Genomic DNA, 144,179 nt, shown 5'->3' with positions numbered 1-144,179 from the left:
TTGACTAATCAAGGAGCAGCCAGAAAATGACAGCTAAGGACACTGGCTTAATTGAACTTCCCTGTCGAATTAAACCAGGTGGAGAAAATTCTAGAGGTTGATGATCATGTTCCCCAACAGCTTTCCTTAAAAGAAAAAGAACAGAGGATCGTCATTTGTTTCTCTGAAATGAACTTGTTCCCACAGTGCTTATTAAAAAATCATTTGATCAGTTCCCCTTAGTAGGCCACTGTCTGTTGCATGATCTTCCGGGTTAGTTCTAGAAATAGATGTAAAGACCATTCAAGAAGTCCCTAGATTGCAAGACAGTAAATAAAATGATTTGTTTTCAAAAAACATACAAATTGTTCTTGTTTGGGAGAGTCAAATACATAGCCTGCTACCACCACTTCCAGCCCATGAATCTAAATGTACACAGCTTCCACTGATCCACCCATGTTTTAACGAACTTGATTGTGAAAGTTGCTGAAAACGCATCCTCAGGAGCTCAACTCTCTGGTCCATATCCTGGATCCACTGTTTATTAAATGCGCAAACTCAGGAAAATTGTCTAATTGTCTAATTGCCATCTGCATTATTGGCATTACTGATGTCATAGGGTTTCAGAAAAGATTAAAGGAGTGATTTCCAAAAGAGTGTTTAAAACAGTATCTAATGTATAATAAGTTCCACGGGAGTGTTAGCTACTATCTATTGTTGTCTTGTTATTTTGGCAATCTCAAAGTCCTTTGTTCATGAGGTTTGTTTGCTAAATCTCTTAGCTAAACTTACACATTCAGAAAACCAGAAACCCTTTCCATGGTTTAGGGTCTTCTTTGACTCCATAAGACTTCATTCATAAGACACAGCTTGAGGAAGATGGTGACAAGCCTCAGCAGGACACCCTACATGTCTATCATGGTCATGCAGATTTCCCATGAAATCTTACAATGGAAAAGTGACTTTCTTCTCCTCTTGCCATTGCTCTTCCTTCCTTTTCTCTACTTAACTAACCACTTGCTCTCATGGTGTTGTTTCCATTAGCTTGATAATAACAGAAAATTAGTTATTGCAGCATCCCTTCTTGAAGACCCTTTCAAGCTAAAAAATCTAGTCAACCTCAAATAATGAGATCTTTAAAACTTAGTACTATGGACATATATTCCCATATGGACTGTGGATCAACATTCAACCAAGGTGCTAGAATGGCTTACTAGATATAAGTCGCTGTCGCTGTGAATAGTAGTAAACTCACTGCAAAAAAAAAAAAAAAAAAATATATATATATATATATATATATATATATATATATATTTATATATATATATATATACACACATATATGTTTATTTAGAAAGAGTTATCTTCTAAATTAAAGTTTTAAATAATTAATGTCAAACTAAACCTAAGGAATTAAATTCTATAGAACAATTCCAAACTATAAACATCAGAATATACACCACTGGATGAAAATCTGAAGTATTTTGTTATCTTTTTTGACCTAGAAAATTTCAATTTGAAAAGGTAGACATAACTATTAACTTTCCCTCTCTAATCACCACTCTAGTCCTAAGAAGAAGCAGGTGAGAAAGGCAGGAAAAAAATCTACATTTATTTAAGATTTGTGTATGATCATTTTAAAACAAGAAAGTAACTCCGAACTTATGCGTGCCAAGTGTAATAAAGCTTTTCATTTAGCATTTTATCAAGTGCTCTCTCCATTCTTCAGAATAATTTTTAATCTAAGACTTTCCAAGTAACATATTTCCCTTCTAAATGACTGTAAGGTCAAAGACTATTAACCTCTTCTCTTGAAATCTGGCAAAGATACAGACCTTGTTGCCTCATTTTAAAATTTGGAGCTGTCTTACTTCCCTCCAAAATTATTTAAACACTCTCAAATGCCTCATAGTTCTTTGTGACCTAGTCAAGATTAATGAAATGTTTAAACTTTCACCCCAGGGGCCCTTCGTGAAAACCAGAAAGAGGAAATGTAGTGTTAATAAGAGATGTAACTAAACAAAAAATACAGAAGAATTGTGGGATTTTCTGAATTAGTAGAACTCCCCATCTTAGGGAAAGAGTGTCCTGTGAAGCAATAAGAGAAACTTATTCCCATTGACCTCAGTACATTGAGTTCCAAACTTAATGTGAAAATAAACATTTTTCCTGCAAATGATAGGGAAAATTATATTGGGGGTATCCAACTCACAAAAACAATGCAGCTGGGCTGGAGCTGTGGCTCAGTGGTAGAGCACCTGCCTGGCATGTGTGAAGCACTGGGTTCAATTCTCAGCACCACATATAAATAAAGAAATAAAGATCCATGGACAACTATATATATATATATATATATATATATATATATATATATATATATATATATACAAATATATATATGTACATATATATATTGCAGCCTAAAAATCCATGAACCAGAGGAACAGAAAAACAGGGTATGACTATTTATGTTTAAATTTTAATATTCAGGAAACCATACAACTTAACTAAAAACTTCAACTCATACTGAGGCCAAATTATAATCTTGTTCCCCAATTCTCTTTGGCAGTGAATTGTAAACAATTCAAGCAAACTAGCTACTCAAGGAGCATTCTACTGTAAACTTCTCCCCATCAGCAACCTTTTTTTTCCCTGTAACTCTAAGTTACCAGAAATTCCCGAAGCTCTTTTGTCTTTTCTCATTGGCTATGCCAAATGAAACAGAGCTTGTAGGCATAGCGTCCTCAAATTTGAGCAAACATTTGAATGCAAAGCTCTGGGTTGAATTGCCTCATTACAATGTTCCCAATTGATTACTTTTATTATTCACTTTTTCAGTAGGCATGGAATGATAAGTACCAAAGAAATAGAAATTCTAAAATAACTTGACAATTGAGAGACCATCACACTATGCTACATAGAAAACATAGGAACTAAGGGGCTGTCAGAAGAGTACTGTTCAAATTACAAACAGAACACAGAATTATCTGTTCTGCAGAGTTCATTTTTTTTTCTCTTTGTCTTTGCCCACTATGGCTGAAATTGATTCCCCAAGGCTCTCAGCCCCAAGGCCATGATCTTTTAACTTGTGGACAAGTTACTTCTTCTGTCATCAATTTTTCTATATCAGAAACCAGAAATTTTAAGTCACATACAAGAGTTTTCAGGCCTTATAGTTTTATTCAGCTAGTGACATGGCAAGAGTTTCTAGGGCAATATTACCACCTATGTTTCAAAATACATACACAAGGCTTAAATTAGAACAAAGATTTTTTAAGGCAACATTTCTTTTATGAACATTTTCCTGATATTAACAAAGGTGGTTATCATGCAAGCTTATTGTGTGTAACAACTGCAAAGATGGATTGTTAAATATGCAGATTTTCAGGCCACACATTTACTGTACTGAATCTAAATTTCTACAGTTAGAGTTGGGGTTCCTCATTTGCAACTAGCTCCCTTGGTTGATTCTGAAGTAGGTGATTGCCAACTATGAACTCATAGCACTATAGTGTGTGTGGAGGTTGGAGTATAAACTAACAGAAGTATTCTGTTGACAAAGATTCCTTGCTTAACCAAATTTTAGTCAGGCTTCTAGAAGTTCTGATCTTCTGCTTTCTTGTGAAATTCAGTTTTAGCTAAGAAACCTGCTAAGTCAGTTTAGTAAGACATCCCCATCCTTGTTATCCAAACACCCTGATACCTGACCAGGGTCCTCTTCCTCAGTCCCTACTCATATAAAGTCATCTTGGCCTATCTTCAGTATAAATACTATTTGGTCATTTTAGCCAGAATTCCAGTTAACTAGTGTTTTCTCCTATTAATTCTCTAGATAATGGCTCCAACATTCCTTCTTAGCTGCAAATTTTACTTGCCCATTCCAATTTTGGAGTTGAGCGCAATTCATCTCCTCCATCACAAGACATTATTACAGTGGACCCTATAGCCATTGCAATGATCTTGAATAAAGCATTCCTTACTATGCTTTAACAAGCATCACTGAACCATTTTTACTTTTAACATTTGTGGTGCTGGAGGAAGTTTCTGGAACTTGGTTTCACAGCTGACCTAACAACTCCCACTCAAAATTTCTATCTTAGGTTAAATTATACAATTGTTCTAAGCCTTCACTTCCTCATTTCAGGAGTGAAAATAGTAACAATTACCTTAAAGCATTGTTTTATGGATGGGTTTCACTCTAATTGGACACCCCTGTGGCAAGCCAGAATTTAAAAAAAAAAAAAAATTCTAAAAACTTACTTTTCTCAGAAACTCAGAAACTGTGATGTTTATCTTTATGTCTTCTATGTATAAATTAAACATGAATATCTCAAAAATATAAGCAGTTGTGGCAACAAAAAAGCATTCTAGGGTTAAACCATCTGAATTTAAATGTTAATGCCACCACTTATTTGAGCAAATTAATTAATGTTTATGTCATTTGTTTCCCTGCTTTGCAAAATCAGCATAATGAGTGGACTTGTCTCATGCACAGTGATCAGCAGAGTTCTAGCAATGCTCAATCTTTCCCTATTATTGCAACATAAAGAATAAGGTTCTATAAAAAAAACTTAGACTTGATAGAAAAGAGTGAATAATTTTATTTTATCATTGAAAATGGAAGAAAAAGAGTAAATTATTTTATCAAGGATCAATAAAATTTTAGAAAAGCAAATGGTTGGCATTTTCCACAACTTTGATTCCATATCAGAAGTGCCTCATCAATTTTAAGAATCCAAAAATTCTACTCATCAAAAATTAATTACACTTAATATAACAACCCATTTTGTACAGAGATTTGATCATTTTCACTCAACTTTTAGCAAAGTCACATCATGCCTTTATGCAGGTCACTAAATTGCCTTCAGAATCAATCCTTCTTGTCAATGAAAATAATTACAAAGCAGTAAGCCTTATCAAAATATTATAATACTACACTTTTAATAAAATGCTGAAGTCTACAGGTTGAAAGCAGTTAGGAGTTTAAATCCACTTAGAATTTACTACAGAAAATTTGAATTGTTTAAAAAAAGAGAAGATTTAGCTGATGACAAGATCTGAAAATGCTTTCGACTGAAAACATCTAGCATTCTATTATGTGTATATCTCCAGTTGAAATAGAATTGAGCTGACATGGAACAATGAATGGGCAATAAAATGGGGAAAGAATAAATGCAGTTAAGAAGAAACCAAATAGAATCTATATTTTATCCATCCCATCCATCTCTACAACACCGTCGCTTATTATCAGCATGTCTAACCTATTGCTACTTCCAATGTGAGGGAGGACATTCTGTCTCTTGCTGCTGGTGTAAGTATTGATTAAGCAGTGAAGAGTAAGTAAAGGTATTCTGGGATGCTATTTTTCCAGATCTTTTTTGTTTTTGTTTTTGTCAGAGTCAAAAAAGAAAATCAGACAAAAATATATCCCTTATTGTTTTCTTTCAAGATGCAAATTTTAGGGTTGGAATGCAATAAGTTCAAAAACCCAAGAGAAGCAAATGAAAATCCTATTCCTAAACAGTATCAACCTGACTGAAGAAAATAAATGATGCACGTAGACTCTGGTTATCAAAAGAGGTTGACTTTAAAATAGGTTTATTCTGACAGAGCCAGTTCAGTTCAAAATGAAGTTTGAACTAGTTCCAGTAGCAAATAGAAATTATCCTTGGCACACTGCTCTTTTTTTCATCAAGATTTCAATTCAATTTAACGTCACAGGTACTTTTTTTGCACCTACTAAATGGGTAAACCCTAGAAGACTTAAAGATGATCAACACACGAATGTTATGTTCAAAGAAACAAGGGATAGAGAGGTACAGAATTAACTTCAAGGCGAGTTTTTCTATTCTGATGACAGTCCTAACACTGACTTTTTCAGTACTATCTTCACTATAATTCCCTTTAAAAACGTGAACTTGGACAATAATAATAACATATGATAAATTAAAATATGTATAAAGCCAAACATAAGAATCCCTTCTTGGGCTGGGGATGTAGCTCAGTAGTAGAGTACTTGCCTACCACGTGTGAGGCTCTAGGTTCAATGCCCAGCATTTAAAAGGCAGCAATTCTCTACCAAAAACACTCTGCGGTGGCACCACCACTATTTTCCCAGTTATCCAAGACTATAAAAGTTAGTTTTCTTCATGTATCTTTTTGTTTCTTATCCCACATTCAATGAGCCACCATGTTCTATCAAATTTTCCCAAAGAATTTACCCTATAAAATTACTTTCCTCCACATTTCTCCTACTAATGCATCTCATTTCAGATTCCCTTTGTATTCAGAAGTAAACAGGATGACAGAATCTGCCTCACCCACATCTGTGAACCTGAAACTAATGAATAACAATGTAACAGACAGAATTGGAATGACTTTCTTGTCCTCAGGTTCACCATGGAGGTTCCAGAGCCGACTGCGGCTCTCCTGAGCACCTTTGTTTGCTTGTCCTACCATCTTTGAACAACCACGGTGTATTTCCAATAAATTACCTTTTTTAAAAGTATCCGTTTCTATTGCTTTTAATCAGAAGAAACATAACCAACACAAAGGGAGATAAGATTGAGAGTTAAATGATTTAAATCAACACATAGTAAGAGGAGATAGAAAATCTCTCAGATCTATAATATTTTGCTAAAGCTTAATTGGTGTTGACACAAAGAAACAAAGAAACTGTGTATAATAAGTGGAAGCTAGTTTTAAAACATGTTTAAAAGGGGCAAAAATAATACTGTGTACATGAAAGAGACTGACATTCAGTCTTTAAGAAAGTGATTCCTTTTCTGCTGTGGGGTAAAAATGTTTTATCTGATTCCATGGCAACCTAGACAAAACATGCCTCAAGATTATCATCACTGTCCCTTCATTCTATGTGCCCATGAAGCAATCAAATATGACTTAAGTATCCCCATACCACACCACAGGCACAGGGTGACCTGTGTGCAAGATGTAAGCACTTTAAAGGGTCAAGTCTTGTTTTAAAATAATAATACCCTATGTATTTATTTGGTCACTCTGATCTTTTTACCGAGAGTCTAATCGTTTCTGAGAATACCACTAAAGTTAGTTTTATGGTCTTAATATGCCAAGGAATATAACATTAATTTCCAGGGATTCACAGGGAAAATACCATTCTCCAGCTCCAATGCCAACTTCTCATCCCTCACTCCCACTCCCACTCCATTGCATCACATTCCAACAGCTGGGACTGCCCCTCCCCCACAAAATCCCCTGCTCATGGATTCATTCTCCTCCTTTTTAAAAATGTGTCCAGCACATATTAGGTAGTAAAATAAATGGGCACAAAGATGAAAAACAACTAGTTTATTAATGACCACTGATCATGTAGTGAATGAAACAAAGAACCAATAGAAGATTCTCTTAGGAAATATAAGAGTGGGACTTATCCTAGTAAGGGCTCTCAGGGAACTTCCCTGGGGCAATGGCATTAAAGTTAGACCTAAGAGGTAGTCCCTGATTACTCCCTCAAAATCTTTTTTTTTTTTTCTGCTACTATCTAAATAATATTTAATAGCAATTTCAAAATTTCTTGTATGTCCAAAATCTCTGCCTACTAGGAAAATAATTAAATTGTGGAGACTTATCTTTGAGAGCCACTAGCTTAGGTGAACTGTATGGTCTCATGTAGATCTAAAGCTTCTATGATTATTTTTCAGTATAATATTGCATCTCATGAGAGCCCTGCAATTGGCTGGATGTCCCTTATGTATATTTATGTGAGAAAAGTAAGTTGCAAAGAAATGTGTGGTTTATCTCATTTTTAGGAAAATAACAACTTAATATAGATGTTTTTTGTTTATACAGGATTTTATGAGCATAGAGAAATATACGTAGGGAAACACACCAAGCTATTAACAATGGTTAATAAGTTAATGGCTAATGGTTCCTAAGGGGAATATAAAAGGCAGGAAAGGATACAGCACAAAAAGGCTGTCAGATAACTGAAAAATATCATGGTTCGTTTTTAAGTAAAATTTCAAATGTATACATTCCATCTAAACCATGTTTGAAAATCTATAAAAATTGAAAATAGATAGTTTAGTCTTTCTTCAATAGAAATATGGTTATATGACAATATTGTGATAATTTGTATCTTTGATAACTGTTTTTGTTTTAATACTATGTTTGCAATTAAGTAATGTTTAGATGTTTTTGTGATTTTTAACTACAATCCCTCTACCCAGCTTCAAAGATTCTCTTTAATTCAGCTTCCTCCTCTCTCTTCATTCATTTTCCCAGCACTTCCCAAATGCATCCACCAAGCACTTTTTATCAGAAACCTTCAGCTTTATGACTCTCCTGATAAACTTCAGGGTGTGGGAGGCAGGAGAGGGAGGGAAGGGAAAAAAGAAAATTTTTTTATTCTTTTTATGTGACAGCACCATGTAGGTACTTTTCATTCATAAACACAACTAATTCTTTAACTAATATTAAAATGGAGATATTGTCACCTTCTAAGTCTTTTGCAGATAAAGCCACAGTTAAGTCACTTTCTTGAGCTCACAGAACCAAAGGAGCAGTTCTCTCACAGGGTGGCCTCATTGTAGAGTCTTCCTTTCCAACTGAGCTCTGTCCTCTGCCCACCTTTCCTTGCCCATCTCCCATAAGCCCCGCAGTGGACTCCACTGCAGTTGGACCAGGCATGTTGTCCAACTTGCATTTTTTAGCACAAGCCATTCTCCTCTCTCCCCCACTTCCCTTTTTCCAAACTTCTCCTATTCCTTCTCTTCTGCCTGTCTCTTATTTCCCTCCGCCTCCTATTCTCTCTCTCTCCTCTCAGTTTGGAATGTTCTACATCTACTGATATGTATATAAGCAAACTCTATTTGCTCCCTAGGTCTAAGCCCACCTATCCTGTCCTGCAAGCTATCTCCAGAATAACATCCCCAAACAGATGGGAGACTTGTTTATGCTCCCATTATGCCTATTTTTATACCTCTATTGTGGCACTTATCATGGCTACTTGATGATTTAGCTGCCATCTCACTAACCCTTCCTCTTCCCCAACCCAAGATGAGTCATTGTCAGGTGGAAACTATAATAAGTTCTTTGTCACTTGAAAGCCTGAAATAGGACCTGGATTAGAGGAGAAACTTAATATATGTATGCTAAATGAATGAATAAAGTAATTGTTCCCTAGAGTTTAATATATAAATCCAGAGTAATTTAAAGATAGGTGAGTGAACAGACAGAATGAACATGATAGTTTGCCCTCTGTTCATAGAAGATAGCAGACACTTTCAGATAAGTTAACTGTCTAAGGGAGATTTTGCATCAGAGTAATTAGCTGGAGAGTACAAAGTTTCAGAGAAATTATATAGCTTTACCTACCCTAAGGTTTGCATGGTACACCTGTAGAAGCCAAACTCTCAGGGGTGACCAACCCCATTAGATTTCCTTGTATAACACAAAAGCTGCAATAGTAGGTACTTCAGCATGATGATGATAATAATAGGAAATCCTTAGTTTTTATTCCACAGAGAAGGAAGACCTCCAATAAGAATTAGATTTAGTTTTCTACTAGCCCAGTGAATAAAAGCTGAAAGTTGAATTGGAGGGAAAATATTAAACCAAAAGAAATGTGATACTTCTCACTTCATCAAATTTCATACTAGGGTTAGTGGATCCCAAGGAACACAAAATTATGCTCAATAATTTAAATGAGAAACAATGCAAGTTTTGCACAGAAGCAATAGCCAAAGAATAAGGCTTTTGGAACCAACAAGAACTAGTGAAGCTCTGACGTTCTAGGTAACAGGAGGCATTGGCCTTTGTCAAAGGGCCATCTTTGGGCAGAATTCAGTCCAATCATTTTCAGTCTTTTGTTACTCAACCTGACAGAGCATCTGATTGGTTGAATGTAGTCACGTGTACCCAGATTGGCTAAGGGAGAGAGATTAGAGTAATTTGGGGGACAGTCCCACCAAGATTCCAATCAAATAAGAATGACAAATTTCCCATAGAAATATCAGGGTACAGAAAGAAGAAAATGAGGAAACAGATCAATAGATTTGGGGAGAACAAAGATAGAATAGCCACTACTTATTTATGTCCCTACTTTTCATTAGTATTTAGAGTATAAACTTCATGGAGACAAAAGTTTTATTTCTATTGTTCCTTACTGTACTTATATCACTGGACTATTACCAAGCACGTAGTAAGAATTCACTTAATTTCAATTAATTGAATTCTAAATAAATTGCCTTTTGGTTACACCAGTTAGATATCTAGTAGATCCAAAAAGGAAAAAAAAAAAAAAAAACATACCATAAGTAAATTTTTAGTAAAACAAAAGTTTAGAAAAGGATAAAAGCCTGAGTCAGACTGCAATTGAGAATCCTGAATGTTTGGAGAACAATAGGAAGGTTCCAGAGGCTTAGGGAATATAAATGGTGTAGTACATGCAGGGGCAAGACATGAGAAAAGTAGGGGAAGGAAAGTCTTGTTCATGAATGCCTATATTCTGACAGCTATAGTCAGCAGTTATGCTTATGCTCTGTCATTAAAATGGTGTACCAAAACTTCAGGGAATGTGCAAAGATAATGACTACCACAGAATGTGGACTTCATCTACTTCATAATCTTGTGTACAGTTGGCCCTTGACCTGAAGTACCCTCCACTCAGCACACATTTAATTTGCACAATGGGGCCATTGGCTCTGGTAAAGAGCAAAGGGTCAACATTGCTGGTCAGGGAAACAACACTCTTTGCAGTCCATATCTGCTTTACCTTCAAACACACCCACTGCAGGAAATAACACCAAGCGCTATGTACCTACATGAACCTTCTCTCTAACATGTGTAGACAGTATGACCAGTTTGCTTTGGGGGAAACTTCTTTCTCTTCTATCTTCCCAAGTGGATGGAATCCAGCTCAATATGTCCTAGAATGCTGCTGGTTTGAGGTGGAAAATAAGAGACTACAGAACATTTTCCATATCGATGGTTAGACCTAGAAGGGGTCTAAAGAACTCTACAATATCTAGTCCATGTTTCCTTTACAGATGACAAAATGAAAGCTCAGATAAGAAAAGAGAGTTGCCTACTATGAGACCCAAGACTTTAACCTGGGTCTCACATTTTCTAATTCAGTTCTGTTCTTATTCACCAGAGTTTACTTATATTCCATGGTAGCTTTAAATTGTCTACAATATTCTTCTCATAAGACCCCTAGAGATAAAAATCTTAGATTTATTGAGAAGTTTAAACTTTTTCTGAGATCTCACCCAACATGATGGTTTGTTCTTTCTAATTATATAATATGGCAAGGAGTTCCATGAAACAAGAAGCAACATCAAGTGTCCACAATGATCTCTGAAGATTTTTGAGATGAAAACAACTTCAAACATCCAGATAAGGAAGCTCAGTGAGCCTCGGAAGCTGAGCCAATAGCACCCTCTGGTTGACAGAATCAAAGACACGTAACAAAAACTTAATAGTCCAGAAAAAATGTTATGATTTCAGAATATCTCATTCCCATTTTTAATTCAAAATCTTGAGAATGTAAATATAATTCTTCTTGCCTCCTTCCTTAATTATCATATTAGCCGGGATTTTCAGTTGCATACAAGAAAATTCACTCTTACTAGTTTAGGTAGAAAAAAGATTTCTTAAGACAGTAATACTCTTAACTGTACCAAGATATGATTCATAAAATTTAAAAACAAAGTATTAAATTTCATCAAAATGTAAAAGTTTGCACTTCAATGACACTATTTTCTCTGTTAGGAAAGTGAAATGATAAGACATAGACTAGCAAGAAAATATTTGCAAATAATACTATTGATAAGATATTTGTATCCAGAATAGACAAAGAAGACAAATAACTAAATTTAAAATGGACAATATATATCTGGATAACTATTTTACCAGAAAAAAAAATATTAAAAAGGATAACAAGTACAAAAAACAATGCTCAACATCAGAAGTCACCAGGAAAATGCAGATTAAAACCACAATGGGATATCACTTCGTGACCCTTACAAAAACTATAATCAAAAAGACAGATAATAAAAGTGTTGATGAAGATACAGAGAAGTTGGAACTTCATAAATTGTTGATGGGATTGTAACATAATGCAGTTGCTTTGTAATCAGTGTGCCGGTTTCCTAAAAATGCAAACATAAATATATTATATGATATAACAATACTACTGCTAGTTTTCTACTTGATAAATGACATGAAAAGAAATATGTTCTCACCATGACTTATACATGTATATCCATAGAAACATTATTCATAATAGCCAAAAATGTAGGAACAATCCAAATATTCGTCAATTGATGAGTGGATAAATAAAATAGGATATATTAATACAAAGGGATACTACTCAGTCAAAAGAAAGAAGACTCTATTGATAAATTTTATCACATGGATAAATCTAAAAAATTTCATCCTAACTAAAAGAAGCTAGATGCAAAAGGCACTATATTATCCAATTCCAGTCAGATAAAATATCCAGAAAAAGCAATCTATAAAGTTGAGTTTAGCTGTTTGAACTGGAGGTAGGAATAAAGATTGACAGCAAATGGCCATGGGTTCTTTTGGAGACTGATAAAAATGCTCTAAAACTGGATAGTAGTGATGGTTGCACAACTGAACATGTATCGAAAATCATTGGATTGTACATTTAAATGCATTGATGTTATAGTATGTAAGTAACAACTTAAGAAAGCTCTTTAAACAAAGGGTAAAACTTCCATTTTTTACTAACAGGGGCTGGATATACTTTCCCACACAAAACAATCAAAAAATAGCATAAATAAGATAATTGTTTTCAAGACTCTAAGATATAGGTAACCAAGGATAGACTTCACATACTGCATACAAATGGTTGCCACACCTTAGTGTCTTGAAGATTTTTCTGGCTTTAGTTGAGGGAGAGGGGACTGACACAATGTTCAGTAGACCCCTAAATTTCAGAACATGAAACTGGGTCCAAGGGACAAAAGCAAAGAGTTCTTAGCAGAGTTATCACCATAGAGTGAGTTACCCCCAAGAGAACTTTGGAGGTCTACAGAGGGTGTTTTTCAAGTATTCAACATTGACATGTAAGGAACTTTCCCAAAATCAGGGGGGGGGAAACCACCTCAAAATATCAGACTAAAAATTTTCATAATCGACTGGGTTTTAGACATAGTCAGAAGAGTCATTTTTCAATAGTGGGGGAAGAGCTAACCCTAGACTAAAGGTAGTTAGTTTCACCTCAGACAATGTAAGAGCAACACCTGTAAGAAGTCAAACTGTTTTCAGGTAACTTCTTTGTGTTCTAGAACAAAGCTCAGCAATATTTATATGAATACAAACATCTGTAGGACAAAATAAGTCACAATGTCTGACACCCAATCAAAAATTACCCGAAATGCAGTGAAGCAGGAACACATGACTCTTCCAAGGGCAGCACCCACAATGACCTAAGGACTTGCCATCAGGCCCTACCTCCTAAAACCTCCCACCACTTCAGTCTTACCACAGTGGGGAACAAGCTTGCAATACATGGACCCCTGGAAGACAAACCATATCCAAACCATGACAGTCAAGAAGGGTCAACTAGGGACAGCAAGCGTGGGCAGAAAGCAGGGTTTACCAAAAAGGCATGAAATTTGAGTTTATAAATTAACAGAAATAAAAACATAATAGGAGCAAATTTAGAGGAAAAGTAATAAATTGAATTTGGAAAATTTATGTTTGAAGGGCCTGTGAGTCATCCACAAGGAAAGGTTTAGTAATCAGAAATTTTGATCTGTTATTTAGGAATCACAGAATTACTTGTTTTGATCCTTGACCTTTATTTTGTTTGGACATTGTAATAATGAGAATTAGTTCAAAAAATTAAATTGCAGTGATTTAACCAAATAGTGAAACTCATTTCTCTCTCATATATGTTAAGTACAAAAGTTGGCCTGATACAAGATTCCACAGAATCAGCTTCCTTTCCCAAAAGTTACCTCATGGTTCAAGAAGGTTGCTGGAGCTTCAGCCATGGTTATGTTATGATAGTTGGTCATTGGTAAGGTTCTCTGTTCATGATTTCCTGTTGTGATCTGTGTGTCTTTCAAGAAATTTGTCACTAATAATTATTAAGGTACCAAAGATTGTGAATGCCTTCCTAATCCTATTCAACAGGAAAAGAGAAAGAAGAAGAATAAAAGTCTTCCCTCCCTCTAGAGACACTTCCTATAAATTGAATGCTGCTCTACCTCATGGCCACTCATCTGTAAGATTGGTTGGGAACTTTAATCTTTAACCATTTTCTACTCACCTAAAAATCATGGCTTATTTTACTATGGAAAAAATTATTACCTATTGGGTAATAATTAGCACTAAGCATAAGTACCTAGAAGAAATGGCTCCAACAGTAGACTCTCTTCCATTAAACAGCATGTAGTAGTAACAGCATCATCATAGGGATCACTGTGAATGCAATCTAATTTCTAAAACAGGAAAGCATTCACAATCTTTGGTACCTTAATAATTATTAGTGACAAATTTCTTGAAAGACACACAGATCACAACAGGAAATCATGATCAGAGAACCTTACCAATGACCAACTATCATAACATAACCATTGAAAGTCTATTGGTGCTAGCTATTTTTTAAAGGGGTGCATAAATAGATTCCGTCACATAAATGTTATATTTAATGGCCTGATTCTGATATATAATCATGATACAAAATTACAAAGGTGATTTTTGTATGTATGTACAAATATAAAACAACAAATCCTATCATTATGTATGACTATAATGCACCGATATAAATATGGGAGAAAAAAGCAAATGACAAAGGTGGTTAACAGTCACCCCAAAAATGCAAAACTCTCATTTTTAATTAGGGCTGGGTTGACTGTTTCCAAATACAGCATAGATAGAGTTCCAACAAATAAAATGATTGAAGAATTCCATGTCGTTTTATATCACATATTCCTGTAGAAAAACACCGCAAAGCCATATGTTCTTATTAGTCAGAGACAAAAAAGAAAAAAAAGAAAATAGGAAGAAACATCAATGAAGAAGAAAAAGGCTAAACTGTGTAAATGGAATAACTGCTATCATTTTTCTTTGCCATTACCTTGACAATAAAAGGTTCCTATGGAAGCTGCTGATTTATGGTCCTTTCAGGCAGTCACTGCTGAACAAAGCCACATTGATTTCCCAAGATCCAAGGTGGGGCAGTTCAAGGCCACTAACAATTGCAGCTCACACTTCTATTGGTTGATATCTGTGAATTGAATCTGACCCAGACCAAATTTATGAATGGGGCTGATCTTGGCCTACCTGTTTTATCACCAATAAATGGAAACTCTTACCTTACAAGAACTCACACCTGGGAGTGTACCCTGGACTTCTGACCCAGGCATGTATTACCTCTCTGGTTTGTAGACCTTAAGACTCTCTTTGAAGATTATGCACCAATAAAGTTCATTAATCTTTGATACAGCCAAATCTGTAACCGCTGAGAACAGTGCTATTGCAGCAAGAAAACTAACTTAAAGGAATTAGGTAGAAAAGTCCAATGTGCTTGCTCCCAGATTTTCCTTAGTTTAATGTTATTAACAAAGTGAGATTGGAAATTCCTTAATGAAATGTTTTCTCCTTTACAAAACATTATAGGGCAAATCTGCAGAGAAATAACAGAGGGACATACATGAGAGTAGGGAAAAATTGGTGCCATGGACATGCATTAATTTATTTATCGAGAATAGAGAGAGGAAAAGAACATTGAAGAGAATGAAAGTTAATATTTTAATAAATAAGTGATAAAGAGGAAGAAAAGCCTAATATCAAAAAAGATAGTAAAGAAAGAAACTGAAAATATATTAGAGAAAGCAAAATCAAAGTCTTTACTATATGGCTAATGTGTATAATTTAAAAGTTTTCTGGATGAGGTGGCTTGAGTTGAGTTTTGAAGGACAAGTAAGAGATGAGAGTGAAAAGCTCATGTGAAGATAGAAAGATGTGCATAACAATCAAAGGGTAATAATGGTAGAGAGGTAGCCAGGGTTGGAATCTCCAAGGGCTTTCTGCAATAGAATTTTTCTTTAGCCTGACAGCAGCTGAAGAAATGTAAACAGAGAAATGATACCAGATATGTGTTTTAGAAAAATCTCTAAACCAAAAAGAAGGATATATAGGAATGTGGTCAGAGAGGAGACAGAAAATTATATAGGTGAGAACAGACAATGTTGAACTTAGGCACCGAGAAAGAGGGAAAGACAGTAGAACCAAGATGAATGAGGAAACAGACACTGTGGGCCTTGTAATTGACTCGATGAGGAGAGGGAGGGAGGGGGTGTAAGATATGCCATCTATGTGTCAGATTTGAGCTGGTTTTGTTGTCCTAAAATATGATCATCAGAAGAAAAAAGAGGTCCAGAGAGCAGAGAATATGGTCAGTTTTGATTATGCTCAATTTGAGCTGCCTGAAAATGAATAGAAAATATCAGAAGGCAATTGATGGGCAAATCTGAAATTCACCTTAATTCATGATGTAATGAATCACATAGAATAAGACCTTGAGAAATTCTTAGCTGAAGGATTACATTAATGGACAAAAATTGTTAAGAATTATTGAAATTGCAATGTATAAGTAATAATAATATACAAAGTAAGATATATAACCCAAACTATAAGAGTTATTAGTCAATTGTAAGTTTAGCCAATAGTTCTTCCTCTCTAAGGAATTGATATTGACCCTTGACCAGTATGGCTCCAGGAATAGCCTGTCTAATAGTGTCTATATGTTGTCCTAGGTATAGCCCATTATTGCCTTTTTCCCATTAAGTTTGACCACAGTTTATTTCTAAACCTTAAGTTTTGCTTACATAATCATAAAGATCTTTGAATACTGAGCCTCCCTTCTTCAACTCTCCTGGAAGACTGTCCTGATTCTGCTGTTTCCAACCTGAGCCTTCTGGCTCTTGGGTAACTGTTCCATTGATATTATCATTCTTCTCTAGCAAAAACTGTATTCCTTCTGTCTTTTTAGTGGCTACAGTCTCTTCATGATTTATTTTTTGAAGCCCTAATGATGGGATGAGTTTCTTCCTTCTAGATTCCCCATTTGCAATATTATAATATTCTCCTAGAAATAGTTTCACTGGAGAATGGTTGCTGTCTTCTTTCTTCATACCCCATATCACATGAATTACATTAAGAACATATTGAACTAGGCAAAATGAATAGTTGCCTCTTTCCTCTAGCCTTTTCTTGGCCAAAAGAAGTTAGGATATGGCTAATGGGGGAAAATTCCCAAATACCATCTGTTAGAATTTAATATAGTGTCCCCTGTCCCTGACCCCTTTCAGGTAATTTACAAGTGAATTTTTTTAAAAAAAGGTGAATCAGTGGCACATGCCTGTAATCACAGCTGCTGAGGCAGGAGGAAGCTGAGGCAGGAGGATCACGAGTTCAAAGTCAGCCTCAGGAATTTAGTGAGGCCCTAAGCAACTTAGCAAGACCCTGTCTCTAAATAATGTATTAAAATGGGCTGGGGATATGGCTGAGTTATTAAGCACCCATGGGTTCAATCACTAGTTCCAAATAAAAAATTAAAAAGAAAAAGACAAAGATCATCATTCTAATTGTTTGCTTCCCCAACTTATTGGGACTATGTAGTCACTGATGCCTGTCACAATTAGGAAGGATGTTCCCCCCCCCACCCTCCTCTTTATTGTTTCACCAATAAGAAGTAAGTATTCCACAAGGTACAAAGATCCTCCAGGATGGTAAAGAAGGTAACTTAAAACATCTGCTCAATCTTATACCAAAAGAAATGCAATGCAAAAGGAAATAAATGTTTTCTTAATGATTAGTCAAGTGGAGAATCTATTCTTTATTTATATGTGACTTCAATCCCTAACCTTTTAGAATCTAGATGGAGGGTTAAGATGTACTGCATCAGATCACCTGGACTCAGAGGTTTGGCCTGGTTAATTATCAGCTCTATGACCTTGAGCAAGTTACTTAATTCTGGTTTTGCTCAGCTTCTCATCATAAAATGGAGGTAACAATAAGACCTAGCTTGACATTGATATGAGGATTAAATGACATCATTTTGCCAAGTGTTTATGTCAGTACATACAGTAAGCACTTGATATACAGTAAGCACTGAATAAACCTTAGCTATTAGTATAGAAAACACTTTTTCTTATAGTTCTTGGTTTTTGCATGATTTGGAGTTTGAGGTCGGTTGTTTTGATTTTTAATAAGAAAGGAATCTGAGGCTTCCAGATGGAAACCAGAAAAGACTAAACAAGGGGTCTTCACGGGTGGACACACACCATGCTTTGCTCCTTGTTCCAGGCAGTGACCCATCAGTATATGTCGCTTAGGGAGGAAGTAAACACAGTGGTATGTCCTGGCACCAAGAGCCTAGCATCTCCCTGAACCACAAACAGCTGGGCTGGAGCAAAGCCAAGGAAGGAATGTAATCTCTTTGGGAAAAAAAAAAAATCACAACACATCTTCCTATTTTAATAGTTGCAGAAAAGAGGCTGCTTTATAGAATAAAGCAGCAAGTGTGCTTTGAGATCTTCCAATGAAAGGAGCAGAGAAGCACACCCTATTATTGTGCAAAACCCCTACTTATGTGTATGCTAAGAGCTTTGGCCCTCACCCCAATTGTACTATAAAGAGGAAAGGATTCCGACTGTTTTTCCCTGATAGGGCGTAAAATTCTTTCTTTCTTCCTGGATTTGGCTGGTGCTGCTTCAGCTGTTAAGAACAAACATAACATTGCAGTGCTAGTCCCCTGCATAAGAATTTCCCATTGTGACCTGAATATGTTCACTCTTCTCAGAATGTCCTGTTGGAACCCATGCTTAGATTCTTGACATTTTTATCAACCAGATAGTGAAATAAAAATTTACCTACCATTAGTTCATTATAATCAGATTATAAATGTTAATTAGAGGCAGAAACCAAAAGGGGAGAGAGGAAGAAAGAGTCCACCAGTAAAGAATAAGGGAAAGAGAAGAGGAAAGGAGTACACACCTGCTGGAAGTAAGAAGAAAAATGTGAACTAATATTTATGCAAGGGGGTTCACCTTCTCTCTCCCTTCAGACACCAAAACGTTTATTTAATGAGTTTCTCTCTATCAACTTGTCAAGCAAAACAGCTGCACCTTCTGAGTTAAAGTGTTATGTCCCCACAAAGCTTCCTAAACTGGGTATCTCAAGTATATTGCACAGGGAAAAGAAAATTCACAAATAACCAGAATCTCCTCCCTCCCAAGAAATGCCTGCGCCATCTAGTGGCAGAAAGTAATATAACCTCCGATCGGCCATCAATGTAATCTACTGACTTTCTCTGCAGAGTTGGGAAGACTTAAATCAGCCACCTCCTCACAGAATGTTAGAGCTAAGCGAGACCTTAGTGAAACCAAAGGATCTCCACTCTGGCTTCACAAAACAATCAAATGGAAAGCTTTTTAAAAATACATCAATGCCTGGGTATCATGCCAAATAAAAGAAGTCAGAAATTCTAGGAGTTAGCCAAAGAATTGGGATCTTTCTTTCTTTCCTTCTTTCTTTTTTTCTTTTTTTTTTTTTTTTAAAAAAAACTCTTCAGGCCACTTAAGTTTTGAGAAACCCTGAGCTTCAGCTCTTTTCTGTTTTAAAATGTAGAAAGGAGGAAGGAGCAACACCCTACCTCCATCCTTTGCTGAAGGAACAGAGAAAGGAACCCAGTTCTCATTCAGATCATGAATTCTTATTTAACCAAGGTGGAAACCATGAGACTGTGAAGGGTCAGGGAAGGAGCCAGGAAAGAAGCACCCTAGACCCAGAAACTGTGACTTCCTTTTAGAGTGGAGTCCCTTTGTTCTTCTCTTTTTTTCCCTATCCTGAAGTCTACCCCAAAACTGTGAAATTGTTCAAATTTTAGTTTGATTTATCAACATATTCATGCTGTGTTCTTAAAAAAAATGTATATTATAATGAAAAAAGTATAAACCTCTCAAGATGAAGAGAATGCAGGTCTTTGGGTAATATGTTTTTCATCTTACACATTACACTTACTAAACATTTTGACAGATTCTATGTGCACAAATTTTGCTAGAAATAAGAGGTATAAAGATGAATTCTTGTTTATAACTTGCCTCAATTCCAAAAAAGGCTTAGAAGAAAAGTAGAAATAAAACAGTACTGGACTGGCAATGTGGCTTACAAGTGGTTGAGTGCTCTCCGAGCTTGCATGAGGTCCTGCATTTGATCCCCAGCACCACACCTATAAATAATAATAACAGTAAGAATGTCAACACCTTTTTAAATTTTTAAAATCAGAGTGAAGGGTAATGATGACCACATATAAGATGACATCAAAAAGAGTTAGGATACAGGAATATATTCCTTTCTTAAATCTTACACATATTTTGCTGGGCTTATAAGAGCTAATGAAAAGAAAAGGGGAGATATCATCAGTTGCAAGATTTTCATTCCCTATTGGTAAAAACATATCAGTTGCTCAGAACAAGAGTAGTTTTCTTTTGCAGAAAGTAAGATAAATAAGTAGCATGTAGTATCAGATAGTGATAAGTGCTATGAAGGAAAATAAAGCAGGGAAGATAGAGTTTAAGCATTAAGTAGAGTGACCAGGACAGATATTGCTAAGGGAAGGTGCTGAGCCATGTTGCCTTCTGGGGGCAGGCATCCCATGCAAAGAATAGCAATTATCAAAGTTCTGATGAAGGAACATGCCTGGTATATTTGGGGAGTAGCAAGGAAACTAGCTTGAGAGTACCTACAGCTAGGATTAAGTTTTATTTAGATTACATAACTTCTCTGTTTAGAATCCTCCAATGGCTTCCTGTCTCACTTGGGGAGATAGACAAAGTCCTTCCAATGATCTATAGTGTAGGGTCCTACATCATCTCACCTCCAAGAACTCATTGTCCTTATCTCCTGATGGTATACATGAACTGCTTACATTCAGACATCTTTGCACCTGGTCTCCTTGAAAGGACTCATTTTGTCTCTTGGCTCTTATTTGTAGTCAGAGGATGAGTAAAGTCTTATTCAAGGACATCTGAGTACAGAAGCAGGAAATATTGATAACAAGATGTCAGCTGCTCCTACACAAGAGTTTTTCTGAGAGAAGGAAGAGCAGAGGCACACTCCCAATTACTCACTTCCTCCATCCCACCCTACCTGCCTGCAGTTACCACTCAGTTAATTACTATCAGGGGATTAATTCACCGGTTGAGTTAAAGCTCTCATAACCCAATCATTTCACCTCTAAACTTTCTTGCATTGTCTCACACATGAGTTTTGGGAGAACACCTTATAGCTAAACCATAACACACATACCTTGAGTGAGTAGTGAATTCTACTCTCAGTGAAAAAGAAAAGAGGTAAGACAAAAGCAAAATTAAAATTGCCAGAAATATTAAAACACTATGTGAATCATCTGGAAATTGCTTTCCTCATTTAATAATGCATCTTTAGATCTATCTATGTTCCTATTTACAAATTTGCTCATTCTTTTTACCCATGTAATATGTTGCATTACATGGATGAAACTTAGTTTATTTTTTCATTCCCCTTTTGATGGATATGTAAGCTGCTTCTAAATGTGTAGTATTCTAGACATTGATGTATTTCCTTTCACAAGCTTCCTATGCATGAATGCAAATATTTCTTTGGTGCAACTAATACAAATGAAATTGCTAAAAAAAAAATGAAAGTTGCCTGCTAAACACTCCTTCATATATTCTGTTTCCAAAAGTCTAAGCTTGATTTAGGAAAATGAAAAGACCATTCTCCTGAATAGATTAAGTATGCAAGACAGAAATGTAAAGGAGAAATATTTTCCCTGGATTGAGATTTCCCTCATGTAGAAGAGACAGGCAGAAAAAAAAGATGGTTTGTATATTGATAGAAACTGTTTGATAGGTGACTGCATGTTACTAGAAACTTTTTTCCTACCACTACTCTCTAATGATGTAGGGAGTTGTCATCTTATTATTTAAAGTTAAGATATTCTGTGCATTGTGGATTTTTTTGCATCAATTTGAATTTTGGCAATTTTACATTAAAATACAAATTATGTGATCACTGAGTTCTGTAGTAACTGTTAGTCCCAGCCCTATTCCCCAAGTAAAGACACATCACAGGAAGATGCTGGTTCTCCAAGTATGCCACTCTAGCGGACCCAAAGTGCCACACTAATAGAAGGACAGACTCCTCAATGGAGACATAACTTACAAAAAAAGAAAAGAAAAAAGGGGCTGGGGTTGTGGCTCAGCGGTAGGGTGCTAGCCCGGCACATGCAAGACCCTGGGTTTGATCCTCAGCACCACATTAAAATAAAGGAATTGTGTCCAACTACAACTAAAAAATAATTTAAAAAGAAAAGAAAAAAATTCATCTTCTCCCCAAAATTTTACACTGTGGTACAATTTAAACCTGAAATGATCCCCCAAAGGAAGGCTTGGTCTCCAATGCAGCAATGATCAGAGATGGGCTTTGGGGAATTGATTGGATCATGAGGGTTCCAACCTCATCAACGGATTAATCCATTCATGAATTCATAACTAAATGGACTATTTGGAAGGTGGTAGAAACTATAGCCACCCCATCGCCCTCACCTTCCTGGCTGCCATGAGGTAAGCTGCCTTCTTCCCCCACACCCTTCTGGTGCTGGCCCGAAACAGTAGACAGCCAAGCATGGTCTGAATCTGTGAGACAAAATCAATCTTTCCTCCTGAAAGTTGTTCTTCTCAGGTACCATCACACACAGTCTATAAGAACTTTACATTATAGACTTAAGTGAATCATAAGAAAAAATGAGCTTAATAGCAAAATGAGGTTAGTAATAAAAAAATGAGTTGTATTTCTTGCCAATCTGAGTTCATGGTCTAATATTTGCATTTATCTTGCCAATAATTTTGAACCCTAACTACACATAGAATCCCCTGGAGTGCTTTTAATACATGGCAAATACTGCTTCAGGCCAATAATAATAATAACAGCAGCAACATATACCAAAGATAGAACCCCACCCAAAGAGACTGCAACTTAACTGGTATATTTTAAAACTCACGTACTTATTCTAATGTAGAGCTAGAGCTAAACTTGGTTGCATTATGCAATCAGACATCAATGCTGCATGCCTTGTACACCCTGACAATTAAGCCCAGTAGAAACCCAGCCATTAGGGCAGCTTCCTTCACTACCTTCCCAATCTTCCCTTCTTATATGATTTCAAAATAAATCTCATTGCATATTGCAAAGAAATATAAAGCAAAACTGAGTTCATTCCAAAAACTAGAGAGCATGGAATATATATATATTCCATTCACCTATAACCCATACAGTGTCAATTCTTTTAAAAGTATGTTTTCATTTATGCGATCATTTTTTTCAAGATGCCAAAACCATTTTACAGTCAGAAAAATTAGGGAAATACGCTTTTAGAATAAGATAGCACAAAACTTATTTTAGTTCTTTATTGTGAAATTAACTTATAACTTAAATGTTTCCTCTGGCTATTCAACAGCATGAAAGCAGCAGACCCTCTTTACCCCCTCAAAGCACAGAAGGAAAGCATTCCTTTCCATGCTGTGTGGCTATGGACCTGGTTTAGATTAGGTTTAACCCTGGTTTTCAAGGTGCTTGTAATCTAATAGACTCTTAGTAGTTGAGTATTCAGCATCATGACACCATGATGGATGTCCCTGAAAGAGCCCGTGAACCAGTTTACAACTTCTGACAGCTTTATTAACCCATCTGTTCACTCCTATGAATGAAATCATGCCTCTATAAACTACAAATGACTATCACCTCAAATGACAACACTGCAAATGAGATGTTCAACTTGAAGGAATAGTTGCTTGCCCCCAGGGAAATGTTACTGCCAGGATAAGTAGAACCAAGAGCAAACAGAAAAAGAACCACTTTTCCTATTTGCCAAATAAAACCAACAATTGACTTATGATAGTAAAGAGAAACAGCCAATCAAGAGGTGATTCAAAGGTTTCTGCAATAGCTCAAATTATTCTTTTACCTATTAACCCAGGTGACAAGGAGCCCCAAATCCATCATTGGTACTGGATTCCTTTGTTTTAAATAGTGCTATCTCCCAGTAGACTACATGTAAATATACATACTATGCCCATGTGAAGCATTATCACTTAACAATTACATCTAGTTAACTTGTTCATAATACTCAAAAGTGTTGAACACCTGACTTAGAGGAAGGTTACACAAAAAGTATGGTGAGTGTAACAGAAAAAAGTTATCACTCTATAATTTGTTCTAGGATTTATTCAGATAGTGTTCTTGCTGCCATCTTCTGCTGATTTCACTCAGTTCTCCTCCAAAGAACCCACCAGTTTGCCCCCATTTGAAAATCTATTTGAAACCACTATTAGAACACTATCTGAGAGAAGCAGTTTATGAAAAATGACTTGGAAACTCAACAAAGGAGTTCTTAATATTGAACTCACAGAGAGGGATCCAGTGATAGAATTCAAAGAATCCATAAACTTGAATTTAAAAACAAATTTCATCATTTACTTTCATTAACAACTGAAATTTAGTATTCCATTCAAACATAAATTCAAGGGGGGAAATCTTGATAGTATTAGCTGTTACTGTGACTTCATCACAGAATTTACAGATATTTCTATTTCTAATTGCAGTTATACACATTTTCAAAAACTGTAAGCACTATTACTTTGGGTTTATGATGATTATTAGATTCTGTTATGTAATGTGTAACACTGGATTCTACAAGTAAGCACACATATACTATATCACAATGTTTTATTTTTATAACTGTTTCAATGTGATATTTTTTCTTTGAATCCTTCATATATTATATTGTGAATTTAAAAGCATTCTGAGAAGAATTGATACACTTCAGCAGACTGCCAATCATGACACAAAAAGTTTAAGAAAATTTTCTTTCAAAAGACTTCTCTTTTCATCCTTGTTTGTGCTAAATTTTTGTGTAGTCGTAATATATATCCTAAGTGCATAATTTTCTCATGGAGTTTATAAATCCTAAAATTCATATTAGGAAGATAGGAAAGAAACCAAAGTATCTTCTACTGGATTCTGTGCTACCAATAGCCCTCTGGATGTACCTCATGTACCTCATGGTGAGGTACAGAAGACAGATATCCTTTATGCTTCATTCCAAACAATACATTAAAAATTTATTTTCTGCAGATGATCAAGCTTCAATGACATGAAATGTCATTGCTTTCACCAACATTTCTTACAAAAGAAAAGAAATTATTCAGTACTCATATACAGTAGCTATTTCATTTCTAACTTGTATAGTGACTTGCTAAAGGACTATGGCAATTAACTTAACCTTTTGGAACTTCTTCTCCTCCATATATACCAAGCATAAAGCTATGTGTCATAAAACTGTATAACTATATCCAAAGGCTCTTCAGCCATCAAATGCTACTATCGCTTATAACATCTTTTGAGATTTCCAAATGATGAATGTTATAAAATTACAAAATTGTATTACACAGAAAAAGAATTCTGGAAGTATAGTGAAACCTAACTCTTGTCTATTAGTATATCATATCTAAACTCATATCCATCAACTGAACTCATATCCAGCAACTTTGTGGTTCCTGCACTGTCAGCAAATTCTTGGAATATCTAGTAACTCTCCATACCATAATGTTGGTGTAGCCAATGGTTAGTGGTACGCTATCTCCTGAGCCTCAGTGCTAACTAATTAAATCTCCCCTCAAGTCTCTGATAAGTGAAGCAGGTTAAAACAAAAGAGTGGGATGATATTACCATTCCTCAGGTTAATAAGCTCAAGGGAAAGCTTGGTTCTCCAACTGTCAGAAGACCACCAAGCTCCCAGCAGAGGATTCCTAAGACAGAGGCACCTGTGCAACTCCCCAGTGCTGACAGTAGCACCTGCAACTCATTTTATGGGGAAAGAGGTGGCAACTTGATACCTTAATAATGGAGGTGAGGCGGTCACTTTCCATTATCACAGGCCACTTGTAATGTCAGGGAGAACCATACAAATCCACAGCTATCAAATGCATGCTTTCACAATGCTCACAATTCTAAATATCCAACATCTAAATTGTTCCTGCAGGAACTCAACACAGGCGATAATTACATCTTACAAAGAAACAAAACAAAAACAAAACACTGTCTTATAACCAATTAAACCCATTCAAGTCAATTATTCAAACAATCTCTGCCAATATACAATTCAAACCTTCACTTCAAAACAATTTGTTTACAAACCTACTAATCGCCTCCAGAAATTAGCATCCTAGAAGCATCTGTAGTATCTCACTTTGAAGCATCACAGCCCTGGGTAGAAATGTCCATCTTTGTCTCCAGAGAAATCTGCATCCGACAGATGAGGAATACAAGAACCATACAGTTTGAAGGGACTCTTCTGAGACATAGATTTCCAAGGTTGACACAGAACTAGACTACCAAGCTAGGAGTCTCTCAACAATATTCTTATCTTGCACACAAAAAGTATAAACTAGCCTTTTCAAAAACTACATAAATAATAAGTGAGGGTAGAGGAGGTGTTGTTGAAAATGTATGAATAAAATGTCTGGGGCAGATACTGTACTTGGGAAGAGTGAAGAATAATTAACTAGGAAAATATGAAAAAGATGATCCTTTAATGCAGGAAAAAAGCCATTTTATGGTGACCCCAATGTAGCAAGTTGTAAAGAAATATACTTTATATACAGTAGTAGCCAATAGCAGCAGGTTACTGATATAAGAAAAGGTGGAGTTTTGGAAAAGAAGGATATTAGAAAAGAACAGGATTCAATAGATTGAAATTGTAAAGTGTAGAATCAAAACCAGATAAGTAAGGAGACAGAAGACAGTACAGGATTGAAGAATCAAGAATCTGGGCATGATGGTGCATACCTGGAATCCCAGTGACTCAGGAGACTGAGGCAGGAGGATCACAAGTTCAAAGCCAGCCTTGGCAACTTAGTCAGGAAAAACAGTAAAAAACCCATCTCAAAATTTGAAAAATTTTACAAAGTGCTGGGAATGTGGCTCAGTGGTTAGATGCCCTTGGATTCAATACCTGGTATCAAAAATAAAATAAATAAAATAAAGTAGGAGATCTGGGAGTGGTGGTGGAGCCTTTAGCTCCAGCTAATCCAGAGGCTGAGGCAGGAGAACCACAAGTTTGAGGCCAACCTGGGCAACATAGTGAGATCCTGACTCAGAAAAGAAAAAAAAAATTATAATGCTGGGATGTAATACAGTGGTAGAGCACTTACCTGGTATTTGCAAGGTCCCAGGGTTGGTCCCCAGCACTAAATACACAAACATGCATACAAAAAAAAGTGGGACAAACCAGAAGGTTGCAGGTCTTGATAAGGCTTAAAATAACTTTACTGGGAGTAATGAAGTAAGGTAGCTATGAGGGATTGAAGGGGTAGTGAAAACTGGGTCAATGAATTTCTTATGTCAGAAGAAAATGAGTTCTGAGTAATGTGGAAGGCTGTGGCAAGGACATTGGAGTAAATAACTTACGTGGAAAATAAGAATAAAATTCATGGAGATGATGTCAGATAATTAAAAGGATGAGTTTTGTATAAATAATTCAACAGACTATGAACTAACTTAGAATTGGGATAACTGTACATTTCAGTTTGATTTGGAAATTTTTAGTCATCAATACTGAAATATGGTTTATGTCCTCTCCTGTCTTCTCCTTTTGGCAAAGCAGATGCTGGTCCATTTGATGGTGGCCCACAGGTGCTAGGCCCTGTTCACTGTTCTCATTCTTTTTTCTTTTAATCCATAGACTAGAAGATATCATATGATCTAATCTCAAGTTCCCTGATTCTACCATCTGGCTTTCAAATCTGCTATTGATTCTCTCTAATGATTTTTTAAATTTTTCATTTGCTGTATATCCATCACCAGAAATTCCATTTAGTTCCCTTTGAAATTTCTATTTCTTTGGTGATATTATTATCATTATTATTATTATTTTGTGTGTACATATTTGCCTTTTTTTTCTTCAGATTCTTTGTCCATATTTTCCTTTAGCACTTTGAGCATATTTAAGGTAATTTTAAAATCTTTGTCGTACTCTTCTAATGTCTGAACTTCTTTGTGGATAGTTTCTGTCAAAAATGAATGGGCCATGGGCTGGGGATGTGGCTCAAGCGGTAGCGTGCTTGCCTGGCATGCGTGCGGCCCGGGTTCGATCCTCAGCACCACATACCAACAAAGATGTTGTGTCCGCCGAGAACTAAAAAATAAATATTAAAATAAATAAATATTAAAATATTAAAAATTCTCTCTCTCTCTCTCTCCCTCTCTCTCTCTCCTCTCTCTTTAAAAAAAAAATGAATGGGCCAAATCTTCCTGTTTCATTGTATACTTTGTAATTTTTGTTGAAAACGGACATTTGAATACTATGATGTGGTAACTCTAGGTATCAAATATATCCCTTTATACAGAGTTTGCTATTTTACTTTCTTTGTTTTAATTGTCGAAGACTAATAGTCCACCTCTCTATTGATTTTCCTAACTATATTCGAAGAGACTATATCCCTTGTCATGTGTGATCACTAAAGTCTGCTTCTTAGTTTATGTTCAGCTAGTTATTTGAAAGAATGTCCTTGGATGCTACAAGCCAAAATAAAAATAAAATAAAATATATTTCCCAAGTGTTAAAGAAAAAAAATTATGCTAATAGACCAACAAGTGTATATGTAAGTATATATGTACTGTGTGGTCCAAATCTTAAGCCAATTTCATGGTAAAAACTGAATAATACTATTTTTAATGTTTCAAGAAATACAGATCTTGTTAGTTGTAGTCATGGCTCACCACTAAAAGAAGAAAACCTGTCTTCTGTTCCCAATTTTAATATGCCCTGTCAACATTAAATAGACCAGTAATTTCCCTTACTGGGAAAAAATTTTTTCTTCCCACCACCTTCCACAAGTATGTGGAATCTTTTTGTCTACAGATGAATGCACTTAACTTCACATCTGAAATGGAAGCTCAAGCTGCAGTGAACATGTCAGTAGTAGCATAGTTTTAAAATTTTCAATTTTCCAATAACATAGTATCATAAAATCACCTAGGTCATAATTCTTGATTTATTTGTTAAGTATATATGCATGTATGAGATGCAAAATTACTTCATACAAAACTGAAATCCACCTACTAAAAATTGTAGATTTACACTGATAAACCCATCACGACTGTGCAAGAAGGGAAAGAGGGGATTATGTCTAATTAAAAACTATGTCAGATGTAAGTTTAGGAGTATATGTATATTTCCATAATCTTGCAGAATATTACTTCTACTATTAAGGCTCTAGCTCTATGAGATTTACTAAATTGTGTTTCTGAGCAGCCATAGAATAACGTTGATAACTCTTGAATCTCCCCTCAAGTGTGAAATTTTTTTTTCTTTTCTGTTTGTCCCTGCCTTCATTCTTTCCTTTCCTCTTTTATTCTTAAAATAACATGAATAAAAGTAGGTATGACTTATTTGTGGCTCTGTCTCCCTATTTTATGATTTTTTGGGGGGAAAGGGTGCTTCAATTGCCATATCTTTGTTTCTTACCTAGTATTAATTTACTTGTTTCTACGACCTCCAAATTGGAAATGTCAAAATGCCAACAGGTATATGAATCAGGGAAGGGAACTTCCCAGCTATTCACACATAAAACTGGGGTAGCCTTATTTCTGGGTCACTCCCCTAGAATAAAGTCAATGTACAAGGTGGAAAGCATTAATTCCCAAGATGTGTGGGGGAGGACCAAAAACCAACAAATATCCGCCTTTATTACACCCAACATGAACCATGCTCTGTCTTCCAAAGAACTCAGTAGACAAGAATTCTAAACAAAAGCAGTAGCAGTTGACTACTTCGTCCATCAAATTGGACTGATCCTAAGTGAAAAGGGATATCTGTTGGGAGATAGAAAGGAGAAGCTCTTACCCTTCAAACCCTGGAATTTACGCCCTTCAGAACTAAAAGGTAAGCCAAAATCATGATTATTTTCTTCAGGGTTGTTTTCACTGACCCCTTTGAGACAAGTCTTTCCAACATCTATAAATTTGCAGTATAGGTCCACCAAATAAATTTTCAAATATTAAAATAAATAGTTTTGTGCCTAAGCTCTCCAGTGAACAAATTTAAATAATTTTTACACTCTCTTATATTTCCAAGATTTATATAAAAGTAAGTCTATATATATACACATATATACATATATATTCTCTCTCTCTCTCTCTCTCTCTCTCTCTCTCTCTCTCTATATATATATATATATATATATATATATATATATATATATATTTGTATAACAGAAGGTGTTATGGTTTGGATGTGAGGTGTCCCCCAAAAGCTCACATGTTAGACAATGTAAGAAGGTTCAGAGAATAAATGACTGGGCTATGAAAGCCTTAACCCAATCAGTGAATTGATCATTTGATGGGATTATTTGAGTGGTATTTGAAGGCAGGTAGGGTATGGCTAGAAAAGGTGGGGCATGGGGGAGTGATTTGGAGATATATATTTATTTGTATTTGGCAAGAAGAGTGCTTCTCTCTCTCCCTCCCTCCCCACTCCTCTCCTTTCTGATCATCATGTGAACTGCTTCCCTCCACCACACTCTTCCATCATGATGTTCTGCCTCATCTTGAGCTGAGGTATGAAGCCTGCAGTCTATGCATTGAGACCTCTAAAATCATAAACCCCTAAAATAAACTGTTTCTCCTCTACAATTGTGCTGGTTGAGCCCTTTAATCATAGCAGAGAAAAAGCTGATGTTAAAAAATATCTATACATAAGTGTATATATCTGCAGTATACTAAACTTCTGGACTTACTAGAAAAATCTCAGTAAACCTACTAGGGAAAAAATTCACTTTTTTTCCTTATAATTTATTTAAAAATAAGCTCTCTACTATTTTGAGGGGCTATGAAATGCAATTATAAATCAAAAATAGGAGGAATAAGAGAGTGGGAAAGGGGAGATAGGCAGAGTTGTAAACGTAAGTTTTTAGCCTACAATTCTAAGAAACAAAAAAACTACTTTCCCAAGAGGGATTTTTCAGTTATTGTCCAAAAGATGGGTAGAATTTGTATGGTTGCTGATAAATCCTTTGGTTTATTTCTGCTTGCAGTGAGCCCTTAATCTCTGAAGGCAATGGTACCTATATACACAAAACATTCACTATCAGAGCAGGTGCAGTGAAAGCAGATAGAGGGGACAGGCAGAATGCTAATAAGGAGACAGCTGAAAAACCACAATCTGTCACGCCCTGGAAAAGAAATGTGGTCATGAGCAAATTCAGCCTACAATCAGACAGTTTTTACGGTATGGGTCTGAATGATAATCATGAGCCCAGATGTATGTTATCCTCCCTTGCTTTGGAAATAAAAAGGATGTTTTAGCTTCAACTGTGACCTCGAAGATGTAATAATACTTTGCTTTGACAACTAGCTTGTCTCCCTTCTATACCAGTGGAGGTGTGTTCTCTCCTCTAACACAAAAGGAAAAGTTACACCCAGCATCTGAAAAGTATGATCCAGTTCTAGTTTTCTCTTCTCTTTTTCTTGCTTCTCATTTAAGCTTGGAGAATAGCCAATTTGTGAAGCTTTAAAAAAGAATAATGCAAGCAAGGCACAGAGAAAGGTTGTGGAGCAAAACAGAGAATGAATAAAGAAAAGAAAAGGCGATTGCAATGCAGATTCAATTAGTTTTAAGTCAAAAGGTTTCCCACAGGTCCCCACCACAGAGTTGTACTGAGTGAGATGCAGATACCATTTTTTTAAAGAACTAGGACACATCCCCATAGTCCATGACACAGGCAGGAAAACTGATTTAGTGGCCTAATTCCATTCTCAAAATTCGAAGCTCAAGTATTGCAATGGTGCCTTCTGGGCATTTTCCTGACATTTCACTGATGCTAAACTGTTCTCTATTTCACTTTCTACAAATTGATACATATGGCTGGGAGCACAAACATGTGTAAAGGTAAAGTTACTATCCAAATGCTTGAATGAGAAAAACCAAACTGTGGGGAAAAGAATTCATAAAAGAGAGAGATTAGATTTAGCTTTGAACCAAAAAGGAGTATCACAATAAAACAAGCAACCAATAAAATAGTATCAAACATAAGGACAAGAAGTCATTCAAACAATACCCATGTCAAGGCGTGAATTGGAGGAACAATCCTGTAATTTCCATCAACCTCCTCTCTCTTCATTCCTTAATGTGCACAACTGTCTTAGTCAAGTGTTTTGCAAATACAGGTTCAGACAACCCCATTGTGTTCTCCACCCCATAGCAGCTGCTTGAGTCACTCCCATTTGTAAACTACTAAACTTCCACAAATTCAGATGAATCAGATTGAATCTGTGACATATGAAGTTCATCTATCATTTCTACTGTCTAGCTATAAGATAGCAGAGAGCAGCAATTCCTTCTGCTGAATATCTAAACGATTGAGGTCAAAAGACCACAGGGTAACACGGAAAAATACAGGTGGGGACACCACAGATATAGCCAGGTGAATAAAAAACAGTGGCATGTGATTAAGCAAACCCTTCCAAGAAAATTATACGTAGCTTCTTTAAGGAAATGAGAGGGTAGAAAATTAAGAGTATTCTTGAGTTAGACTTCATTTTCTAGAAATGATAGCGAGGGACAAATAAATATGTGCTTCTGTATACATTCTTCTTTATATAGAAGAAGTGATTCATATACAGAGTAAAGATTTAAAGCAAACAAAAATAGACACAAGTCAACATTATTAGTTTGGTTCCTGGAAACTGACTTGAGGTGGAGGCTTGCATGGAAGAGGTAATGGTATAGCGTTCTCTGAAATGAGAGCCATGCAGAAACAGATCAAGTGGATAGAGAAGTTGACCCTCAATGCATTTGCACTAGAGTTGTCATCCCATCCCATGAAGAACTCTAGACCTAAGTTGTTCCTTCAGAGTGGTTCCAGACTGAAGCAAGGGACCTAGACACTTGTTCTTCTATGGAGGAGCAGTCAGTCATTACATGCTCCTCAAAGACGTGGTTCATCAAATGAAAAGACAAGCCCCAGCTTTGGAAAACATGTACAAATTATATCTCCTAAGACTTGTGTTCAGAATGCTATTACGGAGACAAACACACTATTTAAAAAGTGGAGCCGGGGTGGTGGCGCACACCTGTAATCCCAGCAGCTCAGGAAGGGTGAGGCAAGAGGATCACGAGTTCAAAGCCAGCCTCAGCAAAAGTGAGACACTAAACAACTCAGTGAGACCTGTCCCTAAATAAAATACAAAATAGGGTTGGGGATGTGGTCAGGTGCCCCTAAGTTCAATCCCTGGCACCGCCCCCTCCCCCCCCAAAAAACGGGAGTGGGAGGGCAAATGATTTGAATAGACATATCACACAGCAAAAAAGGACATGTGTTTGACAAATAAACATTAAAAGGTTTTTAATAGCATAGGAATATAAAAATTAAAACCACAATGAGATACTACTACAAATCCACTAGGTGGCTAAAATTAAAAGAACTGAACACATTAAGTGTTGGTGAGCATGTGGAGGAACTGAAATTCTTAAATCCTACTACTGGGAGTATGAAATGGTACAATCACTTTGTTAAACAAGTTTATTAGTTTCTTAAAGTTAACATAGTTACATACTACCCAGACTTTCCTCTTCTGAGAGAAGATGAATCTCAAGACAAACAAAATCAAAGCCATGCAAAGGCTTGTACACATTACAAGAAGATTTGTTGGTAATGGTCAATGACTAGAAACAACCCAAATGTTTAGTAATGGGTGATGAAGTAACACTGTGATATAATCATACAATGGAAAACAACTAAACAATAAAAAACGATGGCTGTCTTTGTTCCCTGACTCATTAGGTGGGCAGTGTTATACCATGTGCTCCTGACATGATATGTTCTCTCCAGAGGCCTAATGCTAGTGGGTTCATTTAATCATGGATCGATCTCCAAAATTATGAGCCAAATAAAGCTTTCATATCTATCAGTTAAATGCCTCAGGTATAGAGATAGAAAACTGAATAACACAAGAAACTGGTACCAAAGACAGGGACAATCTTTGCTGTTATTATACACCTTGAGATATGGGGGAGGCTTATGGATTTGGTTTATGGAAGGAGTTTGGAAAAGTTTGGAGAAGCAGGCTACAGGAAAAGCCAAGAATGTTGTAAACAGAACTTAATGGATGATTCTGATGAGGGCTGAGAAGACCACAATGCTGAGAATGTGAATAGTAAATGTCTTCAGATGGAAATGAGGAATCTATTGGAAACTGAACTAGAATCCAGCAATGCTAAACCATGATCAAGAATTTGTCTGCGTTCTATTTATGGCTTGAGACTTTATAACAGGCAGGAGTGAAGGTGATGGGTAATTTTACTGGTGAGTGCCACTCCACTGGCCTTCTTCTTCCAACTAGGCCCCACCTCTTAAACATTGTACCACCTCCTTATAATGTCACAGGCTGACAACCAAGCCTTTGGCACGTGACACTCAGGGACATTTCAGATCCAAACCATAACAGTCATGTACATCTCTACCAGTTTATTTGAATTCTACTCAAATATTCAGAGCAACCTAGTGTGTAGGAAATACAGCCTTAGAGCAGAAAGAATTACTTAGGAATTTGTATGGGATTTGTGACAGGTCCTGTGCAGTGGCCCAAGAGCCCTGATGTCAACAGGGTGCACGGATGGAGAAGAGGACATGGAAGGTTGGAGCCTTCTGGGATAAGATAGGGGGATAAGGGCTGTTATACATGCTAGCTCTCAAGTCAGAAGTTCTGGTGTCATCACTAGTATGATGGTGACATCATGTGTAAAGGTAGGATGATGCGAGGTGCTACTCAGAGGAGACTATTCCAAGGACAAAGGGAATAATGGTAAAGTGCTTGGTGACTGTGAAGGCCCTCTGAACAGCAGATGCTGCCAGTAGGAACAGGCTATGTACCAATCTCCTCTTCTAGGCCTTTTTATGTTCCTACCACCTACCTCAAATGCTCTGGACAGTTTATGAACCTTTGCACACAGAGTGAAAGCAAACCTCTGGGTACCCACAGCATCTGTCTGAGTAGCATCTGGCTTAACAGTGTGGAGTTTTATTAAAGAGCTTTGGCCCATTTAAAAAAAAAGGTGTAAAATGAAATTATTCTGTCTGAAGGTCAACTGTAAGTTTGAAAATTTATTTTAAAAAAAACACCAAAAACTTTCCTGACTAGTTACTCACCCTGCTCAAAATATGTTTAAACTTCTAGTTGAGAGACATTTAAGTCATCTCTAAGAAAGAAATCCTGGGAAATGAGGGTATATAAAACATCTTAACTGACTGCCAAAAGTAGTTATGAATGTTCTTTCTCTGAAAATATGTGAGTAAAATAATTACCTAAAGGTACACATTGGCATAGGTTAGAGTGGACAGACATTTCTTCTTATTTTCTTATTTTTTTAAATTGTAGTCAAAGAAATATTTGACAGACTACAATGCCCTAAATGTACACTGGGAGACATAATAATTCACAGAATTTCAGTCTGTTACCATTTAGAGCCATGTTTCTATATTCAGGATTTTTTTCTTCTCTCACTGAAACCAACATATATCAGAAGTTTGCAAGAGAATCATACAAAGATTCAACCTAGTATGTAGGACCCTAATCTGAAATAGATTCATATAAAGATTTTTTAAATGCAGATTCAACCCAAACCTTCCTAAATCAGAATCTCTGGCAGTGAGGTGTGCAAATATGTATTTTGAATAAGCTTCTGAAGCAAAATAATGTGTGGTGATCGGTGGTCTGGAAATGGGGAGTTAACCAGGCAACAGTTTTGTCTGACCTAGGACTACAAGTCCTAGCCTTCAAGGGTTAAGAAATCAGACCTGAGAATTTCATTCTCACTTTCTCAGTCATTGCTGAAGACAGTTCCAACCCAGGCTTTGACAGAGTCCAGATGTAGTAAAAGCAAAGGACCCAGCCCTTTCCTGCTGGTACGGCCTGGTTGTCCTTCTACCTCCCTGCACCACAGCCAGACCAGTAATGTGCTCAGTTCAAGATGATCCCACAGGTGGTAGCAGGCTGAACCAGCTAGATTCATAATGTCCTTCTAGGTCCGTAAACTCTACTGCTAAATCCATATTACCCTGGTAAAGCAGCTTTTCCCACCTCTTATTATAAACTATTATGGATGCACAGTTACTCACCTATACATTTGAACTCTTGCCTCTGTGGCCAATGGAAAAAAAAATGAAGTACAAATACCGTGGCTACCATGCAAGTTGGAAATTTTTGAAGACTTTATTTTAAACAATTGAAAATTACCCATGTTAGGCAATTCCAGAACTTAGAAGAAACACCATAAGGGCCAGGCTCTCTGTTGGATGCTTTGCCCATCCAGAAGGCTGGACTTAAATGCTGAAGAACTCCTCAACAGGGCTTTGCTAAGACATCATCTATTCTGTGGGTGAGTTCTGTGTAGTTGGGTTGGGGAGGAAACAAATGAATCTACCTGATTAATGACTTCTTAAGAGGAAGACCCCAGGTAAGAGGCCATCCTCACCTTCACCATGAATTTCAAGCAGACAGAGAATGGAGGCTGCATGATTTTAACACAATACAGGTTCATATTTTCAACATTAAAGGCGAAAGCCTCTTTTTCATTTTGCCCACAAAGATGTAAACTATTCTGTTGACCAAGAGCCCTGCTCAAGTGTTAAATAAGTATAGGGGGGAAAAATAAACAGTGTAAATGTTTGTACATCTTTACCAACTTTCTGTACTCACAATCTTTTCAGTCTCCCAAGGAAACCCCAGATCACCTGTTTCACCTACTAGTGGCTTTCACCCAGAAGGTACATTTAGAGAAAGGAACTGTCAGCACACTAATCAGAATCCTGAGAAAGCAAGGAGGAAATGTTGCCAATGCCATGGAAATACAGTCTCCAGAATATTAAAAGGGTACCTTAGTGTGCCCAGGCTATATCTGTTTCCTCCACTGGAGATAGCTCAGTCAATTCATGAGTTCTGTACCATGAACAATACATAATGTTGCCTCATTAGTACACAGTCTCAGCTAGATGTTCAAACAAGATGATGATATTAAATTCAGGCTCAGATAACACCTTCTTTAAAATGAAAAGGAAATACAATACCCTCTACAAGAAGAAGACATGATACTCGAAAGTGTGTATGATGGGGGGTGGGGGACCTAAAAGGCATTTGCCTGGTGTGTGTGTGTGTGTGTGTGTGTGTGTGTGTCATATGCATGTTTAAGAGAGGAAAATTTTCAGAAAAAAAGAAAGACTATGTAGCTTCACGGTCTATCTTCTACCATAGATCAATGATCCAGCTGCTAAAATAAGTTAAAGAGAATATACTGGAGGAAATAGAAGGTGTGGTTGCTATGAGGTTGGGGAGAAGGAAAGACCACAGTAACATAAGAATGTTGCTGTTTTGCCAGCAGGCAGGTATTATCCACTACTGGAACTTCTATTATGTGTTAGAGACCACTAAATGCCCATCAAAGTCAATCCCCGCTTTGTTCCACCACAGCTAGACATGCAGTTGCTCAGAAGACTTCATTTCAAAGCCTTCCAGGCATCTAAAGATGGTCATATGACTTATTCTCACCTGTGACAGAGTGAGATAAAAGGAAGTTACAATTCTGAATGGTCACATGGAGCAAAATCCACCCTGAACTAAGATAAATATATTTCTACTTCAAGGATTGTGTTCGGGGGCTTCTTTATAGCCATAATTTAGATTTTACCTGCATACACCTTATAACATTTTGAAATTGAGGGGTCTTAGAATGGAAATAAAGGGCCCTTAAATGATATTTGTTTTCTCTGTTTAATATAAACCTTCCTAAATTTCTAGAAGTATTCTCTTTTAAAGACTGCAATACAATTTTTATTTCCTGAGAGATCACACAAGACTGCTTCACAAATTAAGAAGGGGAATGTTTTAGTCAGCTATTTCACTGCTGTAACTAAAAGATTTGACCAGAACAACTGTAGAGGAGGGAAGCTTATTTGAGGGCTCATGGTTTTGAAGGTCTTAGTCCGGCTGGCTCCATTCCTCTGGGCTTGAGAAGAGGCTGAACATCATGGTGGAAGAGCGTGGCAGAGAGAAGTAGATCACATTGTGATCAGAAAACAGAGAGAGAAAGACTCTACCAGATACAAAACATATACCCCAAAGCCAGGTCCCAATTCCCACCTCCTCCAGTCACACCCTACCACCTTAGTTACCACTCAGTTAACCCATATCAGGGGATTAAATCACTGATTGGTTTAAGACTCTTAGAACACAGTCATTTCTCCTCTGAACCTTCCTGTATTGTCTCACACGTGAGCTTTTGGGGGATACCTCACATCCCAACCACAACAAGGAACATCATTAAAATCATTCTAAATTTATCAAAAGTGGAAAGGTTCTTGAGAAAATATGACAGTGAAATCTGTGTTAATCACATATGTGTTCCACCACCATGACTATAAGTGAAAGCATAGACTTTTATGGACCACCTTGTTGCCCCCAAGTTTATATGCTGACGTCCTAATTCCCAGTACTACAGCATCTGGCTTTATTTGGAAATGGGATCTCCAATGTGGTAACTGTGGTTAAGAAATGTCACTGGAGGAGATTCTAATCCAATTATGGTCATGTCCTCTTGAGAAGAGATTTGGAGCCAGACAACACAGAGCAAGGACAACCAAGTGAAAACAGAGGGGACAAGCCATCTACAAGTCAAGGAGAAATGCCACAGAAGAAATCTACTCTGCCATCATCTTGATGAGATCAATCTTGATAGAGTACCTCTATCCTTAGCCATGAGAAAATAAATTTCTGTTGTTTATGCTATTCAGTCTCTGATACTTGGTTATGGCAGCCCTAGCAGACGAATACAAGTACTAAATGTCAATCACAGGTACCAAAGAGGAATTCTTGGGGTTGATTCTCTAACAAAAAGGAAGGGAGGGAGAGCAAGATCATATGGTTTTCAAAAATTCATATTTCTGGGTATTCACAACAAACAGAGGACTTATTCATGCTTTGACTACATCTGAACTTTCATCTGAACATAAAGATTCTCAAATCCCAGTGTCAAAATTGATGGATTCACAAAAGGGATAAAGAGGGACACTACATACTGCTCAAGGGAACCATACACCAACAAGACATAACAATCATAAATATATATGCCCCAAACAATGGTGCAGCTATGTTCCTCAAGCAAACTCTTCTCAAGTTCAAGAGTCTAATAGACCACCATACAATAATCATGGGAGACTTCAACACACCTCTCTCACCACTGGACAGATCTTCCAAACAAAAGTTAAATAAGGAAACTATAGAACTCAATAACACAATTAACAACCTAGACTTAATTGACATATATAGAATATACCACCCAACATCAAGCAGTTACACTTTTTTCTCAGCAGCACATGGATCTTTCTCAAAAATAGATCATATATTATGTCACAGGGCAACTCTTAGACAATATAAAGGAGTAAAGATAATACCATGCATCTTATCTGATCATAATGGAATGAAACTGATAATCAACGATAAAAGAAGGAAGGAAAAATCATGCATCACTTGGAGAATGAACAATAGGTTACTGAATGATCAATGGGTTATAGAAGACATCAAGGAGGAAATTAAAAAATTCTTAGAGATAAATGAAAACACAGACACAACATATTGGAATCTATGGGACACATTGAAAGCAGTTCTAAGAGGAAAATTCATTGCTTGGAGTTCATTCCTTAAAAAAAGAAAAAATCAACAAATAAATGATCTCATACTTCATCTCAAAATCCTAGAAAAAGAAGAGCAAAACAACAGCAAAAGAAGTAGAAGGCAAGAAATAATTAAAATCAGAGCTGAAATTAATGAAATTGAAACAAAAGAAACAATTGAAAAAATTGACAAAACTAAAAGTTGGTTCTTTGAAAAAATAAATAAAATCGACAGACCCTTAGCCATGCTAACGAAGAGAAGAAGAGAGAGAACTCAAATTACTAGTATACGGGATGAAAAAGGCAATATCACAACAGACACTTCAGAAATACAGAAGATAATCAGAAATTATTTTGAATCCTTATACTCCAATAAAATAGAAGATAGTGAAGGCATCGATAAATTTCTTAAGTCATATGATCTGCCCAGATTGAGTCAGGAGGATATAGACAACCTAAACAGACCAATATCAATTGAGGAAATAGAAGAAACCGTCAAAAGACTACCAACTAAGAAAAGCCCAGGACTGGATGGGTATACAGCAGAGTTTTACAAAACCTTTAAAGAGGAACTAATACCAATACTTTTCAAGCTATTTCAGGAAATAGAAAAAGAGGGAGAACTTCCAAATTCATTCTACGAGGCCAACATCACCCTGATTCCTAAACCAAAGACACTTCAAAGAAAGAAAACTACAGACCAATATCTCTAATGAACCTAGATGCAAAAATCCTCAATAAAATTCTGGCGAATCGGATTCAAAAACATATCAAAAAAATTGTGCACCATGATCAAGTAGGATTCATCCCTGGGATGCAAGGCTGGTTCAATATACGGAAATCAATAAGTGTTATTCACCACATCAATAGACTTAAAAATAAGAACCATATGATCATCTTGATAGATGCGGAAAAAGCATTCGACAAAGTACAGCATCCCTTTTTGTTCAAAACTCTAGAAAAACTAGGGATAACAGGAACATACCTCAATATTGTAAAAGCAATCTACGCTAAGCCTCAGGCTAGCATCATTTTGAATGGAGAAAAATTGAAGGCATTCCCTCTAAAATCTGGAACAAGACAGGGATGCCCTCTCTCACCACTTCTGTTCAACATAGTTCTCGAAACACTGGCCAGAGCAATTAGACAGTCAAAAGAAATTAAAGGCATAAAAATAGGAAAAGAAGAACTTAAATTATCACTATTTGCAGATGACATGATTCTATACCTAGCAGACCCAAAAGGGTCTACAAAGAAACTATTAGAGCTAATAAATGAATTCAGCAAAGTGGCAGGATATAAAATCAACAGGCATAAATCAAAGGCATTCCTGTGTATCAGCGACAAATCCTCTGAAATGGAAATGAGGACAACCACTCCATTCACAATATCCTCAAAAAAAAAAAATAAAATACTTGGGAATCAACCTAACAAAAGAGGTGAAAGACTTATACAATGAAAACTACAGAACCCTAAAGAGAGAAATATAAGAAGATCTTAGAAGATGGAAAAATATATCCTGTTCATGGATAGGCAGAACTAACATCATCAAAATGGCGATATTACCAAAAGTTCTCTATAGGTTTAATGCAATGCCAATCAAAATCCCAACAGCATTTCTTGTAGAAATAGAGAAAGCAATCATAAAATTTATATGGAAAAATAAAAGACCTAGAGTAGCAAAAACAATGCTAAGCAGGAAGTATGAATCAGGTGGTATAGCGATACCAGACTTCAAACTATACTACAGAGCAATAGTAACAAAAACAGCATGGTACTGGTACCAAAACAGGCTGGTGAACCAATGGTACAGAATAGAGGACACAGAAACCAATCCACAAAACTACAACTATCTTATATTTGATAAAGGGGCTAAAAGCATGCAATGGAGGAAGGATAGCATCTTCAACAAATGGTGCTGGGAAAACTGGAAATCCATATGCAACAAAATGAAACTGAATCCCTTTCTCTCGCCATGCACAAAAGTTAACTCAAAATGGATCAAGGAGCTTGATATCAAATCAGAGACACGGCGTCTGATAGAAGAAAAAGTTGGCTCCAATCTACATACTGTGGGGTCGGGCTCCAAATTCCTCAATAGGACACCCATAGCACAAGAGTTAATATCTAGAATCAACAAATGGGACTTACTCAAACTAAAAAGTTTTTTCTCAGCAAAAGAAACAGTAAGAGAGGTAAATAGGGAGCCTACATCCTGGGAACAAATCTTTACTCCTCACACTTCAGATAGAGCCCTAATATCCAGAGTATACAAAGAACTCAAAAAATTAGACAATAAGATAACAAATAACCCAATCAACAAATGGGCCAAGGACCTGAACAGACACTTCTCAGAGGAGGACATACAATCAATCAACAAGTACATGAAAAAATGCTCACCATCTCTAGCAGTCAGAGAAATGCAAATCAAAACCACCCTAAGATACCATCTCACTCCAGTGAGATTGGCAGCCATTCTGAAGTCAAACAACAACAAGTGCTGGCGAGGATGTGGGGAAAAGGGTACACTTGTACATTGTTGGTGGGACTGCAAATTGGTGCAGCCAATTTGGAAAGCAGTATGGAGATTTCTTGGAAAGCTGGGAATGGAACCACCATTTGACCCAGCTATTCCCCTTCTCAGTCTATTCCCTAAAGACCTAAAAAGAGCATGCTACAGGGACACTGCTACATCGATGTTCATACCAGCACAATTCACAATAGCAAGACTGTGGAAGCAACCTAGGTGCCCTTCAATAGACGAATGGATAAAAAAAAATGTGGCATTTATATACAATGTAGTATTACTCTGCATTAAAAAATGACAAAATCATAGAATTTGAAGGGAAATGGATGGCATTAGAACAGATTATGCTAAGTGAAGCTAGCCAATCCCTAAAAAACAAATGCCAAATGTCTTCTTTGATATAAGGAGAGTAACTAAGAACAGAGTAGGGACGAAGAGCATGAGAAGAAGATTAACATTAAACAGGGATGAGAGGTGGGAGGGAAAGGGAAAGAGAAGGGAAATTGCATGGAAATGGAAGGAGACCCTCAGGGTTATACAAAATTACATACAAGAGGAAGCGAGGGGAAAGGGAAAAATAATACAAGGGGGAGGAATGAATTACAGTAGAGGGGGTAGAGAGAGAAGAGGGGAGGGGAGGGGAGGGGAGGGGAGGGGGGATAGTAGAGGATAGGAAAGGCAGCAGAATACAACAGACACGAGTATGGCAATATGTAAATCAATGGAAGTGTAACTGATGTGATTCTGCAATCTGTATACGGGGTAAAAATGGGAGTTCATAACCCACTTGAATCAAAGTGTGAAATATGATATATCAAGAACTATGTAATGTTTTGAACAACCAACAATAAAAAAAAGTGGGTATTCAATGTTGTTGAATACCCTCAGACAAAAAAAAAATTGATGGATTCAGCTTCATCAAAATGAAGGAGCTAGGGCTGGGGCTATAGCTCAGTGGTAAAGGCACTGAGTTTGTTCCTCATTACCACATAAAAATAAATAAAGATATTGTATCCATCTACAACTAAAAAAAAATGAAGGAGCTACCATTCAATGAAGGATACTCTAGAAAAAATTAGAAGACTAAAGAAGATATTTGCAAAATCTAAAGCCAAAGGAAATTAATATTTGAAATACGCCTTTCAAAAGAAATCAAACTCCTGCAAATTGACAAGAAAATAATGCAATAAAGAATGTGGTCCGGTAAATCCCAGCTGTTTAGCCAATCTATAAATAAAGCTCAATACCATTTGCAACAAAAGAAAGGAAACTTTAAACATTTATGAGATTCAATGTTACCTATTAGAATGAAAAAATTAGAATTCTAAATAATACAAAGTGCTGGAGAGGATATGGAAATGACAGAAAAATATTAGAGACTATTGGAGGGAATATAAACTAGTCCAGTGGTTCTAAAAAGTAATCTAACATTGTTGGGGGAGTATGAGAATGTTCTATGATCTGGCAGTTAGCTTCTGGATGCATATATCTCAGGTGTTCACATACCCAGCTCTATAAGAAAACATACCTGGATATTCCTAGCTGTGGTATGTTAGAAATAATGCCCATCACTCAGGAAAAGGATTAGTAAAATGAGATAGAAGCTGCTATGGTTTTGATATGGTTTCAATGGGTCCCCCAAAACATCATGTGTTGGAATTTAATCCCAAATGTGAAATAGTAAGAGGGTGAAAACTTAATCTACCTAAGGTATATTAGAGGTGAGCCTTTGGGAGAGATTAGAATTGGATAAATTTGTGTGGGTGGAGCCCTTAGAACGGAATCTTGGTGAATTTATAAGAAGCAGCAAGAAGAGAACACACACACGTGCGTGCGCGCACAAACACACACACACACACACACACACAGTCACACACATGATGCTCTGTGTCACCTCAGGACTCTGCCGTCACCAGTTGTGGTTTCCTGACCTTGAACCAGAAACATCAGCCAAACAAACTTCTTTTTCATACCTTAATTAGTCTGTGGTATTGTGTTATTGGCAACATAATACAAACTGATATAAAGGTATACTATGAAACTTTTGTACAATTATCTAAAAATAGCAAACTGTACATAGAGTAATCCAGATAGATCTAAATATAGGTTATTGAGTATTTCTTGCATGATTTCACTAAACATGACATATTTTTTCAAAGGACATATGAGTTAAACATTGTACTAGTTGCCTTCTGGAGGAGAATAATGGGCAGGAAGTAGAGACCAGTAAGGAGACAAAAGAGGGTCTTGAATGCACTGATGCTGCTGTACTAAATCCCAAGGATATAGTTAAACCAATTCTGCACCAGCATTTTCAACACATATGCAAAAGTTCCCTGAGAATTCACTTACATTATTCTAGCAAGCCATATCTGCAATGGGGATATTGGAATAAAATCATATGATCTTATTTAACATTTTTGGTTATACCAATTGGGTTATACCACCCCCACAAAAATAGGATCAATTTTGTCACGCCCTCACCTCCCAGGGAACAGACATTTGTCACCTGGAAGAATCATCCCCAAGCACCACTTGGGGGGCTGGAACTGTAATCTAGTGGGTAGTGGGAAGGAATACTGCTGAACAGTGAACAAGAAAGTCCCCCCAAAAGAAGCATTTGTTTCAAAACATCAACAGTGTTGAGGCTGAGAGCCCCTAATCAGTCTCATGTTATCCATGTAGTATATGCTTCTTCAGTCTTGGGAGGCTGCCCTCCAAGCTAACATGCTCTTTCTTCCCTCTCTCCCTGCCTCCTTCTGCTCTTTCCCTTTTCTTATTTCATGCTTTCATTATGCTAGCTGCTATGATATGATGCCTTGCTCCCCCTATGAATCTTAAATGTACTTAAATGTTGAAGAAGGAGAAAGGGTTAAAGTGAACAGGCAGGAAACTTGGGCTCCTTCAGGTCAGGTTTCTATTCAGCAGGGATGAGAAGATACAGATACAAAAGAGGCCTCATCAAGGTCAGGTTGACTCCTGTGTAGTCAAAAAAAAAAAAAAAAGAAAAGAAAAAAACTGCGGGGGGGGGGGGGGGGGGGGGAGTGACACAGTCATCTGATTGGACCAAAGAGCTAGTGAGGAGTTCATAGACACTAAGTGACTAAGTGTCTTATCCAGGATTGGGGAGGGGGCTAGCTCCATTAACCCTTACAGATCCATATAAACCCTTAGACAACAGCCATTCTTTGATATCCCTCTCCTGGGACTCCTCCCCTTTGGAAGCTCTGTTCTTTATTACTCCAATAAATCCTATTACTTTGGTATTACCCTCGTGTCTGTATTTCATTCTTTGAATTCACAAGGAAAAAAACCCAAACCCCATACTCCATGCTACAATATGACACTTCAATATGATTTTAATTGCTCATATAAAGGCCATGAGTAAGATAAAAATTCATACTAAGTTCTTAATGATTAATGAAAGCAAATTGACAAATACCTCTAATTCCTTTTCCTTTTCTCTCATATGAGTTGCTCCTCCAAACAACCATTTTTTAAAGATAGGAACAATGTTCAGTTTCAGATTCACTAAAAGTCTCTACTAAATCTTCCTGAATTTGGTGAGGTAAAGGAGCTAATATGTTTTTCTGGGAGAGCAACAGTTAAAAAAAAATATCTGAGAAAGCTTAGGATGGCAACCACAGAGGGACAAACTTGGTCCAGAGTGAGCATAACTGGGGTGGGAGCTGAACTTCAACAATTGAAAGTAGAAGGCTAGGATCCTTCACTAAATAAGGGGAGGAAAAGGAGTGACTTTCCCATTCAACTGGAGTCCAAAATTCTCTGAAACAACATGAATGGGCCTAATGTGTTCCAGGTGGGATTTAAGGGTTTTTTTCTTTCTCTTCCTTCCTTCCTTTCCTTCCTTTCCTTTCTATACTGAAATTGTGTTTTGTAAATCTTTTGCTCGGTTTGCCTCATTTTTTAAGCGCTTCAGTATCTATTGTTATGGTCCCATTTTGGCTATAACAAATTCAATTGTGTAAGAGCTGTGATTTAGGATTTTATAAAGTCATTTTCTGAAGTTTTATCAATTGTCACTTGAGTATTCACATGGCCTCTAGAGTGCCCTTAAGTATAAATTATCCCCAAAGCACCTATTATCCCTCTTTTCAGCATTTCCTTGTTTTTGTTAATGGTGGTCCTGTTAGTACTTTTGTTTCTTTTCTTTCTTCTTTTTCTTTTTCTTAAGCAAACATAAAGGTTTAAAGATCTGTAGAAAGTCATTATAATGCCAATTTTATTTACTCAGAGCAGTAGTAACATTGATATATGTTCAGATCTCAAAACAGTCTGTTTTTCCTTCTCCAGATTTTTTTAACCAATTATTATAAATATGGATTTGAATTCGCATTAAAAGAAGAGTAGAAACTATTGGGCACATGTGTATTTTTTTTTTTTTTAAGATGTCCTCACTGCTGCTACCCAGAAATTAAATTACCTTGCATTATCCTTTAGTAATCACACTCTTGCCCCTTTAATAAACTGAAAGCAAGGGGGCGGGCCTTGGCCGAGGCGAAGACTCTGATTGGTCCTGCTGGCAGGAAGTGGGCGGTGATCGCGTCGCTTCTGTTGTTGTCAGAGGCTGCGTGGTGTGAGGCCCAGGCGGAGGGACGCTTCAGGCCTCAGGATTCCCCGCTTGCTTTTAATCACAGGCTTGGGGACGTGGGGTGCGAAACGGGTCCTCTTCATTTGGGTGGGTTTCGGGCCGCGGCAGCCTTTTCGCGAAGGTGCCGTGCCCTGGCGACTCGTCCGGGGCCCCTGTGTCCACTCGGACCGCTGATACCGCCCGGTTGCCCCGGAGCTGCCGGGAAGAAGCTGCCAGGAAGGGGTTTCACCAGCGCCGGCTGCCGCCCTCGCAACTCGCGAGGCCCCTTTCTCAACCTAGGATCTTTTTTTCCCCTGTTCTGCAGGCTCGCTTCCGGCAGCATGGCTCAAAGGGCCTTCCCGAATCCTTATGCCGATTATAACAAATCTCTGGCCGAATGCTACTTTGATTCTGCTGGGAGGGTGAGTTTGGGGTGTATCTGCCTGCATCCCTACCTGCCCGTTACACCACCCTCCAAGCGTTCGGAAAGGAGCTCAGTTTTGCTTTAGGCGGATGCCATTCCCATTTTTTAAAATGTGATTTGAGGACAAATATAAAAGATAACTTCAACATATATAAAATATTTGTTAAAGTGCATTCTTTGAACATGTTGGCTATAAGATAAAGTTATTAATGCTATTAATAAAGAAATAACCTCAGTCTCTGGGAATATAAATTAATAAAATTGGCGGTTGCACAGTTTGCCCTGTGTTTGGCACTTCTGATACATTTTGGTTTGCTTCTTAAAAAGAGGTGAGGAATCCTAATGGTATTCATGATGTTATTCCTTTATGACTGTACACAAGTGTGGATGAGGTAATAATGAGAGCAAACTGATTATGTGGTAAGGACGCTAATAATGCAAAGAGAAAGGTGGAAAATACGCCTGAAATTATTTGACACCCTTTGCAGGACATCTCCATGGCTGGGGGGAAAAAAACAGAAGGTTGAAAGCACTTGCTTTCAGGAGCCTCTTTTTTCTTAGGCCTCTGCTTAATAATACTCAGTTTGGGAAATCCTGAGTTAGATTAGACACAATTTTTTTTGTTTGTTTTTTCACATCACTGTATTTCTTCAAAAGTTGTCAGTCACACACACAGTTTTATATAATGACCTTACAGATTTCATATCTGTCAAGTTAACTTTATTCGTCTCTTTTGGTTCCTCCCTTAAGACACTAGTTATTATAGATTAATTTGGGTCAGTAATGCAGGTAGGAGGGATAGAAGGTGTAGTATAGAAGGCTACCCATATGTGTATGGAGTTAGGGTCAATCTGATAATTTAAAAGCCATTATTGAGCTGCCAACAAGGCTTTTTTTCATCATTATCTTGAAGTTAGGTGGATTCCCATTGGCCAGATGGGCCTGCATTCTGCCTAGTCCTGCAGATCTGGAAGCTGAAGTATATGCCTTGTCTTGTTAGAGGAGGATGTGTTGCTTCATGCTAGCTTGGCAGAGAAAACACTAGAAGATGTGACCCAGTGATAGAAGCCTTTAATGAAAATGTAACTTGCTATTTAGGCTACTTATCAATTACATACTTCTTATAAATTAATTCACTTCTGAGGGGAAAACCCCACAAATCTAAACTCTGGCCCCCAAATCATAATGTAATTTATTGTCTTTCAGTTTTTGGACAGATCCTACAAAGAAACTAGCACACCAGTTCTAAAATTGTTTAATGTTGAACTCAAAAAAGATCAGACAGACCCTGGAGATCTGTCCTCCTTCGTTTGTTAACATAAAGATTTCATTCAATAAGAAACTCTTTTGTTTTCTGGCATCTGTCAGGAATAAAGAACTTTTAGAGACTTTTCACTTTTCTAGCAATTTCACTAGCAATTGCTAGAGTTTGAATAATTTGGTGGTCTGCCACATGTAATCGATACTCTCAGGCAAGTCACCTTTATTTATTAAATGCAGCATGTTCCAAGTAGAAAGTATCTTCCCTTTCTCAGGCTGAGGCAGTCTCATTATTCTTGGCCCCTCAATGTAAGGCCAGGCAAGATGATAAATTATACATGATCTGTGTACAGAAGATGGTGTATTCTCACACTCTTCTATCTACTTGAGATTTATAGACCTTTATAATAATATTGAAGTATATTTTATCATAATAAACTTAATTCCCAAGGCTAGTTGAAATCTTAACCTTTTGACAGAAATAATGGGAATATGTCTGTCAAACAATGCGGTTTCATCTTCAGATCCTAAAGTTAGGAATCATAGTGGTGCTTCAGAGTAAAGCCAGATGTGGTTGAAAATCTGATCAGCCTTATCAATAGCGCTACTAAGAAGTGAATCTTAATGTCTTATTATTATTAACTTTATACTTCCTTTTTACCTTTTACGCTGTTAAGATACTCATTTTTTAAAAATGGGATTCTGATGACAATAGGCAGTGGTTAGATTTGTTTGTACCATACTCACAAGGTAATATAAAATATTTGGATCTTTGTGATGTTCCTTTATATTGTTTTGAAATTATATTGGTTTGTGAAATCCAAGTCTGAGAATCACAGGAAGTTCCTAAAATGTTTGATAATTTAAAGTGACTTTTTAAGACACTTAAAGATTCTATATATAGAACTTTAAAAATATTTTTCATATGCCTGTAGGAACATAGTTGCCTAACATCTGTAGGCCTTCATATGGATGTTACGTTTAACCCCAGACTTCCAACTTTAGTGTACTTTCAATCCATATCCAAGTTATTACTTGTCATATACCCTTGGCCTACTAAAAAAAATTGTAAAAATGTCAACATTTATGTCTGAGAAAAAATGTAACACACAATCTCATTTAATCCTCAGAATACCTTTTGAAATTGGTAGGGCAGGTGTTATTGTCCTGACTTTATGAAGGTTATTGAAACATAGAAAAATTATGAGGCGGACAAGATCATTCAACTAATAACAGGGGAGGATATAGCCAGGTTCATTGATTCAGCAGTATTTATGAAGCAAAAAGTGCCTTTTTGCCAGGCACTTTCCTGGGTATGGGTTTTCATGGTAGGTTTGACAAGTTCTTTCTACTCAGCTTGAGGTTCCTGATATGCATGAATTTGTTTTGCTTTCTTTATACTTTTTGCCAAAAAAAATTTTTTTTTAATTTTCCATTATTTAAAAACAACAAAAACACAAGTTTCTTTTGAAGATTTATGTTATTATATTATAACTGCTTGAGTCCAGTGTTGCTGTTATAAACAACACCTTTAAAATTCATACTTAATTTAATAATGACTTTACATATAAAAATATTGTTTCAAATAATAGATGATCCCTATTAGGTGGAAAAATCTTTGAAAACATTTAACTTAAAACAATATTTCTTGTCTTGAGTAGAAAAATGTAGTAGTACTTTTAAGTTGTGTTAACATGCTGTTCTTAATTGTAAAGTTCTCCCGGTAGAAAAATGTGGTCTAGGTGGAAATGAAGTGCCCTCCAGGAGGTTGGGTGGCCCATGTTTTAAAATTTTTTAAAATTTCTCTCCCCATCTTATACTAGAGATTGAACCCAGGGGTGCTCTACCACTTGTCTACATCCCCAGCCCTTTTTCTTTTCTATTTTGAGACAGGGTCTTGCTGATTTGGCCAAACTATCCTCCTATTTCAACCTACCAAGTCACTGGGATTACAGGCGTGAGCAACCACACCCAGCAGACCACGTTTTTTGTTTTTCTTTTTTTTCTTTTTTCTTTCTTTCTTTTTTTATTTTTTGTTTGTTTGGGGTGGGTTTTTTTTGTTTTGTTTTGTTTGGGGGATTTTTTTTGGGGGGTGGGGGTTACTAGAGATTTAACCCAGAGCCACATTAACACTGAGCCACATCCCCAGCCCTTTTTATGTTTTATTTTGAGACAGGGTTTTGCTAAGTTGCATAGGGCCTCACTAAATTGCTGAGTCTGGCTTTGAACTCATAGTCCTCCTGCCTCAGCCTTCCAAGTTGCTGGGATTACAGGCATGGGCATCCAGCTCAGACCGTGTTTTTTAATATTTGTTTTCCCTTAATACCTACAGTTGACTCCTGAGTTCTCACAGCGCTTGACCAATAAGATTCGAGAGCTCCTTCAGCAAATGGAAAAAGGCCTAAAGTCAGCAGACCCTCGAGATGGCACTGGTTATACTGGCTGGACAGGTACAGAGTGCTAATGAGTTGGCATAAGCATTGTATATGAGATCCACTGTGTTACCTTTCAAATGCTGTCTGGCTGAGTGGCACACCTTTCAGTGCTTCTTGCATTTGCCTGTGAGTCACTGCCTTTAGGAGATGCTGTGCTCTTAACTCAGGCTTCTGGGCTGTTACCAGTTCCCAGAATTTATGGCATGGTAAGCATACTGCCCATATTCATGCCTAACATTTGGATGGCTAGTAGCTTTCTGAAGTTAAAAAAAACAAACTGATTTTAAGCATTACATAGTAAGTTTGGAAGTGGAATTCAGTGGAAAGAGGTTAAGAAAAGTTTCAAAGCATAGTACCTGTAACAGATAAGAAGGATTTATCCTCAGGGAATAAAATATGTCTAGAAGTATCATTTATCAAACAGTTGTCCTGTAACAGGGATCTCTACAGCACACAGGGTAAAGTATTGAGTTCATGAATTAATTCATATGATCATTGCTGGTTGTTTTGCATTTGCTGTGTACTTATGTCAAACATCTAAAGCTTGGGAGAAAATTGGGAATGAATAGTACATTGGTGTCAAAAAAAAAAAAAAAATGAGAGAGAAACCAAGAAGGAAAATTGAAGAACTAAAAATAGTTGACCTAATTTAGAGAGACAAAAGAGACAAGCTATGTTATAATGTTGAAGAAAGCATAGTCTTAGAGACCCAGTGTTTCCCATTTATTTTGATGAATGGAGGAACAAGTTTGTATTCTAGAACTTTGCATTTGAAGACATGATGCTTTTCATTAAAATGTAGGTTCCTGGATCATATAGCAGATATTTTGATTTCCTAGGTTATGATTGGGACCCAACTTCCATTTTACAAGCATCAGTGTTCCTGTTGCAGATAGTGATATATGAAGTGCAATTTAAGGGCTTCTTTATGAAAGAAATGTACAACAGCAATTTCTTAGCAATCCTTTTTAGTAATAAGTGATTCTGTTTTTCCTTACAAGGATAGGGAAGGCAGATAGAATCAGCAAAGTTATAATTTTGGGGAGCTTTAAGATTAGTATTTTACAAAATAAAAAAGAATGGTCTTAAGTTTAATGATTTTGTGGATTTTAGAAGCTTAACATTGGAACTGTTAAGATGAGAATAAAATGAAGGAAGTTACCACAATTGTCATTTGTTATCTGCTGTTTTCCATATGTGGTGTAATTAGTAGATTAATCTCATTGGTGAACATTACTGTCCTTTATTTAAAATTATCAGAATTTGAATAAAATAGGGCCAATACAATTCAAGTTGTCTTTAGCTTTCCTTTTGATTTCCACATGGTAATAATATATAATGCCTAGACTTACAAATCTTTTCCTAATGTATTTGGAGTTTCTGTTATTTTCCCTGGCCAAAGAGAAGAGGAGAGAGAGAGCCTGAGACAGATTATTAGACTTAATTCTTGAACTGATTACAAAAGAATGACTTAACCCCTAAATCAGCCATTCAGATGAACTTATATTGTTACTTATTACAAGATATCTTGCTTTAGGAGGAAAAGAAGTGGGGACTGATTTCAAGTATTGGACAATGTTAGGAAAAGCTATTATTCAGACTCCCTAACTGCTAGAGCTAGTTGAGAAACTAATTGAAAGTTACACTTTCCAGGCTGGGGATGTGGCTTAGTGGGAGAATGTATGCATAGATTGCATGTGCAGGGTCCTGGGCTCAATCCCCAGCACCACAAAAATGAAAAAAAAAAAAAAAAAAAAAAAAAGAGGCTTTCTGTAGGAAAATAAAATAAATTTCACTCCAAAATAAAATGCAAGTTGTTTGTTTTCTTGGCTGTCTGGCATCATCTCCTTTGAATGTCAGTGTCTTTTATCCTTGAGTATCTGTGATACTCATTACTGGCTCCTGAAAGCAGCTTATATGGCAAGTATCTGAAGCAAATTGGCGTACTAAGCCATTTAGGATATCTTCAGTTTCTTGTTTTATGATGTAGCATAAAATCTTCTGGATAAATTTGCTAATGGCTTTCGAGGCAAGATTCCTAATGTCCCCTAATCGAACACTGTTAAAAAGCCATTATTCCCACATAAAATAGACTGTCTCCTCTAGTGTTTTGTTAAGTTAAATGCTTCCCTGTTTCAGTATTGAGACAGTCTGAATGACATAAAGCTCTGAGTTGCACAAGAAATTAAAGTTGATTTGACCACAGAAGATCATAATATTAATGCCTTTTCCCATTATTTTATAGTTTACCAACTACTATCTATTTGTAACTTCAATTTATTACCAAAAAATGCATCCACAAACAACACAATCAAAATACTTGATGTTGGGTGTCAAAGCAATGTTTTTATGATGATGTATTTGTATGTTGCTTTCTACATGCCCATGTTCTTTCTAAAAATGATACTTTTTAGAAATCAAGAATTATAGCTTTTTAACTTTGTGCAGCAACAACTTTTGCACCATATTTTTATAAATATTACCTTATTGTTTGCACTTATTTTTTACTTGTCAAAAATTCCATTATTTGGGCTGGGGTTGTAGCTCATTGATAGAGTGCTTGCCTTGCATGCATAAGGACCTGAGTTCGATCCTCAGCACCACATAAAAATAAATAAGAGAAAAGATTTGTGTCCATCTACAACTAAAAAATATTTTTTTAATTTCATTATTTGGGGAAATTTTAGCTTATTATAGAAAACGTTTACAACTTCCTTTCTTCAACATTGATATTTATTGAGCATTTGTTGTCAGTGTGCAATGAAAGCTTTTGCAAGTTATCATTAAATATAGTTTGTGTGAGAAAACTACATGATTATAATTAGGATTTTAAATTATTGTGTTAAATTTTCTTCTCCAATAGAAATACTGTTTGATACCTATTGCATTTGAACTGGGGATACATTTGGTTCAACTGCTTATACTCAAAAAAAATTATGGTGGTTTAGATAAGGTTTTTTTTTTTCTTTCATGTAAAAGGAGGCTGAGAGAGGGTTAATAAGATATCCTTAGGATGTTAATGGGAATGCAGGCTTCTTTCTGTTTCATCATCCCTCAGCCACTAGGTCTGCCTTTTGATTAAGATGACCATTAAGCCAGATGTGGTGGTGCATGCTTGTAATCCCAGTGGCTCAGGAGGCTGAGTCAGGCGGATTGTGAGTTCAAAGCCAACTTCAGCAACTTAGCAAGACCTAAGTAACTCAAGACCCTGTCTCTAAGTAAAATACAAAAAAGATCTGGGGATGTAGCTCAGTGGTTTAGCGCCCCAGGATTCATTCTCCAATACCAAAAAGCAAAACAACAAAAAAAAAGATGACCATTAAAAATCCAGCCATTATATCAGTTTTTCAGACTCTTGGAAGAAAGACAAGTTAAAGAAGAATGCATTCCTTGTCCTTAAAAAGATTTTGTGGAAATCCTACTCATTATTTCAATTCTGCTTAGCTTGCCTTGGCTGGAATATAGTAACACAGTCACTTTTGTTAATAAGGAAAGATGGTAAATGTAGTCTGTTAACCAAGGTTTTGTTACTTAAAGGTGAGAGTGAATTTTGAAATAAAATGCAGTCATCTCTGCCGTAACTCCTCTACATAGCAAGAAAAGTGATCCTCTCTTTTATTCCAATGTTTTGCACAAACTATTTAAATGACAAATCTAAATTTTTCCATCTGCAAAAGGATCTCTAACTTCTGTCTACTTTGATGGGAGGGGAATTTTTGTAATAAATTTATCAATATCATAAAGTAGTTTGAAATGTGCTAAGCAATATTTTGCCAGCTGTTTGTTTCCTGGCAGATTCATTTTGTTTCAGAACACCTTTATTCTTTTTTAAGTCTTTTTCTTCATTTTAATTATAATCTTTTTTGTAAAGCCTAGAACCAAAACACCAAGTCATGAATGATTTTTCTAAAGGTAGGTATAACTTAAATCTAGAAGGAATTGCAACTGGTTCCAGACTTAATACTGCAAAACATTACTCTTTTTCAGCTTGATTAAACAGTTGTCCATTGTGCTTCCTCTCAAACTCTTTGCTGTTGTGGGATTCTAAAGTCCTTAATTTGTTTGTACCATTGCATCAGTCCATATTAAATCCAATGGTTACACATCTGTATTTCTACTTCATAACTCTAAAGAAAGCTATGAACTAGGCTGCCCATCTTCACAGTGCGTTGTTCACGCTGTGTCTAGATTTATCTTCACTGTTCAGTTGATCTTGAAGAGTTCTACTGAAGACATAAAGCAACATTTGGGCTTAATATTACACACATACTTAAAACCAAAAGCCTTTACTCTTTTAGTTTTTCCCGTTGTCTGTCTTTTGAGCAAGAAATGAGGCCAACAATGATGGGGGTACTTATTAAAATTTCTTCTATAACATCTCTTTATATGCTATATGTGCTTTGGAAAATAACCATTATGATTAGAACTTTACCATCTTGTTTGTTATGGTTTACTTCCCAGTAATACTGTAGTTCCATAGCTGAATGCTGGTTTAGTTCAAGAAGATTAAGATTTGAAATAGAAATATTCTAAATAATTCACAAATACAAAATATTTGCTTGGTAAGGGTGATATGTACAGGTTTAAACTGAAATTTAAAAGAAGCAAATGATCACTTTAGAAAGTACTGTACATTCACTTACCAAACTATTTGACAAGTGAAATTAACTTGGCTTTTATTCTTAAATAGAAGCAGAGAATGAGATATAGTGACAAAAGTAACTAACAAAGTAAATTATTAGAATTCAAACATTTGCCACTGAAGCTTACATATTTATACCTATAGGTTATCCTTGTGCAGTATCACAAGCTGAGTCAAGTTGACTTGCAGATAACCTGACTCTTACCTTTTTCTCTTTACAACAGAGAAGTAAAAATGCCCTGAACTTAGTAAAGAGAAAAGGTAGAATGTTTTAAAACCCCAAAGCTATCTCATATTTTCAAGTGAGGCAATTTTTGCCACAAATCCCCCTGATCTCTCTCATTGTCATCCAGGAATAAGGCATTGTGATTAATCAAATTTTCAGACAGTGTTGAGAGGTAACAGATTATTACTATACATTAATGTTCAGAAAAAGAATTCAGTAATTTAATAATGAACTATATTGAATAAATTTTTGTTTTCCAAGGGAATGAGGGTCATTGGTATGCAGTTTTATATATCATTTGATTATGGAAGCACAGGAGTAAAGATCAAAACATAATTCATCTTAAAAGTTACTAAGACATTTGAATGATAGGAGCAAAAATGTGTGTGAATGTACACCAATAACTAATGTTATATATTAGGTACAATCCTAATTGTTTGCGTTAATTCATTATTCTAATTCTCAGAACACCTCCATGGCATGGGTCCATCTCACAAACAAGAAAAATGAAGAAAAGAAAGGTCAAGTACCTCTCAAGTTTACACAGCTAGTAGGTTACACAGTTAGAGTTCAGCCCAACAAACTTGGCTCTTGAGTCCTATTATTTAGCCTTTGAATGAGTGTATGTTTGCATGTATTTTCAGCTTCTACATTTTATTCTGTACATTTCATAAGCAAAGATTATTTACTTAAGCTATGAAATGGAATAATCTGAGCAATGACGACCCGATAACTCATGTTTTACAAACATTTTAGAAATGGCTAATGACAAGTCAGATTTAAGTGTTTTATCTAAAAATAAAAATAAGAATAATTCCTGGTGAAGCAAAAAAGGAATTTGGAAGGAAAGAGGAAAAGAAGCCTTATTGAACCGCAAGAGGAATTCCTGTTAAGTTTACAAGAAAAAGGTTATTTAGTAGTTATTTACATGAAGTAAATCCTGGAAAAACATATGGGCAGTTTGTAGCTAGAAAAATGAAATCTCCAGCATTCTTATATAGGTGTTTTTCCCCATCCCCTAATCCTATGTTAATATATTCAATGTGGTCTCTGAATATAAAATTCATTGATCAAGACTTTCCTCATAATTGCTTGTATTTGAAAAGACTTGTTTGATGATCTTCTCAAATGCATTATCATCCATAACCTGAAATCAATCAGTAGTTTTTACAGCTGTTAATAATTGATATTGTGAAGAAACAACCTCAGTTCTTTTCACCAGCATCCTCTCTTATAAAATTTAGTACACTGAAGTATAATCTATCATTATATTGATATATGACACATGCCAGCAGTAAACATGAGTTGTTCATTTTTACCCTAATTCTCCTCCCAGTAGATTTACAGGAGTTCTTTACAGTATGTTCTTTCAGCTAGAGCAGCAGGGGAAGCATTTTGGTTATTTAGGTACTCAGTTAAGAACTTCTATATGTGACTACATATAACAGCACACAGTGCAGAAAAAGAACAGGTGTGGAGGCCCTGTAAAATCAAATCCCATCAGCTACTTAGTGGTCCTTGTCCAGAGATCCATGGCATCTGTGGCACAGAGACCAGAACACTAGCTTGTCATTGGACTGGGTTTTGTTCCAGATTGTGGGTTCTGGGGAGTATCGAGGAGAATTTTTAAAATGCTTTATATGATGGAAGGCACAAAACACTAGTAAGGAATTATTATAAAGGATTAAATGAGCAGATGAAGTGCTCTTGAGTTAGAAATAAGCATTTTCTGGGAAAGATTGCTCCCGTTGCAGATAACTTAGTAGAAAAGTAAGTAAACCCAAGGGGTGTCTTATCTCACTAGGGTCTTTAAGGAAAAATGACGGAAAGTACTAGCTCACATTTAACTTCATTTTTTCCATAGTCTTAACTATGATTCCAAAGGGAAATGGTAATCAGCTCGCACTTCAAAAAAAAAAAATATCCAGGACTTCAGGGGTTTTATTTTTAAAAGGCATGACCCATGTTTCTGTAACCAACTCACAAAATTAATGAGGCTAAGATTGGCATATATTTCCTCTTTTCAAGTATTAGATAACATTTTAAATAAGAGGCTGTGCAGCACAGTCCCTAGAGTAATATTAACTTGCAAGTCATTATAGTGTTTCAAGATGCTGTTTCTCTGATCTGCCAAATGTATAGCCTTTGAGCTATGGCTTTAGCATGTGGCTCTTAGTTACTGCTGACACCATATTTATTTGAAAGGAATCACTCTGGCCAGGTGTCTTCTATTTGTAAATTGATCTTATAAGTAGCTCTGCATCAGAACAAGCATTTCAGTGTCTAATTTGAGCTCTGAGCAAATGTCCTTCACCTTCATGAGAGGCAACTATCCCTCCTCCCAACCAGAGCTGGTAAGGCACATGGAGGGAATCAAGGGTGTGAATCCACACTGGATTTATTAAAGCCCTTCACAGCAGCCACTAGATAGATGACTAGGCCAAGAGCATTGCCTGCTCTCTTTCTAGCTGTGCTGTGTATAATGTTCATGTCATTGTTTTGTAGGTTACCTTAAATTACTAAGACAGAGGCTTGAAATAAGTGTAGGGTTTAAACCTCACCAGTGAAGCACAAAATGCAGGATGAAAGTATAGAGAGATCAAAAGAAGTGGTGGGAGGGAAGGAAGACATATCTAAGCAATTTGACTTTTACAGACAACCCAAAGAAAGCTACAGCTGTGTCTATGTTTTTCATCCCAATAACTTCAGCACTAAGTGCCTAACCAGGTCCATAGTCAGTGTTTAATAAATATTTGTTGGATGGATGATGGAAGGAAGGAAGGAGGGAAGGAAGGGAAAGGGAGGGAAGGGAAGGAAGGAAAGGAAGGAAAGGAAAGGAAAGTGCCCTGTGATTGCTATCCCAGCTACTACCTGTGCAGACTAAAAAGAGTGAAGGTGTGCATGACAGTGTGGGGAACAAAAAAGAAGAAAGTGAGAGCCTGAAGAAAGCACAGACTTTTCAGAAAACTAATGAGAGAGGCCAGGTAACATATGTGTAGGGACCACTATTCTAGCCTCATGGATAAGAGAATCTGGGAGGGAGGAGAGATGCAGGAACATGGGAAAAAAGAAGAGTGTATTTCCTCCACACTGTCCCTTTAAATCAGGGATCGGAAAGAGGGCAATGTGACTTAACATCTAATGGGATTGGGCATTTATTGTTATTACATGCCAGGGACTATTCTGAGTGATTAGCAAGATTCACAGTCATTCTGTAGAATAATTACTATTATTTACGTTTTACAGATAAAAATGCTTGTATATAGCAAGTTTTTGTGAGTTGAGATCACACAGCCAGAAAGTGGCAGAAGGTAGGCTTCAACACCAGCATGGAGAATCTATGCTCTTAACAGCTGTTAGGAGGAGGGATTTATCACCTATTATGGCAGAATAAAAGACCTAGTGCTTCCAAATTTGACATGTACAAAGCAGTGAACTTCAGTCACCAAAGGAAGGAAGAGGAAAGTTTAATGTTTTCTTAAATATTTTCTCCTCCTGCACAATTAGCTCTGAAAATAAATGACACCTCTTCTTTGACAAAGAAAAAACAACTCCTTTGTTTTGCATAATATTAAAATAAAGACACAGAGTCATGACTAGTTTTTTCCCAGCTTACCTGTACTTAAATACTGGAGTATATGGAAAGCCAGCAGCTCATATTGCTCAGCTTTAATCCAGCAGCTGAGCAAATGTCCTGATCATTGTGCAGTGTTCCTACCCAGGCTTGGTGGCAAGTACGGTGCCCAGTATCAACAGTGACAGGCAATGTAAAGCTGCCCTAATGACAGCTGTAATTTTTTTGACGAAACAGAAATGAACATATCCATGCATTCACACACACAAAATTGGAAAATAGTTCTAAGTTAGAAAGTACTAACCTGATGTAGAAAAACAGGTGATCCTACTTCATACTTCTTATATGCCACCCCAATGCAAAAAGAAGAACACATAATAGTTAATTAGCTTTTAAAGTTTCAACAAAAGAGCAATGTATTTGAACTTCAATTATAACCTCCCTCTCTTAGGAAGTATCTTTCTTTCAAAACTATTGGGTATTAGTTGACCACCACCAGTGGCTCCCACAGAGGTTAAATCTAACCTGATTTTTCCTATCAGAGTACATCAGGGGAATTTTTAAAAACCTCTTTCTTGCAAGGAATTACCTTGTAGAGCTGAAGTACCTTGGCAAAGGTTTTTATAGCACTATAGGCAGGTTGTAAAATAAATGGAAAATGTTAAGGAGTGATCTGTAGAATGCAGAATTAAAGTGTTTTGAGAGATTCATCTATCTGTGGGGATTTTTATCATCTCCATATCATTTGAGTTACAGCAAGGTCTTTGATTGGTCAAGATGAATAGTACTAATGATTCTTCAGAAATTCAAAGGCTTAGTATTAATTACTTCCCAACAGCTGGCTATATTTATAGTACTGCTAAGGATAAGTAGCTGAGTAAGGAAATTGCAGATTTAGAAATGTCCCTAAACAATTTACCCTCCCTTCCCAGAGTAGTAGCTGTAGAAAGAAATGGAAGGTTCAAAGCTTCTATCCTGACAACCAGGACTGATGCCTGTTTTACTTGGTCCTCAAAGTATTTTCTTTCAAGTAAATTAGTTAACAACATTTCAAAACCAAGAGATTCCTAGGATGAACTATGAAGCAGTGCCAGACTTCATGAACTTCTTGTACAGAATTTCCAGAACATTCTGCAGTGGTGGAAATGTTCCTGTGCTGTCCACTGCAGCAGCTACTAGCCACATGTGGTTATTAAGCATTCAAATGTGGTTAGTGTGACTGAGAAACTGGATTTTATTTTTAACTTTTTTTGATAAACTAAATTTTAAATTTTGTTCACTTTAAATAGCTGATGTTTCTGTAGCCACTAATGAGTAGGACCATTGGCATTGAACACTGCAGTTCCAGGAGAGCCAAGCAGGCTCCAGGAGTCCTAACATCAAAGTAATAAGTATATGGGCTTCTCCCAGCCTCTCAGATCACAGAGGAAATGATAAGCAGGTTTCCTTTGTTTTGTTTTGTTTTTAATGAAAAGTAATTCCCACTTGCACTGTCTTTTTTTATTCAAGCTGCTTCTAAATTGCATTGGGAATCATTGAGTACTTCAGTTAACACAGAATTAAGATGGTATCCCAAATATTTTATTGATCACCTTTAATGACTTGAGGATTGATGGAGAAATAATGTCTACTTAGATTTTGCTTTACATATTTCTCAGCATATCTCTCTTCTTATGGATTACTTTCTCTTTTAAAATATACCCATATGTTTAATATACTCATATGTTTAAGTCACATATGAGTATATCTAATAAGATAATGAAATTCAGGCAGAAAATCTTAGTTTTCATAGCTTAATGATAGTTATGGAATAGACCAACAATAACAACAAAGAACAATATTTAACTTAAATTTTATTTTAATGAAAATTTCAAAACATCCAGGTTCAAAAAAGGAAGGCTTTTATTTTTTTAAATAAAAATAATTCTAAAAATCTTAAAACAATTGAGAGTATATGTTTATAATTAAATGCATTCAAAATTAAACTCATATAAATTGTTTTTGGTCGAGAAGAAAAAGTATAGATAGAAGAAGGAAGCATATCTCAATTTTTCAAGTTTTTGCTTGACAAATAGTTCACAAGGAAATTTTATCTGACATTCAAACTTAAGCTCAAGAATTTACTTAAGTTGGCTGTTGGCATATTTTAAAGAAGTAGAATATTCTGTGATTAAAAATAAAGAAAATATTAGAAAGATGAATCTCTGTTCATCATCCTTTGTTAAACCTGGTGATGACTGTTGCCCTCTTTGGGGGATGGCACCATTGCCCATTAACTGTGGAAGGTAGACATTTGGGAGACAGCATGGTGTCTCCCTCTTAGTTATCCTACCAGGTGCTGTTTATTTTTTACTTTTCAGACCAATACCTTCTCAGTTCATTCTTATGACATCTCTCCTGCACACCCACCTGCCTGTCTCACTCCCACTCCTGAAACATCCCCCTAACGGCTTCTCCTGCATCCACTGTTTCAAGCCTTACAGTGTAGCTACAGTGAATTTAAGAGAAAACAAATCTATTTGTGCTCTTCTCATGATTTAAAATGATGTGTTTCAAATAATACCTCAAATCTTTAATTAGCTAAAAGATCCCATATGATCTGATCTAGCTTCTGCTACCTTGCTAGCTTTGAAAAGAGCCATATTCTTTAGGGTTAGGATTAGTAGTGTGTGACGTAATCACACACTACTAAAATAGTAGTAGTGCTCTTAAAATAACAGTAGCTTTAACACAGAAGTTTATATCTTAGGTTAACAGCAATCCAAACACTGGTATAGTAAATTCATTGTTCTCTAGGATCTAGGCTACTTTCATCTTGACATTTTGCCATCCTCATAACACAGCTTCCAACTTTAAGGTCAAAAGTGGATGTTCTAGCTACACCATCAAACCTTCATTCCAGTCAGCACAAAAGCAGAAAGGGAAAGAATTGGTAAGTCCCTTGAAAATGGGATACATGGAATAAAAAAATATTAATAAGACATGAAATGTCTTTGACTTATACATTCTGTCTTATTTTCCTGATCTTGGCTGATCTGTAAGTATGTCCAAAATAATTTTTCTAATTGGCAACATTCATCATTTAAAATCCTTTTCACCCATGGGTGCTTTGTGACAGAGAAGGTGAACACTAAACTGAAGATCAAGTCTAACACCAGGCCCAGAACAAGAGGGAGAAGATAAATTAAACATGAGTATATGGAATCTCAGAAACTTAGATAATTCTCTGCTGTTCAGAAAGAAAAAGAATAAGTGAAATATTGTGAGACTCAAAAAATGACTACATGTTTTTCGTGAGAAATACTTCAAATCTTAAAATTGCATGCCTTAATACATTTTGTTTGTTAAGTATTGAGGCTAAGAGGAATTGTTGCTCGTGAGAGACAAAGGTCTGAAAAGGAAAACAATCACTGGACTTGTATTTAATCACTTTTTATTTTCTCAGATCTCGGTCATGTTATTATCTGGCTTTTGTGCTTACATAACTTAATTAAGCAAGTTCAGGCATCAGTGGGAATAGGAGAGCAAGATGAAAGGGTAACAATTTAAATGGATTGCCAGCATATGCGTGATATGGATGGAGATGAAGCCTATTAAGGACCTCATTCAAGGAAGAAGCTCTTGACATTGATCATTTGTGAAAGGGAATTTTTTTTTCTTACCCACATACTTGGTTTTGTACACTTGTCTACAAACCTTAAGCAGTAGTACATCTGATCATCAACTTGTGGAATTACTAACACGGAGCCACTTTGAAAGAGCAGACAAGGTTATTAACTTTTGTAGGAAATGAAAATTTGGCCTTAATATACATGTGAAATTGAATTGTCTGTAGCACAAAGCTTTGGAGATTACCCATGCAAAATGAGAAAACTATCTAAATTTAAAATTGTCCTCAGTACAGTGAAATGTAATTTTGCAAACCACATTTTTACTGCAGTGAAATCTGTGAAGAGATTGGCTCTATTAATTTAGATTTAAACAGAGGCTCCGTGTCTTCTAAAAATGGTAAATGAGATGGAAAATGTACTTTAAGGAGAAAAAAGAGTTTTTGAAAATGCTGCAGGCAGGCAGGCTCCATACTCCACATCTTTGAGTCTACTCTGAGACCAGTTGGCTTCAGAAGAAGGTCTTGATCTACTGTGACAGGTAGTTGGAATAAGGACATGCAGACAACACCTCAGTTACAGGTAGCAGGTTTCAAGAATAGGATAAGAAGCAAATCAAGTAAAACCCAAAGCCAAAGTCACTGACAGCTCTTACTTAATAGTAGGTAGCTGAGTCCTTGACAGAAAAGAAAAGATTAAAGAGAAATTGAATGTATTTTCTCAAATATCAAATAACTTTCTTACAATCCCTGCCTGAAAAGATAGTGTAGGTAGGGGATTTGATGACACAAACTACCTTCTCACACAAAAGTTTTTTGTATGAAAAGAAATTTAGTTTTCCAATCCCTACTTTGAGTTTCTTTAGGTTACAAGGACAAAACATGTTTTATTAATTAAATCATTAATTAAATAGATTACTATGTTTTGGGGACCATGATTTCATAACTTATCGTTTAGCTATCAAGAATACATACATGCCAAAATAAAATCAGTTGTCCTTTCCTCATCTTTACATTGTTTTCTTTTTGCTTTCAAGGTATTGCTGTGCTTTACTTACATCTCTTTGAAGTGTTCGGGGACCCTGCCTACCTCCAGATGGCACATTGCTATGTGAAGCAAAGCCTGAACTGTTTGACCAAGCGTTCCATTACCTTCCTTTGCGGCGATGCAGGACCCCTCGCGGTGGCCGCTGTGCTGTATAGCAAGATGAACAATGAGAAGCAGGCAGATGATTGCATCACACGGTAATCATGTTTTTTTGTAAGGATTATTATCTAGACATATTGCATTTTGCATATATCAGCAAAAAAAACATTCTAGTGAATACTTTTCTTGGCAGATAAATTTTATTCCTGCATTTGATCAGTTCTTATATATTTTTCCTGTGTTGTAGTTAAGAAACAACCATTGTAATCCCTGTTTTATTGCAAGATACAAGACATCGTCATGTTCCAGATTAAACATGAGTTCAGTAACATTTGTGAGATCAAAAACCTAATCAAGTGATTGCTAATCCAGCATCAGAAATTCAAAGAAATGCATTTAAATTCTTGCATTTGAGCCTAGAGAGGCATCCTAAGGGACCACAACTAATTCAAGACTGCCTTTCTCAGGGACAATGCCATGTAAATCCAGATTTCCATTTTTAATACAAGTCATGGCACTCCACTGGAACCTTATGAATTATGAATTACTAAACTTTTGTATTAATAAACTTTATTTGTTGCCTTATTAGAGTTCATTGAGCATGCCTTTGAATTTACTAAGGAATCTGACTGCCATGCAACTCCATGTAGGGCTCATAGGCTCCCACTGAGCATGTTTACACTAACAGGAGAGTTGCAAACTCAGCAGCATTTTAATCAGTGATTATCACTGAGTTGTCCATGGTTTTTCATGCCCAGTATTCTCTATTATAAATTACCACCCAAATAACATTATCATCACCAGTAAAGTTAGTTAAGAATCTCTTAGTTAAACAGTTGGCTTTCCATATCCACAGTTTTACATCCATAGATTCAGCTGTGGATCAAAAATATTACAAAAAAATTTTCTTTTTTACTGAATAGTACAGACTTTTTTTTTTTTTACATATTGTTATTCTCTAAGCAATACAACTATTTACATAGTTTTTATATTGTATTGAGTATTGTAGGTAATCTGGGGATGATTTAAAGTAGATGGGAAGGATAAGTATAGATTATATGCTACTATGCCATTTCATATGAGGGTCTTGAACATCCACAGATTTCAGTACCTACCAGAGAAATGGGAACCAATCCCTATGAATGCCAAGGGGTGACTGTACTGTGTGGTGGTGTGTATTTCGTCAACAGGCTTTTTGGACATAATTATGTTGTATTTAAAGAAAGAAGCATTCATGCCCATATTGTTTAACCACACATGTACACAAATTGGCAAAAGCATACACAAACAAATTCTCCCTCTTCCTTCAATTTTTCTTTATTATATTTTTCTATTTTTTTCTTATTACTATTTTCATATTGTAACTTTCACTGGAATTTTTTATTTTTTACTTTTTTTTTTTTAACTGGGGATTGAACCCAGGGGTGCTTAACTACCAAGCCATATCCCCAGCCCTTTTTTTATATTTTATTTAGAGACAGGGCCTCACTAAGTTGCTTAGGGCCTTGCTAAGTTGATGAAGCTGACTTTGAACTCACAATCCTCCTGCCTCAGCCTCCCAAGCAGCTGGGATTATAGGCATGTGCTACTGCACCTGGCTTCCACTGGAAATTGTAAGAGAAGGAGAAAATGAGTGGGTCAAGGAGTCTTTTACTCTATAATGCTTTGTTAATAATTATATTTAAAAATCCCCTGAATTGACATGTTTTAGTGAGCTCTTGCATCACTGTGACCAAAAGACTTGACAAGAACAATGTAGAACAGGAAAAGTTTATTTGGGGGCTCATGGTTTCAGAGGTCAGTGTCCATGGTTGGTCAACTCCATAGCTCTGAACCTGGGTTGAGGCAGAATATCAGAGTGGAAAGACATGTCAGAGGAAAGCTGTTCAAGTCATTGCAATCAGGAAGCAGAGAGCTTTGCCCACCATTAACAAAATATAAATCCTAAAGGCAATCCGAGCCATTGACATATCTCCTCCAACCATACCTCTTACAGTTACCACCCAGTTAATTCATAACAGTGGATTAGGTTAAGGTTCTCATGACCCAATCATTTCATCTCTAAAAATTCTTGTATTGTCTCACACATGAGCTTTTGCAGGACTCTAAACCATTTTTTTATGTATAACTATGCTACATCTATTAAAGGTTATAAATTATGTAGTACAACTTATTTAGTGTATGTGGAAGAAAAAACTCTAAAATTGTATTTCAAGGCTGGGAAATATTTAGGATAAAACATATTACCAAGCTTGACCAAAATGGCAAATGGAATGATTGCTTTAAAGTTAATTAAAATATGTTCCGTCCATAACAATTGACTTGTGTGAGACTAACCAATACAAAAGCTATTCCATACTTAAATTTGAAACACAGAAACTACCTTTTTTCTTTTTTCTTCAGCAGTTTAAAAAACCTCACAAGGTTCATAAGATAGTCTTATTCAGTGAATTGCTCCTAAATACCATCAAATTAAATTGTAGTGCTCCCATATTTTACAGATGATGCCGCCATTTCCCAATATATGTGCAGCCAAATAGTAAGAGTTTGCTGTGTGAGGAATGTTAATGGTATTCATTGAAAACAGGGTATTCAGATTGGGGATTGTATTCAAACACTAGTTAAACAAAATTAAATGTACACCTCTACTGGCTGCTCAGAATCTTTAGTAGTTTATGTGCATAGAGAAACACTGCAACTCTAGAGAGCAGCATTTACTAAACTTACATAGACACCTGTCTTCACACATCTTGAAGACCTAGTCTAAGAAACACTATACCAAACATCAATGTTGGTTTATTAAAATCAGAAGAATGAGTTAAGATTCTGTTTTTTCTTGATAACCTTGGTAGCAAAATTTTTTATTTTTTATATCTTTTTATATTTTTTATGAGATTTTCAAGAATATAACTGGAAGACTTGTTAAGGTTAAAAATTAGGAATACAGATATATGACAGAAAAATATACTATTTAGATTTTTAAAGTTCATGGTAGAACAGAAAGAAGAATTATTTGTATATGCTTGCTTCATATTTCTTAATTTTGAGTTTAAAATCCAAAAGGACCTCTGAAATCATAAAAAACCTAATTCTTCAACAAAGAAACTGAAATTCAAAGAAATTAAGTTTTTTTCCTTGAGTAGAAATCTTAACCTTGGGCCTTTGAGAATCTTGTGTTTTTGTTGTTTTCAGGGGGGTGTTGTTTTTTTTTTTTTTTTTTTAGAGAGAGAGAGAATTTTAATATTTATTTTTTAGTTTTCAGCGGACACAATATCTTTGCTTGTATGTGGTGCTGAGGATCGAACCTGGGCCAAACACATGCCAGGCGAGCACGCTACCGCTTGAGCCACATCCCCAGCCCCGGGGGGGTGTTTTTTGTACTAGGAATTGAACCCAGAGACACTTAACCACTGAGCTACATCCCCAGTCCTTTTTATATTTTATTTTGAGACAGGGTCTCACTAAGTTGCTTAAGGACTCTCCAGGTTGCTGAGTCTGGCTTTGAACTTGTGATCCTCCTGCCTCAGCCTCCTGAGCCATTGGGATTACAAGCATGCATCATCATGCCTGGCTGACCATTTTTACTTCTCTGGCAAGGGTCCCTGACTCCTCAAAAGGAGTGTGTATGTGTTCTTGTTCATATTGTCCTGCTGATGACCAAGGGGTGGAGGAGTGGACCACAGTACATAGTATCACAGTTGGTAGTTCTTTCTACTGCCTGAGATATATCATGTCCACTTTTACCCTTCTTTTCTACACAGAGGCATTAGTTCCACAGCACAAATAGAAAGCATAGCCTGTTAGGTACCCAATTAGGTGACAAACCTGACATATTTAGTGCTTTAGAGCCATACTTAGACTGATGAAGAGCTTTAGCTTTCTAGACAGGAAATGTATCAACTTTCTGCTTTTGTAGTGTGATGGGTCAGAAAAGAACTACTTTTTTTTTTTTTTAACTTACAAACCTTTTGATATAATACAAAACCAAAACACTCTCCCAATAACACCCTGAGGAAATACTGCTAGTTCTGGGATAGAAGTAGCCTATTTCTAAATGTCTTTATTTTTCCTTCAGTGACATTTCAATGACTTCCTTATCTCTCTTTTAAAGATTGGTTGTTATTAATATCAACATAATCAAAACAAATAAATGGAGCTGGAACAATATGGTTGCGGGTTTGAGAGTTTACAAAAACACAAAATAACCATTATGATTTATGAATGCTATTATTATTTTTTCTTAGCATGTGAAACATGCAGTCAAAAGTCCAACTGTTGCTAACCTCTGATTCAACTGGTTTAGTGATATGAATTAAAATCCAGGGAAAAAAATGAAATACTTCCCTTATTACCCTAAAATCCATTGAAGAGATACTTTGAGCATATTTTACTTGTAAGTATATGAAAAGTATTTGCTACTTGGCTTTGAACAACCTAAATTAATTAGAATACTAATTTTGTATCGCCACCTAATGGTAGTATAAGTGATAACATTGGCAAAGAGAAAGGAATGGCAATTTCTAATTTCAAGCATTTTATTTTGACAGGAACCTCATTAGCAGTAAAAGAATAATTGTTCTGAGTAATATATCCATAGTGCATGTTTGCTTTAAAAAGTATCTTAAATTCTCCCTTTTGAATAGTTCTTTGATTTCCTTTTCAAAAACAAATCAAAAATGCTTTTTTAAATCTAAATTCTATATAACTCAATGCATTTATATTAAAATGATAATAGGTTCTTATCTAAGTGCAAACATTCATTCTGTTTACTGCAGCAGTTTTAAACAGATTTGTGTTCTTTATAGTCTCAGTGATACTGAGGGTACCATATCTGGTTTGAGGAAAAAAAGAGAATTCTTAATAAATGCTTTTGAATTCTTTTGAAAATTAGGGATGTATATGTGTGTGAATGTGTATACATATTTATATGGTAGTGAAATAGAAAACATAGTGGCCCATAATTCTGCCACCCACATAGCCATGAATGATGATGAGCAAAGGTTAAACAAAGTATTATGAAAAAATACAAAGAAACATCTGACCATGGTGACCCTGTTTCTAACATAACCTCTGCTCCACTGTGAGTTTATTGCTTATTTTTTAAAGGAGAAAAAAATTACATGAGCCAGCATTTGCATATTAATTTGAGATGCCTCAGTTCTCAAGGTGTAATGTGAAAAAGTTGTAACTTTTGCAATAACTGCAACTAGCCGTGCCCTTTCAAACTCCTCTTTCCTATTGGGAAGGAAGTTCCCTTGAAATCTCCTTTATACCTTTTTCTTTGCCTTTGTTTCATCACTATTAGCTGCTTTCAGTCACTAAAATCATCTAATTCTGTCTTTTTGAAACATATTGTCTTCATTTTAAATGTTAAGCATATCTTTCCCCCTCAAAGCTTATGGAAGTAGTAAAGAGGGAGGATTATTTTCCTTTTTACAAGTATGCTCCCTGTGGAGCTGAGATTCTCCACTCTCCCTGTTGGTGTACAACCTGGTATTTACTTGGGTTTCTTTTATTCTTGTTTTTTGGTAAATATTGGTCGCCCCCATATATTAGCAGGGGGAGCTGTATACCTTCTCAGCTATACCCTTACCTCTGAGTATGTTAAAATGAAAGTATAAGTAGTTGTACATTCTGCCAAATGTGCAAACATTTGTTAGAAAGAAGATCCACATACATACACAAATGCAGATAGTTCCCTACCCTGTTCTTATACCTCAGAGAAAGCCACATCGTCCTCAGACCCTTCTTAGAGTAAATATAAAACCTATTTCAGTCTGTAGCTAAGCGAGTATATACAGCCCACACTGCATTTTCAAAATTCTGTGTGAATAGCAAAGACATTTCTCTATCACATTACTCCTCTACCCACTGCTAAAAGGAAAAAAAGTTTCATTCTCAGAGTTTAACTATCAAATGTGATTTCTTTTCCAGTCTTATTTACCTCTATCTTTAACTTCCTCCTATCTTCTGATTCCCTGGGGCTTCCCTCTTTGGTCCTCTGGGAAGAAAACTTCAGACTTTAGTTATCCTGCTCTGCCATGTACTTCTCATAGCTGCCTGCATCTGGGGCTAGATGATATGGAGGATAGAAAGAGAAGTAAAGCAGTGAGGTTCACCCTTCCCCCAGGGGAATATAGCTCCTCATATCTGTGAGAAAGTTTTCTTCCTTTGGAGTTCTGGCTCCTGTGAGTTCCATTGCTTTTACTTCTGCTGGCAACATAAGATTTCCTGTAGACTGGAGCACAAGAGAACAAAGAAAAAATTACCCTCCCTCTCCAGGTATTAGGCTCTCCCTTTCCTGTTCATCCTTGAGACAGAAGTAAAGGACTGCTTTTAGGGCTGTCAGCCCACAGGGAGCCACCTCTGGGCTTTGGGCCAGGGGCATACCAGAGGGGAAAACATGACAAACTTACCTTTAGTTTGGTGGATCTTCAAATTATGGTCTTCTTCCCCATTCTGCCTTCTTATGTTTACTTTTCAGGGTTCTCAAATAGCTGCTTCATGTTTTCTGTCCAGCTTTGGGAGACTATATTTAGTGGGAGAGGTATGATTGAGTGTGCTTACTCCATCTTACCTGGGACCAGTAACAAAAATAACTTTTATCTGAGAAACTGAATTGAGTTTGTCAATAGAGACCTAATAAATTATAATACATCCACTTAGCTCAACAGTCCTCTGTAACTGTTATAAAGAAGGAATCTGTGCCAGTATGTAATGATTGTAAAGATGTGTTATTCAACAAAGGTGTAGAACATGGTGGGATATATTTATATTTATAAATATGTGTTTTTATGTCTGTATGTCCATGAAATAAATTTAGGAATACATACCAAAAAAATTGGTCACCAAGGTCATTTCTGAAGATAAGAACTAGAAGGCTGAGAGACTGGAAGACAGGGACATGATACTTTTGTGCCATCTACATGTGTTGTCAATTGCAGTAGATCAGGCTGCCATACAGATTCTTCACATTAAGGAATAAACCAAGGAAGGAGATGAGTGGGATGTAGCAAGCCTTTCATTTTAAGGAAATAGTGGTCCTTTGTGTGTTCATGTAGTCCTTTCTCCAGGCTGCATGCTCTGATAACCAGCAGTTTGGTTTCTCTGATGCCAGTTGCCTAATTACTAGTCTTAGGATATAGTTCCATGAAGAACTAGGAGGTTCCAGGCAGCCTCAACCACCACTCACTGTATTCTTTTCCTTTGATTTTTTTTTTTTTTTTGTATGCTCCATTATAAACTAAAGAAAAAAAAATTTAATTGAGGGCTAAATCTTTGAACCCGGATTGTATACATATATATCTTTATACAAATGTGATTTATATGCATAAAATATCTATACAGTGTGTGTGTCTGTGTGTGTGTGTGTGTATTAATGTAACATTTTTAAGTATTCACCAGTAGCAATCCCTGTCAGATTATTTTAGGCATGTGTTTCTATTCCTAGGCTAATTCACCTAAATAAAATCGATCCCCATGCTCCAAATGAAATGCTGTATGGACGTATGGGCTACATCTATGCTCTTCTTTTTGTCAACAAGAACTTTGGAGTTGAAAAGATTCCTCAAAGCCATATTCAGCAGGTACCACAAATTGATGCTTTTTAGAAGTCTTTTTGGGAGCCCATTTACTTGCTCATTGCCGAACCTATTACCTTTGTCTCTCCAGTTAGCACATCCTTCTACTTAAGAAAGAGGGTGTATCTTGACTTTTAGAAGTCAGACACAGAGGACCAACAGTAATTCACACTAAATGCTGCTGGAAACACTGGGGAGAGACTTGAGTCAGAAGGCCACCTGCTCCATTTGAGAGTTTAGAGACTCTTTCAGAGGAAGGTCAGGGCTAGATTTCACCCCCCAGATGCAGATGTCTCCTTTTATGCCTGGAGGAGTTTATGCTTTCCTTTGACAAGTGAATTCTTGTAGCACTAGTAAAAGAGTTCAAGATCCTCCTTGTCTTTCCTCACTTCATTTCTCACTTCTCTGAGACACTTCTCTTCAGTTGAAGTAAACAGTGCCCCTCCCTGGCAGAAGTTTAATGTACCACATTTTTCAGTACCTCATAGCAAAAGCTCCTTGCCTCCACCAGAAAAATTTTTATTCTAATTGTCTTGTTATTTCGGTTGGCTTTCTCTCTGTAGATTTGTGAAACAGTGTTAACCTCTGGAGAAAACCTAGCTAGAAAGAGAAATTTCACTGCAAAGTCTCCACTGATGTATGAATGGTACCAGGAATATTATGTGGGTGCTGCTCATGGCCTGGCAGGAATTTATTACTACCTGATGCAGGTAATGGATGAGTATGGTGAGACTTTAAAATTTGCTTCCCGACTGACACGTACACTGTATTGGATCGGAAGATAGACCCTACAGCTTTGTTTTATCCTTCTGGCAACTACAGCATCATGTCAGTTGCTTGACCCAAACAATGGTAACTTTGGCCTCAGTGCATTTTAAAGTGTATAAACTTAAAGACACTGTGCTTTGAGTTGACATTTGATTTGTAGGTGACCATACCTTCCTACCTATTGCCACTCATGATGACTAAAAAATTTTGACCTCTAATTCTATATGAAGTGCCCTTTGCTCTTCTCTTTCAGCAAATGCCTTTAATTAATATATTCCCATATTATAAGATAAAATCCACTGAAACAAATTTTCTAGGAGTGAAACTAAAATCAGTAGAAAACAAATGAGTATATGTTACCTGTAGCTCTTCAGTGAATTTTGAATAATATACCTGAAAAACAGCTGAATGTATTCTGCCCAGCTAGGCGCAGTGGTGCACACCTGTAATCCCTGAACTGGATAGACGAGCAGTGAAGGCCAGCCTCAGTAACTTAGCAAGACCCTGTGACAAAATAAAAATTAAAAACTGAGGATGTAGCTCAGTGGTAGAGTGCCCCTGGGTTCAATTCCCAGTATTATAACAACAACAACAAAGTGCTACATCTAACAGTTCTTGGATCCTGTTAATATTGGGAGACATCAACTAAAGTCAGATAGACTTAGAGGTCACTGTAGAAACATAACTTGAAGAGGTCAGAAAAAACTTCTCAGAGAATGTCATTTTAGGGGACTTAGAAGCTCTCCTTAAAGAGAATTGGTACTTATGAATAAGAATTTATGTTAAAAGAAAATAAATTCTTAATGGCAACAGAGGGTACCCCTCATCTTCCCAGAGCACAGTGTGGTGTAAAGTGCTTCATTAATATGTTCAAAATGAGTGCTTGGATATACACATTATCAGCTGGTTGAGTAGCCAGCTATAATAATACAAAATGTCAGGCCTGCTTTCTCTGACTCAATAATGAAAATAGAGCTGAAAAACTCAAGGTTATTACTGATTTTTGAATGCAAAATCACAATTTGTATGTTAGTGCCAATCAGATGTCAGCTGTAGTAATTATTCTGCACTTCTCAATTAGAAGTTTTATGATTAGGATTTTTGACAATTTAGACTTGAAGTTCCTTTATTTTTCTAGCACATTCCCTCAGTGGCTCTTTTTATCTAGAAGTACATGTAAATTATTAAAAAGTTTACAGGGAAGGAGAGTTCATGTCTTCTGGAAGTTCAGGGTGAATTAAAATCATATGTGTCAGTGACTGGATTACCTCGCTGACTTTTCTCTTTTTTATTAATTTTTTTAAAATTCATATATGGCAGCAGAATATGTTGCAATTCATATTACACATATAGAGCACAATTTTTGTATCTCAGGTTGTATACAAAGTATTTTCCACCAGTTTGTGTCTTCATACATGTACTTTGGATAATGATGACCATCACATTTCACCATCATTTCTAACCCCACACCCACTTCTTTCCCCTCCCACCTCTCTGCCCTATCGATATAGCTCAGTTGGTAGAGTGCTTGCCTCATTAACCTTTCATTAAAACAGGTAATGAGAGGACATCTACTCTGCCTCTTTTTCATTAGTTGTAAAAAGAAATCTGAAAATCTAAGTACTGATTTTTTTCATTTTCAGGTTATTATCTATTTGAAATGATTTCATTTTTAATCCTGAAAGTTCATTTAGTAAAAGCCTCTATATCAATAAAATAAAGCAATATTATTTTTAGGCCATGTTGGACAAGTTTACTCATTCTACACTAACACTTTAAATTGAGCTTTAACACTATTTCTTATGTAAAGTATAATCCATATGTCCCCTGAAGAACTTTTAAAATCTTGTGAAAGATGTTTCATCAATATTGCTTCATTCCCAGCACTGCCTCCTGCCTATGCTTCACACCACTGCCCACCCCACATGCCCCACCCCCTGCCTGATAAAACAACACTTAAAAATAATTGTTTAAGTAATGAGCAGTGCATTGAATTAAAAGGATCAAAAAGGGAAGCTAAAAAATTGTATCAAGAGTTGCCATTCATATGCTTTATATCAATATGTCCTATAAATCTGTATATCATTTTGTGAGATAATGCTGTATATAGATGAGTTTCAAATCCTCTACAGAAAGATATGATTTAAAGTTATGCTAGTTTGGTATCAGATTCCATGTCTCCTAACTTGTAAGTGTCCTTTTCTATTGAAAACATTACCTGACACTTTCTGAATATAATAGTGAAAGTTGTCCTTGCTTACCTAATGAATCTCTGTGAATTTTAGAGCATGTTATAGGTATTGAAACTTTAGGAAATTTCTTCTACACTCACATTCTCAAGTGTTTACTTAGGAAACTTATATGTATGCAGATAACAACAAATGCTGAAAAATAATACATACAGAAGACCATAAGCATTGACTGATGGCCAAGTTTTATTTTGATTTAAAAATTATAAAGTGAAATCACAAAAGATTAAAGCAAAATGATGCACTAGGTGAAATTCAAAGCTTTTTAATGACTCTTTATTCCTTTTGGTCATGTTTCTCTACTGGTTTAAAACTCATACTGAGTCCTGAGAAAGTCTGTTTGCTTCAGCAAGACTAACAATTTTCTTTCTTATTTTTAGCCCAGCCTTCAAGTGAGCCAAGCAAAGTTACATACTTTGGTCAAGCCCAGTGTAGACTTTGTTTGCCAGCTGAAATTCCCTTCTGGCAATTATCCTCCATGTGTGGATGATAATCGAGATCTGCTTGTCCACTGGTGTCATGGAGCCCCTGGGGTGATCTACATGCTCATCCAGGCCTATAAGGTACTGTGTACTTTCTCATTTGAGAAAAAATTGGAAAACATAACTAAAATTTTTTTATTTAAAATGACTCTTACAGTCCTTAAAAGAGTAATATAATTCATTTGTTAGACTTAAAATCACTTTGCTAAATGAATTATTGTCTCAGTATCCATTGTTCCACAGAAGACATTATTTCATAGAACAAGAGACTGCTTCACTGACAGAGTAACCAAGATTATGACATCAGTGACAGAGCCAAAATAATATCCCAGAGGCTGAATTAAAAATAGAACCCTCATCCATTGCTGATGGGAATGTGAAATGATATGGCTTCCATGGAAAATGGTTTAGTGGTTCCCTCACAAAATTAAACATTTAATTAACACATAATCTAGCAATTCTACTCCTAGGTAAAATACCCAGAAAAAACTGAAAACAAAAATTCAAACAGATTTGTATGCACCAATCAGTGTTCATAACAGTTCCTCAGCCAAAAGGTGGAAATTATCCAGGTACCCACCAACAGATGAATAGATAAAGAAAATATGCTATATATGAGTCTTAAAAAATATTGAAGTTTTAATATATACTGCAACATTCATAAACTTTGAAAACATGCTAGGTGAAACAAGCCAGATACAAAAGGATAAATACTTTATGATGTCATCTGTATGAAGTGATGCTGGAGTCTTGGGGAAGGGAGTAGGGAATGGGGATTTATTGCTTATAGGTATAGAATTTCTGTTGGGAGTATTAAAAAGTCTTGCACATGGGTAGTAATGATGGTTATATAACAAGGTGAGTGTAATTAGTACCACTGAATTATATGCTTAAAAAAGTGTAACTGATAACTTTTATTATTTGTACATCTTACCACAATAAAAAAAAATACAAATATCACTCCTAAAAAGGCTGGTATGGATGGCATTGCCACAATCAAAGAAAAGATTTTTAATTGAGGGGAAAAAAATAGAAGTAAACTAAGACATGTATAACCATTGGTCTAAATCAAATGTAAGTTATGTCTGTAGGCTATAAATAGGCATCTCATAACTAAGCAAGCTTTTAGTATATCAAATTCTACATTTCAGAAAGTCAGATATAATAGAAGAGCTTTTAAAACTGCCTTATTCTGCTTTTAAGGATTTGCAATGGGATATTAAAAATACCTACTCAAGAGTATTTCTTAAGTCTTTGTTCAAAATATAGCAGGCAATAAAAGATAATGAAGATCTACTTGTGTTGTTCTGATAGTTATGTTTATAATCAGTTTCTTCCCCAGTATATAAACAAACTTCCTATTCAATAGTAGCAATATTACATACAAAAGTTAGCATTTGTACTTCTGAGAGTGACTCATGATGATAGCAAGTTTCAAGTTAAATAATGCTGCTTAAATGATCACACCCCTATACACAGACACATGCACATAAAACAAGACCATGTAGACAAGGTCAGGCCCAGTTAATTAAAAAAAAGCAAAGCCAATTTTAATAGTTTTTTACTACCAGTATAACACATCTCTGTCACTAAATCCCTTGCCTTTCTTGTCAGGCCCTCTCTTTTCTTCCCCTACTACTTCTTTTTTCATAGCAGGAAGGAACCTTCTTTTATATTCTGTATAAGAAAACTCACATTCCTTGACTCTTCAGGTGTTCAAAGAGGAGAAGTATCTCTGTTGTGCCTACCAATGTGCAGATGTGATTTGGCAATACGGTTTGCTGAAGAAGGGGTACGGGCTGTGCCATGGTGCTGCGGGGAATGCCTATGCCTTCCTGACTCTTTACAACCTCACGCAGGATGTGAAATACCTGTACCGGGCCTGTAAGGTAGGGTTCAGACTGCCAGAAGCAAAGTAGCTTCAAAAAATTGAGGGAAGCGCTTTCATTCATCTCTTGATATTAATTTAATTTTTAAATCATGAATCATCTGTAGGTAGTGAACGTTGTTTAAGAAAAACCTTCAAATGCTGTTTGGTTGAATTTAGTATTCCTTTTAAAGGGCATAATTCTACTCAAAAGCATTTATGTGAGAAAAAAAGGTATAGGGTGATCTTGTTGCTGCTTCTTCCATTACCTTGATAATCTGTGGCTTAGACCACTCATTATATTTCCTTCTAAGCTATGTATGAATGGCATTTATCTCTTTTCTCCAACTTGATAGTTTTTGACTTTTCAGAATAACACTTAGGGTCAATATATCAACCTCTAGGGTCACTGAAACAAATTATTCTAGCAACTTAATTTGGTCTCATTGCAGTTTGCTGAATGGTGCTTAGATTATGGAGCACACGGATGCAGGACACCAGACACCCCCTTCTCCCTCTTTGAAGGTATTTTTCACACATTACTTATATACCTTATAATATCAGCAGCTACTTCTCTGCTTGGTAATGTATTTGAATTTGAGGTGTACAAACAAATTAATTTGATGATCATTTGTTATAGTACTTACTAATACAAGAAGTCAGTATTAAAAATCACTACATGTACCAGCACAGACCTAATAGTGGTAGTCATAATGGTGACCACCATTTATGGAGTCAGGCACATGCTGAGCATTTTGCAGATGCTGTCATAAAATCATTTCAGCAAAAACATAAAAGCATGTTATTCTTATGTCACAGTTAAGGAAACTGAGACTCAAGAGAGGTAAGTGGCCCATGGTGCCATGGGGAAGGAACTCACATGTGGTCAATGACAGGGCAGAGACTTGAACTTGTATGGTTCCATTCTCTCCCCTGTCTTCCCTCTGGATAAAAAGACTAGGCACCTCACAGGGATCTCCTGTAATATAGAACTGTAAAGTTTATAAATATAGACTGTTTCCATTTCATTTAAATTTTTGCCATTAATACTCTAATGTTGTTAATGCTAAAAAAAAAAAAAAGTAACTCTATAAAAATGGGAGTCATTTGGTGTAATAACTTTTATCTCCTTCTCTTCCTTCAGGAATGGCTGGAACAATTTATTTCCTGGCCGACCTGCTAGTCCCCACGAAAGCCAAGTTCCCTGCATTTGAACTCTAAAAGGAAAGCATGCTCATACCCTGCAACTTACAGCATGACCCTTTCTGTATATTCAATCCTGGTCTAAGTGCTTTCATTGCTTTTCAAGGAAACAGAATCAAACTATGTGCTTGATTGAGTTGGGTTTTGTTTTCCAGAATTTGTCTTTAGTTGATTTTTTTTATTATGTACTTTTATTTAAAAGTATGCAAGGACATCTGTTAAGTTTCTTCCAAAAGGAAGGATGGGTGATAAATACAGTATTTTGTGGTCATTTGCATGTATTTTAGAATTTAGAGGAAAATCTTATTTAAATTTATGAATATAACCATCTGTTACTGTTCTAAAAATGTTTGAAAGAAACTAAATACAGATAAACAAGGTTACATACATGACCATGATTGAATATTGCCCTCACCTCTTCTGTGTCATATATTTCCTCCAACAGGAGGGTGGGCAGCTTTATGACTTGGTCTTTCTCTAAGTGGTTGATTATAAAAGGGGACAAAATATAACTATATGCTTCCAGGTGAAAAACTTGCAAGAATTATAAACTAGACTTGGGACCTTACGTACCATTTTTCAAATTCTTGTTGTCTTTTTGGTCTAGAAACATACTTTCAAATCTGCCTCTTTATCAAAAGGCATCCAGATACTGTATGCCAGCCTTTTTATAAAAAACTTAAAATGTGATGGTTGTCATGAACTTTCTGATGTGTAAATTCAAGATAAACTAATAACAGCTGTTTATTGTTTTCTCTAAATGAAAAAATACAGTGTATTTTCAAACTATTAAATTTGTTTGCTCTTTGGTATTCAAATTAATTAGATCACAAAGCTGATTTTCTGTGGGAGAGCTCAGAATCTAGTCTGCTATGTTTGATCTTCTAAACTTTGACTTGTATTTTACTTACTTCCAATGACTGTGCTTTAAGTGCTGGTTGTTTGGTACAAGCCATAAAATATATTCCGTTCTATTAGTTTATCTGAACATTGGTCTTTTCACTGAAGAATACAGCTTCTACTTCTGCTTAAAAAAGGGTGGGAAGGGCATTGCTCTGTAGCCAGTAACTTAAAAAAGAACATAAGCTTTGGATAGAAAATTGTGTTCATTAAGAGAAATTACCAGAGGTCATGCTTTTAACAAGTTAATCTTTTCATATCCTAGGCTAATAGTTCCTCATTTTCTGAGATACTAGAATCAGGTTTTACATGGCAAATGAAGACTCCTGGTGCTTCAGAGTTCTGTACAATTGTATTGACTGGAATCCTCCTTCTCTCTCCCATAGCTGCCTTTTCTAGGCCTGCTTAGACTCCTTGGGACTGTTTTGGGAACATTTTGTAGCTTTAAAATAACAGGGTCTGAGAATTTTTAGTGTGCCTATTTCGTGGCTTTCTTGGTCACACACACTCAAAAAAATGCTATTTTGCCCTGGGTGTGGGGGGTGGAGGGGAAGAATCCCTACAGAGTGTATGCTGGTTCCTTTTGTTAGTAGTCCCCTGTTACTTTCTGTTAAGCACCACAATAACTAATACTATTGGAAATTGTCCTGCTCTCTAAAGGCTACTTGACAGTAGGATCTAAAAAGTAGCCCACTGCTTAGTTTTTAGGATTAGGTTACTCCCTCCGTGACTGGTATAAGTCAAGGGACTTGTGCCTCTTAGATTTCAGAAGTGCTTCTGGTAAGTTCGTGCAAGCTGTGCCTTTCTTGTGCAAGTTTCAGACAAGGGTGTCAGCCCTTCCAGGAATAAGTACAAGCAGTGCACAGCAAACCACATTTGCCTTGGCCTGGGGATCCAGCTTGAGAGAATACAGCTCATTTGGCTTAATTAAATGTTGTATCATATTGTGTCTGTACTTTTAACTACTGGAGTTACTAAGGGGAAAAGAACCAAACACTCCTTCAGTGAGCCAGGGGAGACTTGATCACAGTTCTTAGTATTTTACTATAATTTGATCCCAGGAAGATATCAAGGCAGGGAGGAAAGCATTTCAAATAAGATTCTTGTTAATATTTGGATTATACTTTAGCAGTTGTTATCCATTAACAAATTCATCTATTCAAGTGTTTTCTTTTTTTTAAGGGTTTTAAGATTATTATTAAACTGACAGGATGTTTGTGCCATTGTTTGTTTTATTTATGCTTAAGAGCTAAGAAAGTTTTGATAGAATTTGAAATTCAGGCGGAAGTTACAAAGACAAGATCTTAAGACCGTGGTGGAGACTGAAAGAAATTTTTCAGTAGCTTTCTTAGCTACTTGGCATCATTGTTTTAGTTCTATTTCTATTATATTTTGACCTCTGATATTTTTCTTCTTGGTTAAAAACTCTTCCCAAAAGTTGCTTCCCAGAAAACTGAATAACATCAATCTCCATGTGAAGACTAGGTAGTAAAATCTTCTAAGCTTTCCAAGCAGTGTCCAATTTATCCCAGCATACACTTCTGTTATTGTAGTGATGAAAATTTGCACTGGTTAACTTTTAATCATGAAAAAATGTTAACATCATCAAGACCATTTCCATAGGCCCATTGGACTTTGAGTTGTAGGTCTTTAATCCTTAGAATTACTTGACTCTCTTTTCATCTTTTATATAAGTTTCAATTATGTGGCATCAAAAACCTTCATGGAGGTAGAATTTTAGTTAAAAGGGTATCTAAGGCTATTTTCTCTCCTTACTATCACTTCCCTAAAGAACTGAATTGAGAGAGACACTCTTTTCCTACATTCTCAGGTTAGTTTGTATCTGATTTTATGATGCCCTGCCTCTACCAGCTGATTTTGAAGTAGAAAATGTGGAGAGTGAACATTTATTTATATACTCCTTTGGCTACTAGAACTCATCCCTGATTTCTTAAACTGAGTTCTGATTCCATTTTCTGCTTCCCTGAACTGGTGAGAGTACCCCATTTTGATGTGTTTTGTACTGTTGAGCTGTAAAAGAAATGTTTCTCTCCTGTAGGTGGAAAACTATATTTGGGATATTCAAAAAGTCATATTGTCATTTATTGGGAAGGGCTGAGATCATATTTATATGTTGTATAAAGAATTTGACCTAATGGTTCAAAATAAAAATTTTACTAGGGCTATATAGTCTCCTTGTTTGTTTGCTTCAGTTTAAACTTGAAAAATATTTTTCCTCAGTGGTAAATGCTATATATATACATATATATACACACACATACATACATACATACACACACACACACACACACACACACACACACACACTTATTCCCTAGGGTTCTTTCCTAACTTTTTCTTCATTGTTGGTTCACAAAAGATTTCCACTACTCAAGATTTATAAATCTGATCATCATAGAACTAAGAGAAGTCTATAAGACTTCAAGCAGAGGTGGGTACTATTCATGGCATATATACGTGAACATATCCCAATTCTAGAAATTCATTTCCTTGCTGACCAGTTCTGAAAGGAACTTTGAATAGAGAAAGAGATTAAATTAGTCATAAGTTTAAAATGTATATGCAAAGTTAGAAAGGAGTTCTGTGAAATCACCTGGGATGACTTTGTACCATTACTTTACATGACACATCTAGTTTGTGTCACGTAGCACCAAAGAGATCTACCAAATTATAAAGTACTGTTTTCATCTCTAAATACATTTTGTCCTCTGGTACATATGATTAAAATGTCCTTCATCCTCTCTTTTTTATTGATTGAATGACTCATAATACTGAGGATAAATGCAGAGTTATTTTTATTTCTCTTCTTTGAAGGAAGTAAAAGTATGTATGGTGACATCAAGTCTTTAGATTCAGGCAATGAGGCATGGAGAGGATAGTGCCTTGCAAAGGTCACACAGATTTAGCATTCCCACTACCTCTGAAAAATTACATTTCATCTGAGAAAGCCATCTGGTGCTGTTCTCTGCTTTACCTCTCGCCACTGGAAGAAAAATAATGGCAAGCACATTAAATTAAGCCACAGTTTTAATTTCATCAACAAACAAAACTTTAAATATAATTTGCAACTTACCCATAGTAGTTTATTTGTTCTGCACTCTGCATTAGAAAAGACCTTTGCCTTCCTCCTCCCGATACTCTTTGATTAGAAGAGACTAATAATTTTCATGTCATTTCTTTTTCCCAAAATAGTTGCATCTGTGGAGTCAATGTCACTAAGTCTCATGTATTCAAGCATCACTTAAACTTAGAAAAACCTACAAGTCAGTCAGCTGAAAATGTGCTGCTTCATTCTGTTTCACATCCAAACTTAACTTTCTTCCTTCTAAAACTGTGGGTCAATTAACAAAGCAACAGAACACTGGCGTTTTTACAATGGAGAACATATTGGCTTCATATTTCCCATTACAAAACTGTCCAAACATGATTTTCCAGAAGCCCTGTGCTAGTGCATCCTCAGGGACTTATTTTACAATTTTGTGAGTAATGAAAGAAAGCAGCAAACACAATAAGCCAAAAGTGAAATAATGAAGATAGAGAAATGGATCTGAGCAAGGCCACTGCTCAGTCAGTTTAATTTCACATTTTCTACATTATGTTAACTTTTCATCCACATGCAAATTACAACCCTGGTGACATTAAATCTGTAGCTAATGTTCTATCACTTTGTACATAAGTGTTAGTGAAACCCTTTGTGAGGCCCTTAGTCATTCTGTAGAGGAAGGCAGCAATCTTGGTAGATCAGCTTTTAATAGTGTCAAAATTGCCTGATTTCTCTGTTAAAGCTAGATATCAAGAAAGGCATTTTTAACCTGAAGTATCGATGTGGCTCACTGTTTAAGTTGATGACTAATAGTGATTGTTTTCTTGAGATTGGGCATTCTGAAATTCACATGGGCTCTCTTGCTGATACACTCTGAACTAGTAGCACTGTCAGCTTCTGGGCTGCAGACATGCTTTTGTGTTAGTCCTTCCATTTATCTCCAAATTCATTAAACAAGTATGTTTGTGTGCAAGGTACCTAGATGGGACTTCTGAGTGCATAAAATAAACATCCCTACTCTGGCAACTTCACTGCAGGTCTTAGTCCAGTGAAGAAGACAGGTGACTGGAAAGCAATTACAAGGAAATGTAATGTTCTTGGTAACACTGCCAACTACTCTTTCCCTTGCTTTATAAATTTAATATAAGTCTAGGTCTCTCATGTGCCCTGTGGTTTCTGTCTCTATTTGGAAGTACTGAAGTTAGGTATCTTGCAGGGAGAAGACACTTTAAAAACCCAGTCAGCCAGCCCAGAAGCACTCAGAGTTATTACATTTGGACTACCTTGGTGATGAGGTGGAGGGAAATCTGAAGACAAAAGTCACTTGCCCCAAAAATGCCACTCATTTGGTCAACTTTGGAAAAGCTCCCAGCATTAATAATTTAGGTTCAATTCATTTCCTTCAGGAATACTCTCAAGATGCATCCAGTTTAGAAGAAACAGTTTATTGATCCTGCTATGCCATTAGCACCTAGTAATTGGTTCATGACCTTCGTAGCTATTAACTTGGAGAAATTCAAACATTATCGTGTTGTTAGCATATTCTAGTTAGAGCATCTAGTTAGGATTAGAAATTTGTATTATCTGCACACAAAAGATTTTTTGAGGTGGAGGTGAACATAAGCAAGTAATTGCAAGGTGACATGGAAGAATACAGAACCGGCTTTTAGTATGTTAATAGAAATGGAATGATAGAAGTATATGAGAATCAAGGAAATGTGTTAAAGAAACCTTGAAATGAGGACTTTGCTCAACCATAAATGTGCATAAAAATCACTGAGGCTCTTATTAGAGATGCTAAAATGCAAGCGGGTGGACCTGAGATTATTGTGCATTTCTAACAATTTATCAGATAATGCCCATGCTGGCCACAGAGCCTACTTGGAGTACCAAGGCATTAGATAATCCGTCACGAATCCCAACTAGGTGGAGGAAAAAAAAAAAAAAAAAAAAAAAGGAAGGCCAGGAGTTGGGTTGAAAGAATTGACTGAATACATGTGAAATCAGATGAGATCAGGCAATAAGTATAAGAAAGAGCATGGGCCAGAATGATGGGGATCTGATTTCCAATGTGACAAAATTCCATATAATGTCAAAGCAAAGGCCATGGTCTTGAGGTAGCCATATTTTTTTGGTACTGGTGATCATAATGAGTAAAAGAAAAGGATCTGAAACAGGTAACATATTTGAATTGAGTGGAAAAATTGCTAAGAACTTGGAATTTTCTTCAAAGAGTCATAAGCTTCAATTAATATAAGAATCATAAAGAAATACCTCTATACCAAAGAATTAAGTCATCTGGAATTATCAAGGCTCATATAGGAAATACTAGGTCTTTCTGCCCCTTATTTAGAGCTTATAAGGAGTCAAGATTAGCCAACCAACTCTAAATGATATAAACACAAAAGCAGAAAACTCTCATTTCTTTTTCCCTAACAGTTTTTCTGAGCATGTTATGAGTAGGAAATGTACAGTCTAGGTATCATTTGCCTTTATTTGCTGTCAACTGCCATTTGCCATGATTGCTATGTAAGAATTTATTAAGTGATGTGAGTCTGTAGTGTCTCCGAAGCCATTTATCCAGGGACACTTCAATACTTAAGAACAAAGCTGACCCAGGAAACTTGAAAATGTTAATTAGAAATAAGAAAAACCTATCATTTCCTCAAATCCTAACTTGAAAGTCGGATGCAAATGAGAGAGATCATTAATACCTCTATACTCTTGTTCACATAAGCATATATACCCTGAGTACTTTGTACTAAGAATTGACCCAAATTTATGTACTCACAACTAATACTTTTTCTACCACATATAATAGTAAATGCCAGGCATGTTTCATCGCTTACAAGTTCTTACCTGCCCAGTTTAAAAAGTGAGTTGCTGAGTAGTGACATCACAAGTTGGTGGGACAGAAGTTCCTGCCCTTCTTCCCCGACAGAAACACTGATTTAACAGAACATAGACCAAATTACCTTCAGAATCCACTTAAGAAGTTGTTAGGATGTGGATCTTGAATGACCCCTCAAAGGCTAATGTACCCATGTCTTGGTACCCAAGGCAGCAACATCTACAGATAGGGATTTTAGGAAATTGTTAAATCATGAAGACTTTAAACTATCAGTGAATTAATTCATTTGATGGATTAATAATTTGAATGGATTATTGGGAGGTAGGACCTAGCTGGAGGAAATAGGTCACTGGAAGGGTTTATCTTATCCCAGGCCCCTTCTTCTCTCTCTGCTTCCCAGCTGCCCTGCTGTGAGCTGATCAGATTACCTCTGTCATGCCCTTATACTATGATGCTCTGCCTCACCTCAGGCCCAAAGCAATGGAGCCATCCAACCACAGACTGAAACCATGAGCCAAACCAATTAGTTTTCCCTCCCTTAATTAGTTCTTGTCAGGTATTTTGGTCACACCAATGAAAATCTAACACAGATGATGAAGTCCAGTAAGCAGGGAAGCACAAACCCAGTAACATCTGCATTAAGATAGATAAGCCACTTCATTCAATCCCATCTGCACAGCTCAGCAGAGAACACCCCATCTCATGGCTTCTCCAATACAAAAGAGTAGAGCATGAGTCCAACATTCAGTCTCTTTGGAGGGCTGCCAAAGGGCTGGTTCCTGTCTTGCCCTCTTCAAAGAACTGATAGAGCTGGCATAGTTAGGATGCCTGGTGACCACTGAGAACAAAGATGAATGGAAGGAGAGTTGCTACAACCTGTAAACTTTCAGAATGGCTGAGAGAAATATAAGTTGAGATTTGGGCCGGGAGGAAAAATAATGGAGCTTACATTCAGCATTCTGGTTCTATCAAGGGCTCCAGAGGAAATGGTTTCTGCCTCTTCTCAGTGAGAGTTGTAACTGACCTAACATAGTTTGAAAACCAAAGACCTCTGAAAACAACAGAGGGGGATAGTTCTATGCAGTTGGCATGGTACACAACTGAGATTTCTCTACCAGGATGAAGAAAAAGAAGTGGACTCTATGCCTGGCATTACAGCTTTGGGACAGACTGCCTTTGGCCCTGGTATGTCTTTCTAGACACAGAGTATTAACAGGGAGCCAGCATACTTTGAATGCTTGGTGGCTAATGAGAAAACAAGAGTAGAGCAAATTACCATGGCAGAACCAGAGAACTTGTAATGTCCAAGACAGACACCAGAGGGAGCAAGAGATTATAAATTTCTGGAAAAAGAAATTTCCCCACCCCCAAATGAGAAATTGCAGATTCAGGCCCCAAAAAGTTTCATTCCCCAAAATATAAACCCCCCAAATATCTAGCTTGGCTGATTGGTGAAAGTCATCACCTGTATGAAGCCAGTTTGTAAACACCAGGAGAAAAGTGACTGTTTTTACTTTTCTTTTTTTGTTGAGATATAATCTTACTGTCTATTTATGGGGCACATTATGGTTAATTCCATACATGTATACAATGTGTGATAATCAAATCGGGACAATAATCATTTCCAAATCTTTAAACATGCATAGAATCCCAACACAAAGTTATGAGTGACATGAAAGAGCAGAAAAATATGGCCCATGCAATGGAACAAAATAAATCCACAGAGTAATCCTAACAAAGTGATATGAATTACTTGACAATTTATAATAATAATTATAAATATCCTGTATGATAACTCAAGAAATAATGAATAAATAAAATATCAGCAAAGAGAAAATATTAAAAAAGAACTTCCCCCCAAATATACACCCCCCCACACACACACACACATCACCAGAAGAGTTCAATAGGCTTGATTAAATAAGAGTCAATGAATTCAAATATAAATTACTTGAAATCATCCAATCAGAGGAGCAACAATAATAAGAAAAAGAATGAAGGAGTGAAGAAAGCTTAAAGAATTCATGGCGACCATCAATATATGCATTAAGGGAATATCACAAGGAATTTCAGAAAGAGGAAAAATTGCAAAAAAGTTTAAAGAAATAATGGTCAGAATTTCCCCAAATCTGAGAATGAAAATAAACATCCAGAGTTAAGAAGCCCAACAAACTCCAACTAGGATGAACTCAAATCTATACTGAGACACATTATAATCAAATTGTCAAAAGTAAAAGAATTTTGAAAGCAAGAGAAAAATGTCTTGTACAAGTGAGCCTCTATAAGCTCTGTCAAAACATTTTTCAGCAGAAACCTAGGCCACAGTGGGATGATATATTCATAGTGCCACAGGACAGGGACTGCCAAGCAAGAATCTTATATCCACGAATCTCTCCCTCAAAAATAAATATTTCCCCAGATAAACATAAGGTAAGGGAGTTTATCACCACTAGATCTGCTTTGAATAAAAGGCTAAAGAAAACCCTTCAAGTTAAAATGAAGTATACTAAACAACAGCATGAAAGCCATTTGACATATAAAACTAGCTGGCAAAGGTAAATATATACACAAACTTATGTAGACAAATACAGAATAGTATAATATTGTAATAATAAATCATTTCTAATTTTGGTGTAGAAGTTAAAAGGCAAACATATAAAAATGATAACTATGGAAATTAAAAGATACACTATATAAAAGGTATAATTTCTGACAATAACAAAAATATAGAAGGGGAAAAGTAAAAGTCTAGAGTATTTGTAAAAGACTGAAATTAAGTTATCAGCTTAAAACAGATTGTGATAACAAAATGTTTTATAAAAGCTTTATGATAACTATTAAGAAAATACCTCTAAACAAAAGAAGAGAGGTATCAATAATATCACTACAAAAAAATCAATGAAACACAAAAGAAGATAGCATAAAGAGAGACAAAAAAAAACACAAGACAGAAAACAATTAACAAATAACAATAGTAAGCCCTTCCCAATCAATAATTACTTTAAATGTACTTGAATTTAATGCTAAAATTAAAAGACATAAAATGGCTAAAGGAAGTTTTAAAAAAAATGATTCAACTATATGCTGTCTCGTTTTAGGTTGAAGGACAAAGATAGGTCCAAAGTTAATGGACGAAAAAAGATATTTTGGTAGACAAACGAGGGCAAGAGTAGTCATACTTATATCCGAAAAAGTAGATATTCTTATAAAATTTGTCAAAAGAGACAAGAAAGACATTATATAATGATAAAAACATCTGTTCACCAAGAATATATACCGGTTACAACTATATAGCATCCAACTTCAGAGTATCCAAATATATGAAGGGAGGAATGAAGGAGAAAAAAGTACCATATTGATAGTAAAAGATTGCAATATTCCATTTTAAATGATGGATAGAACATGTGAACAGAAGATTAATAAGGAAATAGAAGACTTGACCAGCACTATGGGCCAAATGGACTGAACTGATATATACAGAATATTCCACAAAATACATCTTCATCACAAGTGCACATGTAACATTCTCCAGAATAGATCACATATTAGGTAACAAAACAAGCCTTAACAAATTTAAGAAGACTGAATCATACCAAGCATGTAGACAAATACAATGGAATCAGTAATTAAAAATTTCCCATTATAGAAAATCCCAGATGACTTAACTGGTATATTTTACCAAACATTTAAATAAATAATAATACCAATTCTTCCCCCAAAAAAATTGAAGAGGAGAAAACACTTGCAAACTATGAGTTCAGAATTCCCCAAAGCTGCTGTAAGAAAAAAAAAAAAAGAACACACACACTAAACGAATAGTCCTGATAAATAAAGTTGCAAAATATTTTAACAAAATACTAACAAAATGAATTCAACAGTATATTAAAAGGATGATACACCAAGACCAACTGGGATTTTCCCCTGAGATGCAAGAATAGTTCAATGTGAAAATCAATCAATGTGATAAGCATATTAACAGATCAAAGGACAAAGATCACATAACAATCTCAAAAGACAACTTTTTTTTTTAATTTAAAGCCTTTCTATGATTAAAAAATAAAACTCAACAAACTAGGAATAGTAGAAAACTACTTCAACTTAATAAAAACTATGAAAAGCCCAGGGCTAACACAAAACACAGTGGCAGAGAGTTGAAAGTATTTCCTCTAAGATCTGAAACAAGACAAGAATGCCTGCTCCTACCATTTCTACTCAACACAGTACTGGAGAAACTAGCCAGAGCAATTAGACACAGAAAACATAATAGATATTCAAATCAGAAAGAAGTCAAATTATCTCAGCAAACTATATAATCTTATTTGTAGATAACCTTAAAAATGTCACGTCAAAAAAGTTAAAACTAATAAGCAAAGTTGTATTTATTCATCCATTTTCTGTTGCTATAACAAAATACCTGAGACTGCAGGAAAGATGTCTATTTTGGCCTATAGTTCAGAAGGCTAGTGTGGTATCAGCATCTTTTCATCTTCTGGTGAGAGCCTTGTGCTATGTCACATAATGGCAAAGAAGGCAAAAGGAAAAGAGGCACATGCAGAAGGACCACGTATACAAAAGGGAAATCAAGAGAAAGCCAAAGAAGCCAAATTCACTCTGTAACAACACACCTTTATGAGAAAACAAAACCTATTCTCAAGAGTACTATGTTACAGTTTAGCCCAAATCCCATCAACAGGCAATTATGCCTATGCACTTTGCTCATGCTTCCTCTCCTCCCAGCCATCAGAATACTTTTTTTTCAATTTTTTTAATTTTATTTTTTGGCAGACACAACATCTTTGTTTGTATGTGGTGCTGAGGATCGAACCCGGGCCGCACTCATGCCAGGCGAGCACGCTACTGCTTGAGCCACATCCCCAACCCCGAAACGTCTCAGCAGGCCCTGCTGGGATTCAAACCCAGGATCTCCTGTTTACTAGACAGGCGCTTTAACCAGCTAAGCCACAGGGCCCCGCTGGAATACTCTTCTTGAGTGCATGCACATGTCCACCCTTTCCCTTGGTTTGGCTCCAGTCTTAGCTCAGTTGCAGGGCTATTAAAAGATGATCATGAGCTCTCCCCATATCATCTCACACACGTTCAAATGTGTGCATATTTCACTTTAATTTTTCTATAAATATGTTTTAAAGCTTTAAAAGATTTAGAATTTTCCTTTGGACAATATCTGGCTGCAAATTATTATTTAATTCATTTAACAGTTGACAGTAATTTTCCAGATCTCACCACACATTACCAGGCATTCCTGAGGAGAGGAGGTGTCTCACCTGAAGTTCATAAACACTAAATTTTTTAAGATGGTAAGGTTCTAGACAGATGCTCCTGCTGGCCACAAAGTGGATCCCATCACTACCTACTGGATGGAGTATTTCAGTGAACCAAGATTGCAGGAGAAAGAGATCTAGGGCTGAGGGGCTCAATACAGTTTGTCCTTTCACAAAAAAAAAAAAAAAAAAAAAAAAAAAAAGAAAAGAAAAAAGAAAGAAAAAAAAGAAAAGAAAGAAAAAGAAAAAATATAAGATCAGCATTATGCATTCTACAGATATTTAGGTTAAAATTTAGTGATTTCAAATTATCTATTGTCTTACTGTATTTTAAAATATACATCCATATTTTAGGCCCATGAAGCAAACTAAACTCAAGGGACCACATCTCTGTTGCCTAATGGACCAAATAATCCTGCTCCAATTTATTCCCTCCACAAAGTGTCCTGGGAACAATGGGTGCAGTACAATTCTCTGTGCTGCTAAGAGGGCAGAACACTTCTGAAATGATTGGTCTTCCCAACCAGTCCCTTCTCTCCTACTGACCAGACCAACTGTGTATCTACAGCAGTTAATGCATAGGGGGCGTTCAGAAATATGTTTTAAACTGAAATGCAAACTTAGCAGATAGAGAAATGGGCCTGAAAACATTTTTACTAAGATTTATTAGATACTAATTAATGATCTTCTGTTTACCTTCCTTCTATTTTCTTTGTTTTCCAAACTCATCAATAGTAAAGCAGATGACTGGTTACTAGAATCATCTGCTTAGTAAAGCAGGTTTTGTCCAGCAGATGTCAGTAGAATTCAGTTAATAATTCGTATTGTTCATAAACTTGAAAAATGAGTGGAGATGATAGGAGGAGGAAATACCTGAACCCAGAATAGCAGATCTTTGTTGACATTTGAGAAAATGGCAAGAACATTTTAAAAAACCTCATAACTACTCAGGCGTATTGGAAACACTGCAAGTACTGGCTTTATAACAGATATGGTTTTGATGCTAAATTCCTTCTACTTCAAAGTTCAAAGCAGTTTACACTGAATGACAGGTTATGGTTAACTAGAGCCAAAATCTTGAAAGATGAGGGAAGTGTGAGGCTTTATATTTAAGAATATTCAAATGTGGGTTATGATGCCAACTGGGACTGTTTTCTGATGATCACAATTTTATTTCACTTTGCCAGTTATTGAAACCTCTCTTCTTTCTCCAGAGAAATATTAAACCATCCCTTTGTACTTTCAGGAATGCAAAGTCCTTTCTCTGGCTTTTCATTTAAAAAGAGAGGAAAGCAAAGTAAAAGAAGACCAATTTTTTTAATTGAAGGAAAATTCACTAAGCCTAGTGCTTTGAAAGGAGCCTCATGAAACCCTCACACTGAAAAACTATTATAATTAATATTGTTATTTTTAGGCCTTTCCTAGCTCTGCATGTCTAATCTGCTTATACTTGAGAAAAGTTATGTCCTTCTAATAAGCCTTAAAAGGCAAGTCTTTTTCTAAAAGGTGGTATGGAATCAGGCCTTTTCATCTTTTGGCCTCTGAATCTGTGTCCAGGCCTCTGACCTCTTGCAACCCCTGGTATTGTCTGGGCACTCTGAACCCACTTTTCCTTTCAATCCCTTGAGGGCAAGCACAAAGAACCTTGGTAGGTGCTTCCAGAATGGTAGGTGCATCAAAAATCCTTCAGACTTTCTGCCATGGTTTAATCAGCAAAGTCCATTTTAATTGGGTAGCTATTATGATAGCTATTCCCATTTTTATTCTTCTTCCCAGTCAAAAGTAAATGAAATGGCTCCTCAAAACACACACACATACACACACACATACACACACACACACACACACACACACACACACACATATCTGTCACAATTTTTTTCATATCCTCCTTCTCTATTTCCCACCCACAGTCTCCCCAAGCCTCAGGTTGCCCTAAGAGTTCTTGATGTTCCATTCACCATAGAAAGGAACTTTAAAAAAAAAATCATCTTCCTATGAAGCAGCCCATTTACTATCCCTTTAAATTACCATATCTTAATGGGAAAAAAAAGAAGTTTATATTCTCAGCAATATTAGAGGATAAAAAAAAGACTAGAAGCAACTGACTTTTATTAATAACTTTGCTGGAAAGTGGCAAGGCAACATCTGGAATACTTATTACCCATTTGGCATGCTGTTCATCTCCATGGATAGGATTCAACATGACAAGCTCTGTCAAAAGGAAATAAGCTCCATCTAGTTAAATTAGAATGATTAGGGTCATTTAGACAGGGGAAGTTTAATTTGTATGGATCTAGAAATTTTATACAAACTGGAATACCTAAGTACTTAATCTTCCCTGAAGCTCAATTTAAAATTGAAAAGACTATTGCATAGATCTATAATGAGATGAGACATATTAGAAATTAATTTAACTATCACTGCCCTGCAAGCATGGGGCCCTAGAAATCAAAGAATGTTTCATTTGCAGTTTGTACACAATAACAGAAGAAAATGTTCTGCTACAATTCATTAACCATTCTATTATTTTATAAACTCTTTAAATAGATACATGAGTAACCAGAGTGAGCTTAAACTTTTTTCTTCTTCTTTTTTTTTTTAATGTACGAAACTTGCACCACAAAATAAATGCCAAGATAAACACAACAGAATTCGATCCTGACCTGACCTACTTAAGTGATGATTCTTAACCTTTCTGGTATCACAGGACCCTTAAGCCCATTGAAAGCTATGGATCCCTTCTCAGAATAATGTTTTAAATATATAAAGTAAGATACATAGGATTTTTGTTCTAAATATTATCTAGTGTACTTAATACATGCTTTATAGGATCACAAAGAAAACAAAATATAATGAGATACAGAAACCAAACATTTAAATGGTGATATAATAGTATATGTGTTTCTTTATTAGAGTGTTAAACAACACAATTTCGCAAGGTATCTGTTGGGATTTTGAAATAATAATGGATAGTAATAACTGCTACTGTGTGGTGTAAAAAGGTGAACAATTTCTGTCAATGACAAAGTCTCAGGAATTGGAAATATAACTTGGCTGTATCGACGGCTGATGGCAATGCTCAGTGAAAATTAATGTGTGATTGTTTTTAATCCACATTCATAGACCACCAAATCTATTCCACAACTGTCCAGGATTGGTCAAAAATCCTGGTTTAAGAATCAGTGGGTATGTTGTGGTTAAGCAGAGTAAGAGTGGCCACTGTGGCAACTGATACTTGCCAATTGCAAAAAATAGGATGCCAGGGTGGATTTAACCAGTTAATATCCCCCAGAGGGAAGAGGGTGGAGTGTGCCTAGTGCGGGTCATAATAGAACTGCTGGAATTCTGTTTCATGTCATGCCATGTTGACAGACGACATAGACTCATCCCATGTTTGCAAGAGGACAGTGACTTGAATTATTTCGTTTAAATCAGTGATCATTTAGCTAATTCTGTATCTCAGTCATTTCTCTTATTTAAAATAGTCCTTTTCACCCCTTACATAAGTAATAAATATTGACATGCTCTTGGAAGCTTCTTCTTCAAAGACCATACTAATTCCTTTGTAAAGTTGTGTTTCATTTAATGTTTATTCAGCCTTGTCTATGCTGGGTGCCATAAGAGTTGGGTTCTATCATGCAAAGCTGAATGAGATCTTGGAACTTGTTAACTCTCAGGAGAGTCAAACAAGTAAATGATTAAATCCAGCACCCAGTTAAATTCTCAGAGTTATGTTGACCTCAGAAGAAAGGAAGTCCTCCTGAGGCTAGAGAAAGAGGGAAGACTACAGAGAGGGGAGCCAGGATAGTAATCTGAAAAGTGTGGGGAAATGTAGGAGTCAAGGAGAAAATGGCAGACCTGTTAGATTAATATTTCCTGAGTTTGTGCAAGGACATGAAAAGAAATATCATGTTTGACCAAAGGGTGGAGAAACATGGGGGGTGCAAGATCTTCCTGTGAAAGAGTTTTGGTTGCTTGTTAAGCAGTGTGGATACCACCTTGTTGGCCAGTGTTTATCTGAACCAGCTCCATCAGCATAATCTGGGAACTTGCTGGAAGGGCACATCCTCAGATAATTATCCCAGACCTACAGCCTCTGAAGTCTGGGGTTAAGCTTAGAAGAGTGTTTCAGCAAATTCTCCAGCTGATTCCTGTTTGAGAACTACTGCTATCGCTTTGAAGGAACCAGATCACTAGTGGTGGTTTGATGGAAAAGCCATCCAAATGTAGGTAAGCCCGTCCTCTCTCTTCCAGCTTCAGCAGACTGAACAATAAAGTGGGATTTCCAAATGGAAAGATTAATCATGCATCCATGTGAAAGATGATTTGGAGAAAGGCGAGACAAAGGAAGAAAACCACTAGGAAGCTATGCCATGTGCTAGGGTAGCCCTAGGAAAGACCAGAACCAATAAAGTAGCAGTGAGGATAAACAGAGGAGACAGGCTTGTGAGACAGCACTGACAAATGTGGCAGCTGAACATGGAAAATGAGGGAAAGAAAAGGTCAGGGATGACCTATGCCCTTCAGCAACTGCTTTGAGAGGCTTGTTCAAAGTCTCAGAAGCAAGCACACCCCTTTGAAGATGTGGGCAGACCTCCCATCCAGGGTTGTGGTTTACATAGGCCCAAGCCCAGTGACGGATAATACACAAATTATAATGCATTTGAGCTGATTCAGGAAGCAATCCATTTAAGGCCCAGATTTTTAAGAACAAAGAAAAGGAAAACACACTAATCAGACCTACTATCAAACTTCTTGAAGAAGTTTAGGGATTTGATTCAGAGGTAGAGCCAGGAAAATATAAGATGGGGCTGGAACATTCTCTGTTGCTACACAGTGAGGAAATGCTTGGAAAAAGGAGGAGGGTGTGTTGACATGACACAAGAGCCAGCCTGAAGCAGCTTCTAAAGCTGAAATAATTTAGAAAGAAAATAAGTAATGTAGGGTTATGACTCAAGAACACAATGTCACTTCTGTAGCATTTCTGCCAAGATGGATAACCCCATTTTATTCATGACAAAACATCGGACAACACAAATCAAGAAAGACGCTACAAAATTCCTGAGCTACACTGCTCAAAAGTGCCAAGTTGATGAAGCTAAAGAGAGATGGAGAAACTGTCACAAATGGGAAGAGACTAAGGAGACATGACAGCTAAATTCTTATTTGGATTCCTAAAACAAATAAATTAATGCTGAAACTATGCTAAATTTTAAATTAAAAAAATCTGTAATTTAGTTAGTAGTATTGTAGGAATGCTAACTTCCTGATATTAATAATTGTACATAAAAGGTGTTAAATTTAAGGAATGGTGGGTGAAGGGTAGACACGCCACATAATATTTTTGCAACTTTTTGCTGTCTAAATTTATTTCAAAATAAAATTTTAAATAAGAAAAACAGTGGTCATCATTTGGGATCCTTTTCCTACCCTGTGGAACTAATTGTTCCAGAAGGATGAGCACCACCAAGATTCTCTTTCCTTGGGTGTCTAATTGCTATCCTTCACTACAATTTATCCGGGTTTGGGAATCCTAGTTTATGTCTTGATTCCCCAAATAATTTAGACAGAGGCAGATTTACTTTGAAGTTTCATGAATCTTGAGCTTCAGGGCTGTTCACTTGCACAAGCCCCATTAAATTCTGGAAGTTTCATGGAACTATAGAATCTTCTGCCTAGGTAAGAAGTCAAGTTTGGATCAGAAGCATTTCTATGTAAGCAGTTCTGATAAATTGCCCAAGAACTCAGAAGAAAGTAACTTAAATCTCTAAGCCTCCAATAACTTGTGATTTTCTTTCTCATTCTAAAAATATTTATGCTTATATATTCATTTTGCAACTAATTTTATATTTATAAATTATCTTTTTTTTTAAAGAAGTCTCCCAGAATTATAGAAGATTTTGTCCAACTAATCTGGATAAGATTCTCTACATAGCACAAGTGCTCATAAACATCTCAATTAAGTTTCCAGAAAAAAATTATTCCTGCTTCTGTAAAATAGATTTGATATTGACTAGTCATTGGGCAGCAGAATTTGAAAATGTCTATTTGGGGAAGATTTTTTTTATATGCTAACAATTCTCTATACAGCACCTTTAATCTTTGAAGGTATTTTTGCATTTATACTTATGGAATGTTAGCACTTTCAAAGATTCTTAGAGATTTCTTAAACTTTGTTTTGCAAATAATGGCCCGTCCCAGAAAGGTTAAGTACAGACATCCTGATTTGCAATATTTCAACTTAATGTTTTTTCAGCTTTACCATATTTCCAAAGCAATACTCCAGTAGCAACCATGCTTCAAAATCTGATTTTTGATCTTTTCCTGGGCAAGTGATTTGCAGGATATGGGAATCATGAAGGAGCAGCAGCTCCTAGTCAACCATGTGACCACAGGCAAAGCAGTCTATACTCCATTGTACACCATGCTATTAAATTGTGATGCTCAGTAGGTTAGGTGTATCAAATGCTTGGGGTTTTTTTGTTGTTGTGTTTTGTTTTGTCATTGTTGTTTGTTTTGTTTTTTGTTTTGTTTGGTTGCTGTACTGGGGGTTCAACTTAGGGCTTCATGCATGCTAAGCAAAAGCTCTACCACTGAGTTAAAAGCCTAGCCCTATTAAATGAATTTTTTACTTGGAATATTTTGTACTTACAATGTGTTTATCAGATATAATCATGTCACAAGGTCAAATGATCTGTAATTTAAGGATACAGAACTAGTGGGAGATCATTGAGGACTGGGGCACACACCCATTGATTTGGGAGAAGGTTGGGGAGGACTTTCAGAATTTCTATACACTTCCCTAGAACAATGTCATTCATACACACACACACACACACACACACACACACACACACACACTCACACACACACGTATTCTCTTACTAGTAATTACTATCCCAGATCCTAAAGCCACAAAAAGCTTTGTCCCTCTTTGTACCCTCTACAACATAGTGCAGTTTTAATAGGCAATAATTAGATATTAACCTAGACTTATAGATATTAAGCAATTTCTACTCAGGAAATTAAACCTAAGCAACAATGTTTCTGTATTAAAAGAATAAGGTAGAATAATACAGGGAAGGAGTTGAGGCTGGGCTGGGTTTGAGGATAGGGAAATGTTCCTTCAGGGTTGGGGAATCTCCTCCAGGCAGCTATGTGCTCTGGGGAACACTTGATGCCCAAAGACTTTTGCAATGACTGCAGTGTGTCATCGTTTCACAGGGACTCCAGGCTGGAACCAAATCCACCGTTAGTTCATCCCCCATCAATCTGGAGCCAAGCCTAGAAATAGTTCCACTACTGCCTTAATGGCATTTGGGACGGGAGCAAATGTTCTACACAGTGGCGCCTGTTGGCTCTAATCAGATAAATTAAGGAGTTGAGCATGTTTCCACCATTTGGTTTAGTTTTATTTTAGTCCCCAAGTCCCTTTGCTCCCATTTTAAGACCTGGCACTTTCTCACTGGCAAAGGCCATACTGCCTTGTCACTGAGAGAAGCTTCCTCAAGTAGAAGCACCACATGCCATATCCGTCCTGAGGGACACTCAGTGTCCAGCAAACCAATTGTGCAGCTGTTCTGTAACATCACGAAGGCCACCTCTTTGTCTCAGCATGCTTAAAATCATTCCCTTCAAAAATAAACTTACTCTCAGAGAGAGTACAATAGGTTATATTTTTAGAGTGAAAGGGTCTTTTTCAAGAGCAAGACTTAAAACTCAGATAAATAAACTCTGGCTTTATTTATAGGAGCAGAATAAGGTTTAGAGTTAAGGAATAATACCTAATTTCACCTTTGAAGAGAATGACTACTCAAATCACATATTTTCTTCCAGTGTATTGATATTCAGTTAAATCATACATATTGCTTTGGTGATAGTCCACTGCTTTTGACCTGCACAAACTGATTCCTTTGAACCATTTTACATTTTACATTTTTATCTTCAGATAATTTAGTCTCTCTTTATACTTCTGTGTACCTACCCCTTGGCATTTCTGCTTACAGGAGAAATCCCATATCCATAAGGACTGTGAATGACATTGTCTTGGAGTGACTAGGAATCTTATCATAGTTGATCCTGTGCTGACACAAAGTAGCTTCTTTATGCAAGTCAGAAATTGTCCTCAAAAATGTAAAAAAGAATATGTAAGCAGGTGAATATTGAGAAAAAGAAAAGAGGGCAATGTTGATTGCTGTTAGCTTTGCCCTCCTCTTCTTCCTATCTGCTGAACCAGCCATAAACTACGAGTAAGAGCTATTGGCTTCAGAGAATTTATGCCAATCAAATTATTTTACCAATGATTCACTTGTCGAAAGCACTTTAGGTCAAGGGAAAGTCAAAATAATTTCCACCTGGAAATTGGAATCAATTGCATTCAGAGGTGTTGTGCAATGCTTGATTACCAGAAACATAAAAATCTCAATATGACTGTGTATCATACAGATTAGCATGGGATTAATGAACACAGTTGATCCCTCCCCAATAAGCTTAGAGTCAGTAACTCTGAAAATATCTCCATAAAGTCTCTACTTTTAGACTAGTTAAATAGATCTTTCTTTCCTGTTTAATGTAACTCCAATGTGATGACAGACCCATCAGATGGACAGGTCTGTGCCCACCCAAGCTCTTGCAGGTTATGCTGGTTTTGTCTAGTAACATCATGTGCATTTTTCAGGCTCTGCACAAAGTTTGAAATCAGTAAAAATTTATTATATTAATGCCAAAAAGATAGCAGTGTTTTTATGAAGCACCTTTTTTAAGAAGGCACTAAGTGACATATTTTCACTTATTAATTAACTCCTGCATTTACCCAAGAATTGAGTGAGAATACACAACTGAGAATTTGTAAGAATTATAAGAATTTTTGTCATGTGTCAGAATTTACAACTGAGGAAATTAAGATTTGCATGATTGGGTGTTTTTTTCCCAAGGACACACAATGTGCCTGTAGCTGATCCAAAGTTTAAATTTAATGGATCAAATTTCAAAGATTATCTATGAAGGCAAATTTTAGACTGAATTCTGTCACTTATACAAATATCCATTGACTGGTAGTCACAAAAGGTGCCATACAGGCACACGGCCTATTCTGGGAGCTTTATAAAGTCCAGACCTTTAGGCACTTAGACTAGCATCTTGCATTAAAAAAGAAAAAGGTATCCCTAATACTTAAAGTTATCTCTAGCAGTGGGACCATCAACCTGCTGGGCAGGCAATGGAATCTCTTGTTAAGTTTGTTGTAGGGACCAGGAGAAAATGGGTCCTAGGTATTGAAAGCCTTTCAAATGGTATTGGGTTGTTGGTTTCCTCATATTCCTAGAGGTACTTGTTCTATATTTCTAGGCAATCCACATGTCTTAACGTCACTCAGTGCCACTGAAAAAGGATCTCTAACTTCGTTTGTGCAAGCTAATAAATCAGGAAAATGAAAACAGATCAGGCCAATTCTGTTTAGGGACTTAAGGATTTCTCCCTCCCTCCCTCCCTCCCTCTCTCCCTTCCTCTCTCCTTCCCTCTCTCCCTCCCTCTTTCCCTATCTCCCTCTCTCCCTCTCTGTTGTTACTGCTGTTTTCTGTACTTATCTTAACTTCCTTCTCTGGCCATTACAGATAAACTCAAAACTTCATAAGGACTGGCAAAACAGAAAAAGAAGTCAGCACTTTTCACCTGCATGAAATATGGACCTTGTGGGATGTAGTGGAGCACACCTGTAATCCCAGAGGCTGAGGCAGAAGAATTGCAAGATCAAAACCAGTTTAAGCAATTTAGCGAGGCTCTAACCAAATTAGCCAGACCTTGTTTCGAAAATAAAAATAAAAAATGGCTGGAGAGGTGTCTCAGTGGTTAAGCATCCCTGGGTTCAACCCCAGAACAACAACAACAAAATCTAGACCTTAAGGTAAAAGAGTAAAAAGAGTCATCAAAACTCTCACTGATAGGACAAAGTAAGGTAAGAGAACAGGAGGGGTTCTGGAGCAAATCCCTAACCAGTAGCAAGGTATGCATATGCAACTTTCCCAGAGTTCTTTGCAAAGGCAGCCCTGCAGAGGGCATCAAGATCCAAGTCTGCACCTGTAGCTAGTATAGTGCTACATATTATACCATAGGCATTCATCCCTGTAGATGACTAATAGTTCTTGCCACTTATTACCTGACTGAGCAAGAGTTGTAACAAAGAAGAGAAAAAAGTACTATGCTGATAAAATTCATCTTCCAACTCGCCATGGCAGTACAAAGTGTTTCACATTCCACAATTGCATCACCATTTAAAATGATGATTAAATGGGTGGCACCATTTTCCAGAATATATTTCATTGAGATCCAGCATCGAGCAGCCTCCAAACTAACATGCATTTAAAAAATAAAATACTATATCTAGATTGCTGGTAGGAAAGTCCTCCCAGTTCCAGATGTCTTATTGCTATATTCATCCCAAATCTCATTTTCTTGTACTGTTCCCTTTATTTTATTCTGAGCTACTTAGGAGAAAAGAACATTGTTCACATAATCTCTGAGAACAGAACAAATAGAAATATTCAGCTGGTCATCTTGTTAATACCATAGCTAAAGCTTTGTCCCTTTTCCCTTTGAACCTCTGCCACAAACAACAAGATACATTTTAGAAGTAATTACACAAATACCAGTTTAAGCATTGTGTTCTACAATAGGCTTCAATTACATGCAATGATACTGAGAGCTTTGTATTGCCTCAAAAGCTCCAATTTGAAAGACAATGTGAATGTCCAGATACTCTCATGCTACATAATACATATTCATGCTTTCTAGAGACCTTCCAAACTTTATCAACATTTGTCATTCATTGTACCTATGAAAAGCACATTCTGGGAGTTTTAAGACTATTTAAATGGGTAATTCTTATTACAAGTCACTTATACTTATTTATCCATATTTTACTAAATAAACATAAACCAATATTTACATTTCAATAAAAGAAAACACTGCAACTGTTGGATATAGAATCACTATAAATATAAAATCACTAGAAAACACTAAAAATTCTAACAAGAAAACTGTCAGTAAGGGAAGTAACAAAAATGAATTAAGGCATTTCTCCTGAGTTGGCATTTTCTCAGTGTAGAAAATGCTAAGACATTTAGCCCTCTGCCCCTACTCTAACTGGAAATCATGCATCATTTATTCAACAAATATTTATTAAGCACCACTAATGCCAGGTCTAATCCAGCTCTGATGCTCACAATCTAGTTCAACGATAGTTTTGCCCATAACCTGGAAGCACCTGAGGCATCTCCAGAATAGTTAGATGCTCTGACCCCATGAATTCCCAAGTATCTATGACCCTTAGCATTCGAATATCCAAAAAGTGAGGACTGTAGTCAATTATATGTGAAATGAGGAAATCTCGAGTAAGGTTTTCATCTCATAGCCACATGATTGCCCTTGTTTCCAATTTCCCACTGAAGTTATTGCCCAAAGTGACGAGAACTTTTCTGTGTCTCTGAGGGAAAGAAGAATTCCACCAGAAACATGACAATTTGAGTGCATTCTGCAGGAAATACAAGTAATAAAAAGTAATATGGCTTATCACTGGTGAGGAGGAAACCAGCCAAAGGGGGAAGTCAGCCAGAGGGAAAAATAAATTTCCACTTGTCCTTGCCATTCCCACTAAAATCCTTTCATTCAGAAAAGGAGATGGAGATGGGAAGAAATGGATAGAGCAGTAGGAAGAATCACAATCTAACCCGGGGCCTCCAGCTTGTCACACTGGAAATCCATGAACTTCCCTCAACCAATATGCAGGAGTCATGTAGTAACATAACGTTGCCAGAAAGACAGTTTTGAGGTTTTTATTTGAGGAAATAAGTCATTCAAGTCATAATTAAAAGCTTGATAAAGAAGACATGAAATATAAAATAAATTTTAGAATCATGCAAATGCTTATTATGGTTAATGTTTAGAAAAAAATTTGAAGAAAATGAATAAAAATAATAATCTTAAAATACAGTTCCAGATTCTAGGAAATGAGACAGAGAAAGTAAATGTGCATTGAAGTGTTCACCTTTCTTAGGGGGAAGCCAATAGAAACTGTAATTGCTCAAGTTGAGGGTGAAATAGATTTGAAAGTATCTTTAATGGAAAGTTATTCAACAATGGTTGTAAACTTCTAAGTAACTAGCAAGAAAGGGAAAAAATTAATAATGAACTCTTAAAGACAGAAAGGTTTGTATACATTAGGTTTGCAGATGAAATTATATAAAGTTGTTAGCAGTGATAGAAATCTCCCTGCTTCTATGGATTTTATTGGAAATGCTTAACATTACCAGAAAGCATCACAGTGTTGGCTTCTGGAATGTTACAGTCACATCACTTAGCATGGGCAGGTCGTGTGAGTATTAACAGCCTGGTGCCAGGTAGTTCATCAGCAGTGTCATTCAAGCATGCTCAGTACTCTGCAAAGCTTGAATTCAGAAGAAGAGATTCTACATCTGAAGATATATTTATTTATGATGTAAAAGTAAGGGAACTAAAGGCAATTGAAGATACTAGGTTTCTTCTATGGATCATTTGATACTAAATTTAATTTAACCATAACCATCAACATTCTTGAATATGATATTTCTCCTAAATGCAATCATTATGAAAATCATCTTTCTATATAGTTTCTTTTTTTGGTCTATTTTTCTATAGATATAGTAAAATCTCAAAGAATAATTACTAGAGATTTTACTATATCTATAGAAAAATAGACCAAAAAAAAGAAATACACATACACAATAGAAATTCCAGAAATAGATAATAGATTTATATATATATATATATATATATATATATATATATATATATATATATAACTTTCTAGAGTTATTTCTAGAAATACAAGGGGGAAATGGACTACACAATAGCTAATCTTGAGATGCTTTATAATCTGTTTAGGAAAAATACTCTCATCATATATCATACTAAAAAATATAGAAATACAGAAGACAATTAGGAAAACATTTATAAATCTTTGGTTTGGGAAAGTATTTCTTTAAAAAGAACAAAAAGTATGAGCTGTAAAGGATTTAAAGATTTGACAAATTTAAAACTGAAAATTTGAATACAACAAATGCATAAAAAGATATGCGTTTGGGCTGGGGATGTTGCTGAGTGGTGAAATACATACATGTTTAACATGCTTCATGACCTTGGGTCTACCCCCAGCACAAAGAAAAAAAGAAAGGAAGAAAAAGAAGAGAAGGAAAGTTTATACTATCAACTGAGAAAATATTTACAAACATTTAAAGTTATTTATATTCATAATATATAAAAATCTTCTACAAAGAAACAAGAACAAATTTTAAAAACTAGTCATAAAATGGGCAAAGACATCCACAAAATTCACAAAGGCAATTCACAAAAGGTAAACCTGTATGGCAAATATGCAAATACTCAGCAATACTGACACTCTCTTCTAATTGAAGCACAAATTATAATAGAAGGATAAGTTTACACCCAGATTGGCAAAGAATTAAAATTTTTGAGTTTTTCAAGTTCTGGTAAGAAATTTTAACACCAGGAACTTTCGTAGTGTACAATTGAGGCCCATCTTTGAAAGCGTACCTATAAGTACTTACATAGGAAGATTAGAAAAATCCCAAATCCCATGAATAACCTAATGATGCATGGCAAGTCTCCTGAAAAATAAGAATAAACCAATTCCAAAACCGGAAAAAAAGAAGAAAATATTTAAGATCAGAGCCAAAATCAATAAAATAGAGAATTTAAAAAATATATAAAGTATCAATGAAACAAAGAATTCATTATTTGAAAAAATAAACAGACTTGGTAAACCCTCACCAAAGCTAACCAAAAGAAAAAGGGAGACAAAACAAGTTAATACAATGAGAGATGAAAAACGTAAAATCACCCAAACATCACAGAAATCCAGGGGATCATTAGAGTCTACTTTGAAAACCTACACTCCAATAAATGGGAAAACTTATAAAAAAATGGATACATTTTATGACCTGCCAAAATTGAATCAAGAGGAAATAGAAACCTAAACCATGCAATAAATAGCAATGAGGTAGAAGCAATAATAAAGAGCTTTCCAACAAAGAAAAGCCCAGGACCTTATGGATTCTCACCTGAATTCTACCAGACCTTTAAAGAAGAACTAATGCCAATGCTTCCTAAATTATTCCATGAAATAAAAAGGGGTGGAACACTTCAAATTCATTTTATGAAGTCAGTATCACACTCACAACAAAACCAGATAAGGACACATGAAGGAAAGAAAAATACAGATTAATATCCCTAATAAGCTTAGATGCAAAAATCATTAATAAAATATTAATAAGTCATATAACAATATATTAAAATATGGTACATTGTGATCATGTTGGTTTTATCCCTGTTGGTGAAGATTTAACATACACAAATCAATATATGTAATTCACCACATAAATAGAATTAAGGACAAAAATCACATAATCATCTCAATAGATGCAGAGAAAGTCTTCAACAAAATTCAGCACTCATTCATGATAAAAATGCTGAGTAAACTAAGGATAGAAGAAATTTACCTCAACATCCTAAAGGCTATATAAGACAAATTTAAATCCAACATAGTAATGAAAGGGTAAAAACGAAAGCATTTTCTTTAAAATGCAGAACAAGACAAAGATGTCCATGCTCACCACTCCTATTCAATATAGTTCTTGAAACTCTAGCCAGAGCAATTAGGCAAGAAAAGGAAATTAAACAAATACAAATAGGAAGTCAATTAATCTCTGCTGATGACATGATCCTATAGCTAGAAGTCCCAAAAAATCTCCACCAGAAGACTTCTAGAGCTGTTTAACAAATTCAGAAAGATATTTCTCACAAGAAGGAATACAAATGGCAAGCAAATATATGAAAACAATAATTCAACATCATTAGCAATTAAGGAAATGCAAATCAAAACTACCCTGAGATTTTAAATGCTAAAAGAGGATGTGGAGAAAAAGGAACACTTTTACATCGTGGGTGGAATTATAAATTAGTACAACTATGGAAATCAATGGGGAGGTTTCATCAAAAGACTAGGAATGGAACCACCATGTGACCCAGCTATACACTTCTCAATATTTATCCTGAAGAATTAAAGTCATCATTCAACTGTGATACATGCATACATGTTTATAGCAGCACAATTCACAACAGCTAAATTATGAAACCAGCCTAGGTGCCCATTAACAAATGGATAGATAAAGAAAATGTGGTTGATATACACAATGTAGTTTTATCTGGCCATAAAGAAAAACAAAATTGTCATTTGCAGGAAAAGTGGTGGGAACTAGACCATTATGCTAAAAAATAGGCCAAACTCAAGGTCATGTTTTCTCTGATGTGTGAAAGCTAGAGAGGAAAAAAGGAAAAGAAAGGTTAAGAGTGGGGAATCTCATGAAAATTGAAGGGAGATCAGTAGGCAAAGGAAGGGGATCAGGAGGAGGCCAGAAGGGAGGGGAGGGAAAAAAGAAATGCTGCAGAAAGATACTGACCAAATTATAATGTTATAATGTTGTGTGCATGAAACAACAAATCCTACCATATGTACAACCACAACACACCAATAAAGAGATGTGGAAAAAGCGGTCCTTTTCCTCTCCTCCTGCTGGAAGCCTGAGGGGATATTTCTCTAATGTTTATGTGTATTCTCCTTCAAATCTTGGAGAGAGAAGCTTGTTTGCTCTTTAAGAAAGAGGTAAGCTTGGGCTGGGGATGTGGCTCAAGCGGTAGCGCGCTCGCCTGGCATGCGTGCGGCCCAGGTTCGATCCTCAGCACCACATACCAACAAAGATGTTGTGTCCGCCAATAACTGAAAAATAAATGTTAAAGTTTCTCTCTCCCTCTCTCTCTGCCTCTCTCTCTCTTTAAAAAAAAAAAAAAAAAAAAAGAAAGAGGTAAGCTTGCTCTTATCTCTCCTATGGATCCAAGCAGAGTTCCTTTTTTTCCACCTGTTCAGCATTTTACTTGTTGTTAGGCAGAGTAGTGACTTCCGATCTCACTACACATAGAACTAGACACTGGAAGTCTCCTGATGTGACTCTTTTTCAACTCTGTTCTCTATATTTTTGTATGTATGAAAAAACTGTAATGTTATTGCTGGGCATGGTGGTACAAGCCTGTAATCCCAGCAGCTCGGGAAGCTGAGACAGGAGGATCGAAAGTTCAAAGCCAGCCTCAGCAACGGTAAGGTGCTAAGCCATTCAGTGAGACTCTGTCTCTAAATAAAATACAAAATAAGGCTGGGGATGTGGCTCAGTGGTTGAGTGCCCCTGAGTTCAATCCACAATACCAAAACAAAAAGAAAAAAAACTGTACATTTTTATAAATAAGAAAATAGAATGAGAAATTTCATAGGAGCACAAGAAAATGCACACCAGTACCCCTTTTTAGTGTGCCCCATAGCAGCTATTGTAAGCAGCATTGACCTCCAGTATGACCTTCAGGAGACATTATGTTAACCACAATTTATTAAGACGGAATTTATATTATATGTGATTATCCATAAAAAAATACAGAATCACAGTTTCTTTTCCCAAAGATATTGGGGTTAACCACAATAAGAGCAAGAAACTGATTGGTTGGAGGAGATCCCATGACATTCTTCTAAATTTGCAAGATAATCTTGTACACTGAATCACAGCACTTTGGGCATATCTAACTTATAGAGGTTGCATCTAGAAATATCAAAGAAAAAACAGAACAAAAGGAAAAGAAGATATCAACTAGACTACTAGAGAAGGCTAATTATTTGTAACATTTCAAGATTTAGCAGATAAAAATACAGGCTGCCTAATTTTGAATTTGGATAACTACAAATATTTTTTCAGTATAAGCATATCCTAATATAAAGATATCCTCAGAACTCAGAAATTCACTCCATCCATGGAATGTTCTGTTAGGAAGTAGTGTAGAGTAGCAAGAAAAAAAAATAAAACAAAGACAAAATTATAAAAAATAAATTTAAAAAATAAAACAAAGACCAAAAAAAAAAAAAAAAACCCACAAAACAGGATTTGGCTGTCTGGAGTTTGAACTGAGCTCTCTAGCTGTGTGACTCCAAGTGCTTGACTCCAAGGTTTCTATGAGCTCCATTTCCCATCCCTTAAAGGAAGATAAAAAAAAAAAAAAAACCAACTTACAAGAGTAACTGAAATAGTATATGTATGGCTCATAATAGTAATATCACAATAAATAACTGTTAAAAATCGTATTATTGGTGATGGAGCTTGGTGGTAGAACACTTTCCATAGAATGCAAAAGGCCCTGGGTTTGATTCCCAGCACCAAGAAAAAACAAAGCAACACAATTTAACAATTATTGAATATTGAATGCACCATCTGATTCTCCCTTTATTAGATTTGGGGCTGTACAAATTTATGAGAGATGACCTCTTGTTCCAAAAGACCTTGGGTTTTTGTTTGTTTCTTGGGGGAGATATTTACAAACCATATAGGCAAACTATTGTAGGACAACATCAAATGTTCTCTGAGATCTTTGTATAAAAGATGTGGCCAACTGCTTGTTCGGAAGTCAGCAGCAGGTCTCCATTCCCCCATGTCAGACACCAGATGTCCCGACCTTCCATTCACAGACCTCCCTGGTCTAGCCTGGAATACCTTTGCCGCTGTATGTTCTGTCCCTCCCTCTGCACATAGACTCTGTGCTCACATTCCCTTTGGGGTGTCATGTTTAGACATCATAATCAGATGCTTTTGCTCATACTGTTCCCAGCAGGCCTTCTCCTCTGCTTGTCAAAATCCAATCTAATCTTTGAAGTTTAATACAAAATGTACTTCTTTTGCCACATTTTCCCTGTTGGCCTCACTCAGAATTAGTTTCTTCCCCTTCTATTCTACCAAGCAGATTCACTCACACCACCACTGCGAAATCTGAATTTATTGGCTTGAGATCTTAGCTATTTTGTATCCATCTGCCCCTTGCAATTGATTGTTATGGAGAGGGACACAATTTGTTAATTTTTGTGTCTCCTGCACACATAGCATGTGGCACATGCATTATAAATGTGCCTGTTGCCTTTCCAAATGGAGTTAGCCTAATATTTCTATGAATGCAAGTAAAGAAATCATGAAAATAAAACATTTTCTCAGGCAGGTGCCCAAAGGTAAGGTTTGGATCAACTAAGATATGAAAACTTTTGACACAGTCTTTTTTCTTTTTCGTATCAGGTGCCCCAGAATTGCCAAGACAACGTACTTCAGTGTAGATGGAAAGATTGCAAGTATACATTGTAAAATAAAATAAAGGATGTTGCATAGCAATATGTAAAGTGCAATCTTGTTTTTATAAAAATAAATCTTTTGTACATATTAGCTTATACATGGAAAAAACTAAAAAAAAAAATATATGCTAACCTATTATTGCTGGGAGCAAAATTATGAAAGTTTACCCTATCATAGACTGCTATAGTACTTAAATGCTTACAATGAGTAGGCATTAGTTTAATAAGCATAAAAAATTAAACAATTTTTAAATAGATTAATAAACCAAGGAGTTAGATCATTGAATATTGTGTCCATTACTATTTCCATGTTAAAATTTTTAGTTTTGTTTGGCATAAGAAATAAAAAATAAATTTTTATTTCTTAAAAATAAGCAAGTGGTAGAACTTCTATTTTTAATGTTTAAAAAACTACTTCCTATGCCTTTCTTTTCTTCTATATTTGAAAACCAAAAGAAATAGTAACTCTGCATCACAGTATTTAGTCTAATATTAAAGTGGAAAAAAAAAAGGTGAACCACAAATATTTCCTAAGTTGTTCTCCTGTCTCTATACTTAGGAAATTTTCTCTAATATTGTACCAGTGCCTCAAGTGGAAACCAGTCAGGTGCAGTATTGATTTAGCAGAGGGTTAAGGAAGACACACTTCAATATTTCCCTCTTCCCTTGGGAAGGTGAAGAAGAACTTAATTCAACCTGAAGTGGTATAAACATTCTGAGATGAAGCCCCTTTTCACACGTGCGCTTCTGAACAGAATTGAGTTAAGGAAGCTAACCGTGCTCTCAGAGTGAAAGCACATCTCCAGTGTACAAGTGTACAACTGTTCAGGGCACAGGGCAGAGGCACAAGCCTGGGGGAGTGGGGGACATGCCTTCTAAGCTGGTAAGGAAATTAAAAATAGCCCCAGCACTATCATTCATCAAATGTTGCTCTCAATACTTAAGGGATCGCTGAGAAAGTGAAAAAGGAAGCATATCTCATCTTGAAACGTCCTTGAATGTTCAGTGTTTAATTTTATTTTGGGAACCTCTTGATCTTGGACCAGCTGGGAAGAAAGAGCCTTCCTCTTCTAGCTTTCTTGGAGAGAACTAAATGATTGGTGAATTCAAACCAAAACGGAGATGAGCCGCAATCTTTGTTCCCATTTTAGGATTATGGAGAATCAACATTAAAAAGATAAATGGTCCTTTCTACAAAAGCCAGAGGAATAAATAAAATTGAGATATGGGACTCTGAATTTCCGTATTTCATAAGAGTTATAGAATTGCTAGGTGATTTTACTTCCCACAAGCAAGATTTTTCTCAGAGTATTCCTTTTATTCATTCTTTCTTTTATTCATGGGTTCATCTGTTGATTTGATGAACGCATGTTGAACATTCACTGTGTCCACATTGCTATGTACTCTTCATAGTACAAGTTCACAGATGATTAGCATCTGGGGACATTGTTAATAGGCTTCTGCTTCTATTCACACAAGAGGAAGGAGTGGACCCTACCCCTTATCCCATGCATTCTGTCTGCCAGCTCTCATTTCTGTCTGTACTGGGTGTGCCTCTGGTTAGTGTTCACTTTAATTATTTACCTTTAATCTTCATGAACTGATTCAACAATGGTTAGGACTACATGTGAACTAATAGTCAATCACACTTTGAGGCTTTCTCAAAGAGAAAAAAAAATTTAATACAGGGATTCATAAGCTTTACTATATAATGGATCCACCTGGAAGCTTTATTTTTTTAATCCCAGTGACATTCTATGTCCATACTTAATAAATCAGAATCCCCAGCAATGAAACCAGTATTGGTGTTTTTTTTTAACAACTCCACAGTTGATTCCAGTGTGCAACCAAAGTTGAGACCCAGTGTTTTAATGAACTTAATACAGCTGTATCCTTGCATCTGAAAATTATTTTTTTCTGTTCCCTAGGGCTTGGGGTTTTGTTTTGCTTTATTTCTAAAGCAAATCTAAGCTGGATGCTATGATTTCATTTGTCATCTTTGGTGTATCATTTCCCAAAGATCACAGTTATTTGGAGTACTACCACTAATCCAGGAGAGCCAATGACAAGCATTGACAAGACTTTTAACATTTTTGCTATTGTTTTGATGATAGTGATGATGATGATGATTTTACCTGAAGATTCTTGTAGGGAAAAATATCCAAACATCTATAGAAACTTAGCGTACAAATCTCTACAAATATGGAGGCAAAAATTCAGCAACTGAATCATTTATCAGAGAAAAGCTAGCCTCCCCCGGGTGCCCCTTCCTTTTATAGCACCAAAAGGCAAACAGACAAGAGCAGAAAAACTTTAAATAATTACTGAATTATAATTTAAAGACCAGAAGATGGGAGGGAGACCGTTTGAAATCTCTTAAAAGGTTCATTTTCCTTTTTTGTGAACCTAGGTTTACAACGTCTTAGGGACTTAATTTTTAATAACACAGTTTTTATACCCAAGACAAATAAGCATCAAAAAATTATGTTAGGCCCCAAATTACCTATTGCAATCACTTATTTTTATTGATGAAAGTGAGGGAGGGCTACATTTTACTTTTCACCAAAAAATTATACCAATAAGGGGTGAAGTCAATGTTGGAAGCAATGGAAGTCCACATAGAAATTATGCCAATTCCAGTAAAGAAAAGAAATACTGCATAAACTGTATACATACATGGTGGGCATTGTTCTAACCTTATGTCAAATCTTATGATTGAGTAATCAATTTTAAAGTTCTCAGAAGATTTCTGCATTTTGGTTGTATTTTCAAATTATTAAATATTCAATAAAATATAGATATACCCATCAACTAGTGCAAGAGATAAAACAGATTCATCAAACCCTTCTACCTGCCACCCCAGATCCCATTTATTCTCTCTCTCTGCCTCCCTCCCAAAGAATATATTTATCTTGAATTCAGAGCTCATTTTTTAAATTAGTTTGTTATATGTTCATTCCGTTTTGACTTTGAACAATATCTAATATTGCTTTAATCTACATAAATAAAGCTACGCAGTATGTATACTTCTACAACTTGATTTTTTTATCTTCCAGTGGAAAACATGAGATTCATTTATGGTTAATATTCATTTTTGCTTCTGTAGACTATTTCATTGAATAAATTATATCAATGGTTTATAATTTTAATGGTTTGTGTTGCTGTCCATTTGTATGTTTTTACCAGACAATAATTCAGGATAACAATGCTGCAATGCACGTTTTCATTCTCATATGGATGAACGAAATTAATAAGCCATGGGATATATACAATTTCATCTCCATTATATATGGTCAAATTGATCTAAAAAGTAGGCTCCCCATAAATGTATCCTCCCACACGCACTGGATGAAAGTTCCTAATTTTAATTTTCTGAATGATCTAGAAATTCTCTTTAACAAAGCCTAGCCACCAAATTACTTAAATGAGAATCATAATGAATGGCATTCTTATGATACATAATGTCACTCCATGCTTCATTGCTAAAGTCAGAACTTAGAGTCTCTGGGCCTTTCAAAGAAAGACAACTTGGGTAGGTGTTACAGGATAATGGATATTTTTTAAATTCCAAAATCACTATGGATAAAATTTGAATTTGATGATTAAGTAATTTTGCTCATAATGAAACTCTTTATAAAACAATCTTAGTAGTAGATATGACTAAGGAAAGAAGATATAAGATTAAAAATACCCATTCTGTTTCTTAGTCATTACAATTAATGATTGGAATAAATTCCACAAAATGCAGTTTTTTTTTTAACCAGAGGAGAAAGGGATAAAACCTTCCATGAGTGAAACTGAAAGAATTATATGATTTGTGTTGAGTGGGCTTCAAGGCTGACAGGCACCTACCCAAACTATGGGAGCTAAAGGTTAATGGCATGTTTAATTCTTTTCCATTAAAATTGATGTGTATTTCTAAAGGCTGGCAACTGTATCAGTCTCAGCACAAAACTAGCCCTCAGTTTCATGAAGGAAAAAGATCAATTGATCCTCTTGTTTATTCCTTTTATTCTTTCATTCAAAAAACTTATATTGGGTAGAGAATTTTGTGAGAAGACACACCATAAAAATAATTCCACTCACATACAAGAGTTGCTTTAGATAGTCTCTGTCCTTTATGCCTCAAGACATATTTACAGTTTGAGGGAAGAAATAAAATCAGAAAACATTCTGGCTCCTTCTCCTCCACACTCCAACCAGAAGGTCTTTCTCCCTCTGCCAGGACATCTTGGGTTTCCAGACTCACAAGTGCAAGGCCCCACAGATGGTCTCTGTATACTATGATGGCAGAGTCCAGTCTTAAAGCTGCAGAAATGACAAGAATATTTATACATCCCGAAAGACTGTAACTGAGGGGAAAACCTAAGACATCTGGGATTTAACAATGTTTGAACTCAGATACAGGTTCAGTTGGAAAGTTTATGGCACTGCTCAGGGGATGATGTGACAAGCTTTAGAATTCGAAGACCGCGTTTCCTGAGTGTTCACACTTAAAATTCTCTCTCTGTGTAAGACCTTTCAGATTCTGTTTGCTGAAGAAAAAGAAGGTAAAATGTAAGGCCTAGAAGTCACATTGTAACATTGCAGGCTGGCTAGGTGCAGAGGGACCTCATGCTATTTATTTAGCCATGTTGTACTGCCCTTTCCAATCCCAAATTCATTCTTGCTTCCAGAAGATTATTGAAATGGGACTTGTGAGGTACACAGTCCATTTTAACAAACAGCAATCTAATTCTTGCTTTACACGTTCCAAGGAAAGGAGGAAAAAGACACCCTGCCAGCCAGCATTCAGGCTGAGGTACACTGAAGCTACAGGAATCCTAACTGCTAAAAGGCAGCAGGAGAGTTTCAATATACACAGTGTGGCTATGTCAGAAGTCACATCTTATGAGTGTTTTCATCTGTTTGTTTGAAAGGCTGTGGTCTGAATGGTCCCATGGGGCTCACCTCCAAGGCAGCCAACGCTTTTACTCTGTGAAGAATCCCACTTAATGAGAATCAATACATGTGCTCGGTTTTGACTACGAATATTCCATTAGAAGCTGGAAATGCAGCCACCGTCGGCTCCATTTGGTCTTCTTCCTGGCTTTCATGATCCGAACTTCCTCCACATCAGAAAAGTTTATGATTATTTGATTTAGAAAAAAAAATGGAATGTATCAGGCAGATTCAGGGCTGGGGTTGTGGCTCAGTGGTAGAGTGCTTGCCTAGCATGCTTGAGGCACTGAGTTCGATCCTCAGCACCACATAAATGTAAAATAAAGATATTGCGTCCACCTAAAACTAAAAAATAACCAACTGAGCTATTTCCCCAGCCCTATCAGGCAGATTCAAAAGTTAGAGACCTCAGGTTGAAATTTACAATTCGGAGGAACAGGTGTTTCCTATGTTTAAAACCTGGTGCCAGGAAGGAGTGTTCCCTTTGTGCTATTCCCTTCTCCAAACACAAGGTCTGAGGCTGCTTGTCCCTTGAGAATGCCTAACGTGCCATAGTGAGGCCTTCTGAAGACATGGATACTGTCCTGGGACAGAATTAGAAAACCTTGACTAGGACAAGAGGAAGCAAGTGCACTGTCAGCCATGGGCTATTCTTGGCCTGCAGTTGCTGTTCATCCTCAAAGTGGAGACAACCCACATTGATGGTATCTGAAGCTCCTAACAGTCTCGAAAACAGGGTCCCTCTGTCCCTTTGATTCCATCCAATGTCACTTGTTTTCCTTTGGAAAGCAGTACTGCTTCTTTTCCTTATTGAAATTCATATATAACACATATTTGGGAAACAAGCAGAAACCTTAAGCATAAAGCTTGATGAAATATCACAAAGCAAGCATGTTCATGTAACCATCAACCCCTTCGTGTACCACCACTACTCACCCTTCTCTCCAGAGATAACCACCATCCTGTCCTCTAATGCCATCACTCAGTTCCACTTGGCTTTGAACTTTATACAAATAAAAATCACACAGAATATATTATCTTTTGTGTGAGTTTTTAACTCAACACTATGTGAGATTGATCCATATTATTTTATGTACCTGTCTTTTGTCCATTCTTGCTGCTGTGTAGTATTCCATTGTATGAATGTACCTTACTATATTTATCCATTCTACTCTTGGTAGGCATTTGGGTTGTCTCTCATTTTGCACTACTGTGAGCACTATTGCCAGGGATGTTTATGCACATCCTTGTGTGCATATGCACACATTTTTGTAGAGTGAATGCCTAAGGGTGGAACTTTTCAATCTTAAAATATGCACATGTTTGGTATTTCTTCTTAATCCTTTTGTCTTGGGAGATGCTTTACACTTTATTCTTATAAAAATATCAGCTCCCAAAAGCTTCTTTCTCCAGTTTGCTCTATATAAACACATAGAACACTTGTGGACTACAGGGCAGGCACCATCCTTGGGCATTTTCACTTTCAACTCTCCTTCTTAGGAGGTAACCAAGGAGTCTGGAGAGTCTGACCAATCCCTACTGTTCTCTCACCACGACAGCCCCCTCTCTTGAGGTGGCCTCTGTATCCTGTGCCCTTCCATGCCACCATCTGGGATTTTCTGTCCCTTTCATGCTCCCCCTCTTGCCAGAATCACATACTACAGTATCAGAATTACACAATGAAGCAAGCTCTGAGCAATTTTAATCACTTTAAATGTTCTTCCTTGAGAAACCCTACACCTCCAGCTCTAAGGGAAGTAGCATGCTAACCATGTGAAGAATCGCGCTGACTCCGTTTCCACACGGCTTACTATCTCCTTGGTAAGACAAGATTCCTGAGTACTGGCCCCAGCTGTGGCATGACCCCTAACAAGGTAACTCGAAGAGCAAAAGGAGAAAAATAACACCAGGCTCCTACTTACACAAGGATTGGATTTATTGAGTGTTGCAAAAACAACACTGCTTAAAAACTTAGTGATGAAAGAAGTGTGTTTTTTAAAATCATCTTTGTTATCCAGTTCCAGTCTTTTATCAAGCTTGCACTCGAGTACCCATCTATTCTGAAGAAAAAGTAGTTGACAGTATTTCATAACACATTTTGGAGAATTCTATAATCCCTAGTTAGTAAGTTATTTTTAACTGAAAACCTTTCCACTCATCTTCGTTAGTCTCTATTAAGAACAGCTACTGACTATGGTCATTATAGTGACACTTTACATAATTAAGCCAAATATTTTCCTTCCTTAGACGGAGTAATGCTAAGGCCCTTATTTTTTCAGAATGGGTTCTAGTAATTGAATCTTCTCATCTCCATCCTCCACATTTAGCTATCCAAGATCATCTTAATGCTCAAATTTGGGAGCTTTAAACTGTATACTTCCATTATAATTGGACAATACCAAAGTAGATAACATCACTTCATCCTTTTTTTCATCCATTCCATAAAAAAATATGTACTTTTTTTGAGGTTACTATGGCTTGAGTACCGGAGACTCAGTGGCAAATAAGAGTCCCAATCCCAAGGAGCTCTTTTCCTAAATGTATATGAAAATTAAAAATTATAAAGGACATGAAAAAAATGTGCATGTTGGGTTAAATAATGGCCAACTGAAGGCTGCTTAAAATAGCGTGATTAGGTAAGGTTTTTCTGAGGAGATAACACTTGGATTAAAATCTAAATGATCTCAGGAGGCATCCAGGAGAGAATGTACAAGAAAAATGTTCCAGGCAGAGGGTACAGCAATGACAGACCTGAGGAGGGAAGATCAGTTTGACTAGAACATGACCCGCAAGACAAGAGAATCAAAAGGGACATCAGGGAACCGTGAAGACATATCAAACCTAGCCTTGTTGGCCATCATTGTTTCATTTCATAAGTTCCTTCTAAGGGGATTACATTAGTGACTAATCATATATAAGCTTTTCTTATATATGATAAGTCACTAATTCTGCTCTGGTTACTATGCACTCTTCCAATTTGTGATTTCCAGTACACACAAGATCTCAGCCATTGGCATTGTTAACATCCCAGTTTTTCTTTTCCTTCTTTGAGCCCCTGTTCTTCTGAAACATGACCTCACATTGGGTTGGCTTTACAAGTCAACATGTAAATCTACCAAAATTGCATAGCTGAGGTACAATACCCATAGTTTTTCAAATGTAATTAAATTTCCTTCCTTCAGCTAGTAGGTAGCAGTACTTAAGAGCTTAGGGTTTAGCTTGCATGAAAACTGGACTCTATTTCTGTTTTTGACATTTTACCATTATGTATAACTAGCACATTGCTTTGCCAAAGTCTTTTTTATCTAGAAAAGGAGAAAGATAATACCTATCTCATAGTGTGAGGATTAGGGGAGATGATACACATGAACTCTCAATAGATGACCATTAATAATAATAATACTGGGCTAAAAACAAAATCTATGAAAATTTTCAGTAAAAAAGATATATTGAATCTCACCATATCATTCCTCTGATTTTATATTTAAGTCTCTCTGAATCTAAGACAATCATCAGTAGTCACATAGCTAAGTAGTAAACCAGATCTCCCTAGCCAATATTCTAGTAGTGGAACACTTCAACCATTCATCACTTGCCTTAGCTTTGAGGTTCGGCTTTATGCAACATCATGCTCTGAACCAATCACAAATGTAATCTGATTGCTGATGAGGCAAATTGAGACTAGAGTATTGTGTGCTTAATAAATGCTACTAACTAGGTCTTGAAATTTTCAGAACCAGGAATTACTTTTTGTTCAAATTGTGAAGGGGAAAAAGTTAATAAGAAGATGTGATTTCCATGTAGCTCTCATCCACCAAATGGGGATTGTGATGCTTAGACAACTCAGCTAAGGAAATAAACTGTAGGCAAAAGAACTTGGGTCAGCAAACATATTGGGCAGAGTAGAGATGTCAACTAAGGGCTAAAATCAAGAGGAGGAACTGTTGTGACCTGGAATGAGGCCATAGCTTCAAGTACTTGCCCCTGGAAAGCTTTCAAGTAGTTATCTCACACATACAAACTGAGCTATGTACATACAAAGAAAAAAGTATTCTGTGCCTTAAGTGAGGCTTTAACAAGTTGACTTTTTAATTTATTTTTTATTTGTTCTTTTTAGTTATACATGACAGCAGAGTATTTTTGACATATTTAGACTTATCTATTTTATTATTAATATATTTAGATAAGCAAATGATAGTCAAGGAAGATATATATATATATATATATATATATATATATATATATATACAAAAAAGAAATTAATTCATAATTCTACCCCTCAAAAATAACTATTTTTAATATCTTGGTGTTTATACACATGCACAGAGGTTAATTCACAAGCCCAAGTTAATTTTGATTTGGCTTAAAAAAATATGTCAATGGGAAGGGATAAAAGTTTTTTAAGCATAATTTAGCACCTCATTATGCCAAAAAATGTGGTCTTACAAATAAAAAGATATTTTATATCAAGAACTTCAAAATTTCATAATTATTGCATACTAAGTACTAACCAACAAGCCTCCGGGTTTTTTTTTTCAGGAATGTATAAAGGGCTTATGACAACAAATTCAAGTCTAATTCTACAAGACTTTACAAGAAAGCTTTAATGGTTCCCATCTGCAGTAAATGCAAAATAAGTGTCAATGCTCTTGAGGAATTATTGTGTACACACACACACACAAAAATTGATTACTTGGGCAAAATGATTGGTAGGAAGTAAGAAACACACTGAATTACTGATGCTGACCAGGTCAATACTCCTCTTCTTCAATGTTTTTCCTACAAAGTGAAAATAACATTTCCTATCTCCCCCTTCCTAAGAGCATGATACAGGCAGGTAAAATCCATTACACATTTTAACCTTATACTCTTGAGATTTTTTTAAAGATGCGATCACCTATTTGATATTCCTTTCTGCTAGATAAACAGTATTTCTACTTTACTTTACAAGCACACACTCAACCAAAGAATGAGTTTTAAAATTTTTCAGGCCCTCTCTCTCTCCCTAGTCTAGAAAGGACAACTGATAGAGCCATTTCCAATCTACCTTTTGATATTGCCCCCTTTTAAAAATTTTCTAGTACTTGAGTATTTCCTGATGCAAATATTACTTTTATTGTATATAGCAACTTCCGTTAAGGTGTGTCATGCAGACACCACTTTCTTCTTTTTGTCTAGAATCCTCTCCCCCACTCTTCATCTATAAAGTCCTCTCTTCTTCTGGTTCTCAACACAATTAGCCTTTCCTTAATAGTTGCCTCTGCTGATATCTACAAGTCAATTTTCCCAACTCCTTATTCTCTTAACCCCATTAGAATAATCCTTCAAACATTCGTCTCAGTTCTCCAAGAGAACTGAAACTAAATCTGACTTGTTCCCTTGGTGATACACAGCATACAATAGTATAGGTCTAGTATCTCACATAACATATGACTGGTTTATAAATCGATATGTGTGATATAAATAACTCCCTGTGGTTGCCTACTGAGTGGTTAATAGTGTCAGGCTGTGATATGAACTAATGACATTTGGAAATGTTGGCCCAGGACATTTCCTGGGCCAACATTTCCAAATTGAAGACAAGTAGTTTATGTTAGCCCAATAAGAAACAGATTAATGTATGGCAAAGCTTAACCATGTGGTAAACTTCATGGTTAAAGAAATATGATAGGATTAGATGACAGAATATGATGGGCCCCCTTTACTCATGAATTTGTACCTGCTCTGCCATTCCCCTGTGCTTTGGTAAGCATCTAAAAACACTTATACAGCAAATGGTACAGTTAAGCATGAGGAGCACTTGGAAGATTTGGACCCGGCGTGTCAGCTGGCATTAAGGACATTAATCCTCAGCTGTTGCCCTTTTTTCCCCTTACAAGTAAGTCCCGTCACATAGCCCCACATGAAGGAGGAGAATCGGGAGAAATTTCAATTTGATTCTGATTGCCATATTAAGTGATTCAGAATTATAGTTTCAGAAAGTCCCTAAATTATTTCTCCACATGTAATTTCTGTGTATAACTAATATTGTCTGTGTTCAGTAGGACTGACCATTTCAAAAAGACCTCAGTGCTATAAACTGAAAACATGTTTAGACCTTCCTTCTATAACACACTGACCCCAAACACAAAGAATAATGACTACGTAGGAAGGAGGTTGTATATCTCTCTCCTTTGAAATCTGAGGCTGAATTATTTTCTACATTGTTTTTTGTTGTTGGTTTTAGTTCTTGATTTTTATACAAATAAGTTTTATTTTAGAGTACTTCGAGGATAACAAAAAAAGTTATGAGAAAAGGTCAGAGTTCCCATGTATTGCACACCAAGTTGGTTCTACTGCTAGCATCTTACATTAGCACAACATATTTATTATTACTAATGAACCAGTACTGATACATGTCTTTGGCCAAAATCCATGCCCTGTTCAGATTTTTACCTAGTGTCTCCTTTTTATTCCAGAATCGCAGCAGAATACAACAACAATAGTATGGCAGTATGTAAAAACGTGGATGTGTAACCGATGTGATTCTGCAATCTGTATACGGGGGGAAAAATGGGAGTTCATAACCCACTTGAATCAAATGTATGAAATATGATATGTCAAGAGCTATGTAATGTTTTGAACAACTGATTAAAAAAAACAGAATCGCTTCTATAGCACTAGATTACATTTACCTACCAAGTTTCCTTATGCTCCTCTATGCGCTGCGAATTTCTCAGATTGTCCTTTGTTGATAACCTTGACAATTATAAATCTTGTTAGATGTTTTGTAGAGTACCCCCTCGGTTTGGATCTGACTAGTTTTTTTTTTTCTCATAATCAGATTGGGTTTTGGCTTTGGGGTATCAAATGCTTCTTGAGCCACATTGTCAAGGTTAATATCCACAGTAATGTCATAACGATAGTATGTACCCTGATATGATCAGAATAGCACTTTTCCTTTGCAATTTCTCCTTTTAAGAAAAAGAAAATTCTACACCAAAATATTTTATGTAAAACACAAGAAAAAAAATATATATATATATAATATTTTAAATAAATATATACTATAAGTTTTTCCATATGAAAAATATAAAATATATTGAATTATGTATATACATATACATACCCACTCTTATGATATATATCCAGTAACAAAGGAATTTAGGGCTATAGTGCAATCAAGCCATTTGTCCCCTTAATATAAAAAATAAAGTGCTCCAATCTCACATTTTGAGTATTTTGAGTTGTTAAGATGGAAATCATTGCTCTTTGGTGACATTATCAATGTAAAACATATTTTATGTGAATGGATTAATCTATTTTTTATTGTATCAATTTCTTTTCTGAAGGTAAGGTGGATTAAAACATTTTTGCTCAGAAGATATAAAGCTCTTTTACTTGTCAACCCTGTTCTATATCTTAGGAGATTTCTGCATAGGAATCAAAGTATTATTATAGGCTGTGAAGTAATGCAAGAACATATCTGTGGCTCAGTGACTGCAGAAAATTTCAATCTATCCTTTGAAAATTCAAAGGAAAATAAAGTGGTAGACAAATTTCTGCTATGTATAAAAATAATGTTCCTATTATAAGCATAGCATTATTTTAACTATACTCTAATTACTTAAATATGAGATAGTATTCTTAGGTAAAACAACATATTCAGATTCTCATAAGTGTCCTGTATATAGGAAAAGACTATAAACTACTAACTTACGGTAATGGGTGAGTCTAGTGCAGATCAACAAGAGGAAGGGAACTAATCAAAAAGCTTTTCCTTAAGCCAGGTACGAAAAGCACCACATGATCTCACTCATACATGGAATATAAAGTTGGTGTCTTGTTGAAACTGAGAGTAGAGAGATGGCAGAGGCTGGGAAGAGAATCAGGGAGAGAGGGATATGTACTAAGCTGCAGGCAGATGTGGGTGAGAAGTTCTAGTGCCCTCCTGCTAACTAGATGTGTGCCCTACAACCCATAAAGCTAGAAGAATGGATTCTGAATGCGTTCACCATGAGGAACTGATGAAGTTGGAGGAGACAGATGTGTTTCACCTGATTGCCAAATGTATATACATGTATTGAAACAGCACATGGTATTCCATTGATAGGCACATAAAAATGTACCAGTTAAAAATAAATTTAATTTAGAATGTTACACCAAAATCTTCCCTGAACATATGTGAATTAAATAATTCATTATATTAGTCCACCACATAAGGAAAAGAGTGATGAACTATGGGTTAGTTGTAATTTAGGTGGATTATTACTAATATAAGCATCTTAATCGCTCTTGGTTGTAATATACAGAAAGAGTAAGCTTCTCTGAGTTGGAGAAATCTTTTACACCAGACCAACAGAAAGTAGATGATGAATCTATATCTTTAAACACAACTATATTTAAAAATTAGAATATATAATATGTATAGTTATATATGAGTATATGCGTGTGTATGTGTATACATGTCTGTACACTTATACATGATTTGTAAATTTGCACTTTTAAATTCATGAAATAATTGCTCTAATTAATAACTTGTTTATTCTAATTAATTAAATAGCTCACTAATTTAAAAAAGTGAGGGTGGTACTACACAATCAATAGCTTAGAACTAATTATAACCCCCTCTCTGGCAGAATGAATTTGCCACTTAAAAAGTTATAAAAGATCCGTTTTATCTTTCTCCCCAATAGGGATAAAATATTTAGATGACAGATAAATAATTAAATGTTATGCCATTTAGAAAGTAAAATGGATAAGTGTCTACTTTGAAAGCTACACGCTATTAGAAAACTTGTCTTTTAAGAAAGCAAATCTTGCTGAAATTTTTATCTCACTTGATATTTTTCATTAAATTCTAACATGAAAATTAAATTACAGGAAATAGTTTTGAGTTATTTTTCTTTAGCATAGAGTTTATTATGATTAGAGAGTCAGAGTTTGTGCTCCCTAGAAGGGAAAACACTTTAAGATTTGAAGAGCTTTTCCTTATACGTAGGCTTTTTATTTTTAAACCCGGTCACCTCTTTGCTGACCAGCAATTTCTTACAACTTATGGCCAGGAGGGAGGAGCATGAGAAAAGGAGCTGGGTGAAAGTTGGTGACACTCCCTGCCAAAATTCCAAGTTGAAATTGAATCCTTCAGTGAAGTTTCCTGGGCATGGGAAGAAAAAAAAAAAAAAAAAAAAAAAGAAAAAGATTTACAACTTCAACAGAAGTGTAATTCTACCAAGAAAAACTATGTCAATCTACTTTGCTGTCACCAAAGGATCTGAAGCTGGCTTTGTCAGACTTCTTTCTTCTTTATATATGGAGGTGAAGAAAAAAAAATAGCAAGAGGAGTTTAAAAAAATTGATGAAGCCCTGACCCTTTAGATTCCATTTATAGTCTGAGATGAATGCCATCCCCCTTGACTAGAGAACTGTCCAATCCAGCCGCATGTGTCAAGGTTCTGTGAGGCACTAAGTGAAATATATATGCATGCCCTTATACCGTTTAACGCTCTGGGTCCACCTTCAAGACTCTGGGCTGTGGATCAAGCGAACCACCACTCCTCTTCCAAGTGTCATTTTGACAGGTTCTTTTGGAGGAGCTCCTTCTTTTTTTAACCCATCCTTTTCAACAAAATGGCACCAAAGAAGGACGTGAAGAAACCTGCTGCTGCTGCCGCCCCTGCCCCTGCCCCGGCACCTGCGCCGGCCCCAGCCAAACCCAAAGAAGAAAAAATCGATCTCTCTGCCATTAAGGTAACTAAAAGGGTGAATTGTTTGGTCACTGAAACATCTTTCAACAGTAGGGAACTCCAGGAACTTGCAAAGAGGTATATTTTTCATGGAGAGGAATGGTATTATTCAGTGAAATGGTAGAATTTGGAAGAAGAGAATCCTGCTTTAAAAAAAAAAAAAACACAGTAGCATAAAATTTTATCATATGTGGAAACTATGCCTGCTCTATTTTTTTTGGCTCTCTGGCTTCCATTTTCCCCTCAATTATCAAAATACAATGAAAAGTATGTAAGTGTAAAGGTGTTGCATTTACGAATATTTAAACCAGCATTTTTAAATAAAACCTCTGTGAAAATTGGATTCTTTAGATTAAAACTACATCAAAAAGAAAGTTTTAGCCTCTGCTTGTTTCCAGAAGTTTAAAGACAGCTGATGACCCAGTTGTCCGGGATGTATTTACTTGACAGCTGCTTATTTCATCTGAGAAAGAAGATTTTTTGCAATTCAAGTCAATTCCCCTTTCAGCTTTGCTTAATAAAATTTGCTACAACACTAAATGAGATCTCAGTGCAGAAAATTATGCACTCAAGTGTTTCAGTGACTATAACTGTCATCTTGTTTATTTATATACAGTATTTAATTCAGAATTTGTGAGTTGCTTCTAAATGAAACTAACCAAAATTATTACAAAACACGTTGGTTGTACAGCTTTTAGTGTATGTCTTTTGAGTTTTTGCATACTGATCTCGAACTAAGGAGAATGTGATTGATTTTTGTGTCAACACTTTGCTGTGATCAAAGTTCTCAGCTGCCAAAAGATGACCTGCTATTGGAAAAATGATGGAATGGATGTGCCTGTTACTACTCCATGACGTGCACCTTCCCCCTTTTCATTGGGCTCTCATTGGTCCAACTGACACTTTGAAAATGATCATATAAGCAACTCAGCCTTATATGGAAAACTAATGAGTGAAAGTGCCTGTGAGGTAATCTTTTCATGGAAGCCAAAAGTTCTGTATGTAATAAACCTGAATTTTACTAACTTAATATTTATTACTTGCAGCTATAATGCCGGCCTACAAATAAACACTTAATTGCCTGTTTTAGTATAATAAGATTTTCAAAACATCCCTGAAATAAAGGTTGAATTAGATCACCCTTGGATACATGTGATAAATAGATATAATTTTAGAGCATTCTTATTAAATATAACATTTTATATTTCAAAGTAATAAAGTATTACAAATATTTAATCTGTAGTTTTTAGGTATATGAAGTCATATTTGGAAAAAGATGATCATAGATCTAATACTGATTAGGAACTATTCTTAATGAATATCCATTTAGGAGGAGAAATTCATGCCAGATCTTCTAATAAGTGTTTTTCTACCTTGAGGACTACATGCATACAGTTCATTAAAAGGAAACCAAATTTTTCATTTATAGCAATCTTAGTTAATATATAGATGCACTCTGACTTCATAATACAATGAATGTGATTATAGCCACTACAATAATTCTGATTGTTCGTAGTCTTTAACTCTCCACTCCATAGTAATATTAGAGTGTCAAAACTATTCTTCTTTATATTTATTGTGATTTATAAGACTATTATCTCTTTGCATCTGGGATTATAAACTTCTGGAAAGGAAAAAATGTGTCTTCTTAAGAAGAAAATGAAGTATTCCACTAATGAAAACAGGCATTAATTTTCCTCCTTGAGGAACTATGTCAAAATAAGTAAATTGCATAAAGACTGTGTTTGGCAGGTGAGAGATCTCCAAGAAAAGACAAAACATCACTTTTGCAATACAGAAATTAGGCCAATTATTTGTTCTAGTCAACAGAGCAGTGACTTTTCGGAGTCCTGAAAATTGTTTTGTCCTTCCATCTATATTTGAATTAATCCTAGCACAAGCTAGTACAACCAGGCAGAAGAAGGAGACACTCGGGAGAGTCCCGAGTGTGCATGGTGTGCTCCCTCATCATTATTTCATTGCAGAACAAGAGATATCATAGGTTCTGATAAGGGACACAAATTTTTAAAGAGCAGTTAAATGAATCTTGAAAAAGCAGGAAGACATGACCTTTCATCTTTCATTCTGGGGGCCTTTTCCTAATGCAAAGAAGAAAAACGGAAAGAGGTAATTTAAATGCCCAACAACTTACATTCATCAGTGTAAAATCAGTGCACATTTGGAGGTGTCCTGTAAGAGCCAAAGAATGAGTTGAGAATTTTAAAAAATTAAGTGTCATACCATTGGTTATACCATTTAGAAACTATATTAAACCATTTCATGTTATGATGCTTTTAATTAATTAATGATGTTCCTTGATATATTACCTTACATAAATTATAAACTTTTTTCAATCAGAAAAAATAAACTTTAAAGAGATTAAGAGCTGTTATATGCATTGATTAACTGTCTGAAATTTGATAAAGAAAAAAACTTAATTGCACTATAAAACTTTCTTCCATAAATCATGTAAGATTAGAAATCCAAGTGTCCTTTGGACTTTGAGTAATTCTGAAGTTTACCTATCTTTATGTAGTATATAGCAATAGTAAAATTTAATTCTTCAATATTATTCCCAGCTAAGACCAATTTCCCATCTTAAAATACACAACATTCATTGACCACATTTGACTCCTAAACTTTGAATAATCTTGGATATTATTAGCTAGCTTTATCAGTTTCTTAAAAGTGCTTTCCACTCTTATTTCCTGTTTTGTTGATTATTTGTTTGGAATGTGACCTACAACCTTTGAAATTCTCTGACGGAATGTTTACCTGACATTCTGTCCCCATGGATTTTTCTGTGAGTACCCTTTTCAAAAACAAATTTCTGCTGATATTTTAATATTAAAGTTACTGTCTTTAGTGTTTCTAATCATTCTTTGCCTTCAGAGAACTGAGACTTAAACCACAACACCCAGACAAAAAGAACACTGCCTGACAAAACCACCACCCTAGGAATTAAAACCTACCATCAGTTTGGTTATGGGTGCAAACACAGGAATGAAAATAGTTGCAACCAAGTGAAATAATGGAGGTAAATAAGTGACAAAATGACTACATCCTACATTTCAAAAGGTCATCAATATCTATCTGGATGTTTTGCATGATGCATGCATTGGCAGGTATGTCAGAATTGCTGCAAGGTGGGGACTTTGAGCCATGTGTCTCATTGTGCTGCTTAAATTTTCATTGTCATTGTACTCATTACTCAATCAGGTCATCCCTGACTAGAGACTGCAGGCGATGTAAAGAGGTAAGGTACAGAATGCATTGACAGAAGCTCTCCTGAATAACAAATCTCAAAGAAAATTGATCCCAGGCTTGGAAGACTTACACTCTAAAATTAATGGATAAGGTGGATATCTACTATTCCCAATACATATCCCTATATGTATTCAGTGGAGGCAGATAGTTATGTATATATGGTGACTTGTTTGGGCCCAGGTATGAAAATGTGTTGTGTTCATTCATAATGATTTTTTTCTCATTTCTAACAAGGCTAATATAAACCTAATCCCATTAGAAGAATTCCTGGGGATGTTGAACAAAGATACGCTCCATGAAAGACTAAAAAGCATACAGCTATTTGTATTAATAACAACAAATCCTCATTGTGAATTTATTCTATGCCATATTATTTAACCCTCACAACATTAAACTGGAATGTTTTTGTCCTCACTTTCCAAGTAAAGAAACTCAGAGTACACAATGCCTATGATCAAATGACTAGTTAATGATGAACCTAGGATTTAACTTAGCACATCAAAACCAGAGTTAACTGTGTTAACTGTGTTAACTGTATCCTAAGCTACCTCTAGTTTTTTCTAAAGAGTTAGTTGCTATTTCAAGATGCTATAAAGAGCCTGTTTTGTTGCTGTTGTTTTGTTTTGTTTTATGTTGCTCTTGAATGAAGTAAAGCTGTTCTTGTGTTGCCCTGCACAGTCCTGTGTAGCCAGAAGAGGGGGTGATGACAGACCCCACATCCCAGCAAGTTCAGTTTTTCTTTATCCTGCACCTGTTGCTGACAACTTGGGTGTTCTCTTTTATAGAACAAGGCTGAAATCTTAGGAACTTAGAAGTGCTCCTAGTCACTTTTTCTCAGCTTCCTATAAAATGTTGTAAACAGAAATGGATATTTTAAACATACTGTTAAATGTAATGAAACATTGAATTTTAAGATATTTTGTTTTTACTTAATTAAACACACCCACATATCAAACATGATCTTCAAGTTTTGCCATCAGGTTAATATTCTAATAAGAGTATGAAATCTCAATTTTGATTACAAATAAATAACATAATTTAAACCAGAAATCCCAATCTATATTGTTTGTGGTAATATGCAATGCCACATATATAACATAGATTGATCTTTAACTAGTTTGAGAAAAAGAACTAGGAAAAAAACACATACAATTTCTAATTAGGAAAAAAATGAGGGAAAACATTAAGTTGTTTCTAAGCTTGCTTTATATAATTTAAGTTTGTTTACTTTGGCCGTTCAATAGAAAAATGAATTTCTAATATAACTTTGATGTGCACGAATTTTAATATTCACCCATTTGCAGTATAATTATAACCTTAGGAGCAAATAAAAAATGATTTAAGTCTATCACTAGGTAACAGTATCACATTTCATCTTTCCTATATCTCGACTATAAATGAAGGAAACAGGCAGAACAGAGTAAGACAATATTAAAGGGCATTTTGTAGCTCTCCACAATAACATTTTTAATTATAGAAAACTGAATAATGTCTCTGCAGAGCAAAATGCAGTTTGCAAAGGAAGAGATATGTTCACCTACAAATAGTGAATAACAGTTTTCGTTTTAAGATAAAGTAATCTTTGCAAGACAAGGAGACCACAAAGTGACAGTGCCAAATTTAGCTCTTGACATTTCAGTGCTGCAAATGAACCCCCTGGCAAGTTGTCTTTAGTAGTCATTCCATAATTACGCAGTATTAAGCACCATCTGACTCATGGAAATTGTGGAAAGGATTATATTTAGTCTGCTGATACTACACTTTCTTCTGTTTCTCTTTAGACCGAAATACTTTTTGTATGAAAATAGGATCTTCTACAGTTTGTTTCTACATCAACTCTTACAGGTTGTTTTTTACCCCTAAAACAGAATTTGGAGGGTCAAAAATTGCAGTATAAAAGTAACAATAGCTTCAGTTGCACTATTTAAATTGTGTAGATGATAAATCCTGGTCAGAGAAGAAAAGTTTGACCTAAAGGCAAAACCACATCCAATCAATTTCCTTCGGTTGTAGGGAGTGAGTTGCTTTTTACCTTTCAAGGTGCCCAGTGGCATGTTGTATCCTGTTTACAAAAATCTAGCTGACTTGAACATAGTACCTGGAAATTATATTTAGCTTAACTTTATATGTTTTAAAAGAACATTATCTATTGAATTTGTAGGCACCCTTCTCTTTTCCATGGGAAAAAAAAGTGAATTGAGGTAGATTATACTGACAAAAGAATAGAAAATTTGTAATATTATAGATGCATATTGATATTATGTATTGAAGAAAATCATGCAAATTGATATTATATATTTAAGAAAAATAACACAGAGAAGTGTAGATATATAACCAAAACATAATTTGTCTGTTATGAGAGCCAGAAAAATTCTCAGACTAGTTCTCTTTTCAACCCATCAAAAGACTTGAGGTCTTTAGAATATATTATTAGTGCTAATAATAATATATCGCTGTTGTCACAAAAGGAGCTTTCATTCTAGGCAAGGAGGAGAAAGCAGATACTTAACAATTTCTTAAAACACACAAAGAAAGATTTTTCCTGATGTTCACATTTTAATAATAAAAAGGTGAAGGAACAAAAACAGAATTTGAATTTTTAAGACATTGCATGCAAACAAAATATACAACAGGGGAAAAGTGCAACTTGCAAGTAATCTTTAATTTCCTTACCAATTTTTAGCCATGAGAAAGATGAAGAGAAAACTAAAAGGTGGCTTGGATGCATTTTTAAGTCTTTATGAAGATTCACCCGTGTTTCTGTTCTTATAGGTCTGAATTGTGTTATTTTAACAAGTCAGCCTTTGCTCTTAGGTGACAGAATTCGGTTGACCGGTTTAAGTCTGCAGAGCACAGAATTATGCATTCTGTCTCAATTCAGACCAATTTATACAGTCTAACTACCTGACTCTCCTGTACTAGAGAACCTGGACTGGTAATATAATTGCATCACTCTTAATTTCCCCTCTTTCTACTATATTTCTAGTAACCAGCCTACATATATCCATTGTTGAAAATTTTTTTTAAAAAAGGAAAACATTTTTTCCTTTGATTTAAGTGTGTTATTCTGAAGCTTAAAATTCCAAGAGTTACAAAATATTACTTCCAGAGACCTTCTATGGTGGGTTCTAGAAATCCTGTAAAATTGGGTTAAGTTTTTTCTAAGGGGGTATATGTATCCAGGTCTTTGGTCCCTCTGCCAGGCATTAAATCAGAGAATGTGCAGCAATGTTCTCTTGACTGAAAACTGGCTCTCGTTAGTCAGCTTCTCAAGCTTACCTTTCATCAGTCTCCATTATCCCCCAAGGGACAACGATGTTCTTTGAAGATTGTGGTCCCAGCTCCTTCCTAAGAAATTTGCTCCTAGTATGCAACATCATATACTACTAGTAAAGATGTAATTATCTTTAATTATAGCTCTTCTTCTTTTACTGTAATAAAATTTAACATATATCAATTCCATAGACTGTTTAACTGAATATTAATATTTTCCTTATAAAGCAATTTAATTCATATATATATGAGACTACAGTATCTTAAATCAGTTAACCAAATCTCATGATTACTAGTAGAAATATGATTTCCAAAGTAGAAAATAATCTGTAAATTTTTGAATAAAAATTATGTTTAGTGGCAGTGTCTCAGACTATTACTTACTTAAACCCAACCACAAATGTTAGTACATGAGTCATAAAAATGTGCAATGCAGCCTTGTACTAACTGTAAGAAAAATACATAGGCTAGGAATTTGAAGAGAGAGAGAGACTTTAAGAAAAATTGAGTGTTGGCGAATTAGAAGTCTGGCTCATAAAAATTTTTATAAAATCTAAGGGAAAGTATTGGATATATAAAAGGTACATATGTCAATAATTTGAGATAAACTAAGTGCCAGCAGTTCTAGGTGCTAGAGAGGCAGCACTGAAGGAAAACATTTCTAATTTCTTTACAATGTAAGCTTTTTAAAAGAACAGATAAACGTCTCTGTCCCCAAGGAACGGAATACTCCAGAGGAAGAACTTGAGTTTAAAGGAAGAGCTTACTAGACTTATGCTCTAATGACTTTAATTTAATGAAAATCTATTGAGCATTTAACAGAACAAACTATCCTGAGGAGTAGTGAAGGACAAAACCTAGGAACAAGGCAAGGGCAATATGGCAGGGGCAGAGGGGGCAGGACACACAGGTTCACACCAGGAGAAAATGGCTTTGGAGAGGAGGAGGTTTTATTAGGGCTTTGAAGAATGTCTAATTTCCAAAGAGAGAGAGAGAGAGAGAGAAAGAGAGAGAGAGAGAGAGAGAGAGAGAAGAAAGCAAGCCAGACAGAAAAGATTGAAAGCCAATCTCTAAAGCAAACAGTAATGGTATAGCAAATGGAGGCCCAAATCAGCTGACTTTGTGGATTCATGCTGTGCCTTTGTTCAAAAGGCTAATTACATCACTATTACAACACCCAGGAAATGATGCAGGCCATGCTTTGTAGGTCATAAAAGTGTACCAGAGACTAAATTGCATTTCCTGATTATTTTATGGGCACAATATCTAGGTCTTCTAACTTTGAAAACACAGTTTATTCTCTAGCCTAAGCTATAGGGTAGGCTTCCCTATTGTCAAATGGTGTGCTCAAATGTACATTTTGATTCTTAGTAGGTTCAAAAAAACTGAAGCTCTTTTTCTCTGTGACAAAGATATGGGGAAAAACTAGGGAGAAATAATTTGATACCTGCTTATCACTTTGCAGCTTCTATTTTAATAATAGCAAATCTTTACATGATATCCAGTGGTTAGAGATGGTTTATTCATAACATAAGTATAATTTTTATATTGATTTTCTAATTTACCCAAAAGATTTTATATATACTAATCATATATATATATATATATATATATATATATATATATAGACACATTTTTCTCCATGAAAAAAGAACAAAATAGGAAAATGATCATTATGACTAGTACGTCAACTTTTATGTTTAATTTTGTAGTATTTATAGTTATTAGCACTACTAAAAATATATGCTACTTCTCACTAGTAATCTCAGAGCAATTCAAATTTATGACCCATTTACATGTTACAACTAAAAAAGGCACAAAGGTAACATACTCTACATATCAAAAATCATGAAATTCTAAGTTACACAATTACTAAAGATTATAAATTTCAACCTTTGACCTCTTCCATTTTCCCTTTGTGATTCAAAGCATTTTGAATCCTTTTATTAACTTTTCATTTCTCAAAAGCCTTTCAAAATGTCAATTTGTTTATGAAGATATGTTTACCTAATAACTTAAAAATGATATTTTAGATCCTCATTTTGGGATTCAAATCTCAAGATCCTGAGATAACTTGTAAACTTTGGGCCAAAAGTGGTACATAATTAAATGTTGATTTCTTCTAGAATGGTTTGTGGGTTAGCTTCAGATTTGTATCTTTCTGGCAGGAGAGACTTATGAGCATCCTTGAAAATAGTTGCAAGAAGCAATACTTGAGTTACAGTTCATCTCCAGCATTCTTTATGCCCCTGAGCTGCTTTAAATAAGTAGGAAAAATGACCAACGTTTTCTCTGAACTTCAGTGGGCATCCATCCTAACACTGATCTTTTCAAGTACCACTTTTCCCAATACCCTTCCAGAAGGGAGTTTCCCACTGTTTTCAGATAGTCTGGCATAAAAACCCTTGCTGGCCAAGTCCTTAGACAGCTCTAAAACGTTCAAGTACAATTTTGCACTCCACAAGTTTTGCCTTGGGTTCTTTCTTTCTCAGTCTGGAGACCCGTCTATAAAGTTTCAAGGCAGAAACAGAATCAGCATGATCTAGTAAAAACTTATGCTAAATTTTAAACATAGAATAATAATATGCATAGAATAAGAAGAAGGATACAAAAATGGATTATCTGAAGTGCTTCCTGACTAGAAGCACTTCAGAAATTGAAAAAAAAAATATGACAAATCATCCATTTTAGAGACTACTGAAGTGGAAGGAAAATCCCCAAAACCTAAAGTCAGAAGACTAACGGAGAATGCTAGAAAATGGAGATGAAAAACTCTTCTTTGCTTAGATTAATTCTCTTGGAATACTACTTGCAAAAGAGTGGTGTTTAATTGAGGATTTTGAGAACGGACAGATTGCCACTTAAATGCATTCTCAGAAACACAGAGCATGTGGCCTTTTCATGTCCTCTGAACTTTACCATAAGGGACAGAGCTTCAGAGGATGTTCTTTCTGTAGCAGTTGTCATTTGAAACCCCAACCAGTCCCATCCAAGAAGTTCCATTAGCACCAAAGCTTGTTGACTAGAAGTTCACAAAGTCCAGAATTCACCAAGAGAAGGAGTCAGCCTGAGCCGTTAGAGAAGTTCCGAGCTTTTCTGCCACTAAGCAGAGAAGTTTCTTAAAGGAGGACATGGCCCACAAATGTCCAGGAGCTAAAGACCATAAAAGTACTGACAGGCTTCCATCTCACCAAGGCTGTCCACTCCTAGGTTCTGGTTTCCTAAAAATAGCCCTCAGGGTACAGTTCCCTCTTCCCTTTGCCCTAAGAAAGCTGAAGAACTCTCCAATGGGAGGGGCAACTTCTCTCTGAAACTCGATGCTAGCAGTGAGGTCAGTTTGCCCAGAAATAAAGGGAAGCCTCAGAGAAGGAGGCCCCACTCAGGGATTGGAGCGGCCCTCAACTTACTCTTCAGGCTTGACCCGTTCTGCAGCCCAGCAGCTCCATCATGGTGCGTCCTATAAGAGAACTACTTGTCGTTCTTAGGAGGATAGCAATAGTGATGAGAAGCTTATTGAGGAAAGAGGCAGACAGGAGGAAGGGAATTGAGGAGAGAAAAGAGCCAGAACAAATCTTGAGACTCTACTTTGGGGTACTTTGGGATACTTTGGGAGGTATGTTGAAGATAGAAGAGATTAATTAGAACTAATATGCAAACTGGAAAAATGCATCTTACTTCCCAAAGCAGTAGTACTTCATGCTTCACCAGCTTTTACTATATCACATAAGGTTTAGGATATTTAAATTTAGGGGGGATACTGAAACTATTGCAAGATAGTATGACCTAAGATACACCCCAGTTATACTGATAGCTAGAATCAAGTAAACTACTTCCAGTGCTTTCAGTATTGTATACTAATATAAAAATGTACTGGTGCAACTGCAGAAAGATTTAAGGTGGTGTTTTAAATGCAGCTAATCATTTTTTTAATACAATGCATATTTATTAATCAGGCATATCTTTATCATAGGGTTTTGCATTATTTTAGGAAGTATCTGATTGAACATTTATTGTTTCCTTATTTAAGATACAGAGAAATTTTCCCTAATTATCTTTTGCAATAGATTTTTGTATTCCTAGATTTAAAAGTACCCTAAGGCAACCTTCTTATGCTATGACACCTACATGGCTTCCTAAGTCTCAGAGCAGAGAGCAATCCTTCTGTCAATGCATTTGAAAGAGTACTAGTTGTTCCTTTCTTTCTCTCTCTCACCACTGCAGTCCTTCAGCGCTGACCAGATTGCGGGTAAGTGATCTGAGAGTCTCTGTTGCAGATGTGGGCAGAGCACTGTCTGGTTTCTGGACTATCAGTTAACACCAAGGCATGCTACTTTGTGGTTGAACCTGTTGGTGTCCAAGCTATGCCTGAACTCGGAAAAGTAGGCTGACTTTTGAAGCTTACTTTGAAGATTATTCAGGGAATGAGCTGGATACACTTAAAAATCAGGACATTTTTGTTTGGTTAAAATATTCTTTGTGATTAATTTCTTTCTGACAGATCGAGTTCTCTAAGGAACAGCAGGATGGTAAGTTTAAAAGCTCTAGTTGTTAATATGTGCACACTCATAAAGATGGTATGTAAGAAAACCAGCTCCCTTGGGTTGAGCTAAGCTCTTCCTAATTATTCACACTGGTGTTGCCACTCTAAATATAAATTGCTCTCAGTCACTCTAAATATAAATTCATTCAACCTGAAGCCTTTGCTTATAATCAGTAATCAAAGATTTAAGCAAATAAAAGGTAAACCCCACAATAATGAGTCCTTATAGGCACTGATTTCTAAATAAGACTAACTTGATACAAGAAGTAATAGATGTGTATACTTACAAAAAGATGTAGATTTGGGAAGAATAATTTGCTAATCAAACCTCTAAAGAGAAATTTGATGAGTGTGAATTGTTCAATATGGAAAATAAAGTTAATTATAAAACTGCCCAATTACAAAATCTACACAATAGTGAGCTGTAGTACAAAAGTGAATTCAGAGACAAAAAAAAAGGAAGGAGTAATTTATCATAGAATTGTGGAAGGAATATTAGACACCTCCTGCTCCAGTTCTTCTTTAGAGGTACAGGACAGACACCCAGAGAAGGGATAAGTCTTGCTAAAGGACCCAAAGAATTAGTGATGGGATTAAAAATTTGGTTTGACTTCAAACTAATTAGAAATTTCTTTTATAAAAATGACCAATGGGGAGACCCCAAACTCTTGAGATACAAGAGAATCCAATAGTTTCTTTTGCACTTCAATTTCTTCCCTTTGGGTCTTTGAAATCAACAGATCCCCCAAGATCTAATTTTGTTCATTAGGAAATTTATGAAGAAATGTTTATAAAGTGAAATTGTCACCAAATTTGAATGAACTGGACAAAAAAAATTCATAGAAATGAGGGGGCAAAAGAGTTTAGTTACATAATGTTATACAGATTAGAATATTGGTCAATTTAAGTATGTGTATATTATATATATTATGACATAGAAGATATAGACATGGGTGATTAATAAGAATGTGTTCAATTTATTCTGTGCCTAAAGGATCTTACATTTTTCAGTTCTTTTCAGTCATGTTTTATGTCTATAAGTCAATTAAGAATAAAAAGGGTATTTGCTGTTATACAGACTCACTGGCTTCTACAGCATGGCTGGTGACCTCATGTAGATAGATTGGATTATAACTTAAGATCACTTAAAATGATGTTGTGAAGAACTGTTTTATATATTGAAAATAGTTTTCTACAAATTGTTTACTATAATTTGTTTTATTTTAATTAACTTTTAACTAGTGATGCTGCTACCTCATCAGCTACCACATCCCAGTTCTCTCACATTCCTAACATGCAGTGTCACTAGGACTATCAAACAATGTAAGACCAAGAAGCGAAAGATTTCAATTTTTTTCAGGTCAAAAGGACTTCCTGTTAAGCACAAAACCTATGACTCCACAAGTTAAATAAGTTTTAGACACAGAAGTTGGGTAAACATTGGTGTAGTAGATTGGGGTTTTGTGTGTGTGTGTGTGTGTGTTTTGTGTGTGTGTGTGTGTGTGTGAAAAACAAATGTAAGCTGTTTAAACAGAAATCCTATACTCTCAGAAATGAATGAAGAATAGTTTATTTCCTTGTTTAATGATTAAAGATTTTTGTTCATGCTTCTCTAATTAAATTGAAAGAAAGAAATTAGGATTGAAGAAAAAAACTAGAAAATTATAGCATGCTAAAGGTCTAAGTCCTATGCTGTTCCATAAAGTAGCCACTAGCCCAGGTGGCTATTTACGCATTAATTAATGAAAAAGTAATACATTTTTAAATCCATTTTCTCAATTGCACTAGTCACATTTAAGTGCTCAAGAGCCACAGCTAGTAGTTACAATAATGGGCAAATAGAGAACAATTCTATCATTACCAGAAACTTCTACAACAGTGCTATTCTTGATCAGAGGTCATAAATTTTTTTGTTGATGGACCAAATGTAAATGCATTAGGCTTTCCTGGTGTTATAGTCTAAAAACAACTCCATTCTATCACCAAGGTATGAAAACAACTACAAACATAGAGAAATGGAGATGGCCATATTCCAATCACATTTTCATTGAACAAGCAAGAAGCCCCTGGGAAGTAGTTTGCCAATCCATGTTCAAGAGAATAACTAAGCCTTGCATTAAAAACCTGGGGTAGAAAGAACAGAATTTTTCTGACCTCTGCCCTTAAACCACCGAAAGGGTTAATGTCAGAGTGATTTCATTACAACTCATAAAATTCTATTTCTACATCAGCATCTGACCAAGGTAATTGTGAGCTCTCTGTCCCTAAAGCCTGGAGCCAATAGCAAGAATAGTTCCATTTCACGTGTTCCTTAGAAACATGAAAAATAATATTTGACTAATGACACCATAGGGCCTGCAGCATGTTTTTTTTTTTAAATCCATTATAGTCAAATGCATAGGATTTTAGCAAAGAGTGATAACATGAACTGTAACTAGTCATGAATACAGTGTCTGATACAATCTTAGATTAGGGGTAGAGAGAGAGTAAAAAGGATATTTGGCTGTGTAATCTATGTAGATAGCATCTTTTAACCTAAGACCACTGATAGCTAAAAAGAGTGCTTTCAGCCCTATAGTTCACTCACAAATGGTTTTCTGAGTGTTACTGACATTAACTCCAATCAGTCACCATTAGTAGTTCTGGGTTTCCCAAAAATTTTGATTTAAGTTTAGAATTTTCAGGTAAAATGACTTACTCTCCCCTATGTTCTTAGTATTGCACCTTCCTGTCTTTTCATTAAGTATTTTTCAAATTCTTTATCATTGTAAATTTTAAAGACAAGACCAGTTCTATCAAAAGAAAATGACAAAATACAGGGAGAATAATAAATAAGTGACTGTGATAAGAATAGCACTTTAAAATACATACTTAATACACACATAAATGAATACAAGCAAACTGGGGAAATGTGAATAAAATCACTGGGGTCTATCAATGTGAATATCCTGGTTACAGTAATATTCTATGATTTTGCAAAGTGTTACGATTGTTACGTAGACCTTTAGCATTTAGGTATACAAGGAATTTCCCTGAATTATTTCTTGCAACTGCATGTGAACCAATTATTTCCATAAATTTTAATAAAGAGTGTGTACTTGAATTCAAAAGCTGGTATAGCAGCATGCTGTCATATGTATTATCTGAAAAACAGAGTGAAGTGTAAAGAGAATATTATAACATTCGATCCAAAAAATATTTCTCCTTCTGAATTAGTTATGCTAGGAGCCTGCTAGCATCAAACATTGAAATGGTTAGACATTGTAGAATTTACAGGCCTGCCTCATGTTTCTAAATTTGTCCTGAAAAATGAAGTTATTTCTGAAGAAAACTGTCGAGAGAACAACCTAAGAAATTTGTACCTTGAGAGAAGCCTTTTCTATATAATCTGAGAAGTATGGGTTAATAACATATAACACAATCCTGATCAAAAATTTGTTTTCTTGAAATGTATTAATCTTGCTAATTTTATGAAGGACTAGATAAAGATTACTAGGATTTATCAAGGCCTCAGAATCTCTTAGCCCAGTCCCAGACAAGGAAATATGACTAAATATGACTATGATGTCTGATTTCCATATCTAATTAGCAATAACATATGACTAGAATTTAGAAATGCTGCTTTAAAAGAATTCCAAAAAGAAATGTCAAAAAGGTTTGCCAATGATTGTTTGAGGTAGGAAAACAGAGTTTGACAGTGACAACTTAAGTGGTTGGCAAACTTGTAAAACAGAAGAGTTATGTAAATCCTTGAAGGACTCAGGGTTAATTAATAGGTTTGAGAAAGAAAAATAAAAAACCCTAATGTTCCTTGTTTTTTGCAGACTTCAAGGAGGCATTTCTCCTGTTTGACAAAACAGGTGATAGCAAGATCACCTTAAGCCAGGTTGGTGATGTCCTTCGGGCACTGGGCACAAATCCCACCAATGCAGAGGTCAAGAAGGTTCTGGGGAACCCCAGCAATGAAGGTAACCACATCAGTTCTTCCAAGATCTATGGAAGTGTAGCTAAAGCATGCATGCATAAGTGTGAGACTGAGAAATAAATAATAGTTTCCATATAATAGGGCTCAGTTTACTCCTGATGGTAGCAAATATGCCTGTTAGCCATCTAGAATCTTATCTTTTTCCCTTGCAAAATAAGTTAACCTTCATTTGAGAACCTGCAAGCATGATAAAATGTTGTGCTTATGAAAACAAATAATGTCTGATGCTAAGAACATCATTCTTATTATCATATCTAATGTTCATAATCTCAGAGCTAATGAAACAAATAACATCCAAATTTGCACATTATTTTAAACTTCAAACCTTCAAAGGAAAAAGTGCATTTCAACAAAGATGTTAAATACAGTTAAAATGCACTTTGTATAGGATTCTGGGTAAATTACAATGGCATATTTCTAGAGAAAATCTAATATTTGATAAAAACTGTGGAAATAAAGTTGCAATATTTTGAAGATATTTAAAAAATACCTATTGACCTTGCCCTGTGCTCTGACCATTACACTGCTTCTGTGCCTGTCTCAAAAGAAATTCAGCTTTCTTAATTAAGCATAGATAGATAGACATCTTAAGAAGGGCATTTTCTATTTCCAATAATTTTTTTAAAAGCTTTAAAAATCTCAAGCCAAACTCTGCATTCAGTCTCCCAAGGTAAATCCTGGAACAAAAATCAGAGAAATACACAAACAGCAAAATTGCAGAAAACATTCACTTGATACAGAAATCCAATCATTAGTCTGGAACAAGGAAATTGTTTTTAACCTCAGTGGTTCACAGCAAAGTATGCCAGTCTATTGGAAAATACGACTCTAAACAACAACAACAACAAAAAAAAAAAAAAAGAAAAGAAAAAAACAGGATACAAAACATTAAGTTTTCTCAAGTAGATAGTTGGGCTGTTGATCTTTGCCATTAGTTAAAAAAAAAAAAAAAAAAACAGGAGGATTAGGCAAATAATCTTATATTTCTCCTTGGTAACTAAAAATGTTTTAGAAATGTTCCTTCATTTTAAAAAGGAGGGTAAGAACCTTTCTTTCAAGAAAACTTGCTTCTGAATTGGCCTGCTTTAGAATTGTTTCTCAGACTTCATTTTCTTTAGAATAAATTTCTAGTTTAATCATGCAGAAAGCAGATGAGTATGAAATAAGTGGGAAAGCAATAGTCTAACCCTTATTTTCAAATGTCACTGTCTGACTTGCCAACATCCATCTTTAATGGAATTATTGAACAAATTCAGCACTCAAATTTAATCTTTCTAATATTGTCCAATGTATTTGACTTCTACAAGAGAAGAACTGGGGAATTTTTATTTTGCAAGTATATAATTTTATCCATTTGCATACATCTGGAAAGTCTATTTTATACTTTTACTGGGAATGATATCTACCTTGTCAGAGACACTAAAGAAAGTTCTCCCATCTCTAGACCTCTAAATTGCAGAGAAGTCATGAGATCACAGAGTATTTGACACACACCCTTTCCTCATAAGCTTCTTTTTTTAAATTACTTAAAATTTAAAGAAAGCAAAGGCCCTGCCAAAGCTCAGGACATAGGCAGAATATGTAGTAAAGTACAGTTAATTTTTACTATATTTATATGGGAATGTGTTTGTGGTATCCCAGTATAATTTTTTATTGCTTCCCTAGTATTTATGGAAAATATTAAATTATCAATAGTAATAAAATAGTAGGTAGCATTTCTTAAGCACTCAATTTGTCCCAAGATTTTTCTTGTTATTGTTGGTTTGTTTTATTTTTTTGGTTGTTTTTTTGTTTTTGTTTTTGGTGCCAGGGATTAAACCCTCCTAATCACTGACCCACATCCTCATTCCTTTTTAGTTTTCCTTTTGAAACAGGGTCTCATTAAGTTGTTTAGGGCCTCACTAAGTTGTTGAAGGTGGCTTTGAACTTGTGATCCTCCTGCCTCAGCCTCCTGAGCCACTGGTATTATAGGCATGACATGCATCTCCATGCCTGGCATGTCCCAAGTATTTCAATGAGCTTTACATGCATTATCTATTTAATTCCCACAATAACACTCTGAGGTATTTCTGTTTTACACATGAAAAATTGATACACATATAGGTTAAGAAAGTTGCCCAGTGTCACACAGTAGTACAGGAACAAATGGGACTAAAGTTTGGCACTGGAACTCCAGAACACATGATATTGCCTTTTGCCATATTTTTGTCATTTTGGTAATTCACCATCTGAAGTTTAAACTGTGTGAAGATTTTTTTAGATCATCTGGAATGAACTTTCAGCTTTCATTTGTGACTCAGAGATGGTGTTTTATGGTGGCTACAAACTGTCCAAACTGCAATTTCTTTCAGAGATGAATGCCAAGAAAATTGAGTTTGAACAATTTCTACCCATGATGCAAGCTATTTCCAACAACAAGGACCAGGGAACCTATGAAGATTTTGTTGAGGGTCTGCGTGTCTTTGACAAGGAAGGCAATGGCACAGTCATGGGGGCTGAACTCCGCCACGTACTAGCCACCCTGGGTAAGCATTTATTCCAGTGGACTTAAAAGCACAGAATGTACAGGAAAGAACACAGAAGAACCATGTAATTACAAAAATAGGCATGGAGAAAGTCTACAAAGAAAACATGAAAAACGAATACTCAAAAGTCAATCACTATTTCAATTGGCTTCTGCGACAGCAAGGCCAATGAATAAGTAAAGGAAAACATTGTAGTTCTTATAGGATGTAGTTTGGATGACAAGGGATAATGTGCATTTAAGTCATTTGAAAACAATGTATTGACATCCTACTGAGTGTGAGGGAAATTGGAATAGTTTTTGTCTTCCAAGAGTTCAATCATAGCACATCATTTATGGTAGATTTGAAAATATCCTGGTAGATTTGAAAATATCCTGTTGCCTCATTTCTTTAAAAGGGGTTTTGTTTCATAGGTGAAAAGATGAAAGAGGAAGAAGTAGAAGCCCTGATGGCAGGTCAAGAAGACTCCAATGGCTGCATCAACTATGAAGGTATAATCAGTGTGCACTGGTGATTTTAGTCCCTCTTAACTGGTTGGGTTGCTGATAGACTCCTTTTGAATTATTTAAAATAAACTGCTTTCCTCTTCCTTGTTTATTAATACCCATATGTTACTTATTATCAATCAACCACATAACTCCAAAAAGATAGTCTATGAAGAGATACATGTGAGATTTATTCCAATATGTTTTAGCAATCCTATGCACTGTTTTATAGTTTTGAATGTGTTTTAATGTGTATTTCCTTGCTAGAGCTTCACAACATCCCTGTGAAATAGACAGGTTTTGCATCAAAATCATATGTAATAGTATATTAAAGTTAGGGAGATTTTCAAGTCCTTTACTAATACCAAGCAATTATAAAAATGAGGAAACTGAGGACCAAAGAGCTTTAGTGTTGCTCAAATCATTAATGGCAGGGCTAGTAATAAAGCTTAATTCTCCTTGTCCAGTGTTCTTGCTTACATAAAAGTCATCCTCTAGTAGAGAATTATTTATTTCTTGCTAACATTTACAGCAACTTCACCCAAACAGTATAAAAAAAAGCATGTACCACAGAAACTAAAGATGCAAAATAAAGTTGCATAATGTGATTTGCAAATTTAAAATTTCTCAATAAAACCAAAAATTTGTCTATTCCCAAAGAGGACTAAGTTAATTTCAATAAACCTACGTTGAGAGTTTTAAAAACTTACCAAGTCCCACAACTTAGAGAAAGCAAGAAAATAAAAGGAAAAGCACAGGGGGTGGGGGAAGAGGAATTAGAAGAGGAAGGGAAGGGGAGGGAAGGGAAGGGGAGAAGGAAAGTACCAAGCCAGACAGATCTTCACTGGCGATCTTGATTAAACTTCACTTTTTTCCTGTAAACAATTTTTTCACATTGGGTTATTACTATAAACACATTACATAGAATCATTCAATCTTATGATTTAGACAAGTGGATGTCGTGTAGAAAATAAAGTTAATCTAAACTTCTCTTTCATTAAAGTTGACTGTTTTCTAACTTTGAACTACCCCTGTTACCCCGACAGCTTTTGTCAAGCACATCATGTCTATCTAAACGGAGCTCTCAAGGTATATGTCTGTTCCTTTGTAATATATACAGCTTTCTCAATACTGTATTTTTTTTAAATTAACAGTTTCACTTTATATGCTGTAGATGTAATTAGTATTGGTTTCTAATTAAGAGTTGTCTTCATAAGCCTGAAAACTTGAAATACTTGAGATGGGTTATTTAGAAATAAAACATACTTGTATGAGTGTCCAAGCAAAATTTATGATGTTTTTGCTTCCATCCATAAACCCCCTTAACTACACTTATGATTAAGCAGTGGAGACTCAACTAACTAAAGACTAGTTAATTAATTTTATTGGAACCCCAACACTAATGAAATCATGAGCCTACATCCTTTGAATAACTAAATTAGCTTGAACAATTACTGATCTAAAGCACTGTGTTTTAACAGTCCAAATTCAAAGACTTGCAACCAAGTTCTTACAACAAGGAAGTGGCTTACCTTATAAGCACTGGTTTATTTTGTGCTTTTTTCCTCTTTTGCATGTCACATTATTTCCTCCTGAGTTTTCTTTCTGAAAATATGGGATCAACATCTAACTTGCTTTCCCTTTTCCTTTACAGAACAAGCATTGTTTAGGAAGACTGGCTCGAGTCCACTTTTAGTAACATCCATGACTAACTGTCCAGATCTGTTTACCATCATTCAGAGAAACAAAAGCAATCTGGATCACTCTAGACTGAAGGACTTTCTGAATTTTTATACACCTTAAGTTTTTCTCTGAAATATATTCATACCACACAAACCAAATGTCTGTTGCTCTAGACAACAAAAATAAAATATTGGCAATCTCATATCAAAGCAATACTCTTTATTATCTACCATGGGTCAACAGGCATCCTTAAAATATCATATCAATAAATAATTTTGGTCAGTCTGAAATATCCAAGTCACATTGTTTTTATTTTCTTGCTTTGTGAAAATAATTTTTGAAACCTCAAATCTTTCATTAAATGTACAGAATGTTGATGAATTATAAATTTACTAAAGAATCATTATAGTCTACAGAGCATTTGCAACTTGAATAACACAGATAATTATACATTACCAAAAAAAGTGAAATAAAGAACTGAAAAACTTCAGATAGGATCAGAGATGTTTTAATGTAAACTACCCATGCAATTTAAGGTGAAAGCAGAATGATTTCAGATTTATATAAATTGTGATTATGGCTTCATCTATTTAGTTTCTTGTAACAATCTAGCTACTAGAAAACTAGCAAGCCTTTGGTCTTTCTCCCAGACTGTCTTAAAAGAAAAATTCAAAGTGACCTTCCAGTTGTTAATGTTTAAAAAAAAAATCCTCTCTGGGGATGGGATTATTGCCCAAGCTAAGAACTCAAGATCCAAGATCCTGTTTATTAATAGTATCTCTCTTTCTCCTACTATGATCTCCCTACTTTACATGCCCAGGTTCCCAAATCTCAATTCAGTCTTAGTAATATAAAAACATAGTAAGACTAATTGGAAAAGTTTATATAAGAAACTTACTTTATCATCTCAGAACGCTATCCCATATCACTTTTTCTTCAGAACAGATTCTGAAAGGTAGTATTTGAATAATCAGACAGAGATGAGTGGTAAATTATTCCCCCCTACCTCTCTTAAAAGATACTTGTAATCTTTTGCAAGTATTATGTATTTTTGGA

At 35.8% G+C, this 144,179-nt stretch overlaps 2 protein-coding genes, 1 long non-coding RNA gene and 1 other non-coding gene across 6 annotated transcripts; 3 read left to right on the top strand and 1 right to left on the bottom strand.

Annotated features, from left to right (window-relative positions):
* The first annotated feature begins 46,871 nt into the window (after positions 1–46,871).
* Lancl1 (LanC like glutathione S-transferase 1) lies at positions 46,872–79,367 on the top strand. Of its 2 annotated transcripts, XM_026403345.2 has the most exons (10): positions 46,872–46,964; positions 47,208–47,304; positions 50,899–51,016; positions 64,088–64,295; positions 71,648–71,783; positions 72,341–72,487; positions 75,175–75,357; positions 76,989–77,165; positions 77,596–77,668; positions 78,288–79,367. In XM_026403345.2, the coding sequence occupies exons 2-10, from the start codon at positions 47,224–47,226 to the stop codon at positions 78,362–78,364; spliced, it is 1,200 nt and encodes a 399-aa protein (XP_026259130.1). In that variant the 5' UTR covers positions 46,872–46,964; positions 47,208–47,223; the 3' UTR covers positions 78,365–79,367. The 2 variants fall into 2 exon arrangements, with proteins under 2 accessions (XP_026259130.1, XP_026259132.1); XM_026403347.2 differs by having other exon boundaries at positions 46,872–47,304.
* A 10,689-nt stretch (positions 79,368–90,056) lies between these two features.
* Trnat-agu (transfer RNA threonine (anticodon AGU)) lies at positions 90,057–90,130 on the bottom strand. The gene has a single exon. It is a non-coding gene; the product is annotated as a tRNA-Thr (tRNA).
* Positions 90,131–123,053: 32,923 nt separating this feature from the next.
* Positions 123,054–143,415, top strand: Myl1 (myosin light chain 1). Of its 2 annotated transcripts, none has more exons than XM_026403343.2 (7): positions 123,054–123,369; positions 134,404–134,431; positions 138,270–138,413; positions 140,782–140,955; positions 141,369–141,446; positions 142,487–142,529; positions 143,095–143,415. In XM_026403343.2, exons 1-6 carry the CDS (start codon positions 123,250–123,252, stop codon positions 142,513–142,515), a joined length of 573 nt encoding a protein of 190 aa, XP_026259128.1. In that variant the 5' UTR covers positions 123,054–123,249; the 3' UTR covers positions 142,516–142,529; positions 143,095–143,415. The 2 variants fall into 2 exon arrangements, with proteins under 2 accessions (XP_026259128.1, XP_026259129.1); XM_026403344.2 differs by lacking the exons at positions 123,054–123,369; positions 134,404–134,431 and adding exons at positions 133,265–133,355; positions 134,127–134,151.
* LOC113193034 (uncharacterized) lies at positions 124,370–130,967 on the top strand. Its single transcript, XR_003302093.2, has 2 exons — positions 124,370–125,492; positions 126,260–130,967. It is a non-coding gene; the product is annotated as an uncharacterized LOC113193034 (long non-coding RNA).
* Positions 143,416–144,179: the final 764 nt, after the last annotated feature.

This window comes from Urocitellus parryii, chromosome 1 (assembly GCF_045843805.1).
Source record: "Urocitellus parryii isolate mUroPar1 chromosome 1, mUroPar1.hap1, whole genome shotgun sequence".
NCBI lineage: Eukaryota > Metazoa > Chordata > Mammalia > Rodentia > Sciuridae > Urocitellus > Urocitellus parryii.
The sequence above is the reverse complement of the archived record's forward strand: the minus strand, read 5'-3'. Positions and strand labels throughout refer to the sequence as shown.

Bases quoted from the DNA above. Each gene is read 5' to 3' on its own strand.
- Myl1 (XM_026403343.2), top strand. From the start codon at position 123,250: ATGGCACCAAAGAAGGACGTGAAGAAACCTGCTGCTGCTGCCGCCCCT. The intron at 134,432-138,269 runs GTAAGTTTAAAA...TGTTTTTTGCAG, and splicing joins CTCTAAGGAACAGCAGGATG to ACTTCAAGGAGGCATTTCTC. The intron at 141,447-142,486 runs GTATAATCAGTG...TTACCCCGACAG, and splicing joins TGGCTGCATCAACTATGAAG to CTTTTGTCAAGCACATCATG.
- Lancl1 (XM_026403345.2), top strand. From the start codon at position 47,224: ATGGCTCAAAGGGCCTTCCCGAATCCTTATGCCGATTATAACAAATCT. The intron at 75,358-76,988 runs GTACTGTGTACT...TTGACTCTTCAG, and splicing joins TGCTCATCCAGGCCTATAAG to GTGTTCAAAGAGGAGAAGTA. The intron at 77,166-77,595 runs GTAGGGTTCAGA...GTCTCATTGCAG, and splicing joins ACCTGTACCGGGCCTGTAAG to TTTGCTGAATGGTGCTTAGA.